This window comes from Panthera onca, chromosome C1, assembly GCF_046562875.1.
Source record: "Panthera onca isolate mPanOnc1 chromosome C1, mPanOnc1 haplotype 2, whole genome shotgun sequence".
NCBI classification, from domain to species: Eukaryota; Metazoa; Chordata; class Mammalia; order Carnivora; family Felidae; genus Panthera; species Panthera onca.
This window is the reverse complement of record NC_138346.1, coordinates 10,745,476-10,889,654: the sequence shown is the minus strand read 5'-3', so window position 1 is coordinate 10,889,654 and position 144,179 is coordinate 10,745,476. Positions and strand designations below refer to the sequence as shown.

General features: G+C 40.6%; 1 pseudogene; it reads left to right on the top strand.

Annotated features, from left to right (window-relative positions):
• The first annotated feature begins 107,079 nt into the window (after positions 1-107,079).
• LOC132671073 (RWD domain-containing protein 4 pseudogene) lies at positions 107,080-107,639 on the top strand (annotated as a pseudogene).
• Positions 107,640-144,179: the final 36,540 nt, after the last annotated feature.

Here is a 144,179-nt window from a genome sequence, read left to right as displayed (position 1 = left end):
ATAAAAAATAACACCTTTCTAAAACAACTGGAATATCATTTGCTTTATCCTATTTGTTAGCAGGAAATTTCCTAAGAGATATCAAACTTTGTCCCTGGTAGGAAATAAAACCATCACAAATCAGGGTTCGACTTAAAAGCAACTGAGGGATGCTTGGGTAGCTCAATCGGTTAAGTGTCTGACTTCGTGGGTTTTTTAAAGTTCGTGGGTTCAAGCTCAGCATCAGACTCTCTGCTGTCAGCACAGAGCCTTCCTGGGATCCTGTGTCTCCCTCTGTCTCTGCTCTCACCTCTCAAAAATATATAAACATTAAAAAAAAAAAAAAAGATAAAAAACCAACTGAAACCTGGCTAAATCATTTACAAGAGATGCTTCTGGGGTAACAATTCACGAGGGGACATTTTTTTTAAAAGTTTATTTGTTTTGGGGAGAGGAAGAGAGAAAGGGAGGAGCAGAAAGAGAGAGGGAGAGAGAAAATCCCAAGCAGGGTCTGTGCTGTAGGCATGGAGCCCAACTCGGGGGTTGATCTCACAAACCTTGAGATCACCAGCTGAGCCGAAATCAAGAGTCAGTCTCTTAACCGACTGAGCCACCCAGGCACCCCCATGAGGGAACATTTTAATATGTCTTTTTACATGTCTTAATATTGTACCAGTAATCTCATAAAGTTCTATTGACTAAAACCAAAACCGAGAAAAAATTTCCTCCAAGTTTTCATGTCTTCAGCTTGTCTATCGTCATTATTATGGTTTAAAAATTAAGGGACTGTTCAGTAATTTCAAGATAAGTGGTTTGCTGATCTTTACTTCTTTCCATGGCATTGCCACAGATCTAAATAAAGATTGGAATACAAAAAGCCTGTGAGTCTCTTGTATGGCCTGGTACATATTTATTGAATCTCAGCTTGAAAACAGCATCATATTTAAACAACAACAGACCCCATACTTGATTTCCCCCCTCAGCCAGATGGTGCATCATCTTGGGAAATGGTGTAACCTGTCACAAAGCATAAGTGTGATCTTGTGTAAAAAAATTCTGCAAGCTTGGGACACTATCTGTAGAGGCCACATGCTGTCTCTCATTATCCCAAATAATTAAAATTTTGTATCTTCCCCAGTAACACATCACTGAGATGAACGATTAAGAATCACTGACTAGAGTCGAGGAAGCATAAGAATTTGATGGTTAGGAGGAAATCTCTTGTATTTTTTTTTGTCGTATTTACTCTCAATTATCTTAAGAAAGTGCTAATAAAACCCAGAGAAAGAATTTGCTCTTGAATATACCCAAACAATAAACTGCTGTAACCATGTGTAGAGAACCATGTTTCTTTATTTTTGAGAAAGAGAGAGAGAGAGGAGGAGAGAGAGGGAGCACGAGTGAGGAGGGGCAGAGAGAGAGGAGACAGAGAATCTCAAGGGGCTCTGTGCTGACAGAGCAGAGCCCGATGTGGGGCTCAAACTCATGAACTGCAAGATCGTGACCTGAGCCGAAGTCAGGAGTTGGATGCTTAACCCACTGAGCCACCCAAGTGACCTCAAGAATTAGCTTTTTTAAGTCATTACTTTTAAAACAGTGATGGAATTTTCAGACAAATGGCTCTGTCCTTGGAGTCGAAAGATCAGAGTTCAAGTTGTGTTTCTGCCATTTCTTATATGACCCAGGACAAATAATTTACCTCTCTATTATCAATGCAGCAAATAGTGATTTGAAAATAATTAAACCCCAGTATTAACATGAGGATTGAATTAAACCACCTGTGGAAAGTAATTTATGAGCAGCAAAATGATGACTGCATGACATTACTCTTTTTAAAAAATTTTTTAAAATGTTTTATTTATTTTTGAGACAGAAAGTGACAGAACATGAACAGGGGAGGGGCAGAGAGAGAAGGAGACACAGAATCCCAAGCAGGCTCCAGGCTCTGAGCTGTCAGCACAGAGCCTGATGCGGGCTCGAACCCACAAACCGTGAGATCATGACCTGAGCCACCCAGGTGCCCCTATTCTTTTAAAGAGAAGAAGACGGGCACCTGGGTGGCTCAGTTGGTTAAGAGTAGGACTTTGGCTCAGGTCATGACGTCTCGGTTAACCAGTTCAAGCCCCGTGTTGGGCTCTGTGCTGACAGGTCAGAGCCTGGAGCCTGCTTCGGATTCTGTGTCTCCCTTTCTCTCTGCCCCTCCCCCAACTTGTACTCTGTCTCTCTCTCAAAAATAAATTTAAAAAAATCAAAAAAAGGAGAATAACATTTTTTCCTATATATCGCTTTTGATCTCCTGGGTTTTCTGAAACATATAGCGGGTGGCTGAGAAAATTCGAGTTTAATGATTTACCAGCTGGAGCACTCAGTTCCCCGGGGGAACAGGGAACCACTCTGTGTTTCAAGCAGGGAGGGGTGCAATGCAGGGAATCACTCACTAGGGTGTCAGAAGGGCTGGGGGGAATGCATGAGGCAGAGAGGCCTCTAGAGGAGCCCAGGAGAAGAGGACCTCATCCAGAGAGGTGGGAGCCAATGTCATCCCTGGTGAGAGCCTAGCTCTCTTTAACCCCTGATCTTCTGGAGGCAGTGTCACTGCTGTCGCCACGGCCCTGAAATGGTGCCAGTGCAGCTGCACAGAAATTCAGCAGCCCACACACCTCTTGTACTCCCAGAAGCACCGCCATCTTTGTTCCTTCTCCCTTTTCTAAGGTCCTGCCAGTTCCTTCCACTGGCAAGCGAAACCCGAACCTGGCTATCAAGGGAGTCTGGGAGATGCAGTAAGGAGGGTATTCCTTGACCTTTGTTTAAGAGTTTCCACCCACCGAAAATCAGAGGCTTGATTCAAGCTGAAGGCCAACATGCCACATACACTTCATGTCATTCATTTGCACCGTTCATGATGTTACCTGTTAGGCCAATCAAATCCTCTTGGTTCCAGACTACTGCCCACACAGAAAGCTTACCCTAAACCATTAGTAGAGAAGGTTCACTTTCTTGTACTTACTGTGGACAAATGGGCCTTACCAAAATGCCTTTTGACATGGACGGATCTCAGACTTTCAACATATTTAAAGAATCTCTCTCTCAAAATATGATCCATGGACCACCTCCATCAGAAGCCCCTGATGCGCTTCACAGCACAACGACAACAACAACAACAACACGTGAAAAACGGACACCCAGACTCTGCCTGAGTTGGATTCTGAGAGCCTTCTGATTTACGCTTCCTTTGGTCACTATGATGGTACCCCTGTAGAATTGGCATTCGCTCTAGCTTCTTTTCAGGCAAAGAGAAATGCGGTGCAGGAAGTTGCTTTTACAGGTGTGGTGGGCACTGGTTTAGAGAAATACTTCTTAGCGGTTAGATGATGCTATGGATTGAATCATGTTCCACCAAATTCACATGTTGAAGCCCTAACCCCCAGCCACATGAATATATTGGCGATGGGGCCTTGCAGGAGGTGACTGAGGTTAAATGAGGTCAGAAGGGCGAAGCCCTGATCTTACAGCACTGGTGTCCTGATAAGAAGAGGAAGTGACATCAGAGCTGTCTCTCCACCATTGAGAAAATGGCCACGTGAACCCGGAAAAGAGGTTTCACCAGAGACAGAACCCTGCCAGAAGCTTGCTTTTGGACTTTCCCACCTCCAGAATGGTGAGAAAATAAGTGTTTGTGGTTTAAGCCCTCCAGTCCATGGTCTTTTAGCAACTGAGACAGATGGCGAGTGGGGTTGGGTTTGTAGGGCGCAGCGGGACCTTGAGACTAATTGCCGACACTGTCTTGCTGCCTGCTTCTGACATTGAGCTACTGACTATTTCTTTATACAATAAATCATTTTTTCGGGCACTAACAGTTAAAACAGTTTTCCACTGTTGCCTCAGCTGCTCACCTGTGCCAGCTTTCTCTTTCCTCAGATTACAAACCTGGCACTGAATTTTAGTGTTGTGATTCGGACATCCACCGGCTTCGATCTCGGCCGTGTCCTGAGATCGTGTTCTCCCTTGCCCGATGACTGACTTTTATTTTCTCACCCAGAACTGTTGTGATCCCTGCTTTGTGAACTTTCATCTCAGGCTCCGTGTATTTAATATCAATGCCTGACACCCTCTGCTCTGGAGATGGTGTTGGAAAAGCATTTGCGAAGTTGATGGCCAGACTGCAGTTATTGTTAGCCCTGTCCCCATAGTAGCCACCCACGGAAACGCTGCGGCTCTGGGAGAGAGCTGAGGTGGTGCTATGCGAGCAGCTGCCCCTCCTGGCTCCAAAGGGAGCAGCTGGTGTCACAATCGATGCCAAAATTCAATCCGACCCACTGGGTAAACGAATAGTTGCCCAGAAGTTCTGGTTGATGCTTCATCCATTTTCCTACCCTAACTACCTAACATAATGATCACACACCAAATGCTAAGTGTCTGACTTGCACAAAAATATCAATTTCTATGGACGGAATGTTTGTTTTCTCCACCCCCAAATTCATATGTTGAAAGTGCTAATGCCCAAAGATGGTGACATTAGAACCTGGGGTCTTTGGGAAGTTCTTCAGTCTTGAGGGTGGAGCTCTCATGAATGGGATTAGTGCCTGATAAAAGGGACCCCACAGAGATCCCTTCCACCATTCGGGGCTACAGTGAGAAGCCAGCACTCTAAAACCCGGAAGAAGACCTTCACCAGAGCCCCAGCTATGCTGGTACCTTGATTTTGTACTTTCTCCAGAACCATAAGAAATAAATTTCTGTTGTTTATAATCTATCCCGTCTGTGGTACTTTGTTATAGCAGCCTGAAAACACTAAGACATTCACCATCATCTCTTTACTTTTGAGAATGATGATTAAAACCCATTGAAAAACCACAAAGGTCCGGTGATGAGGTTCCACCTCTAAAACCTTAATCATCCTGCCTCCTCTCTCAGCACCCTGATGTTTCAGTCCTGAGTGTTCTTTCCTAAATTTAATCTTGTCTTTTTCTTTTTTTTTTAAGTTTATTAATTTATTTTGAGAGAGAGCATGTGCACATGAGTGGGGAGGGGCAGAGAGAGAGAGGGAGGAGAGAGAATCCCAAGCAGGTTTCACACTATCAGTGCAGAGCCTGATGTGGAGCTCGACATGGGGCTCAAACTCACAAACCATGAGATCATGGCCTGAGCCAAGATCAAGAGTTGGATGTTCAACCGACTGAACTACCCAGGTGCCTCCGTGTTGTGTTTTGCAAAGGTTTCCATGCCTATTCTCTAACTCATGACCCAGCAAATACCACCAGAGTTGGCAGACTCTTTAGGGATTATTCTTCAGTCTTTGCCAGTAAGAATTTTATGTGATCAATGTATTTTTTTACTTGAGAAGATCTTCAACCCCTCCTCCATGCTCAGTGCTTTCCTGACTGTGCAAATCTGCTCTGCCTAGGAGAGACTGACTTCACAGAAAACCCTTCTGAAAACAGAACAAGGACGTAATTGAGGCCATTGCTAACTCAGAGGACAGATGAAGGAGAGAAGCTTTGTTCTCTGTTGCCTACTTTATCCAAAACCAAAGGATACATGAGCTACTTCCTTTCACACCCTCCAGGAGTGCTGGGGTAATTGGAAGATATGGATGGCAGGGATGACCAACAACAAAATACTGTGAACTCTAGCCTGGGTGGGGGACCTGGGCTCCAGGCTCTGTCCTACACACAGCCCTGCTTCCTCCTGGGCCTTATCTACTTTAGCCACAAGATGAGGCCCTGGAACTGTGGGTTCTCTAAGGCAACCACAGCATTCAAAATTCAGTGAATCTATTATTCTATGGGTTCTGCCATTTCCAGCTCTAAGCACTTTCAAAAAACTATTTGTCTAACTAGAACCATTTTAAAAACATTATTGAAACATAAAAATGCATACAGAAAAGTGCATGTTTTTAAAGTTATTTTATTTGTTTTGAATTTTATTTATTTATTTTGAGAGAGAGAGAGAGAGAGAGACCATGAGCAGGGGAGGGACAAAGAGAGAGGGAGAGAGAGAGAATCCCAAGTAAGATCTGCACTGCCAGCACAGAGCCTGATGCAGAGTTCAAACTCGCCAACTGTGAGATCATGACCTGAGCAGAAACCAAAGGTTGGACGCTTACCCTACTGAGTAACCCAGAGGCCCCCCCAAAATGTATGCTTATAAGGGTATAGCTTGATGAATTTTCATATGGAACACCCGCATGTGACCGGTGGCCAGATCATGAAACAGAAGATTCCAGGAGGCCCCCCAAAATGCATGCTCATAAGGGTATAGCTTGATGAATTTTCATATGGAACACACGCATGTGACCGGTGGCCAGATCATGAAACAGAAGATTCCGGCAACCCAGACACCCCCTCATGACCCCTCCTTGTCACACTTCCCCAAAGGATGCTGTAATAATGTAAGCCAAGGTAGTTTTCAATAAAATGAGTACTGCCGGGGGTTGGGGGGAAGGCATTTCATGATGATAAAATGCCTGATTCATCGGCAGGACATGTTGATTCTAGAAGTGAATGTCGTATAATGGCTTTAAAGCAAAGAGAGACCAAACCACAGTCCTCTTGTCCTCCATGGTTGTTCTGCTTGTTGGTGATTGTAGCCTGCACCCAGCTAAAGTCCTTTAAAATACAGGAAACTGATGTCATGCTGTGCTTTTGTACCTGATGTCTCCCACTTAAAATCTGTGTTTGTTCCATTCATGTGATTTCAGACTCACCTCCCCAGCATTTGTTTGTTATCTGTAAGGTTGTTGTTCTGGAAAGATTTATTCAGTTCTACCAGAACATTCACTAATGTTCTATATGTTCCGGCATTGAGATCTCACATATATCTCATTATATTTACTTATAGTTATTTGATGTATATTCAAATGTTACTGTAAATGGAATTTTTCTTTGGAATTTTAATCATATGTGTCCAATCTAAAATAATAACGTTTTTGGTTTTTGTATACTGACCCTGTGACCAGTGTGTTTCCAAATTAACTTATTCTAATGGTTAATGGGTAGATTATTTTGTATGTCTATGTTATATCCAATCATGGGTTCTGGGAATAATTGGGTTTTTTGTTCCTCATTTCCAAAGGTTACATAATTTATTTATTTCTCTTAGTAGTATAAATTATAATAGAAGGGGCCAGAGTAGACTCCAGTTTCTCTTTCCTTTCTCAGGATAAAAATTTGGTATTTCACCCCCTAAGTGTGACATTTCCTGTATGCTTTTGAAAGTACTCTTTCTGATATTAAGAAAAGGGCTTCCTATTTTCAAACTGCTAAGTGCTCTTTTCTTGAATGTCTTTTGGCATTCTTAAAATAATTGTTCTATAACTTTTATACAAATATAGGATCTTCTCTTTTGTTCAAGTGTGACAATTAGAGTGTATATTATTTCACCTGTTAAAGATCTCTTTTGTCCATAAAATACCACCACTTGGTGACATCCTACTCTCCATGTATCTATGCATGTATCAATTTCCCCCCATCTCTCTCTCTGTCTCTCTCTCTCTCTCTCCCTATCCCTATCATCTCTATCTCTATCTCTTATGCTATCTCTTATCTATCTATCTATCTATCTATCTATCTATCATCTATCTATCATCTATATATTTATCATCTATCTATCTATCCTCTATCTATCTATAATCTATCCATTATGTACCATAATATCTGCAGTCAATTTAATAAACCTCCCAGTATTTTATAACATCTTTCAGAAGCTGAAAACAGAATACACACTTCATAACAACTTTGGTATGCATTTTGGTATGCCAATTTCTTCTGGTTTATACCTTTTGTGTGGAAAACTTAGCTTCTACTTTTGCTGTTATTCCTACGAATGTATCATGTGGATGTGTGCATGTGCGTGTGTGCACGCGCACACACACGCTCACCTTGACTGCTTTTACAACGTTCTCTTTTTCTTTAACTCTGAGCGGTTTTCCTGTGATATAGCCAGAGGTGTTTGCTTTGAATTTATCTTGCTGGAAGAGTTTAGAAATTCATGTAACAGCAGCATCATATCTTTTATAAGTTTCAAAGTTGCATTAGTCATGATTTCATCAGACGCTGCTCCTGCCACAACTCTCCCACCTTTTCCTCGAGGCCTCGTTATAAGAGTGGCTGCCTTTCTTATGCTTCTTTTATTTATTTATTTATTTTATTTATTTATTCTTTTTTTTTTACCTTGTTTGGTTTCTTTTTACTTCAACCTAGATATTTGCTATTAATCTATTGTTATGTGCTGAGTTGTGTGCCCTCAAAATTCATATGTTGAAGCCATAACCCTGTAACCTCGGCACATGACTATATCCGGCTATAGGGTCTTTTGAGAAGTGATTAAGTTAAAATGAGACCATTAGGGTGGGCCCTCAGCTAATCTGACACATGTCCTTGTAAGAAGAGGACATTTGGACACACAAAGAGGCCCCAGTGGTGCATGCACACACAGGGCATAGGTCCGTGGGTCCATAACAAGAAGGTGACCATCAGTAAACCAAGGAGAAAGACCCAGAGGAGAAAAAACCTTCTGACACCTTGGCAGTGGACTTGTAGCTCCAGAACCATGAAAAAATAAATGTGTTGTTTACTCCCCGCCATGTGTGGGATTTTATTATGGCAAGCCCAGTAAACTCAGACATCTGTGTGTTCTCCATTTTGCTAATTCTCTCTCTAGTCCTACCTCTTCTCTTATTAAGACTATCAGTGGAATTCTTACTTCGCTATCGAATTCTTTAGTTACAGAAATTCCACTTTCAAAAAGAATTTGCAGCTTTGAAGCAAAAGTCTCCAAGTTCATCTATTTTTAAAAGCATTACTTACCAATATTTGAAAGTCTATATCTGATATTCACAATGTGTGGATCACCTTCAATGCTGTTTCTACGTCTATATGTTTTTTTATTAGCGTTCAGCTTTTTGTTTCTATTTTTTGGCATGACCGTTATTTTTTTAAAATTGAATCTCGAACACTGTATGTGAAAACTTGTAGGTGTTCTCCCTCAAGGGACACGCTTTTCTTAATATACAAATAGAGTGTGGCAAAAAACCATGACGTAGTTGAAGCTTGCTATTTCTGGTTTGTCCATACTCTGAGAGTACAGCCTTCTAGAAGTTTCAGTTAAAATCCTGAACTCCCTCCCCTCCTTGGCAGCCCTAAACTCGAATTTTCATTTTCCTAGCATCATCAGACTGTCGAAATTTGGCTTAGATGTTTATTTAGCTTTCTGCTTCTTTTCTGAGCATCTCTTCTATATATATATATATATATATATATATATATATATATATATATATTTCATTTCTTTTTACATGTCATCTTAGGAGTTTTCAAATACTTCAAGTCTGAATTGATTTTAGAATAGCTGCTCACTTCTCTGTGGGTTTCCCATTCTGCTGTCATCTTGGCCTCTTGCGCCCTGGCCACGTGGATAGCTCTGAACAGCAGTCTTCACCTCCCCAGCCCAAAGAGATGACTGCACACCACAGGACATCCTTTCTTTCCGCTTTCTGTGTTCTGTGCTGAGAACCAGCAAACCCCTAAGTGCTGAAAGCTGTGTAGAAGGTCTTTTTCACCTCAGTGGGTCTCCCTTCTATTTGGGATCTTGGCGTCTCGAGCCCTGACGGCCTTTATTGCTTTCTGACACATTCCAATGGGTTTTAAATTAATTTTATCCAGCTTTTTATAGCTGCTCTCAGCAAGGGTGTTGATACGACATCAAATGCATTGTCATAGTCTAAGATGAAAGTCCAAGTGTTTAAACATATACAATGTTGGCTTTTGATCTTCACAGCATTTTATCATCATTTCACAGAGCAGAAAAACTAAAGAAACAAGGGAATAAATAACCTGCCTGAGGTTCCCTAGCTGGTAAATTGCAGAACAGTATTCAAACAGACAATTTGACTCCGGAAGCCATGCTTCTTACCACTGTGTTATTCTTTAAGTAAGATAAAACCCAAATAATTGTGGCCTATGTTATTGCTTTCTCTCGAAAGAAAAGATCTATATAATCTCTTCACATTATCACATTTGTGTTTCAGGAAGATGAGAGGCAGGGGTATGTGCATAAGGAAAACACCAATACCAAGGAATTTGAGAAGAATCATATATTTATATTTATATTTATATTTATATTTATATTTATATTTATATATTTTTTCACTGAGCTCAAATATATAATTAGGAGTGAAACAATTGGACCTAGCTTCAGTGTGGATTTTAAAAGCTATCATTCACTTCCCTTTTCAGTTTTTCCCGTGAAATAATTTCCATCATCCAGAAAGAAAAAATTGGATGTATCCAATAGAACTCTTGGTTCTATTCATGCAATGTTAATATGCCCGTAGAAAGCACAGCTTGTCCCTGTGTGTGACTGTGGATGATTCACTAGATTCTAAGGAAATCCCAAAAGGCTGGAAATTATTATTTGCAAAATATTATCTACTCTTGATATTCTGTGTGAATTTGCTTTATGCATGGAAAAGTTTAAGAAGATTATATGGATAAGGAAATGGCTGCCATTGTTTAATTGGGTTTGGAGAGACTTTAGCTTTTTCTGCAATGTAATTTCTGAGATACTTAATAAAACCGAGACCAAAGATGTTTAGGGGCATGTTAACATTTGGCAACCAATTGGCAGGTTCAACCGATTAGGACACTGCTAAATACGTCTGCTTATCCACTCACATGTGTTTGTAAATGCAAAGCTGTGTTGTCCAAACTGTCAGCAATGCACATAGCAGGATCTGGGCAATTTACACTTTGGTATAAGTACACTTTGTAATGAGGGTTAGAATTCTCTCTCTGCCACCGAGTAGCTGCAGAACTTTGAACAGATTCTCTTTCTCTGAAACTCAGCTTCCTATTTGCAAAACGGAGATTAGGGTCTAGTTTTTGTATTGTTACACAGTGTTTTAAATAAATGTTTCCTTACTCCCTTTTGTGCACATTATTTATTTCGTTGCTTTGAAAATCATTTTTTTGAGTGTTTATATTTTTTGTCTTGGACATCATTTTCTAAAATAATTATTTAATAGCGCTGGTAGAAAATAAGAGATAACAGAAATAATTATAGTCTGTTACCACTTGATAAGACATTAATTAATATGAGCATAGATAGAATCACAAAGATCGAGCAACCAATACTTTCTCTCTTGTCGCCTTAGCTCCAGCTACACCCCATGCCCACCAGGCAATGACCTAACACCTGACACTTCTTGCCTCCCGACACGTGGTAATGCACAGTATAATGTTGGAACCACTGACCAACATTCCTTGGACATTCTTGTGAAATAGTTTCTGATTAGTGGTCACACTTGTGTTTTATTTTCATTTCATTGCATGAGATTTGAGTTACTAATATTTTAAAAGCTTTCATTCTTGGGACGCCTGGGCAGCTCAGTCGGTTGAGTGCCTGACTCTTGGTTTTGGCTCAGGTCATGATCCCAGGGTCATGGGATCAAGCCCCATGTGGGGCTCCATGCTGAGTGTGGAGCCTGCTTAAGATTCTTCTTCTTCTCTTTCTTTCTCTCTTTCTTCCTCTCCCTCTGCCCTTCTCCCCCTGCTGGCCCTCTCTAAAACTAAAATTTAAAAAAAAAAGTAAAAAAATAAAATCTTGTATTTTTTTTAGGCATATGTAACTTAATTATTTATCCAAATAAATTACCAATATCAGAGAATATTTAATTAATTAATTAATTAATTTTAATTTAGAGAGAGACTGTGTGAGCAGTGGGGAGAGGCTAAGGGAGAGAGAGAGAGGGAGAGAGAGGGAGATTCTTATGCAGACTCCACACTCAGTGTAGAGGCAAAGGCAGGGCTTGGTCCGACACTCCTGGGATCATGACCTGGGCCAAAATCCAGAGTCAGAAGCTGAACCAACTGAGCCAACCAGGTGCTCTATCAGAGGTTTTTTTAGTTGTAAGCATCTGGTTCCATTTATTATTATTTTTGTTATTGTTATTATTATTTATTTTTTTTAATTTTTTATGTTTATTTAATTTTGATAGAGAGAATGAGAGACAGAATGTGAGCAGGGGAGGGGAAGAGAGAGAGGGAGACACAGAATCTGAAGCAGGCTCCAGGCTCTGAGCTGTCAGCACAGAGCCCGACACGGGACTCGAACCCACGAGCTGTGAGATCATGACCTGAGACGAAGTCAGACACCCAACTGACTGAGCCACCCAGGTGCCCCATGTTGTTGTTATTATTATTAATCTCTTGTGCCAAGCAAAAATTCTGACCCCCTGTGTTGTATGCACAGCATCTCAATATGGAAAAACATTTGAGTGTTTATATTTTTTTGTCTCAGATATCATCCCCTAAAATAATTATTTTATTATTGACTGAAGTTAACATTATCTCTATTGATATTTTGATGATGATCATTATGATTTTTACCTGAAATTTTACCTCCCCTTTCTTGCAGCATGGCTTCATAATAGCAAGTTAATTTTATAGAAGAAAGAATGTTGACATCAACTACTTTTCACACCACCATTAATTGAAACTATGTGCCAGATAATGAGCTGTTCCCTTTCTATTTACTATTTTACATTTTACTTTTTTTCAAAATGTTTACAAGGTCAGTATTACTTCTCTGTTTCAAAGACGAAAAAACTGAGATGCAGAGAGGTTACAAGTCTTGTCAAGTTCATTGATAATGTCCGTGGCAACACCAGGTATAGTTTTAACATACACCTGCCTGACTCCACTGTGGCCCACTGACTCTTTCATGGCATAATGACGGTTGAACTTGTTTGGTATATCTTGAATCCTTAGTAGAGACACCACAAAGAAGGAGATTCATGGGTAATGTGCTAACTATTAAACACGTACTATCCATTTTTTGGTTAAATGATTCTTATATTAATGTAATAAGGACAATCACTCAGAATAACTACCCTTCCACTATTTCTCTTAACTTGGCCTTTCCCAAAATTACATTCATTGTGTTTTTCTGACTGTAAAAGTATTATGTGATCAATGTGCAAAGCTGAAAGCTAGGCAAACAAAAAAAATATCTCACCAAAGAGAGATCATCATTACTTCATTTGGTATATTTAGTTCAACCTTTTTACTTATAACAGAAGGAAATATTTAATTTTCCATGAAATATATGAAAATACATATGTGCATATTTGTAATTAAATAACATGTACCATTTTGTGTCCTGCATTTCCCACTAAATATTTCTTGGAAATGATTTTCCACCCCATTATTTTAGAAAATTATGATCATGATGTATGATTATCCATCATAAAAGTGTAGAAGCATTTAATTACCTTTTCAATTTAATTGGAGCATATATTTTGTTCAGAAAACTCTGCTACTGTTACAAATTGAAGTTCTTTCCTTTGTTTTTTTTTTTTTCTATATCATGTTAAAATGTCTTCCATGAATAATCTTTGTTTAAAAATGCCTGAATGCATATTTGTTTATTCTTTTAGGACAGAAGTGTGATTTTTATCTATATGCTGATAAAAATGTTTTTTTCAATATGTCACTCAAAAATTAGAAAGCAACTACTGGATGAACAGAAAGAGAATGTTTATCATTCGAACTCTAACGGGAATAACTTTAATGAAGAGAGCTCTATCACAAGAAACTATAAAGGATAGTGTTGAACATCTTAAAGACAGATAAGAGTCAGAGAGGTTGACAAATCTTTTCACAAAGGACTTTTTTTCTTCAATGTTTATTTATTCTTGACACAGAGAGAGAGAGAACAAGCAAGAGAAGGGCAGAAGGAGAGGAGGACAGAGGATCCAACGTGCTCTGAGCTGGGAGCAGAGATCCCGACTCGGGGCTCAAACTCATGAACCGTGACATCATGACCTGAGCTGACGTCGGACTCTTAGCCAACTGAGCCACCCAGGCGCCCTCCGAGGGATTTTTTTGAAATTCTTCTCTTGTGTCCTCCAACGATGGGGGTGGGGGTAATGACTGAGGAAGGGGTCTCTCCTGACCCTGCTTGTGCCTTCATGTCACTTTGGTTCTCCTAAAGAATTCTAAGCGGAGAGCATCCCCAGGTAACATTCTTGACACACACACCTGTGAGGTTTTTGAAGCGAGGCAGTAGTACATCTGGCTTCTCCAGGGGGGGCTTTTGAGCAAGAATTTGAAAGTGAAGAAGTTGAATCGCCGAAAAATAGAAGACAAAAAAAAAGAATGCGGAAAGGTAGAAGCTACAGCTTGCTCTAACTGGTTTTTAGGTTCAGGTGAGAAATACCTAGACGGAAATTTCAGGATGCCGAGTTCCTGCTACTGGGTGAGTTGGAACAGTCCAGGTGGCAAACACGTGGACTCCAATAGTGGGAATGGAAGTCAGTAATACCTTCACAGTGTGTCCCTTCTGCGTCATCCAAAATCCTAAATTCCGCGATGTGCTGCCATTAAATGATTGTGATCTGCACAGTATTACTCGAGGCCTCTCACTTCGGAAATGACCGTGCCAACTTTCCCTCACAATTGCAAATAGTCTTTTCGGCGTCTCCAACCAACCCCACCGTTGCTAATAACGTATCAATAACCAAACTGTTACTACTCTTCCTAGCTAACAAAGCTTCGGAATCACCCTTTATAGTAGCAATATTGATGACGCATCACCCCGAATCCTCTACTTAAGAAATCTGAGTGGCTTTACTATGACAAATAATAAAGAGTAGGCTCTGTATACTAGAATCTCGGGCAACACATGATAGAGCCTTAGCATACTGTCACGTTCCTCCTCCACAATTTTCTCATTTTCACTTGAAACTTTCTCACTCTATTAGTCCTCCAGAAAAGCAGAGCATATATAGAAATAGATGGGGTTAGGGGGTGGGGAGGCGGGAGAGAAGGAGATGGTGGAGAGCGGGGGAGAGAGAGGGAGAGAGGAGATTTTTAGGAATTGGCTCATGCAGTTGTGGAGGCTGGTAAATACAGAATCTGCACGGTAGGGTTGGAAGTGGAGATTCAGAGAAGAGCTGATCTCACAGCTGGACTCTGAGGGCAGTCTAAAGGCAGAATTCCCTCTTCCTTAGGGGATCTCCGTTCTTCTTCCCTTAAGACCTCCAACTGATGGAACGAGGCCCACCCATATGATGAAGGGTAATCTGCTGGAATCAAAGCCTACTGATAACTGTTAATCTCATCTGAAATATGCCTTTATCAACATGGAATTGGAACAAAATCTGGGCACTGTGGATTAGTCAGGTTGACACATAAAATTCACCAGCATACCAACAGACACACCTGTAATTTCCTAACACTCAAAGTGCTTTTGCACACCTGAAATGTGCTGTCACTAATCTCAAATCGGGAATGCCTTCTTTCCAATCTTTGAAATCACTTAAGTCTATGGTTATAATTGAAAAGGTCCAATACCTTTTGTGGTCCCCCCCAGTTTTACAACATCAAGTGCTTCTCCACATTCCCATAGTATTTGCTTATATCTTACCTGTAGTGATTCTCAGCTCACATCTTGGATTCTTCACTGATGTACATGTGTTTCTCCCAGTATGGGTTATCCTGCTAGAGCAGGGGGCATTTTACTTTGTTTCCTAGTGAAGAAGTGCAAGAGGTAGTGTAGTGTCAGAAGTCATTAAATGCCAGGTAAAGGCACGAGTCCAATGATAGTCTGATCATCGAAAAAAGTCATTTCTTACAATGTTGTATTTGGAACTGCATGTGAAGATCGTGAGGATATGTAATACCCCTTGCTTGGGTTTTAGAATGGAACCCTTTCTCCCAAGTTGATAAACTTCAACTCCAAGGTTACTTAGGGGTTGGTAGATTCAGACCCTGAAGGCTTTACGCTGGTGGTAAGAAGAAGGAGATGGATACCAGGCAATGTCAAGTCTCCTCTTAATGTGAGTACAGCTGGTGGTGACTGCGCTCTACTCTCTATGGGCGACGTGTGTCCAGCTGTTGTACAAGTGCAGACATTAAAGTGAGCATTCTTAGGATCTGAAGGTGATCTGGCTGCAACATCTGTCACCCCATTGATGACCAGGGTTGATTCGGCTGATCTGGCTGAATAGCCAGGTGTCCCCTTCCTCCCTCACTGCTCCTTGTGCATCCCTCCCGAAGCTGCACACCTGGTCGCACAGGATGACTTTCCCCTAGAGGAGGACCATTCATTGGTCAAAGGTATACCGGGAGCTGAGCACCCCTGCTAGAACCTCCAAACAAGGTCTCAGGGTCCATTTGTAGGAGAACATAGGGTAGCGAAGCTTTCAAGACTCCAGACACCTCCAAATGCAGCACTGCATACGACGGTCTGCCTTTCTTAAGACAAAACGAAACAAAACGAAGTGAACATTCCTAGGTCTCACTTCCGTCTTTCTCAAGAAGAGTCGTGTAATTGTCTCTAGGGCTGAGGGTGAGTATTGGGAGCTGAAAACTAAAATGCAATCATAGAAACCAACCGAACAACCCAGCCTTCTTTTGTGGCTCGTGTTCTGCTTGCGTCTTCTCTCCTCCCAAGTAAGTAGTAAGTTCGCTTATAATTTCATCTCGGCAAAATCCCCAGAGAATAACCTCTGTCATGTCGACATGTATTACAGAAGCACACTTACTTACCACTTCCGATTGCTTCTTTTTATTTACCTGTAAAAATTCTTCAGCACAAATGTTGACAGAAGCAAAAGAGAAAGGAAACAGTGAGGATCAGAAGTACGCGAAGGATTTGGGATTTTTTTTTTTTTTCTGACTGAATTTTATCTTTATGTGGGAGCATCAAGCTCTCCCTGAGCTGGGATGACAGATCAATAGCGTATGGATGACTCTGGAACTTTTATCATGAGGTGGGAGGGGGGAAGAACCCCACCTGCAATTACACAATCCATTGAATGCTTATGGCAAAGGCCAGCATATCTCTTTCCTGCCCATTAAAAAATAAATACATGTCTTTTAAAAATGAAAACACAATAAGCCAACATGTTCATTGTGTTTTTAACATCAGTAAGAGTTACAATTATTTATCTGTTTATCTGGCATTGTCTTGCCTCTTCTCAAACCTGACTGCTGCTGACACTTTTGGGGAGATTGTCTGGCTTCTACAGAAATATGGAAGGACAGAGAGAGGATTGGTGTGGCCATCCAGACCTGGGCCAGCTGTCACTAGGTATTATTTCTGTTTTCAGTGCAGACTTCCCTATGACCTCATGGAATGATCTGGGGCTTTAAGACGATGTCAAGATAGTACTTGAGATTTAGTAGGGCCTGGGTAAAAGTTCACTCGAATGAGTTGACCACTGTCCTGATCGGACCTTGGTACTTGCCTTCATTTCAAAAAGAGTTTGGAAAGACTGGGGTGAAGGGGAGTAAGAAAGTTCTCTGGGATTTCTAAATACCATGTTGGCAGCAGTTGATGGTTTCAAAAGGTGATTGCACAGTTGGAACTCACAGATCTGTGGGAATCTGCTCAGTCCTTTACCTTTCAGCCATCAAAGCCATCACAGCCACTCACTGTTAAATCAGAAACCTAAACTCATTTTGCCTTTTCTCTACCTCCCTTACGTGTACCATTGACCTTTGCTATATCTTAAATATGCCTAGTATTTGTGACACTAAAAATAACAGCAATGAGACCAAAACTACTCAATTCACCTAAATCAGATTAATCAATCTGTTTTCAACGTTTATGAGGCTCCTTTCTTGGTAACTCCCATTTGTTGGGTGAGCGATTTCAAGGAAACATACATAAGAGAAGATACTCTTTATTGTAAAATAAATGATGTTGGCAAATCAACATACTTCGGTTATAGGCAGAGTGGTGGGTGCTCTTTGTTCTTGACCAGTTTGCCCTTTGAGATAGTAGAATAGGTCAAAAAAAGACCCTTTAAAACTGAGGCACTGCACAGGCAGGACTCTAAAAATTTCCCCGTGAAATTTCCACTCTCTAGTTATTCACTTAGACATGAATCTAATCCCTTTGAAGGGATTTTGCAGATGGAATTAAGGTTATCACATAAAGCTTCTTAATAGAGAGAGTACTGGGGATTATCAAGGTGTACCCAACCTAGTCACGTAAGACCTTAAAGCAGGGAACATTCTCTAGTTGGTTACCAAAGAGGGTATCAGAAGAGGTAAGCAGAGAAGAGATGAAGCCAAAGGAGATGTCAAAGAGATTGAAAGGATGAGAAGGACTCATGGCCGGCTTTTGACTACAGAGGACGGGCACACAAACTGAGCCACGCCAGCTGCCTCTAGAAGTGGAGAGTGGCTTCGGGCTGTTTAGCCGGCTAGAAACAGAGTGCAAGCCTATGACCCCACAGACTGAGTTCTGCCAACAACCTGAATGGACATAATCCTTGGAAACATATTCATCCCCAGAAAGACTTCGACTCTGCCAAAACCTCGATTTAGCCTCATGATACCCAGCGAAGAGATCCGGCCGAGCCAGGACATGCCTGGTACAGGAACTTAACATGAAAAAAAATTGCCAAGAAGAAAAGGAGATCAGGCAAAACAGGCCCGATTCAGGCAGAAACGACAGTGAGCAGGAGGGGTGGTGTTGACTTTGGATTACTGGTTATGATTCAGGTTTGTCAGTACAAGGAAGCACATAAAACATCGCTTTTGAACCTGATGAAGGGAAAGTAACAGCAAAAATAGAGATTTGTCCACCACCTATAGGCAACAGAATATTCTGTAACCTCGACACCTGGAGTGCATAGGTGCCCGGCAGGGTTACCAGTGGCCACTGGGAATATTAAATCACAGCGAAGGCGGGGCAGGAAGTGCAAGTGCACACTCCCCTCATAGCTCCAGTTGCTCTGAGCACTCAGTATTGCCGTTTGAATGCCTAATACGCACACCATACTTCTCTCATTGGAACTCACGCGAAGTGTGCGCCATTTTAATAAATGGTGCCATTACCTACCATGTTTCTCAGGCCAGACGTCTTGAAATCATGCTTAATTCCATTATTTCCCTCATACCCTGCGTGATGCAGGGCCCATCCAGTTCAGCCATGAGTTCTCTGATTCTATTTATACTGCCAACCTATCACTATGTGCTGCGTGCCTCTACTGCCATCGTGGTCCTTGCAAACTCTTTGCTTGTTTGGCATGCCACAAAAGCATCTTATCTGTTGGCTGCCCCCATTCTTTCTCAACATATCTCTCCAATGACCATCACCGATTCCGAGCATTTAATCTGCTACCCAGTAGCCAGGCATCTTTCCCAAGCAAAGTTGGATCCTGTAATTCTTCCACTTGAAAAACTCTCACACAATAAGAATAAAGTCTCAGTGCCATTTGGAGTCCTATGAGGTCTTCAGGATCTTGCACAATCTTCCTCTCCTCCTTTGTTCCTCTCCTCTCCCTCATTTCATTCCACCCCACTCATCCTGACCCATTGATGTCCATCGAGCAACTCAATCTGGTTACTCTTCCAAGGTTAGGCACTAGCTCTGCTTGAAATTTTCAGGTCTGTAGTCAAATGTCACTTCCTCTGACAGTATGCCCTTGATGCTTACCTAAAGTGCCCCCCAGATGCATCAACTTACTTATTTTTTTTAATAACACATTCTTTTGAAATTGTTCTTCTGTTTAAATATGTTTATTCATTTTTTAATCTGATTATTGACGGCCTATCGCCCTTTACAGGGCAAATACAAATTAAACATAAGAAACTTACTTCTCTCTGTTGAAAATAAGGGAAGACCCTTCCTCTCTTCTTAAAGCACTTTAGAAAAGTTGTAAGCTCTTTCCCTGCCTCTTTGAAATGTATGTAAAATTTTTTTAATGTTCTATTTTTTTTTATTTGTGGGGGGGGGAGAGAGGGAGGGGTGGGCAGAGAGAGATTGGACAGAGGATCTGAAGTCGGCTCTGCACTGACAGCAGCAAGCCTGATATGGGGCTCGAACTCACGAATGGCGAGATCATGACGTGAGCTGAAGTCAGGTGCTCAACTGACTGAGCCACCCAGGTACCCTATAAATCTTTTTAAAACCTAAATAAGTATCCTGCCAGTTTAAGACTTAGGAAGGGTTTCTTAAGGACCTGGGAGTCATCTCTTTGAAATGGAATCGTCAAGGAAGACAGTGCCCTTTTCCCCTAGTTTTCTGGAAGGATAGGACCCTTACCTTCAGCTGGTGCCTGGAGTTGCAAACTACTTCAGGTCATAGAAATATGAGAATGCTATTTTTTTAACTATTTTTGAAAAATATTTATTTATTTATTTTGAGAAAGAGAAAGAGAGCAAGCAGGGGAGGGACACAGAGAGAAGGAAAGAGAGAATCTCAAGCAGGCTCCATGTTGCCAGCACAGAGCCCAACACGGGGCTCAGTCTCATGAATCATGAGATCAAAACCTGAGTGGAGATGAAGACCTGAGCCTACATCAAGAGTTGGATGCTTAACTGACTGGGCCACCCAGGAGCCCCTAGAACGTTATTTTTTAAAAAGCATTAGCAAACACAGGTGACTATCCCAATTACCAAATAAATTTAGGGTAAACGATAAAACAAATGATGCTTTCATTGCATCTTACTTGAGGACTGGTTATTATTTTTCTTGTGAACAGGTACATCACGGGTTGTGTCTGCTTTTGCGGCATAAGAGGATGGGATTTCTGTCATTGTCCTGACTTTGGTGGACTGACCGTGGTGGACATCACATTATAGTTTCTTGGTTATTCGGTAACAAAAGTGCTTTCTTTCTCTTTTACTTTTGTGGAGCAATCTTCTGGAGTGATAAAGAGGGTTTGTTTTAAATATTTTCCAGCACCTGTCACTGAAATGTAAGACCCAGAAGGGAGAGAGATTTTCTTTCTTTCATCTCTGACATGTACACGGGTGCTGGGCACTCAGTCGGCGCTCCATTAATGTTTGCGATGTGACCGATCAGCAAAAAGAGTACTACTTCAAGGAGAGGTGGGGCTGCTCCACAACTGGCAAACTCCTGGAGGCCACAGCATGACTCCACAAAAGAGAATCTAACTGGAAATATGGACGAAGGGAGGGGAGCAAGGGACGGGAAGGGGTAGTGAGGCAGATTGTCTACTGGTCTCTTTTCAGAGCACACGGGAGACTTCTGGAAACTTCAGACAGCTCTTTGAAAAGTCCTGCAGGTACATTAGCAAGTGACTGCAAGAGGTACCTACACTTGTGGTGAAACATAGCACAATGCATGCACTTAAAATCACTATGTTGTGCACCTGCAACTAATGTAACATTGTATGTCGACTAGAAGAAAATGACTTGGACCAAGTGGTTCCTGCCCCAGTGAAAGGAAGCTCAATCTGCTTCCCAATCAGTGACTATAAGTATTACAGAAAATATAAAAGGAAACAAACCCAGAAGCAGTAGAAAGAATTGGAAGGTTCTCCTTAACAGAGAGTTAAGGAACAGAAAAGAAGGGCTACTGAAAATTGTCAAGATGATTGTCTTCGACACAAGGTCTGAAAGTTTCATTAAATGGAATTAAGTAAATTAGAAAAACAAATTGTTCTTTCTTTGTAACATACATTCATCAACATGCATTTGTTTATAATACTGGTTGATTTATGGGGCACAATTAACTGTCCTAAGTTAAAAATAAATAGATAATAAGATGGACAGTGACAAAGCAACCTTCAGCTGTGGATTCAACTCAGTATTGAGACACCCAGACTTCATTAAGTTTAGCAGTGAACGTGAGCTTTAAAATACCTCTGGCACTAAGCTTGTACAGTATAAAGGAAATCATTATAGAACTGCCCCTGTCTGCTATACCAACTTGGCATTGGGGTTGAATTCAGAGAGGTGGGTGAAAATGGGACGGAAAGGTGGTCTAATCATTATCTAAAAGTTCATGGAAGATAAATAGCTCATTAAGATGAAAGCCACGGGCACCTGGGGGGCTCAGTCGGTTAAGCACCAACTTCAGCTCAGGTCGTGATCTCATGGTTCCTGAGTTCAAGCCCCACATCGGGCTCTGTGCTGATGGCTCAGGGCCTGGAACCTGCTGCAGATTCTGTGTCTCCCTCTCCCTCTCTGGTCCTCCCCAACTCATGCTCTGTCCCTGTCTCTCTCTCAAAAATAAATAAATATTAACAAAAATTACAAAAAAGAAGATGAAATCCAGGAGTGGACTGTAATCAAAGTTAGACATATTTTGAGCTCCACGAAGTTTAGTATTTGCTTTTATTTGTAGAAAAGAGCAATAGTTCTCTTTCTGTGAAATATCCTTTCAGCATTGTTTTCCCCACTAATACTTACAATTGTCCTTCAAGCGTTCTGCCAGGATTTGGGGGAAGGTTTTGGCAGTGGAAGATGCCCGGGGGTGTGAATTTAGCCAACTCTGAATGCCCCTACACAGGTGCTCATTCTCCAATCTTATCAGCAGAGAACAGGGAGTTCTGGGTCTAATTAAAAAGTCTTTCTCTCCCCTCGGTTTCAGCAAAGAGGAGATTTTGAAGAGATGAGTCATGTAGCTCCAGGGAGAGAATTTAAAAGGACAATACCCAGAAGGTTCCGGAGTTACAGGATTGAAAAGATGTTAATTATTTTTGTCAACAAAAACTGTAAATGTTAGGGAGAGCACTGACTTGTTAGGAGGTCAAGAAACATCTGTATTATTTCTTGAGGATAATCAATTAGACCTTGGCTGGGTTTTGCACTGATGTCTAAGATGAGGGGTTTGAGAGTCACAAAAATCTGGTTATAATTACAGCTTTACCACTTGCTGAATGTGTGACTTTGGGAAAATTACTTAATTTCCCTGGACCTTAGTGTGTTGCCATGAAATGGAGTTAATAATACCCAAATTCCATAAAATTTATGAGGATTTGACGTGATTACATATGTAGAGGATTTAGCAAAGTATCTGTCAGATAGTAAGCATTCTGAAATAATTGCTATTAGCAACGGTTGTATCAATAGCTATGGATTTCACAAGCCACATACTCAGAGGTATAAAAAAAAGAAAAATAAATAACTCTTGCCCCGTTGCATTGAACATCCTTCATGAGTTCTGATTGTCCACGATGGTGGAAAGGTTAAACTGGTCATTTCCAAATAAAGTCAGGCGTTTCTGGATTTTCTAACTCATTGCCATGATATTTTACTCATTCTTCCCCTGAAATGGTACTCAAGGTTCTGTGTCAGGAGATTGAGCCAAGGCATCTGTCTGGGCTCTCATTCACTTCTTCTTGCATTTGAGTCGAACTTTAGTTTTGTAGATGATCATAAGTTCAGAGTCACATTTCCTCAGGATTTTCAAACTGCCCTTCCATTTGGTGTTTTCTGATGAGAAGTGTGAACCGAGCCTGACTCTCGTTCTTTTGAAGGTGACAGCACCTTTGTCTCTCTGGACCCATTTTCGATTTTATTTTTATCCGCGAAGCTGTGAATATTCATGGCATATGTAGCTGTGTGTATTCGTATTCGTCCTGCTTGGCATGCCTTTCAATTTGACCGTTGGCGTTTACTTTCAGCCTTGGGAAATTCTCTTGCATTATTTCTTTGAAATTTCTCATCCGTTTTCTCAAGGGATAAACAATTCTGTACATAAATCTTGGTAAACATCTAATTGTTTTCTTAGGAGAAATTCCTAGAAGTTAAACTAGTGAGTTGAAGTTTGTACCTGTTTTATACAAGATGTAAATATTGTCAAATTATTCTCTTGAATGACTGGACTAATTCCCGTTTCCATTTTAAGAATAAGTATGTGAATAACTTAGGTATTAAATAGGTCTTCCAACATGGGTGGTTATTTTAAAGAACATCCAATAGCCGTAAAATCAAACCACTCATTTTCTCTCCTTAGCTCAACTGCATATTAAAATAAGTGTATAGATTTAATTTATAAATCTTGTGCAAGAATATTATTGATTTTAGGTCACCTTCTGTAAAAGTAAGCTGAAAGTCATGTTAAATGTTTACGTTTTTATGTTGTGTATGTTTTGGCCTAGATAATAAGTACGTTAGATATAATTTTCAGTCTTAACAAAATCTGGTTACCACTATGCTTAATATTTGAATATGTCTCCAAGATGAAGTAAGTCAGTAAAACCAATAATTAGTCTCAGATTGCCCAGATATTATGTTATAAAAAAGGAAATAAAAAGATCTAGTTTTCAGTAATAATGACCTTCAGGGAGTATGACCAGTTGGGTCTTGCTTCCCATTCTCTGACAGTGTGACTTCCTTCTGTCCCTTTGTGCACCATTCACCCACTAAGTACGATTTTTTTAAAAAGTGGCTGGGGTTGAGTGTTTATTTAATCAGATAGTCTTAATGCTTTTCTAGATATCCAAGGACCGTTTGATACATATTCATATTTTTAAAATAACATTTCCGGAGACCTAGCAAATCCTCACTGTTGATCTATGCATCGGTGCAAAGGCATTGGCGAAGAAGGGTATCTGTGAGACTTTTTAAAAGGATAAAAATGCTTGCAGTAAATGAGAGATTTAGGCCCTGGATAGCTTTGATCTCCTAGCTACATACTCACATTGTGTGCATCCTGCTGACTTTTATAGTTTTGTAGAAATGTCTTCTCTCTAGCTTCTTGTCAGGTTTGGCCGATCAAAGACACTAGCAGGTGTTTATAGCATGGCAAAGAAGGAGGTTGGGGCACCCAGGTTCCAGATTCTTTTCCTGTTGAAGGTTGGCTCTCTTTTTCCACAGAAGACACAGATCCTGGTCAGGTGGCCCTCTGGAACCCTGCAACGGGGAGCTGTTTCCCTCCTCCTGCCCATTCAGGAGTAGCTGTGATAACAGCTCCTCTCTGATTCATCATCCCATGCTTTGCCCTGCCTTATCAGTTCTCTTAATATGTCACTCTGTGCCCTTGACAGTGGCCTTTTATTGAAGGATAGAAATACAGGAAAAAAAATTACAGACCTATAAAATACGTCTGCCTGCTATTATCAATAAGACAGATGACCACTCCAGGGAGCGACTTGGTAAACTTTGGTACAACTGCACATACATATGCTCCACAAGCCAGCCATCCCACTCCTTGGAATTTACTCATGAGAACATTCTTACACATGTGCAGAAGATACTTGTATGAGAGAGCATACTCATTGCAGTGCAGTTTGCAATAGCAAAATAAAAGCGGTCCCTCCGCAAGGTCAGAAATAAAGGTGGTATTAATACAATGGGGTTCTATTTGCAACTTAAAATAAAGGAACCAGGCCTGAATATATCAAGTTGAATAAATCTCAAAAAAATGTCATCTTAACTGTAAACAGTGTTTGCAAAAGGTTATCTATAGAGTGATATCTTTTATGCAAATGTTTAAAACACATGAAAAAAAAGCATATGGAACTTTTTTAAACACTTTGGGAAAAATAGAACTGAATGATAACATTATGACTTGGGAAATATTCTTTTTTCCTTCTTGAAGTTTCTGTGCTTTCCTTTTTTCTCTGTAATTAACGTAAATTACTATTCCTACTCATTTCTTTTTTTTTAATTAATTTATACTTTTTTTTAACGTTTTTTATTTATTTTTGAGACAGAGAGAGACAGAGCATGAACGGGGGAGGGGCAGAGAAAGAGGGAGACACAGAATCGGAAGCAGGCTCCAGGCTCTGAGCCATCAGCCCAGAGCCCGACACGGGGCTCAAACTCAGCACCGCGAGATCGTGACCTGAGCTGAAGTCGGCTGCTGAACCGACTGAGCCACCCAGGCGCCCGAATTCCTACTCATTTCTACTGTTACATTTTCTCCTGTCTTCACTATTATTTTTACATGCACATAATGCTCCAGTATCAGTTTTTACTTCTGTTGCACAATTGCATCTGATTTTCAAGACAATCAGATGAATTGGCTCCATTTTCAGCCGAGGGGTTGGCCATCATCGCTGAGAGAGAGATTGACATGCCCAAGGTCACAGACCCCGTAAGTGATAATTGCAGAGTGAAACACAGGTTTCTGACGAAAAATTAGTGAGTGTTTTTTTAACTTGCTGTTTCTGCATGTCGGAGTGATATATGCATGAGAATCCAGTAAATATTTTAATTAGTAGACAGAATCATCATACCCATACCCGAACGAGCATCGATCGTTCTAGCATGGTTCAAAGTATATCGCGCCTATTCACCGCTTGGTCTTCTCAACAACTGGGCAATGAATCTACTGTCATTATCCGAATTTGAGCCACGAGGAAACAGGTATGGATCATGGGAGAAATTGTTCCCAGTCCTACAGACAGAAGTGGGGGGGTGCTGGTGGCCCAGGCTGTCCTATCGCAGAGACCACCCTTCCAACCATTACTACAGCCTGCCTCATAAAAGACTGTTGGCTTCACATTCCCCTAGTAGAACTGGCAAGTGCAGAGTTACTTGAGGAAGCTTGCAAATTCCGATGTGATTTTCATGCAAGCGCTCTCTGAGGGCATCTTGACACTTTTCATTTAGTTTCATTGTGCTGAGCTTCTCAGCGGGCTAAAGAATTTTGCTTGGCAGTCCCAGCAAATGGCCCCCAAATGGAGCCGCTCTGATAACGATTTCAAAATTTTCTTTCCAGTTTTGTTTTCCTCGTTGCTGGGCATTTTCTTGCCATTTTACCTAATTGCCTTCCTTCTGGAGATGTCAGGGTAACTATGCCACACACCGTGATTGAATTGCTGACCTAAACTGAGGGTGAAACTAGTTTTTAAAAAGAAGAAGAAGGGAAAGAATGTTTTCAGAGCAGCCAGAGCCCTATTGATGAATATCTTTTGATAGGCTCGTAAGGAAATATAACAATTCAGTGCCCAGATTACCTTTATAGAAAAGCCATGCTGCTGGCTTGGCCACGTTAGTTGATTATGAATTAGTAGTCACGGCTTCAATCATGACGGGCAATAGAAATTTCCTCAGCACATGGGCCTCCTGCACAAAGTAAAAATCCAAAATCAACATAAGGATACACAATGTTCCTCAAATTCCACATATGAGCGAAATCATATGGTGTTTGTCTTTCTCTGACTTATTTCACTTAGCCTTATCCTATGTAGTTGCATCCACGTTGTTACACGTGGCAAGATTTCATTCTTTTTGACAGATAAGTAATATTACTATATATATATATATATATATATATATATACATATCACATCTATATTACTATATATATATATATATATCACGTTTTTTTATGTATTCATCAGTCGAGGGACATTTGGGCTCTTTCCATAGTTTGGCTGTTGTTGATAGCGTTGTTATAAACATTAGGGTGCGTGGCCCTCTTTGAATCAGTATTTTTTATCCTTTGGGTAAATACCTAGTGGTGCAATTGCTGGGCCATAGGCTAGTTCTATTTTTAACTTTTTGAGGAAGCCCCACTGTTTTCCAGAGTAGCTGCACTAGTTTGCATTCCCACCTACAGTATAAGAGGGTTCCCCTTTCTCCACACCTTCACCAACAGCTATTGTTCCATGTGTTGTGAATTTTAGCTATTCGGACGGGTGTGAGGTGATATCTCGTGGTTTTAATCTGTATTTCCCTGATTATGAATGATGTTGAAGAAACAAAACAAGCAAACATAAGGGGGGAAAGAGAGGAAAATCAAGAAACAGACTCTCAACTATAGAGAACAAACAGAGGTTTACTGGAGGGGAGGTGGCCAAGGGGATGAATTAAATGGGTGATGGGGATTCAGGAGGGCACTCCTTGTGATGAGCACCAGGTGTTGTATGTAAGTGTTGAATCACTAAATTCTACACCTAAAACTAATATTACACTGTATGTTAACAAACTGGAATTTAAATAAAAACTTGCAAGAAAAAAAAGAAGGATATACAATGAAATAAAGTACACTCTGGTCTTGATTCCTACACAGAGGAAAGTATTATTACTGATTTGTAGGGGTATTTTTTTTAGATAAAATAAATGCCTTTATTTAGCTAGTCTTATTTGTAATGTAATGTTCCACGTTTTTCTTTAAAATTTTTAAAAAAGATATATTGGTGTTTTTATATATATATAATATATATATATATATTTATAAATATATATATATAATTATATATTATATATAATTATATATATATATAAATATATATATATAATATATAAATTATATTATAAATTAAAATATAAATTTTATTATAAATTATTATATAAATTATAAAATTATAAATTATATAAATTTATATAAATTATATAAATTATGTAAAACTATTATATAAATTATTATAATTATAAATTAAAATATAAATTATATATAAATATATATAAAATATATATAAATTATATATATATAAATATATATATAAATTATATATATAATATATATAATATATAATATATAATATATAATATATAATATAGATTATAATATATAAATATATATATATAAATATATATATATTTCACTAGTATCCATTGGTGGACATGTAGCTCATTTAAAGTATTTTACTACTACCAACAAAGTGGCAATTAATTCCATACTTGCAAACTTCTCTGTGGGGTGAATTTACAGTGAAATTTCTGCGTTAATTTCTGGGTAAATAAGGAAATGAATTTTACATTTATTTTTATAATTAATTTTTGCTCATGGCTTTCACTACATGTGACCATTCTATCATTCTCAATTACTCGTTCCTCTGCCTACTCTTTATTAAAAGATTCTTTGAAGGGTAATACCGATAAGTTAATAAATTAGTAATATAAGATATCTAGGAATAAACCTAACCAGAGAAGTGAAATATCTGTACTCTGAAGAACTATAGAATACTTTTGAAAGAAATCAAAGATGACACAAAGAAATGAAAAAAAAAAAAACAAAAAACATTCCATGCTCATGGACTGGAAGAACAAATATTGTTAAAATGTCTATACTACCCCGAGCAACTACACATTTAATGCAATCCTTAGCAAAATACCACCAGCATTTTTCACAGAGCTGGAACAAACAATTCTAAATTTTGGATGGAACCACAGAAGACTACCAGTAGCCAAAGCAATCTTGAAAAACAAAGCTGGAGGTATCACAATTGCAGACTTCAAGTTATATTACAAAGCTGTACTCATCAAGGCAGAGTGCTTCTGGCACAAATGCAGACACATAGATCATCTTGTGATCTATGGTCAACTCATCTTCAACAAAGCAGGAAAGAATATCCAGTGGAAAAAAGACAGTCTCTTCAACAAATGATGTTGGAAAACTGGGCAGCAATATGCAAAAGAATGAAATTGGACCGATTTCTTACTCCATACACAAAAATAAACTCAAAATGGATGAAAGACCTAAATGTGAAATGGGAAACCATCAAAATCTTAGAAGAGAATACAGGCAGCAACCTCTTTGACCTTGGCCACGGCAACTTCTTACTAGACATGCCATTCAAGGCAAGGGAAACAAAAAGCAAATGTGAACTACTGGGACATCTTCAAGATAAAAAGCTTCTGCTCAGGGAAGGAAACAATCAACAAAACTAAAAGTCACCCTATGGAATGGGAGAAGATATTTGGGACATGGTGAATGGGAGAAGATGGCATATCTGATAAAAGGTTAGTATCCAAAATCTATAAAGAACCTATCAAACTCAACACCCAAAACTCAAACAACCCAGTTAAGAAATGGGCAGAAGACATGAATAGGCATTTTTCCAAGGAAGACATCCAGATGGCCAACAGACACATGAAAAGATGCTCAACATCACTCGTCATCAGGGAAATACAAATCAAAACCACAATGAGGTACCATCTCACACCTGTCAGAATGGCTAAAATTAATAACAAAGGAAACAATAGCTGTTGGCAAGGATATGGAGAGTGGGGAATGCTTTTGCACTGCTTGTGGGAATGCACCTGGCACAGCCATTCTGGAAAATAGTAGGAAGGTTCCTCAATAGATTAAAAATAGAATTACCCTAGAACCCAGCAATTGTATGTAATACTAGGTATTTACCCAAAGAATACAAAATGCTGATTTGAAGGGGCATGCACCTTCAAATGCACCTCAAAGTTTATAGCGCCCCTATCAACAATAGCCAAATTATGGAAAGAGTCCAAATGTCCGTTGACAGATGAATGGATTAAGATACGGTAAATATATACAATGGAAGATTACTCAGCCATCAACAAGAATGAAGTCTTGCCATGTGCAAAGACATGGATGGAGCTTGAGTGCATTAAGATCAGCAGAACAAGTCTGTCAGAGAAAGGCAAATACCACATGATTTCACTCATATGTGGAATTTAAGAAACAAAAGAGATGAATATACAGGAAGGGGAAAAACAGAGAGAGAAGCAAACCATAAGAGATACTTAACTGTAGAGAACAAACTGAGGGTGGATGGAGGAAGGTGGGTGGGGGAAGAGCTAAATGGGTAATGGGTATTAAGAAGGGCACTTGTGTTGAGCATTGGGTGTTATTCATATGTGAAGAATCACCAAATTCTATGAATCACTAAATTCTGATGAATCACTAAATCCCGAAACCATTATTACATTATGTTAACTAAGTAGACTTGAAATAAAAATTAAAAAACACATACATTTGTAACATTAAAATAAATAATTATTCTGTCAGCATCTTCATCACTGCATTAAACCTAGTTTCTTCCATGGATGAAATTGGGACCAGTATGGATGAGACAAGCATCCGGGGATCCAAATGAGCCTTGCCTATCCCTCCTGTTCTTATCACCAAGCGGTGAAAATCTTGGCTTGGTTGATGCTACAGTTTCTTTTTCTGGTGGCTTCTGTAAATTGCTGTGGGCTATTAGGGGATTTGTGACAATCCTCTGCCTCCACTGCCATCTCCCTAACTGGGTAGGATAGGGAGCTAATGGTTCCTTATCATCAGCTTTTCTCTTTAGACGCAACGTTGTTCTCCAGTAATCCAGATCATCATGAGTACAGATCACTATTCCTGATATTTATTTCACACGATAATACAATAATTGCCATTTCACATTTTTTTCTATGCCCTTAAAGACCATCTGTGTTAAGGTGCCTTGGCGGCTCAGTCAGTGGAGTGTTTCATTCTTGATTCCAGCTCAGGTCATGATCTCACAGTCGTGGGACTGAGCCCCGCGTGGGGCTCCGGGTTGGCCACGGCGCCTGCTTGAGATTCTCTCTCTCTCTCCCTCTGCCCTTCTCTCTCTTTCTCTCTAAAAATAATACAATTAAATTAAATTAAAAAAAAAAAACTGTGTTGTTCTTGAGACATCTGTGGCTAGGCTAGAGAAGTAGAAAGTGGCTTTAAAATGTTTTGCCAATCACATTTTGGTTACGTTTTTACCGGAGATCTGGGGGCAAAGGGTGCTTTGCCGAGGGTCAGTGGTGAGCCGTGAGAGACTGTAAAAGTACAATCCAAATACCAACTTCCGCCCACCCCCAGCTCTGTGTCACGATCTTTTTAAAGTTTTCTTCCACCTGTTAAGTGGTAAAAATATAAAAATTTGACGTGTTTAATTAATCTCAGTGCAGGCATTTTCTATGGCAAATCACGAGGCAAAAATGCTTTACATGGTACAAAAGTATTTATGAGAAGTGTAATAAATGCTCAAAAATAAACGTTAGCATTAGTAAGTATCTACCTTATTGGATACCATATTCTAAATAATTTATAAAATGTTAACTCTCATTTGAACAACAAATGTTAAATATAATGTTCCTTTTGTTGCCACGTCTGTGGAGTGAACGGGATGAATATTGCCATGTAATATGGTTACAGGGATCGACTTCTTACTTATGACACAAGTTAAATGTAAAAAACAGGGTGATTATCTATTTCAGAAAGGGAATCTCATGCCATGTTTGACCTTGAAATGTGTAAAAGAGCAGTTGGACATCAAGAAGGGGATATTTAAAATGTATATTCTTTTCGTAAAATATTTCCTTTGATAATTTCATCACTTGGGGCCTTCTTTATAAATTAGGTTTTCCTATGGCAGTTTGTTGTTTAAGCAGGCATGATTATACGCAAATATGTGAACTTATACATACAATTATAAGTATAATTATAATTGTATATCTTATATAAGAATGCCATCTATTCCAATGTTTTTCTTTATTAATTTCGTAAGGTGTCAGTACATACACTGTTAAGCAATTCCGGGTGAATAAAGATAAAGAAAAGAAACATTTATCCATTTCTTCTGTTTGCCTCATTGCTGTGAGGTGGTTTCTACTTTTATTCTCTCTTAATCCCAACGCAGTACTGAAACAGAGTCATCAGCCTGTCATTTACTGATAAGGAAAGGGAGGCTTAGAAAAAATAACTAATTTTCACAAAACCATGAACTTCATGAGAGTTGGAGAAGAATTGGGACCCAGTATGTCTAATTCCATATTCCTTGGTTTTGTCCCTTTTCCAGGTGTGTAAAAAAAAATGTCATCAGTCGTGATCACCATTAATATTTGTATACCACTTATAAAGTACCGGGTTTTATATTAAGTGCTATATAGGCCCTGTCTCTAATAATCTTCACATTAAATACGACTGTTCTCCTTTTATAAAAGGAGGCGTGTGTCCAGGGAAATAAGGCTGATTTCGCAAATCCATGCAGGTAGAGAGGGGAAGAAGAGGAGATCACGCTGTATGTACCTGCAATTCTGTTGTGGTGGCTGAGGTTAAGCTTCACAGAAACCAGAAGCAAGATCGGAAGCAACTTCTCATTTTGAACATAATGGGTTATGTTTCCACGACATGAATTTTACACTTACATCTTATTTTTGTTTACTATAGTATATAATATGTTTTAAAATACTATCTTTTTGTACCATTTATTTTTCGAATCCTTTTGATTCGATGTCTTGCTATTATGCAAATAGCCCCATGAAAGAAAGCATTATGGCTGCACCCGCAGCATCAGTGGTGTTACCACTGCCATCATTGCTTTGCTTTTAAACCATCTCTGCTGCCAAAGCATAAGAGACTCTTAAAAACTGAGAACAAACTGAGGGTTGCTGGGGGGCGGGAGGGAGGGGACGGTGGGTGATGGGTATTGAGGAGGGCCCCTTTTGGGATGAGCACTGGGTGTTGAATGGAAACCAATTTGACAATAAACTTCATATATTGAAAAAAAATAAACCATCTCTGCTATAATTTCAGGTTCTTTTTTCTCTTTAAGGGTGTAAGTGGCTGAAATAATCCATATAAACACTCTGCACAGTGTTGCCTTAGGAGAGTGATTGAATTTCTACATGAGAATTGGAAGCTGTGTATGTGAAACAGTTAAACCTTTTGGAGACATTTCACTGCCTTTTTTTAAACTGTTAATGCATTCAAACAAAATATGTATATTATAAATTCAGGGAGACTTTTTCCACCAATGCAATGAGATAGAACCTTAAGTGCTCTCAGGTAAGGAATTTGCAAGTTAGATCAGTATGATATAATACTCTTTAATCACTGTTCTTGGCAAATGAATAATCCATTTGCTTGTGAAGTTGTGGGACAAATGCATAAAGAGACAGACCTCAGAAAGTTGTATAAATGAATATTTAAATACCACAGTTGATGAAAACGGTTTACCATTCTATCCCATACCAAGTTACTAGACAGATGATAGATAAAATTGATAAAAACCATCTTATTTTTTCTCTTTATCCTTAAGAGTTCAATAATCTTACTAGCATATGATTTTCTTATACTATTTTCAGAAACTTCATGTAATTTTCCAGTTTGTAGAAGTCAATCTCTTATCTCAGAGAAACGTCCTCCAGTCATTAATAGTTAGGTACTGTGTATTTCCCATCAGTTTCGTTTCTTTTCCTTCTGAAATTCTGAAGATTTGTATACAAAGTTTGCGAAATCCATTCTCTAGATCTCATATCTTTGCCTTCAAAAATTTCTCCTTTTTCATATTTTTGGTCTATACTTTGAATAATATCGGTGCCCTCACTCTTACAGGCCCCTAATCTCAGTTTTAGCAAATCATTCCATATTTTAACTCATCTTCTGAATTTTCTATTTCCAACAGTGAGTTTTTATTTTAGAAAGTCTTGCTTTGTGCTGAATTGGAATCTTCAGCGTTGTTCCTTACATGTCATTATTATATGTGGTGTTGTCTGAGTGCTCAACCGTTTTTTCCAGAGGCTCCTTTTGACCTGGTGTCCACTCTCGCTGATCTTCCTTGGCTGGCTGTTTGGACCCTTCAGATGGGTGATTATTTCCCTTGGGTTCTCTCCAGGTTCCATCTTTGGTTGCAGAAGCGTCCCAAGGGCATGGACTCTCAGAAACAATGGAAGGTGAATCACCATCTACCTCTGTAGGCTGAAGGTATGCTAACAGGCAGGGAGCAGGAAAAATCCTACCTGGTTTCTCATACTTGGCCAATCTCAGAAGTAGGGAGGACTCAGTTCACCTTTTCAGCTCTGCCTTTTTTTTTTTTTTTGAAGGCTGAGGACCAGGTCCATCCAGGCACACACGCACGCACACACACACACACACACACACACACACACACTCTGCCCATCCAGTACTCTGCCCATCATATCCCTAGAGCTCTACAGATATCTGTAGGCCAAGTCCTTTCTGATAGTCCTCATGATTTTTCTCAGGGCCTCTCTTACTGGGATCTCACAAAGCCCAGGGCAGGAGAGCCCTTTGCAAATCTCTTCCTAGGGATTTCTCAGTCCCCAGAGCTAAAGATCTGTCTCATACCCAGGAATCTCTTCCTTCCCACAGCCATTTCAACAGGTGAGCCAGAGGTATTCTTGTTGATAGTGGAGAGAAAAATGATACATCCTCTGAACCCTTCCAGAATACCTGTATTTTCTCCACGTTCTTTCCTTAATATGTATTAAGATTTGTCAGCAGAATAGCTGACAATGGTATCTAATTCCTATTATCAACTCTTCATTGCTGGGGTAATCATAAATTCAGCACATATATTTTTTCCTCTGTGGCTTTTATAAATGACCTGCTCTTGCCTACAGTCCATTTCTCTGTTATCTATGAAGCCAAAAAACAATGCAGCAGAATACATAATTAAACTCTAAGTGCGTTTGGTGCTAAAAGAAATTGTCTTAATACTCTCAATCTTCCTTGGAAAAAAACAGACTAGTGCCTGCTCTAATCTTACTTGAGACCATGTGCAGCTTAAGAATTTTTTTCTAGAAATGAGAAAAAGCAAGAGGGTGCTCTAAAGCCTCCTGGGTCACTGTCAACACTACTCCTTTTGTTTTTAAAAAGTGTCTTTAGGAATATGACCAGCACTGATACAAACAAGTAGAGAGAGGAATATTTTTGTCAGGGCTTTCATTAGCACGACCGGAAAAGAAATGACCATAAACAAAGAGCATTCCACTAAATAGAAGGAAAACAAGCAGGATGTGGAATAAATGGAAAAACCATGTTAATAATGTTATGTTGCTGAGTTCTGTTCTTTAATGATACTAATCTGAGGGTTCATGTCTATCAAGCGTATTTATTAGCACTTTCCTGAGACAAGCATTGTGATTTAAATTAATGGGCACACATATTCTAGCCCTATAATTTCATTAATTTATAGTTTTCTGATTGGGAGGCACAGATATTTTATATTCAGTGCCAGGAAATACCTTGCATAGCCCCTTCCTTTTTAGGGAAGTCAGTCAATATTGTAAAATACCGTATTTCCTGATTAGTTTTTCCCCATCATGTAACAAGTTCACACAGTGAAAGCTGAAAATACCCCACAGGACATACAATCAGCCCTACGAAGAAAGAACTGGAGAAAAACAACATGCTAAAATGTAAAAAAAGGAACAAGTGTTTCAAGCATCTGTTCTCATGCAACAGAGCATTTCTCCTTATCAAACCAAAAAAAAAAAAAAAAAACTATTTTATTGCTGGGGCACTTGGGAAATGACACTGCTATTGTTGCTTCTAATCTCAAAAAAAGTAGAAAAAAGAAATATTAACAACAAATTAGTTGAAAATCCCTGCAGCTCACTGAGATGCACACCGTGAGTGAAAGAAAACATGGCGGACGAGAAGACTGAGTCTCCCACTGCCTCTGTGTGACTCCATGTGGTGCATTCTGAGCTTGCGAGGCCCCAGGATTTACTTTTGTGACACATAGGGCAGTAATTCAAAGCAATTCACCCTGAACACAAGGCACAGGGGCTGCCTGAGTCACACAGACTTATTGCAGTCACGTCTTTAGAGAGGTCTCTCGGCAGAGTTGTGTACCCATAAAGTGTGGATCTAAGGCCATAAGCTGACAAAATTTTATGGAAGCAGATATTTCATTTTTCCTAGGCATCTGGTAATCCTTCCTTTGCTATTTCCAGGAGCTCAAGGCCCAGGCTTGAAGACAGCCCGAGTCTTAACCTTACAAACCTCTGAAGTAGGATTTTAGTACCTGCAGTTTCCATTTGCCCACTCATTTACTTAACAAATATTTAGTAAATTCCCACTTTGTGTAGGATGCAAAGAAAGCTAAGTGGAGAATTCACAGAAATGGAAGAGACAGATATAATCCCTTCCCCGTGGAGTTTTTGGCTAAGGGCTGTAGTGGGCGTGAGATAGAAGTCATGCAAATAATTACAGTCACGGCCAGTACTCAAAGGACAAGTGTAAAAGACTGTAAAAATACAAAGCAGGGGGCCAGTATAAAAAAGGTTGGATGGATTGTCTGAGAATGTGATATTTAGGCGGCACACTCTACGATGAGTCGGAGGTAACCAGGTGAAGACGAGGAAGAGGAGCTTTTCAAAGAAATGAAACAGCATGGCCAAGGCTGTAGATGGGTGGAGCAGGTCATTCGTGTTCATGGTTCCACTGGGATCGGAGCGTGGGGAATGGGAATGACACAGCATAAGGCAGGCACCGGGTCTGGATTAGGATCTCAGACCATTATCATCCGTAACAGGATGCTGCTAAATTGAGCTGACTTCTAAACAGAAGGGTCAGCGATAAGCATTTGAAAAGCATCCTTCTGATTTCTAAGCAAAGAATAGGTTGGAGGGGTTGGGTTCTGTGTGGAAGAGAGGCCGGCGAGAGGCTATCATGGGAGGGGAAGTGAGAATGTCCGTGCTGTTGTCTAAGGTGGTGATGCTGAAGCAGAATGGAGAAGAAACAAATCTCTCTGGGAGGTATGTCAAAGTCAGAATCATCATGATTAGAAGCAAGGGCTGAGGGGCGCCTGGTGGCTCAGTTGGTTAAGCACCTGACTCTTGATTTGGCCCGGGTCATGATCTCACAGTTTGTGGGTTCAAGCCCCACATCAGGCTCTGTTCTGGCCGTGCTGTACCTGCTTGGGATTCTCTGTCTTCCTCTCTCTTCCTCCTCTTCTCTCTCTCCCTCCCTCCCTCTCTCTCTCTCAAAAATAAATAATAAATAAACATTAAAAAGAAAACAAGGGCTAAAGTAGTACCAGGGAGTCAAGAATCACTTCCATATTTCTGGCCTCAGCATGAGAGTTGATGGTGGCCTCATTTACTGAGAGAAGAAATTCTGGAGGGAAAGAAGCGAAGACACTTAGGGAAATACCGTGAGTTCATTTTTAGACACATTGAGTTTTAGGTGTCTGAAAAGACTCCTCAGCGGGCAGGTCAAAAGTCAGGATTACATACGGGCTTAGGCTCCGGAGATAGGTTTGTTGTGAACTGAAACATTTGGTGGAAGCATTACATTGGGCAGAAATATTATGCTATGAGCATAAAGAGAGTGAATGAAGTCACAGGCGTGGATGCACTATGACAAACTGTGAAAAATAAAATGGGAAGAAGGCTTAGTGCTGAGTTCTGAAATATTCCAACAGCTTAAATTAGTGTCGAAGAGGTTGAACAAGAAAAAAAAAAAAACCACATTGAGATATTGATCAGAGAAATGTAAGGAAATGTAAGAAAAAAAAAATAGAGTATTTCTAGGAATACTTGTCAGTGTCAAGTTCTTCCCAGAAATTAGATTGAATGAAAGCTGGAAAGCATCCACTGTATTGAATCACAAGGAGGTCACCTTAGCGGGCACTTATGGAAGAGGAGGACAGTCAGTTGGTGGGTGGTCCGAATGGTCCAAAGTCTTTGGGGCACTTGACCGTGAAAGATAATAGAGTTAGGGCCATACACTATGGGGCAGAGGTATAGTTGCCACCATGGGTAAGACTGGCTTTTGTTTTCAAGACTGGAAAAGCTTGAAATGTTTAAATATTTGGTACGAAGGCAACGGAAACGAAGCAGCTGACAATTCAGAAGCGACATTATCTCCATTAACACGGGGATGGGTGGCTCCCGGCAGGTTTGTATGTCCCATTACAGGAAGATCCACTCATTGCCTTGTCTTTTCCCTGGGGAGGAAGGGCCACCATCTTCTGCTGCAAATGAGAAAAGAATAGGAAACCATGGGGGAAGTAGGCAGGACGGGGCAATTGTAGGAGATTTCCAATGGATATTCAGGGAGGGAGAGTGACCTGGGGAAAGCATGGTAATTGAATCCTCGGGATGTGTTGAGAGCCCAATTCTTCCTCCCCTCCTCCCCCACTTCCCCTCTTTGTAGCACTGCAATCAGGGTAAAATCTAGATTTCAGAAAACATGTGATAAACTTCCACCGAAGTATGAGAAGTGGGTATGATTTATGACTCCGCTTTCTCTTTTTTTTAAAAAAAAAATTTTTTTAATGTTTATTTATTTTTGAGACAGAGAGAGACAGAGCATGAATGGGGGAGGGGCAGAGAGAGAGAGGGAGACACAGAATCGGAAGCAGGCTCCAGGCTCTGAGCCATCAGCCCAGAGCCTGACACGGGGCTCGAACTCACGAACCGTGAGATCGCGACCCGAGAGCTGAAGTGAGACGCTCAACCGACCGAGCCACCCAGGCGCCCCTCCGCTTTCTCTTTTGGCCCGATAACTTGTATTTCAGTAGGGGTTCATATCATAAGCTGACTCATAGCCCCCACGCTGTGAAAATCTCAGAACTGGTCAGCCCCTGGGAGGCCTCTGGGGTGGAGAGTGTCGGCTGGAGTGCACGTAGCCCAACGACACGCAGATCGTGGGCAGACTGGAAGGCCGGTCCAGCTCATTAATTGTGCCACTGTTCCAAAGCCGGGTCTGTCAACAGCTATTAACACGTCCGTCTTAATTTGTCTATGAGTTGGCCTTGTCTGGACCTCCCGGGAGACCGGGAGATGGGGCAGGCTCTGAGGCGTGAACCCTGACGACATTGTGCAGAAGGAGGCCCTCGGAAGCCAGGGAGTGTTTACATCCTGGAAGAGAGAAGGTCGGAAGCAGGAGAAGGCGGCAGCTGTTGTTGGAGCTGGCTTTGAGTTTCCTGTGTGGCACGATGTTATTTATTATTTAAATGTTACAATTCCAGGTATGGCCTCAGGGGTCCGAAGAGAGTAGTTGTGCTGTCATTTCGTTGCAGTGGGGACAGGCAGATGTTAATTCTCTCTCAAGTACCGTGAAGCTGTCATTTGGCCCTGCCGGCTCCGGAAAGAGGAATGTTCATGGCCCTGGGAATAGCTAGAGGGAAGGAGGCCTCTCCTTGGGCTGCTCTTAAAGGAGTCTAGAGTCTTCCACGCTGTATGAATCTGCAGAAGGCTATTCTCAGTCCAGGATCCTCGATCTGGTTGGAAGGTTGTATTATGAGGCTGTCTGAAGGTCAAGATAGGCTGCACCTTTTTTAGGGACCGGTGCAAAATGAAAATGTGGAGCCCCTCGTTCAAGGATTATTAAGGATTTCAAAACAGCACAGCTGGCTCTAAACCAGGTGTGGGGCCCTTCTGAGTGGGGGCCATGTGCCCCTGGACCAGTCACACAGCCATGAAGAAGCCCTCACGGATAAGACCTCAATGGGACTGTTGTAACTCACCCTGACCTCTAAATGTGTCTCTACTTATCACTAACCTGGTGACCTACCGCAAGTCTGTTAGCTTACCCACCCTTCTAATTCCTCAACCGTAAAATTTAAAGGTCAAACAAACATTGATTGAGCATCTATTTCGTTCAATTACTCTGTTAGTCGCTATTGTTATAATGCTACGAAAATTAAAAACTCAACCATGACCCTCACAGAGCTTACGTAGTTAGTATCTGAGGCAACCGAGAATAAATAATTTTAAAGTTAGTGATTTAATTAAAAATGTGCTGAGAGCTACCATGGAGAAGTACTATGGACTGTGATATATGTTTACAGATGGCTTAAAGGCTTAAGGCAGTTTTAACCCCATTTGAGCATTTGTCAATTTCAAATCTTTTATTCACAGCATCATTTCAACTAATTGGACAATTATTTTGTGCTGGGCAAATAATACCTGTGCTGCATTCAGTCCGTTGATCCAATGCGTAAATAAATAAAATAGGCACTAAAAATAGCCTTCTTTTTGGGAACGAGTAAATGAGGCAGAGATAGTAAGTCACCTTTCAAAGATCTTCTAGTTAATGAATGGTGGAGCTGTTTTCATCCCACGCTGAGCGTTGGGGCCAGAAACTGGGGACTTTATGCCAGGTCCTACCTCTCACGACATAACAATGATCACTTGGTAGAATAAATAAAACCAGGCAACCCTGGAGGAAGAATTTGGAGATGTGGATTTTCCTTCTGGTTCTCCATGGATGAGCCTTGTGATGAAGGCTCCTAGTACATTTGTCCTTGCAGTTTTTCCTTTCTAAGGCCAGGGATTGATATATACAAAAAAATGTGGATCAGGAAGTTCTACATCTTACAGCATTTGCAAGGGGAGAAAAAGAAGTTATGGAAAACATGAACCCTCTTTTACTGTGATAAATCTGTTACCATGACCTATCTTCTAGCTGCCTACTTCTCTACTATTCATAGTTACGTAAATGATATATTCGTGTTACCTAAATCAATATTTTTTTCCCAAAATAGAATTGCCATTTACTTAAGAACACCCAATGGGGGCACCTGGGTGCCTCAAATTGGTTAAGTGTCAGACCCTCGATTTTGGCTCAGGTCATGATCTCAGAGTTCATGAGGTGAAGCCCCACAGCAGGCTCTGTGCTGACAGAGAGGAGACTGCTTGGGACTCTCTCTCTCCCTCTCTCTCTGCCTCTACCCCACTTTCGCTCTCCCTCTCTCTCAAAATAAATAAACTTAAAAAATTAAAGTTAAAAAAAGAGGACACCCAGTAAACAGTTACATTCTACTGACGACTAATGTCTAAGTGGATTTGAATAATTTTTTTAACTTCTATTTTTCTCTTCTAACGAAATTTTATCTCCTAGTTTATTTATATGAAAACCATTTTTTGATCGTTTCAACCTTTAAAAATATTTATTTTCTGACTTTAATCGTATCTACTTGAGTTTTTTTAAGCTTTCAGTGTCAGCTGTGCTGACAGCTCAGAGCCTGGAGCCTGCTTTGGATTCTCTGTCTCCCTCTCTCTCTGCCTCTCCCCCAGTCATGCTCTGTCTCTGTCTGTCTCTGTCTCTCTCTCAAAACCAAATAAACATTAAAAAGAAAAAAAATTTAAAAATGCAATCCTTTAACTCCATGTCTTGTATATTTGAACATTTTATGCAATATTACATAATGAAATAGTTGTTGATTCTTTAAAGATAATATTCTTGGTCTGCCCTCCTTTAAGATTGTGCAAAGCTAAACACAACACTATTTCTCACTGATGTCCAGACAAGGCTGTGTGTCCACTAGAACTCAACAGTACTTTCAAATGTGCATGTTAATTTTTTCCCATATAATTGTTGTTGGCTTTTGACGTTTGCTTGTGGCAGTAAAGGCTCATTTGACCTTTGCTTACCTTGTTCGTTTGGTTTCCTTTCTGATCTTTGTCCGATGGTGTCTGTTACACTTAGGCTGAAAAATATATTGCACACCTTTTACCAAGTTGTCATACTGTACTCTGATTGACAGATGTGTTGCTCAGTAGGAATTATAAGCATCACACACCAGGATAAATAATTTCCTTTGCACCCCCCTCTGGTGCTCAGCATCTTTTATGAGATAGTCAAGAAGACAGAAGCTCAAATTAGGAAATTCGAATCTCTCTTGTTAAAAAAAGGCAAGACTGTCTTTGGGATCCAAAGATAGAGAAACCACGTGTTTCCTCCATTCCTGACCTGCTACCAATGTCTGTTATGAAGCAATTGTCAACGTGAAGTTGAAATGGGAGAAGAGTCAGAAACATGAGCTTCGCGTCTGTGTTTTTTCTGGGCCCTGTTGTTAGATTGGGTTTTGGATAGTTTTCATAGTCAATTTAGCAGTTTCTCATCTGGACAACATTTTTAAAAATTTTTAGTTTGTTTTATGATTAATCGATACTCAGGGTCCCTGGTGTTCACCTGTAAGAAAATAACAAACATGCTTATTCCAGAAGAGTGTGCTAATGGACAGTTGTAGGAAATATAAACAAACAAAAGAGGGACAGAATTAAACCAGGTACAAAATGGAGCTTTTTATATTTTTAGCATATATGACTGTCTTCTGTACTTTTCTTTCTGCAAATATAGCCTCAACTGATTTCCAGAGTGGCTATTTTCCCAAATGCAAATCGGTTTCATTTGTGATAACATAAAACATGCATTACTACATAATACATGCCAGAGAGGAAAAAATAAAAAATAAGAACTGTGTATACTGAAAAAAGCTAGTCGGAGTATAAGCAATATGAAAATCCGTGAAAAGTATAAATAGGAATCCTTAGAACAGTAGTTACATGATTTCTAATCATTTCTATCTGCTTCAAAGAATTGAGGACTTTGAGAATCATTTAGATTAAGCACACGGTCTGCTCAGCCACAGGAAAACCCAGCAGGCTAACATCACGATTAAAATCACACATGATATTGAGTCACCGCCATATAACTTGTGTGGATTCTCTCTGTGTACGTGTATGCGTGTCTGTTCTAATGCCCACAAAACCTGTAAACACAATCTTACGTGACTCTTTATATTAAAAGAATAAGCAGAATGTAATCTATACCAATCCAGCTGCTATCATTCAAACGGGGCAGCAAATTCAAATATAAACTGCCAATTACTGGGGCTAGAAAGTGTCCCAGAAGGCAGATTGTTAGAAAGGGTCACCTGCTTGGAAAGCAGAAACATGTCATGTCAATACAGCGCCCAGAAGAGTGTGCGAACCAGATAATTTTTGAAGGGACAGAAATATAAATGGTGACAAAGGGCCACTTATTTCCTTAAGTCAATCTTCCAAACGTGCCCAGAGTATGATTCACAGACTTTCTGAGTGTGTGAAGAAGGACGAGAGGTATCATTGGGAAGTTAAATGAGAAGAAGCCAGAGGGGAAACTTACCAGCTGGCAAGTGTGCTCTGAGGTCTGGCTGGTAGAGCCGAGAGGAGTGACTGAGAAGGGTCCCTGATCGGGTCACTGATCCTGTAGCAACACTACCAATGCGGCGTGGAGATTTCCCCGGGCAGAAGTTCACACACTGCACCTCACCAACCGCCCAGGTGGGAAGGTAGTCTGGGAACATCGTCGGTTTGTGGGATAGCAGCAAACATGTCGCTCTCTGGTCTTTCCAGCTTGGTTCCTGCTCCTTTTAATAAATCTGAACAGCCCTGGTTTTTACAGTAGGTATCAATTTTTAGAAAGAAAGCTTATCTTCAAAATCATCTTCCTAATACCCAGGCAGAATATACACAATGATGTATTTGTGAATTTCGCTTTTTTCAAATTTAAGTGGAACGGCGCGTGAAATACGTTTCCTTTTTTAAAGGGCAATATTTAACACATAAAATAGCATTTTTGCAACCCTGCACATTGGAAAGGGCTTTATAGAATAAGAAGAGAAACTGCCAATTTGGCAGGAACAAATCTGCTTCACGCTTTGGCTTCATGTCCGGAAAATGATCTGTTGCCCTCTCTTTCCTAGCCTCATTGAGTTTTGTTGTTGTTGTGTTTCCTTGTTTTTCCTCTCCCCTCTCTCGCTTCTCACTTTTTTAAAGAAACAAATGATTTTAGAAATACTCACCTCGACTCTTTGAATATTTTTTAAACGCAAACATCCTGAGCTGAGAGAATATGACTCTGCTAAATCACTCCGGCCTAGAGGATTTGCATGCACTATCCCAAACAGAGAGCCCAAGGATAATCCAAAACGGGAATATTATCCGCATTGTTCAGATGAGGGTATTTCTGGACAAGCGGATGATGCCAGAGACACACAGAACAGGAACTAGATCCCAAGACTCTCTAACCCCACCACCTGTCAGTCACAGCATCAGTCACGCAGCCACGTGATTACAGATCTATCTTTTCATGGAAGAACCAGCTTTCCTCCTCATTTTCGATGTCAGTCCAAAAGGTTCCCTTATGCCTTCTCTGAGAAGCAGCTCAAAAATTCCAAGTCAGGCTACCAAGGCGAGACCTCGGGAAGAAACACATTTTATCTCCGTGACCCGTAGCCCCGTTTCTGGGGGTTTATTCTCTCCCCTGCTCACCGCCACATCCCCCGTGGACAGGCAGTAAAAGAGCCGCATAGTATTTAGGGTAGAACACAGCACCGCAGAAATGCTGGAGAAGATTTTAAATGTTCTCACCGTTGGCGAGCACAACTGTGCACACACTGACTTGGGGGAGAAAAGAAAGGCTGAAAGCTGTGATAGATTGTCTGAGAAACAAGCGAACGATTTCACCACCTCCTCCGGCTAAACTGTGAGCCACTGGGCCACCATCCCCTGTGGACAGGGAGGAATTGGTTCACAGAGCAATCAACAGCGACAACAAAAAGGCCAGGTTCATCATTTCTAGGTTCAAAACGTACCACTGCGTGTGCAGTGGAAGGTACCAGCAAGGGAATGCAGAGACAGAACCTGTTCTTTCTCTGCACCCCTACATCACCTTCAGAAGGTTCTCTGAGTCTGGGAAGAGAGAGGTGGGGAGTTGAGGATAAAAAGCTTTAGAGGAGGAACAGAAGCTCTTCTTTGTGTTCTCCTCCACCTGGTATGAACCTGGGGAACAGGAAAGAATAGTGAGGAGGGAAGTATAATATCGTTTCCCCTGATGGTTTTAATCATAAAACTAGAAGAAACCAGGGAACTCAAACCCCATCACCCCTTTATAACCTTGCTCTTGAGGAGAGAAGTCCAGCACATCTCCCCAGGCCGCCCAGCCATGGAGGGGCACACGTGGGGCTGGCATGTCCCATGAGCCTGAGAACGAGGCATTGGTGATCTTGCCTTCGAGGCTGGCTTTCCAAGCCGGAAGAGGCACACGGACGCTTCCCAAAGGGGGCAGGTTGTGTCTAGGAGAGCAAGCCACTGTGCCCACCTGGCCTTCACAGGGGAGTGGAGCAAGGGACTTTCCATAGGACTGCAAGTGACACAGAGAATCAGAATAGGGTGTCGCATAGACTTTGTGTTCCCAGCAAGGACAACCTGAGTTTGAATTGTACAAGGTGCTCTTGCATACCCAGGTTTCTGACTATGACAATGTATCCCATGAAAATCCACTGACACTAACCCAGCTTAATCTACCCAGTGTCACGAATGCGGTGTCAGAAATGAAATCCTGGGCTGGCAGTATCTGAGAATGCCTAGCTTGCTGCTGAATTACCGACTGCCTCCTGTGTGCCTCTGTCCTCATGTGTAGAAGAAGGACTCCTATAAATCGTCCTACTTTCCCAGGGACAAGACGACAATCACGTTTTTCTGAATGAACCATAATTATTCAATCTTCTCTTCCCCTTAGCGAGTTTTCTTCTATTTGCTCGGAACCCTGAAGCTGAGGGTCAGAACAAAAGAAAGAGGGGCACTTGGACCATGTAGCTCTATTTTGTCTTAAAAATAGACCTACAACTTGTTCTCTTAAAAATGTACTGCTAATAACTCAGAAATAGATTGTCTCTGGAACTTGGTATCGAGGGAAGAGAAGAAATGCAACCAAGTGACCAGCCTGATTAAAATGATTATTAAGTCTACCCAGGGCAAATTATGAATCTTTGGGTGCAGACTAGAGAACGTATCATTAGTAGTCATGATATAATTTTTCTTACAAAGCCTATGGAAATAGACACTTTTTTTTCCTCTAAGAAAATAAACTTGTCCAAGAATCATTTGCACGACTTCACTGTTCATGAAGCTGGCAGTTGTGTATCCAACACCGACCATCGCAGACAAAGTGGGAATTGACACAGACTAAAATGCCTGCCATCAGGATAGAAAATAAATGAGTAAAATACAGAGTGTTTCAAATATAAGTGATACAGAGAAAAATAAAGTACCAAAAACCGTGTGGGCAGATTGGGTTATTTTCCATGGGTGGTCCAAGAACTTTACCTCTATATAAAATGGGAAAGATGTGATGGAACAGAGCATGTGGATGCCTAGAGAGAAGGCTGTTCCAGGCAGGGGAACAGCGAGCATGAAGACCTGAGGTCATGATCTTCCATGAACTTCTTCAGCAGCCTCCTTCGCTGTCCTACCCCAGCAGCTCAGCATGCTGGTTCCCCAGAACCCCTTGCGAGCTTCACCTCATCCACCCACGCGTGCTTTTTCCTGATCCGCCAGTCCCTCTGTTCAGACCCTTGTTTCTCCGAATATTTGCACAATTATTGACATTCTTATTCTCTTATCCCATAATAATGGTGGTGGTTCTGCTTCCCTGATTGAACCCTGGCTTGCACACGGCCTAATTCTTCAAAATTCAAGAGTCACCAGAGTGCATTGTGACATGAGGGTTAATTTTATTAGGTCTGAAATTGAGCTGAGCTGTTTGGCTGGAGCCCTGCATGACACGGGTCCCTGGCAGAGAAGTGAAATGGACTGATCCAAAGTGTTGCCTTGTAACCACGGGTCAGGGGAGTTTGGGGTGGTTTGTCCAGCTTGTCAGCATGATTTATTGATAACAGAGGATTGGTGATTTGTGCCTGGTCTCAGTGAGACCTCCAGTGAGCTCTGGTTATTGGGCCTATGTACTTAGTAAGAAATACGGCTACCTGACCAGCAAGGTATACGAACCGAGACTCGTGGAGTTATCTTGAGTTGTTCTCTGCACATCTCAGTGGTCCCTGATTCAAGAGAGAAGAGTGTGTCCGATGCGATCTTACAGAGGGAGGACAATTGGAACTTGCACCTGCCTCTCCAGACTCCTTCCTGGGTGGCTTCCTTTAGCCATGATGTCCTTTCTTCAGTTCTGTAACTGTATTGACTTCTTTCCCTGCAGTAAACTCTAAATGGGCAAGCATTGCCATTTGCAGTACGGTGAGTTTTCTTTGGCAACTGAACCAGTCTGATGGTCCCTACTGCCCACATGCAGTGAAAGTTCTTGTACCCCAACCTCCCTGGAGGAAACCAGTGTTACAAGTGCCGTATGAGTCCTTCCAACCCATATTTTATGCATTTTAAGCAAATTCATATAAACAGTTCCTCCTGTTTTATACAAATGGAAGAATTTTGTATACACTGTTCTATTCCTTGCTTATTCCAAGAAGTTATATTTTAGAGAGTTTCCAGAGAGAGGAGAGAGAGAATCTCACATAGGATCCGTGCTGCCAGCACAGAACTCTACACGGGGCTCAAACCCACAAAACTGTGAGATCATGACCTGAGCTGAAACCAAGAGTTGGGTGTTTAACCAAATGAGCCACTAAGACCCCCCCAAGAGAGTAAGTTTTTTATTTTTATTTTTCATTCTTTTTATATATAATTTATTGTCAAATTAGTTTCCACACAACACCCAGTGCTCATCCCAACAGGTGCCCTCCTCAACGCCCATCACCCACTTTCCCTCCCTCCCACCCCCATCAACCCTCAGTCTGTTCTCAGTATTTAAGAGTCTCTTATGGCTTGCCTCCATCCCTCTCTGTAACTTTTTTTCCCCCTTCCCCTCCCCCGTGGTCTTCTGTTAAGTCTCTCAGGATCCACATATGAGTGAAAACATATGGTATCTGTCTTTCTCTGCCTGACTTATTTCACTTAGCATAACACTCTCCAGTTCCATCCACCTTGCTACAAATGGCCAGATTTCATTGTTTCTCATTGCCAAGTAGTATTCCATTGTATATATAAAACACATCTTCTTTATCCATTCGTTGATGGACATTTAGGCTCTTTCCGTAATTTGACTATTGCTGAAAGTGCTGCTATAAACATTGGGGTACAAGTGCCCCTATGCATCAGCATTCCTGTGTCCTTTGGGTAAATTCCTAGCAGTGCTATTCCTGGGTCATAGTGTAGGTCTATTTTTAATTTTTTGAGGAGCCTCCACACTGTTTTCCAGAGCGGCTGCACCACTTTGCATTCCCACCAACAGTGCAAGAGGCTGTTTTTTAAATGCAATCACTCTTGGTCCCAGCTTTGTAACTTTTGTCATTTGCCTGTATGGGAAGTATGAAGTTAAAACACAACCCTGAGCCTCAAAGACAGTCCCATCACATCATTTTTATTTGTTTTATTTTCTTAATGAATTAAGAACTTTGTCTAAACTCCCTTACCAAGATTAAGAAATTGTTCAGTCCCAATCACGTTTGGCATGGGAAGATGCCTTCTGTTCCCTAACACCATATGAGAATTTCAAGACTTGAAAAGTGGTGGGTGGGTTTTCCCTGGGTCCATGGTGGTGGTCACGTGTACCACACATAGTTGTCCCATGTCCCTTGGTCCCCAGACACTCAGCATTCCCTCAAAGAAGTCTTCTTCACCTGTGAGAAGAGGTCAAGCCTGTCCCTTGCTGCTGTCCCTATTCACCCAACCCGGTTATCAAGACTGTTGTGTGCAACAAGGCAAGGCTGAGGTCTGATTATCATTACTACTATTATTTATCACTCTCTTGGGAAAAATATAAAAATCTGTCTTCTCTCTCTGCCTCTCCCTTTCAAGTGTCTGGTCGCTTCCCCTCCTATGACTCTGGAGCCTTTGCCTCTGTTGGGTAACCCACGCCAGTGTGCCCCGAGGGGGTATGAAATAAGAGAGATGTTGGGTAGCTCGCCTCTCCCACTCTCTCAGGTGCAAGTCTCTAGGGGTGATGGAATAGTGTTCCAGCTTAGGCTGTTCTGCTATTTTCATCATCACAAAGGAAACCAGTAAGCAGCCTTGTTTTCTGTGCCTCCTATTAGCTTTGCTGTTCAGGTGGCAGCATAATCATAAATCTGGGACCGAGCCTTGGCCATCGGCCACCCTTCCCACTGCGTCTCCCTTCTGCTGACTTTATTATGTTGTGTTTCAGAGGTTCTGAATAGATTGTCCCAGAGGCTCTGGAATTGAACAAAATTTGAAAACGCTGACCCCTGGGGTATGGGGTTTTGATTTTTCTTTGAGCACGGCCCCCCTCTGCCCTGGCACCTTCAAGACTCTTGAAGTGCCCTGGTACTTCAAGACGATCCATCCCTCGCCTTCGAGAAATAACCAGAACAACAAAGTTGTGCAGCAGTTTCTTCAAGCTTTAGAAGGGTTTATTTGAAATCATGAAAACATGGAACCTGTGAAATAAACTCCTCTTTTTGGCAAGAGCTTTTCCAATTTCGATTTAAATGCATCACAGTATTTCTCTTTGTTTTAAATCAACTTTAGCAGAACCGGGTTGCAATAGGTTGGATAATGGCCCCCCAAATAGACAGTCTGAATCCCCGGAATATTAACTCAGTAGAGCAAAGACTACAGATGTGATTAAGGATCTTGACATTGGGAGATTATCCTGGATTGCCCTGTGGGCCCTTAATGCAATCACAAGTATCCTTATACGTAGAGGCCAGGGGGAGACTGATCACCCGTACACAGAGAAGGAAATGTGAAGATGGGTCAGGGGGAGGTTGGAAGATGCCAGCTGTGATGAATAGAGTAATATGGCTACAAACTAAGGAAAGCCAGCAGCCACCCGAGGCTGGAAGAGGCAAGGAACAAATTCTGCCCTATAGCCTCCTGGGGAGCATGGCTCAGCTACACCTTAACTTGGCCCAGTGATGCTGATTTTAATTCTGTTGTTTTAAGCCACCAAGTTTGTAGTAATTTGTTATAGCAGCCCCAGGGCACTAACATGACAATAAAATATCATTTTAAAACAAGGCGTGCTTGGGGCGCCTGGGTGGCTCACTCGGTTAAGCGTCCAACTCTTAGTTTGGCTCAGGTCATGATCTCCTGGTTGGGAAGATCGAGCCCGATGTTGCACTCTGCACTGATAGTGGACATTCTCTCTCTCTCTCTCTCTCTCTCTGCCCCTCCCCTGCCCACGTGCATGCTCTCTCTCTTTCGAAATAAATAAATAAACATTTTTAAAAAACAAGGCAAGGGGATCTAGGTGGCTCAGTTGGTTAAACGTCCAACTTCGACTCAGGTCATGGTCTCACAGTTTATGAGTTCGAGCCCCATGTCTGGCTTTGTGCTGACAGCTCACAGCCTGTGGCCTGCTTCCAATTCTGTGTCTCCCTCTCTCTCTGGCTCTCCCCTGTTTGCACTCTGTCTCTCTCTCTCTCTCTCTCTCTCTCTCTTAAAACTAAATAAACGTCAAAAATTAAAAACAAAAAACAAAAAACAAAAAAAACAAGGCATGCTTTTAGTGATGCCTGAGTGGCTCAGTCAGTTAAGCATCCAACTCTTGATTTTAGCTCAGGTCACGATCTCACAATTTGTGGGTTCGAGCCCTACGTTGGGCTCTGCATGGACAGTGTGGAGCCTGCTTGGGATTCCCTCTCTCTCCCTCTCTGTGTGTCCCTCCCCCATTCGATCTTGCTCTCTTTCTCTAAAATAAATAAATAAAAAATTTTAAAAATGTAGTCATTTTAAGCAGTAAAGTTGTAGAGGAGAAAAAAATCACTCCTAAAGAAAAATTATTTTCCAACATCCTAATTCTTCTGTGTCTTTTTTCTTTAATTTTTATTTTTTAATGAAGTATTATTCGGCAATCTCCTGTACCTTAATTATGCACCAGAGAAGGTTCTTTAATTTAAGAACTAACATTTGTTAAGTTCTCACTGCTTGCTAGATCCCATGCAACTTGCTTAGCCGGTGTTATGCTTCTTAAACCACAGTAACACCATAGGCACAGAGGTTCGCCCATTAGGCCTAGAAGGAGATCAGCTTTGAATCGGGGGAAATGCATTGCCCTGGTCACTCACTGTGGGTGTCATTTCCAGAAGGGCATTTCAGGGAATCTGTGCAAAAGCTTGTGTGGTACTATTATATACAGGTTAGTCTTCTTTCATGGTAATGTTTTATAATTGTACAAACTTACTTTGCCTTGAAGATGCCTCACATTCTAAGGTTTTACAAAATGTCCCAATAATGAGACCTCTTTAGCTTTTTTCTTTTTTACTATTCCCGAGTCATTTTACGTAAAGCTGTACTTATTTATTTATTTATTTATTTGGGAGAGAGAGAACAGGGGAGGAGCAGAGAGAGAATTTTAAGCAGGCTCCATACTCATTGTGGAGCCAGATGAGGGGCTCGACCCCATGACCCCGGGACCATGACCTGAGCCGAAATCAAGTCAAACGTTCCATTGATTGAGTCACCCACGTGCCCCTAAGGCTGTTTTTTACTCCATCTTGAAAAATAATTGAATAAAAATTAAATGTGGAGGTCCTACATGAGTCAGATGAAACAACATTTTGGAGGGTCAACTAAGAAACATTTGAATGAATGAAGAGGTCCATCAGATTTCTTATGGGAAGAAAAATGTTGGAAATATATGACTTTTTGAAAATCATTGTGTAACTGTTAAATGAATAAACCAACACTATAAAGAAAAGGTGGAATTTTTTTAAATCCATAAAATCACAAAATTCTGTGTCAAACAAACGTCATTATAGAATTAAGACAAGTATGTATGGAAACCAATTTGACAATAAATTTCATGTTAAAAAAAGACAAGTATGATAACTTAGTAAAGAAATATTTACAAATATTGGAAATAATTTATAGGCTTAGCATATAAATATCTTACAACTTAAAAATGATTGGCATCATGGTAAAACAATTATCAGAGGGAAAAATAGGTAATTCACAAAAAAGTACATAGAAATAACAAAGCACAGGCAAACTTAGGCTGTTAACAAAAGAAATGCATATCAAAACAAGGAAATACTCCTCCTTGTCAAGGTGACAATAACTCTACAAATTATTTTATTAATTATAGTCAATCAAATGTTCCACGTGCACATTACTTGTGGCTGGTTAATTTCACATTGCTTATCTGGAGGGGAATTTCATTCATTCATATACTTAAGGACATGTTAATTAAATACTTAGCTAGAGAGAGACACATTTTTTTGTGATGGGATTGAATAATGAAAACGGAACATGTCCCTGCACTTTGCTATGGCACACATTATGATTAAGTGGGACAGACTAAACATGTGAGCAAGAAAATATGGCCAGAGAATTAAATGCTGGGATGAGATGCAAAGTATGTGAGTGGTTACCTTAGATTGAAGCGTCCAGAGAAGGCTTTCTGAAGAAGGGATATACTGGCCGAGAGCTGAATGAACAGCCCTGCGTAGAAACCTAGCTGGATGTGCAGCTTTGCAAAGATTGGAGGGAGTCTTCCTCAAAGAAGGAATGCTCACCCAGGGCTCTTAAGTTACGGGAAAGGTTAGTGTATTGAGAAAAATGAATAGGTATTTCTCCAAAGAGGACGTACAAATGGCCAATAGGCATATGAAAGGGGGCTGGGCATCACAAGTCAGCAGGGAAATTCACCAGTGCAAATGGGCTGGAGTCTTCCCTAAGTCTATAGCAGAGAATCATCTCTCCAGGGAGAAGAAGGAGGGGAAATCCACTGAGCTCAGAATGGATGAGTTTACACTGAGCTAATGAAACATATTTGCTGCCATCAGGCAAATGGAGACTTAAAACAGAGTGGAGTTGTAGAAATCTCAGCTGACATTTTTTTTAATTGCCATTCTGAGCCTGTGCTTTGAGGAATGTGTTCCCGCTGAGCGCCGTTCTGGAATGTTCCCCCAGCGTCCCGCACTTTGGTAACATATTTACAGAGGTTATCTTGTTTAGTCCTTACCAAAAACTATGTGAGATTATTCCCATTTCTTAGATGGAAATCATGTATCTCAGAGAGGGATATGACTTGCTTAAATCCATGCAGTTTGAAGTGAGGGGGCACAGTAGTACCCCAGGGAGGACCGAATCAAAAGTCCCTGTGCCACAAACACCAACCACCACGCGTGCTCCCTCATCACAGCCTCTCTTGTTGGAGAGTTGACTCATCTGGAATTAGTGGAAGGTGTTTATTTCCTCTACTACAACCCCTGGGGGCTAAAGAACATTCTGTTACTGATGGCTGGGTGCTTTCCGGTAAGCAATCGTGCTCTTTTCCTGTAGAAGAGAGAGGAAAACACACACTGTGTGTGTGTGTTTTGACAGGAATTTAAAACTTACAGTGATGGAGGGGAGCCTGGGTGGCTCCTTCGGTCGTGTCCAACTTCAGCTCAGGTCGTGATCTCACGGTTCGTGGGTTCAAGCCCCGCATCGGGCTCTGTGCTGACAGCTCGGAGCCTGGAGCCTGCTTCGGATTCTGTGTCTCCCTCCCTCTCTACCCTTCCCCTGCTCACGCTCTGTCTCCCTGTCTCTCTGTCTCTCTCAAAAATAAATAAACATTAAAAAAAATGAAAAGTGATAGCAACGTAGCTTCTGGGGTTGGTCACCTCCACCCCTCTTCTCCTCTCCCATATTTGTTCTCAGATGACAACCTTGCTTTTTAGCTGATGGACAAGAGTGCAGAAATCAGAAGAAAATTCCACAGGCACCTACCGCCATAGCGACTTGCTCTCGCTCCCGTGCACGTGGACTCAGGATTCTCTTTCTACCCCCCCAAGAGGAAGGGTTTGGTTTAAGGCGACAAAAGGTATTGAATGTCCTCTGAGTAGGGCAGAGTAAATGAGCTAAGGAAATTAAGTGTCTGTGTGTGTGTGTGTGTGTGTGTGTGTGTGTGTGTGTTTGGGTGGTGAGACACGTGGTATGTGTGCACGTGGGGCGTATGTGCGGAGGGGAGGGAGGTGTTGGCGGCATTAAGAACTCACTTGCGGTGAGTTACCACGACCTTAAGGTGAGCCAGTCACTATGGAGGAACGCATCAGTGCGGTGGAGCTCAGGGGCACAACCGCAAGGGGTGTAGGCAAGCTGTGTTTGACCAACGCGGTGGCAGAGTCAAGGGAGTAGGAGAATGAGAAAGAGGGACGGGGGGCTGAGCGTGAACTCAAGGTGGTGATATAAAAATGGACTCTGCCATCACTTCCGCCCCACCCCATAAACTGGAACGTCCTCCCTCACTACTGCCCTCCCTCTTGCTCTGTCTGCTGCAGACAACGTGGCCTCCACGATACGCCTTAAATACTAGGCCTGCTCCTTCCCCGGGGCCTCGGCAGTGGGTGTTCCCTGGGCCTGATACCCTTGGGGACTCCCTCCTCCCCCCACCCCTCCTCCAAGTCTTCTTCACCCAAATGCTATGCGCATTTCCTGGCTTCTCTGTCCAACGTCCGCCCCTCCTGACACATTCCGTATCTCTGAGTCATTTTCCCCATCGGACTCCACCCCCCTGAGTATACATTTTTGGTCTTGCCGCCTCATTTATCCTGTTGATTTATCTTTTTGAATGCAAGCTCGGAACAGGGATATTTGTATTTCACCCATCTGTCTTCAGCCCCTAGACTGGTTCTTTCTGCTACCTTCCCCCTCCGGTCTGTCTCTGCTCTACAGAGCCATTTAATAAATGGGTAAACATTTGCCGAAGGAAGGAAGCCATAAATTGAGCAGACGGGAAGACGGTTGGAATGTAGGCCGAATGAAGGAGTATGACATGATAGGAGGGGCGGACGGTGAAAAGGTGAGGGAGCCAATGGCTCCTGGGGCCCCGTGGTGAGCAAAGACTTGTTGACATTGAGGTACCAGAAGAATTGAATAGGGAAATAGGGGCGCGATCGCAGAGCAGAGGCAGTACAGGTAGGTGGCGGTAAGGTTTCTGGGGTGTGACTGTGGGAGTGCCAGACTGGGAAGCAAAAGATCCGAGGTCCTTAGAAGAGAGAAGATGGAAGGGCCCGAGAGAAGGGCCTATTATGTGACAGAAGCTAATACCTGCCAACAAGGAGGGAAGGCCACCGCAGGTCAGTAGGATAGTTATAAGGGGGACACATGCCGGGTAAGGCTGACGGCATGAGGTTAGGAGCTTCTGAGAAGGATGCCAGAGCATGGTTTGCGGGTGGCCACGTGGAGCAGAGAGGGAATGGAGGACAGAGGCCCTCCACAGCCATGTCTTCAGGGAAACTTCTTCCCATTTGGGGGAATGGGACCTCAGTTTGGTTACGAAATAAAAATAAGGAAATGAGGTGCTATTTGGATCCCTGTTGTAAAGAGAAGTTCATACCAGAGCTGAGCTAAGAAAAAAAAGGGAGATTAACAATTCCCAAATACTTACAGCATTTCAGGACTTAGTGAGGTTTTAATTATGATATTTAACAACATATATATATATATATTATATATTCTATGTTATATATATATATATATATATATATATATATATATATATAATATGGAATCTTTTCCAAATTCCCAATAATGTACATGTATTACTTTTCAATCAGAAGACAACCCACAGAACGTGTTGCTTAATCAATCACTGAAGCTTTATATCAAAGAATTCCTGTTTATCTTCTTCAGCAAATGAGAACCATCCCGGGACGCGGGAAGCATGCAGGGCTTCCAGACGCCCGCTGTCCCGCCATGTTTTCTCCGTTGTTTTCCTATGAAGCTACCTCAGTGCAGTTAAATGTTGGGAATCCCACTGGACTTTCTGGAGAGCTGCCAGAGGGCCACAGTGCTGTCTTGTGTCACCATGCTGTCTTGTCCTGTGGCATTGGTGCTTAAATGCTCTCAGCTTGAAAAAAGTTCCAAGGCCATTGTCAAGTTCGACCCAGAACTGCTAACTCTAGTAACACTTTCTAAGCCACTTTGATTACAGGCATTTTGGTCTATCGCCCTCCTTCACCTTGGCTCACAATTACCACCAACCGAGATAGGTAAAAACTGTAGCTGACATCTAGTATTAATCAACAAGCACCAACAAGATCTGGTCCCTGCATTTTAAGCTGAGGTCCATACTCATTCAGCAGCTAAGCCTATAATTAAATAAAGATATTAAGTTAATACGTACCCTGAATACACAAGGTTTTATAATTAAAATAATTTTAAACATACTTCTCTCATTCTGCCATCCAACGAATTGAAATGCATCTGAATTAGGACACAGATTTAAAATTGAATACTCACTCTCGTTTCCCTACTCGTTAACTTAAACAATAATAAAAATATTTAGTATGCACTTCACACAATTCGAGAGATCAGAGTAATCAAAAATGTCATCTGCCAGTGGGAGAAACTTGTCTTTCTCCTTTTAGCCTTCACCTGCTCTAAAAATACTGTGCAGTTTGAAGCCTGTGAAAGATACAAACATGTTGACTAGCTCGTGGCTGCTGGAAGAAATTGAACATTTAAATGGTGCACTCATTTCTCCACTCGAGTTCTATAAAAACTTTTTTTACGATTTTCAAATTTTATTTCAAAAATGGCGTGTTTTGAAACTCTTGTATACTTTCTGACTACAAAAATTTACTTTTCTGACTCAAAATGCAGTGTTGTTTTTATGAAAGAAAGAGGGTGTTGCGGTACAATCAGAAAGGAACCTAATCTGTAAAAACCTGTCTTCGGAAAACAGTGACTGCTTCCCTCTGGATGGTCTGTAGTTTGCTAGTTTGCTAGTTAACCGAGTAAATCCAAGTTCCCCCTCTTTGATCTGACTGTGATTCTTCGTGGCGCTCCCTGACAACCAGCCTGGGCATTCTTTCCCTGCTTGATAAAAGGAAAGAATTAGACCACAATGACACTGCAAATTGACGCTTACTACTGAATTCAGATTGTAGAGTCTACCAAAGTCTGAGACCAGGAAGGGCACTGTCCACCCAGAGAATCAAAAAATAGTCCAGCAAAGGCTATGAAAAATAGCAACTCTCAGGGAACAGGCTAATTTTATCCCCCAAACACTGGAGAGAATTCATGGGTATTTCTCCTCAAGACTGTTCTCGAGAGCAACGGACAACAGCAGTCACCCCGAAGATGGCTTCTCAGGATTGTGGAAGTGAAATGACCATAATGGACCATACCAAGAAAGCAGGGGGCTCACTGCCCTTAGGGAGGATGACGGAAGTGCTGACTAGCTGGGAGGAGTGTGGGGGAGGAAAAGTAATTTTCCCTCTACTCTTCTAGGCTCTTGGCTGAGACACTCTGGTAATAAAAGACAGATCGACCAGACAAAAATAAACAGACATTTAATAACATATATACCTCCTTCATGCATAGGCGATATTTACAAAAATGAGTGGCTCCCTGAGATGATCCAAGCCACCACTTTAAATATCATCTTCACCTAATAACAAAATGCTGGGGGTGGGGAAATGGGTACGGGAGATCTTCAGGAAAAGCACAGTGAAGGAGGGTAAGGTTGTGCAGATTTAAGTCTCTGCCTTCTTCATTGATAAGACTTTCTAGAGATTTAGTCATTCTCCTTTTCCTTGATATCAAGGGAGACACCCTTACAAATGGAGAGTTCCCTCATAAATGGAAATGTCTCTTACAGAAAGGTAACTTCTACCTGGTTTTTAGAGCCTTCCTTGTGTCTACTGTGTCTTAAAAACAATCATCCTAGGGGCACCTTGGTGGCTCATTCAGTTGAGCTTCTGACTCTTGATCTTGAGTCATATCAGAGTGAGTGAGATTGGGCCCCACATCCCAGCAGAACCTGCTTGGGATTCTCTCTCCCTCTCTCTCTGCCCCTCCCCTGCTCTCACTCTCCCTCTCTCTCCAAATAAATAAATAAACTTTTTAAAAAATCAGCCTAAACTAATCCTATGCCTATTAAAGAATAAATATTCGGGGCGCCTGGGTGGCTCAGTCGGTTAAGCGGCCGACTTCGGCTCGGGTCATGATCTCGTGGTTTGTGAGTCCGAGCCCTGCGTGGGGCTCTGTGCTGACAGCTCAGAGCCTGGAGCCTGTTTCAGATTCTGTGTCTCCCTCTCGCTGACCCTCCCCTGTTCATGCTGTGTCTCTCTCTGTCTCAAAAATAAATAAAATGTTAAAAAAAAAAAATTCAAAAAAAGAATAAATATTCAACCAACATGGATAAACCAACATTGGTTTAAGTAACTGATGAATCTGGCAGAATCCCATCTAGCAAGTGCTGAGGAGTTGTACAAAATGGAAAGTTTTTATAGGAAGGGGAGTGGGGCAAGGAAGTTATCAGCAAAAGAAAAGAAAGGATTATTCCAGGAAAGGTCACTCTCCCTTAGGAAAAGTCCAGGGGGTCTTATGAGGGGAATTATCCCATGTTCCTTTGGGGAGGATGGAATGAATAGAACCCCTAAGACTAATAACCTGTCTGATGCTGACCAGAAAACTACATTTCTAGGGAAAGTTGAAACTGTAATTAGATTGGGTATTAAGCCCTAGCAGAAGGGACACTGTTTTAGGCCTGTTGCTTTCTTTTTGACATGCCAAAGAGGCATATTTGGGGGGGAAGTGTTCTGCCCCCTTCAGGAAGCCAGGGCAAGTGAAGAAAGAATTCCTGCTTCTCCTCAGGAATTTCATAGAGATTTTGGCTCTATGAAGACTGTGAGTATGAGCATTTGTCTTCCAAGTTTTCATCCTTACGCTGACAACACGAAGGGATCAGGCAGTGATGAGTGAGGTGAACAGATTTGTCGCCTAAGGTCTTCCAGGATCTCTTAGTGCCTGTTTGCAATTCAACTGTTCAGTATTTGTGTATATGCTGTGTTCTATAACACAGGAACCTTTGAGAAATTAATTGGTGATATCTCTTTTTTTGCTACTGTACCCCTGCCAGCCAAAAAAGGAAGGACTGAGCCCCTTCCCTCTCACAAGAAGGGCAGAGAAGCCACACAGTCCTGGGGTGCTCTGAAGTCTGGTAGGATCTGGAATGAACCCTGAGCATGGCAGTGCTCCATTGACCCCCACCTCTATGCTCAGCCCTTACAGAATCTGGGGGTCCCTCCTTCTCTTTTCTTACAGCATTTACCTTAGAGAACTTATAATCGTTAAACTCTTTGTCCCTTTGATATGTACATTATTTTTAATTTGAAAAAAAATTTAAAACCCTTTTGCTATTTTTACATTCCAGGACTGTCTTTCTCAAGGATCTAAGAGCCATCACTTTGAAATGTAATCATATGGGAAAATAGAGCCCTTACTTCTCAGTCTCTGTGATAGGAAGGGAGCCTCGTTCAGTGGGAGCTTTCCTCCAAGTTGTAAATCTACCTCCTGTCTTGTGAATAAGGGAAGAATTTGCTTTTCCTTTGGGTAAAGCCAATTAGCAAACACAGATGGCTTTAGGGCCCCCTCTCCCCCGTCCCACCCCAGCTCTTAAAAACTTTCCTGTTCTTTGTTCTAATAGAGATAGGTATCCAGACTGTGCTTTTCTCACTATTACTGGCAATAGTATAGGAATAAAATCAGTTTCTGTTTTCTCTTCTTCTCCAGTGCCACTTTTCTTAACCAATATACGCATAGGCCATAAGTCCTTTTGGGTGATTAATGGAAGGAGGGAGGGGAATCCCCAAAGAACATGTAACAATAGCATTATCATCAACCTTGCCAAATAAGGATCTCTTTTTTTAATTTAGAAAAATAAGGGAACATGGCCGTTCTTGCAATTATCAGAGAGCAATTTACAATCTTTATGCAAATGCCTTGATGTATATTGAAGACATCAAAAGATGGAAACTAAGACAGAGTTCAACAAAGCAGATGCATAGGTTTTTAAAAATATTGTTTTATATTCTTAAACTTCACTTATAGTGATTAATACTGTTTTGAAATTAGCACCATCAGTATTAAAAGTGTGAATGGAAGGGCACAGCACTTAACACAAATCAAAGCGAACTGAACATATAATTGAGATTTTCCACCATATTCTGTCAGTCTCTGCTTGTTCTGTGGTCTAGACATTTATGGGGAATATATTTCATGAACTGATACAGTGGAGTCTGTACTGGAGAAGCATTCTGGTGAGTCACTGTGCGAGATTCATGTTCAGAAACTGAGTCCAAAAGGAGCTTAAAATGGCGCCTATCCCGGGGCGTTTGGGTGGCTCAGCAGGTTAAGCACCTGACTCTTGATTGGGCTCAAGTCATGACCTCACAGTTTGTGGATTCAAGCTCTGGGTTATCCATGATGACTGTACAGAACCTGCTTGGGATTCTCCCTCTCTGTCCCTCCCCAGTTCGAGCTCACTCTCTCTCTCAAATTAAATAAATAAACTTAAAAAAAAAATGACCCCTATCCCACCAATAGGCACAACCAGCCTCTTGGAAAGCAAACACAGAGGACAAAGCAGAGAAGGTGAGAAAGAACACTGACAAAGGAGAAAACACTCAGGTTAGAAGGGATTTCCATTCTTCTCCCTTGGTTCTTGGCTATAGGTGCTCTCTTATTTGACATGCAGATATTTCAAGACGTCTGGCCATCATTTCAAACTACATGCTTTACATAAATCTTCTCTGCGTCGTTTGATGATTTTTTCCTTGCATTCTGCTTTGTCAGATATCGTAACCATAACCACAGGCTTTTACGTTGTATACCTTTGTTCATCTTTTTATTTTCCATCATCATGAATTGATTTATATTAGCTATGCCTCTTGCATTCAGTTTTCATTAGATTTTGACTTTTGTTCTAATTTGAAATTCTTTCTATAAGTGAAGTTAGCATGTTTCCGTTCATTGCCATAGAGATGTGTTTGGTGCTGTTTCTACTATATTTTTATGGTATTGCATTTTAAGGGCTTTTAAAAATCTTTACTATACAATATGATTCAGTTCTGATGTGTTCTTCTGTGTTTTTTTTCCTAGTAATTTGTATTCTTTCCTTCCCTTTTACATTTGATTTTGGAAAATTATTGTAGAACAACATCATAAGCACAAAGGAGTATTTGCATCCTTCAAATTACTTAGGTAGGAAAGCATGTGTTGAGTTAAAGGGAAACAGGAAATCTTCAAGGCTAAAAGTCATACAGTTTAACTTCGTAAGTAAAACTTACCTAAGATGATTTTTGCCCAAGAAATCAATAGCATATTAGAGAAAAATGCATATAATAATAATTTTTGTTTGCTCCCAGGCACTTTCTTAGTGACATAAAAGAGTATATGACCACCTGAAAAAAAAAATGTTTCCTAAAATAGTCTTATCTTGAGATAGATCTTGAAATATATCTCTAAATCTAAACATATCTGATTATGATATCTTGATAAAGAAATTGACCACGAATTTTAAAAACTACGTGACAAATGCTGAGCTGCTAATTTGGGGATAGCTAGTGGTTGCCCACTAGGCAGAATGACGACCTTTAAATATTCTTGGTCCTAATGCCAGGATGCTCTGACTATGTCATGACATATATGGCAATTGGAATTAAGGTTATGGGTGGAATTAAGTTTACTTATCCCTGATTTTAAGATTAAAGAGAATATCCTGGATTTTCCCTTGAGCTTAATGTAATCACAACTGCCCTTGAAAAATGGAAGAGAGGGGAAGAGGCATTGGGGTCGGAGTGATGCAGTGTGAGAAAGACTGAATGGCTATTGCAGGCTCTGAAGATGAAAGGAGGCCTGGAGCCAAGGGATGCTGGTAGGTTCTAGGGTCCCGAGAAGCAAAACAAAACAAAACAAAACAAAACAAAAAAAAACACTTTTCTCCCCTAGAACGTCCAGAAAAAAACACAGCCCTGCCAGCACCTTGCCCAGTGCAACCAATCGCAGCTTCTGACTGCCAGGACTCCCATATAATAAATTTGTGTTGTTTAAAGCACTATAATTGGTTACAACAGTGAAAGGAAACTGATACATTCATTTCCATAAGTGTGTGTCCACTTTGAGAACACTGACAAGTTCAATGTGATTTTTGGAGTTTCTCTTAAGAGGGGAATACACACATTCCCAAACTGGGCATTATAATTTTATGACTGTTAATCCTCAGTAAACTCAACATCACTTTGAGGTTCAGTACATCCAAAGTGATATGAAAGTATTTACTGGTAGGGGCGCCTGGGTGGCTTGGTCGGTTAAGCGTCTGGCTCTTGATTCTGGCTCAGGTCATGATCTCATAGTTCGCAGGACTGAACCCACATTGGACTCCAAGCTGACAGCACCAGAGTCTGCTTGGGATTCTCTCTCTCCCTCCTGCCCCTTTCCTGCTTGCACTCACATGTGCCCCTCTCTGTCTCTCTCTCTTTCTCTCAAAATAAGTAAGCAGACACTAAAAGAAGGAAAATATTTAACTGTAAAGGCAACTCTATAAGTAATAATTTGAAAGAGACTTACCATATTCTATACCACATACTCTTTGTAAATAGATGTGAACTTTCATAAAAATGTGCTAGGTCTCCAAACCGTAATTTCCAAACTAGACAATTTAGACGGATAGAATTTATTGAGGAAAAATTAACGCAAGCTGAAGAGAAAGGTGTTTGACATTTTACTGACTTTGAACATGCCTTTTGTTAGTCTAGCATAGATCCTGCTAAACCATGGGATCAAATAGAGGGTAACACATTGATTTTTCAAGTGCCACTTTTTTTTTTTTTTTTTTTCTGTAGGATACTCTGAAAAAAGCTCATCAACAGCTGCCTGGATTTTTTCCTGTGTAAAACAGACTGAGTGAATAGAAGTGACTTTAAATGACAGTCTGGTTATTTATAGAGGAGCAAATGAAAGATTTATGCCCTGTTGGTATGCATCAGGTCAAGGTATGAACATTTGAAATGGTAATAGACTTAAAAGTCAAGCGTGCTGGCTTTTCATATCTTTTCACACCAAACTTATTGAGAGCCCATTAGCCACACATTAACTATCTAAAACTAGGCATCAAAATTATTCTGAGCAGCAGGATGTGTCTGATTGTTCTTTATTAATAAAGGTAGCACAGTTTAGATAATTCTGGAGTGGCAACGGGCATCGATGGCAAATTTTAACCTCAAGTGTAAGCCTTGGTCTACATTGAATGAATTGAATATAATGAATATTTTAGCACCTTGGCTTAAAGTTTCTTTCATTGTCCTAAGTATGAAAAAGAAGAAGAAAGGAAGATGAAGCTGGGCAGAGCCAGGGGCCAGGACCACTGGGAACAAGTCTATCTGATGATAGAAAGTATCCAGGGCTGCAAAGGATAAGCCAAAGAAAGCAAAGGGAGGCTTCTCCTCTTCTTCCGCCTTTATATCCCCCTCCGATGACTCTCACTGGCTAAATGTATCTAGGAACCACAGAGCAAAAGAGCCTGGGAAATATATTTCCTTAAGATGGAAATAAGAGCCGGGGAAGGGCAGAGCATTTATTTGAAGAGAAGAGTAAATGTGATTGACATGCCAAGCATTGTCGCAAAACCCATGAAGAGAAGGGATTCCGCCGCCATTTCTCCTTCCACGTAGGGAAGCTGGCATCCTTGGTGTGATGTTTACACCCTACTTTATTTTCATCGGCTATGACCACATCCGAAGAGATTTCTTGGTGTGTAGGTGGGGGGATAATTGTATAACCACTCGCTTGAATTTGCTTGTGTAGATATTTTATTTGGACTAAACAATGCCACTAGATTTTGGCCACGTCATTTAGTCACTTTTCAGATGCAATGGTTCAAACCCCTGTTACACGCTAACGCGTCTTGTGTATTGGATGAAGAACACTGCTGTTTATTTCCAGGATTTCGCCTTGTTTTGGCCAGTAATTCATTACTTAGAGGCATAGCTTTGTCATTAATTTTGAAGGCCAAAGAGCGTGGTAGAGAGTTGAGCTTATCAATTATTAGCCAGTTATAGTTTTCCATATACTAATGTAAGGAATTAAACACTGAATAATTCAAAATTCCTCTTTAAAAGGTAGGCACTCTCTAATAACAAAATAACAGAACCATTGAAGCAGGGAAGTTATATTTTATAGGTAAGTTGGTTTTGATGTCTGTTATTAAGCTAACAGTGATGGATTTCAGACATATAAAATAGCTTAGATAAGTAATATTTGGTGAATAAAAAATGAGATCAGAACATCTTCCTTTTGTTGCAAAGCTAAAATGGAACGTAACTAGTGATGTTGAGTGACTGTGCCCAGGGCACTTGTTAATGTCCTCCCAGTGCTTCTCAATGTCTCAATGCCATGCGAACTATCACAGACTCTAGCAACATCTCACACTTTTGGTCATGTGTGTGGTAGGCACACTGCTGGCCCCACAAAAATGTCCATTCGCTAATTTCCAGAACTTGGGATATGCTATGTTACACGGCTAACAGGACGTTGCAGGTCTAATTAAGGTTACAGACCTTAATAGGGAGATCATTCTGCCTTACCTACTCACATGTGCCCTTCAAAGCAGAGAACTTTCTTTAGCTAGAGTCAGAGAGAGACAGCAGAAGGGAAACGCAGAGAGATGGGAAGCATAAGCAAAATCTGACATGATGCCCTGTTACTGGCTCTGAGATTTAGGAACCCACATGCCAGGACCATAGAGAGGTCCTGTGGTCTAGATGCCTGTGGTATGCTTTAATCACCAACTGCTTTCATCACACCCCTCTTTAGCTATTCAATCACCATGTAAAAAAATTTTTTTGATGTTTATTTTTGAGAGAGAGAGAGAGAAAGAGACAGAGCGCAAGCAGGAGACAGGCAGAGAGAGACAGAGACAGAATCCGAAGCAGGCTCCAAGCTCTGAGCTGTCAACAAAGAGCCGGATATGGGGCTTGAACTCAAGAACCACGAGACCATGACCTGAGCTGAAGTCAGATGCTCAACCAACTGAGCCACCCAGGCGCCCCTGGCTATTCAGTCACTATTAATTGAGGACCTAGCTTGTGCCTGGCAATTTGATGGGGGTATGTTGATGATGGGGGTATATTGGTGATGGGGGTGTATTGATGAAGGATGCAGGTACAGTGCATGACCTTCTTAGGAAGAAGATATATAGGAAGACAGAAAATGAGATGAAGAGATTGAGCTGCTCCTACAAGTTTGTGACGGCATTTGTCTACTTGTGTATAATTTATTTCTTCACACCCCCCATCTCCCAAACCAGCCACCGAGCTCTGCAAAGCACAGAAAGACGTTACACAGCATCTGATGAAAGGATTTCTTCTCAACACAGGGCTGGGGCTGACACAGAAATTACATGACCAGTGGACAGTATTATGGACCAGATTTATTCAGGCAAGAATTAGAAAACCAGGAAATTGGGAAGACAGCAAAGAAAGGATTCGGCTTTCCTGAGAAACACATAGTGTAGTTAAGTACTCAATGGCAGACCAGGTGTACTGACTGAGGCGCTCTGCCCTTTAACAGGAAAGTTGCATCTCAAAAGGATCCCCGCTCTGTGTACTGGAGGGCTGACAGCATCAGAGGCAAGCAACATTAGGGCGCCCCAGGGGGTCAGTCGGTTAAAGGCCCGATTTGGACTCCGGTCATGATCCCACAGTTCATGAGTTTGAGTCCCGCATCAGGCTTTGGGCTCGTGGCGAGGAGCCTGCCGGAGGTCTTTCTCTCCCCCTCTCTCTGTTCCTCCCCACTTGGACACTCTCACTCTCTCTCTCTAAGTAAATAAGCTTAAAAAAATTGTAATAAAAAATAGCAAGCAAACAACATGGGAAAAACAGAAAGGATCAAAGGAAAATCATAAACTTTGAAAGGTGAGAATGTATATATACATATTTAATACACACTGTTATTTTTAAAAATTTTTAAGATTTATTTATTCTTGAAAGAGAGAGAGAGAGAGAGAGAGAGAGAGAGAGCACAGGTAGGGGAGGGGCAAAGAGACAGGGAGACACAGAATCAGAAGCAGGCTCCAGGCTCTGAGCTGTCAGCACAGAGCCCGATGTGGGGTTCAAACCCACGAACCAACCATGAGATCATGACCTGGGCTGAAGTCGGAGGCTTAGCCAACTGAGCCACCCAGACACCCCTATACTCACTGTTGTTTTTATCGAGGTTTGCCTCAGAATACATTAGCATCACTGACGTGCAGAAGCCTGACTAAGGTGGGTGCCTTCAGCAGCACCCCCTCTTGGAGAACCTGTTCCTTGATGATGTTCTGCTGGTGAATCTGTTTCTATGAATATTTTCTCCTGGACAAAAGGTATCTAGTGTATTGCTTTATGCTAGTTTTCCTTTATTTTTTTCCCTAGCATCTCCTTCTTATTGTGGGAGAAAATAGCAATGGTTACTGTCATTGCGTATCTTTTTATAATTGCTGTTGTCAGTTTCCATCGAATATTATTTACATCAGTTCCATTTAATTGATTCAACTGTTCAAAACTGGGGAGAGGTAAAATCTCTGGAAAAATTACTTCGAAACTGTTAGATTCCCACAGGAGTTCAAACAGTGGCTTCACTTCTTCAGTGATCCATTCCTCAATTTCATTTAATCTGCCTTCCTTTTAAAGGTTCTCCCTCAGATTGCCAAGGATTTCCACGTTTTAACTCCGATGGAAATTTTTCATTTTCCTCTTCACGCTGTTCAACAACTCCTTCCATCGGCTTCTGAGATATTAAACCCTCCTGACTTCTTTCCTGCCTCTTTGTTAGTTTTCTTGCTGAAGCCTCTTCTCATATCTTCCGTGTTTCCATGGGATCAGTTCCAGCTACACTTTTTTCTCATCCTTCCACAGATTCTCTTGAGAACCGAGACCTTATATTGCTTGGAAAAAAAACTTAGATAAAACTACCCAAGTCATCAAGATAGTTGTTTGCCCAGGAAAAAAAAAAAAAATGCTGTTTGCTTTGGAAAATCCCCACTAATCAATTTATGGGGGATAATGTACTGTTCACTTACACAAACAACTCGCTTATCAATCACGGTATACTTATCAAGAATCTTTTCAAGACCCTCACTCTCTGTGTCCTAAACTGTTATATCACAAACGCTACTCACGTCTGATCAGTTTCCCAAGCTTGACCGCTGTGCCTTAAAGCATCGGAGCTCAGCATCTAAACCCCTATAAATACTCCAGTGCTATCTTCCCCTTCTGATACACTGCTCAGACTTCATCAAGGGCGCGTTCTCTCTTTCTGCAGAATGTTCTAGATTCATCGTTGGCATATTGTCTGTTGACCGTTTAAGAAGCTGACTACTCCCTAGGTGACTTTCTCCAGACTCCTCCTTTAGACTGCTACTGGCTTACTGGTTTCTGTACATTACAGGTGTGTATCTGTCTCCAAGATACATCTAATGCGTGCCTTTCTTTCCATTACTACCAACATCACCTTTGAACAAACCATCGCTCTCACCTAAATCACTGCACAATCTATTGTCCCCATTCAATCTATTCAGTTTTTCAACTATGAAACATCTTAACCTTGGTCAATGATTAAGGGAACAATGACCCCTAGCAGTAACAGATATTTATCTCCAGTTCAGCAACTTGGTTACTACCGCAGTAGTTGTCTTTATACATTAAAAGTAATTAAAAACAAATATATAAATTTAAAATTTTGTATATACGACCCCATTTTTAATAAGAACATTTTATCTACACATCTAAGTCTATCTATGCTAACTATCGTCTGCCATCTATCTCCACCAATAGAGATTGAATGATGTTTACTTAGTGTGAATGATGTTTATTTTTAGAGTGGTAGAATTTTTAAGCTCCCTGTACAGTTTTTTTATTTTTTTATTTTTATATATTTTTTTAGTGTTTATTTATTTTTGAGACAGAGAGAGACAGAGCATGAGTGGGGGAGGGTCAGAGAGAGAGGGAGACACAGAATCGGAAGCAGGCTCCAGGCTCTGAGCTGTCAGCACAGAGCCCGACGTGGGGCTCGAACTCACGGACCCTGAGATCATGACCTGAGCTGAAGTCGGACGCTTAACCGACTGAGCCACCCAGGCGCCCAGTTTTTTTATATGCCCTATTCTTTATCATGGAGCTATAGAATCTTTTTTTGTTTTTAAAGTAAAGTTCATTGCTCTAAAAAATTTAGCAGACAATGTCATCAAAACCATTTTGGATTACAGTTCAATATTATTGAATTCCAATTGTAAAGAGCACAGATTAATCATGTTTAAGTTAATCAAATAAAAAGACTCTAGGAACATCATCGTTACTTTTGATGCCTCTGATGATAATAAACATTATACTATTATAGACATAAATATTACAAACCCTAAAATAGATGTCCCTTCATATTCAATTTATACTCATAGATACTTTTTGTTACTGATACTCAGCATTCCACAAATTGTCTTTATTGTATTTTTTAGTTACTTCCTCTTTATTCCTGGAGAACTCCTTCTCATAGACTTTTCTCCTCTGTTCCAGTTTGGATTGATACTCTTTGCCATCTGGACACTAACCATCATCACACCATTTCAGAGTCTCCCCCACTGGATATCCCGGGTTGGATGCTTTCTGTTGCTTGGATCACATTTATTCCTTTTTCCTGGTATATTGTCCATTATTAGCAAGTAACTTCCTTGTGAAATAGAAACAAATATTTCTACGCCCTCAAAGAGCAGATGATGTGTTTTTGATTTCTAAATCTTGAAAATTAATGTTAGAGATACACTTTTCTCTAGAAATTATTTTCTTTAAGAATTTTAGAAGGGGGGGCACCTTAATGGCTCAGTTGGTTAAGTGTCTGGCTCTTGATTTTGGCTCAGGTCGTGATTTCACAGTTTGTGGGTTCGAGCCCCGAGTTGGGCTCTGTGCTGACAGCACATAGAGGATACTTGGGATTCTCTCTCTGCCTCTCTCCTGCACGCTCTCTCTCTCTCTCTCTCAAAATAAATAATAAATAAACAGTAAGAAAGAATTTTAAAAGGAATTGTCCAATTGTTTCTAGCATCCAAAGTTGTAGGCAAAAAGTCAGATGACAGTGTTTCTCACTTATGACATGTCTTCTTACCCCAAATCCCAGAAATTTTTAGTATAATCACTGTACCCTTTGTTATAATAAAATTTTAACACTGTGTACTGAGGTCTTATGATTTTAAAACATTAGGGAAAAAAGTCAAGAGCAGGATAACTTTATGTGAGACTTATTTTCATGAGTAGTTTTCTTGAATAAATAAGCTACTAAATAATGAATCAAACAAGAAACTTTGTCTCTCCTTCCCCTGGCAGATGAAAGTGCATTGAGGGTACAGAGCTGTCTGTTAAGCACTGGATACTGATATACTTGAGCCAGCGTTGGCCTTGACCCAGCCAACATCATCATGTGTGCCATTGAAGATGCCCTTGGCATTTGGCACAATGAGTTTTGGATTGAGATGGGTTAAAATGAGCTAACAATCAAAACTAGAGCTGCCCCACAGAAATATCACATGAGCCGTTCAAGTGATTTTCAGTGTTCTAGTTACAACATTCAAAAAAGAAAAACAGGTGAAATTAATTTTAGAAATGCATTTTATTTAAACAAACATGTCCAAAATATTGTCACTTCAACATGAAATAGTAATAAAGGAAAATTATTAATTAGATACTGCATTCTTTCCATCTTTATACAAAGTATTCAAAATCTAGGATGTAGATCAAATGTATTTGCAGAATGACTTGGTTAAGTATCTTCATTTTTTTTAATTTGAGACATTTTTGTATTTTTCTAATATCAAAAGTCTGTTTAAAATTAAGATGCCAGAAAACACGAAATGTGTTTAACATTTACAATACATGATATTTTAGTAGATGAAAAGAATTAGCATTGTGTTTTATTCCATGACGGCAATTGCTATGTTCATGTTACCAGAAAGCTATCTAGCAATAAAATCTTCTGCCTTTCATCACATGTATGTATGTATATACGTATGTACATTTCATGTTTTACATATTCTTATTTTAATTTTTTAAATATAGTTGAAACGCATCTTATATTTGTTTCAGGTGTACAACACAGTGATTCAAAATCTCCATACACAATGCTTTGTCACTGTTAGGGTGTCCCTGGAAGGGGACGGCCATCTCACCAGCTCGCGGGAAGAAACTGAAGGGCAACCAATGACCGAGCGCCAGCACAACCGAACGGAGAGCCCTGAGCGGCGGCGGGAACCAACTAAAGGTCAACCAATCATCGAGCAACAGCACAACCTGGCACGAAAGAAAGACCCACCCGAACCTAAACCCAGAACTGCTGCAGCTTAAAAACCCTACCCCACCATACCCGGCACGACTTCCCTGACTCCTCTCACTCCCTGAGTCATGGAACCTCGCCCGGAACCTTAGTTCCCAATAAAGCCTTAAACTGCAAAAAATTCTTTTTGACTCTAACTCCTATCTTTACCCCACCCAACGCCTGACACTAACAGTCACCACAAATGTGACTACCGTCTGTTACCATTACAATATCATTGATAATATTCCCTATGCTATACCTTTTATTCCCATGACTTATTCACTGGATAAAGATGTGACATACACAGACACACACACACACACACACACACACACACACACACACACGATGGAATATTATGCAGCCATAAAAGGGAGGAGATCTTGCCATTTTGCAGCACTGTGGATGGATCTAGAGGCTATTATGCTAAGTGAAATGTCAGAGAGGGAAAGACAGTTACTATTTTATTTCATTTATATGTGGAATCTAAAAAACCAAACCAACAAACAAACAAGAAGCAGAATCAGACCTACAAATACAGAGAACAAATTGATGGTTGCCAGAGGAAATAGAGGTAAGGGATGGGCAAAATGGTTGAAGACGAGTGGGAGCTACAGGAATGCGGGTGTATTTTATCTTTACAGCACACTCAGAATTAGTGAACGTTTTGCCCTTGACATTAACTAGTATATTTCTTTTTCATGATAAGAAGTTTTCACACTGACCTGTATTTTAAATTTGATTGCTGCTGATCTCAGAACTACATGTGAAACATAGTAACTAACAGCCCCAATGGGAATATGAGGGTAATTAAATGAACCTCCACCCTTAGGTAAGTATCACCTCTTCCTGGATAATAAAAGTTGAAGAAAGGTTGTAACACATCACAAGTTTCCCATTATGCCCGAACTCATCAGACGATGAGTTCACTCCCTTTACTGAAGTTTACTGGCCTGATGAAAAGGACAGAACAATGATTTTTTTTTTAAATATGAAATTTATTGTCAAATTGGTTTCCATACAACACCCAGTGCTCATCCCAACAGGTGCTCTCCTCAATACCCCTCACCCACCCTCCCCTCCCTCCCACTCTCCATCAACCCTCAGTTTGTTCTCAGTTTTTTAAGAGTCTCTTATGTTTTGGCTCCTTCCCTCTCTAACCTTTTTTTTTTCTTCCTTCCCCTCCCTCATGGTCTTCTGTTAAGTTTCTCAGGATCCACATAGACGTGAAAACATATGGTATCTGTCTTTCTCTGTATGACTTATTTCACTTAGCATAACACTCTCCAGTTCCATCCACGTTGCTACATATTTCATTCTTTCTCATTGCCAAGTAGTATTCCATTGTAACAATGATCTTTTTAATGAACCTGTTTTAGAACATTAGGAACCAAGGGATGCCCTGTGATTATTTCTCATTCCAGTGGCCTGGTTCTTTCAAACAGCAAAATAGGTTATAATCTACAGGTTTCTTATAAAAATGCACAATTTTAATGGCTGAAATGGAATCTATATCTGTTATTTTAAAAAGTGGTTACACGGGGCACCTGAGTGTCTCCGTTTTTAAGTGTCCAACTTTGGCTCAAGTCATGATCTTGTGATTAATGAGTTCAAGCCCCGTGTCAGGCTTTCTGTTGTCAGTGGGGAGCCCACTTTAGATCCTCTTCCCCCCCTCTCTCTCTGCCCTTCCCCTGCTCCCGCTTTCTCTCTCAGAAATAAATAAACATTTTTTAAAAAGTGGTACAAAGAAGCCAAGCATGCCTGCAAACATGTTAAGCCAAACCTCTACAAACCTCATACAGCGTGTCCAAGGCCGTCAGAAAGCCTTGATGATGATTAAAATACAGAAACCAGGCAAAGATAAAAGGACTGTTCCCTTGAATTCCGTGTTTACCAAGATTTTATAAGCCACAACTCAACATTGATATTTGGCAGCCAGAGTAAATGAATTAAATCCCAGGGAAAAAGGGAGTAATTGAAAGAGTCTTTCTTATTGTAATCACCACTATCATCTGTGAAAGTCGTTTTGAAACAGTGACGTAGACAAAATGATTGGATTTCACAGCAAATGTTGTTCAGAAAATCTCTTAGCTGTGCCGACGAGGAAAAGACCGGAGGGAGGATGTTTTTACCAACACAGTGGTCTCTGTGTGGCTGTTAACCTTGGGTTCCCTCCCCTACACCAGCAGAACTAAGAGTGCAGGAATTCGATGAAAAAGATACGGGGAAGAGAATGGGGAACAGGAGCCAATCTACAAAATCCGATAAATGTTTTACATTCTCTCAAGTAAAACAATAAAGAGTAGCATGAATAACTAACGTCATTGGTAAATGACAAGAGCATCAATGACATTTTGCACATTTTCTGTTGATATCATAATATAATGCTATGTGCCATCATTTGTTCCCTAAAAACTTTTCAAACTGTTCCTTCTGGGCAGTCTCTGCAAGGTGCTTATGCATGTGTTTCCTTTGCAATTGATCAAAGCCCTGCCAAGAAAGTTTTGTTCTATGCCTGGCCCTCCTCCGGAGTGCTCGTTTTCTAATTCTGTGGATGGGAGGTTATATTCCTGTATCCAGGGCTATACTGTGGTCCCATGGGATGTGGCTACCCAATGCTTCACTGAAAAAATGTTTGGGGATATTCTTTTTAACCGATTTGGTATACCCAAGAAGGGTGCCTTCATCATGCATATAATTAAACAGCAGTTGATTTAATTACGGTGGTGTCAGGAGATAAATTAGTACCGAGTAGCTTTTTCATCTCATCACTGGGGAGTAGAAACAAAAATTTTAAGAGCTGTTCCCAGAATCTCTGCATTTTTTTCTGGAAGTTTGGGGGTGCCAAGCACTGCTTCTGGGGAACAGTAGATACATTAGCATTAAATAGGGATGTTTTTTCCTGGAAAAAGTCACTTCCCAGAGTAAAATGTGTCACTATGTTTGAGGATGATGAATTCTTTTCTTTTCTTTTTTTTAAATTTATTTTTGAGACAGAGAGAGACAGAGCATGAGCGGGGGCGGGGGGCGGGGTGCAGAGAGAGAGGGAGACACAGAATCCGAAGCAGGCTCCAGGCTCTGAGCCGTCAGCACAGAGCCCCACGCGGGGCTCGAACTCACGGACTGTGAGATCATGACCTGAACCAAGGTCAGATGTTCAACCGACTGAGCCACCCAGGTGCCCCAAGAATGATGAATTCTTGAAGGGGGTATTTGTATGGAGAATACAACAGAGAAGGAACTCCTGTGATTTGAGAGAACATGGATGTAGTTGGAGGACTTTATGCTAAGTGAAATAAATGAGACACAGAAGGACAAATATTGCATGATATCCCTTATATGAGATCTAAAATAGGCAAACTCGCAGAAGCAGAGAGCAGAATAGTGGTTACCAGGGGGTGGGGGAGAGGAACAGGGGTTGGAGAGGGGTTGGTCAAAGAGGACAAAATTTCAGTTATGAAGATGAATGAGTTCTGGAAATCATCTGTATAACACAGGACTTGTAATTAATGATACTGCACTGAAAACTTAAAGTTTTGCTAAGAGGATAGATCTTCTGTTAAGAAAAAAAAATTACCACAGAAGAAATTTTTTTCATTAAAATATAAAATTTAAAAAAAGGAATGGGGGGGCCAACTTTGGAGGTGATCGGTCTATGGCATAAGTGGTGATGGTTTCAGGTAATTATGTTTATCTCTAAACTCAACAAGTTGAATACATTAAATGTGTACAACTTTTGGATGTCAATCATACCTCAATAAAATGTCTTTTTTTTTTTAAAGCATCTGACATAGAATTCCCAAACTAGGTCTTCTTGGAGAAGGTGATTCTGCTTATATTTCCTCATGCTCCCATCCTCTTCCATTTCTGTCATTTTCTTGTCTCTCACTCTTCTCCACCACCCCACATGCTTGCAGATGTTCGCACAGAGTATGAAGACGGTGCTGCCTGCTTTTTGCAATTAGAGTTTCTAGCTTTCAAATCTTCACGTCTTTCTTTATTTTTGGTCTGCTCTATTCATCCTTTCTTAAAAGCAAATTCCAGCTTAAGCTGATAAGCCACGAATGCCCAACGTTTGGATATCACCCACATGCCATGAAATTAATTGTAAGGACCCATTATGCCTTGACAAGTCTATCTGTTGCATTCAAAACAACCAGAGTCTGCTGTGTCTGACCTCTTACCCCAGCCCTTCTCGTCGCCTGGTTCACTCTTGGAGATAGCTTCTCACCGGAAATTCCTTCTCATCTCTGATTTTCCTGATTTTTAGTATATGCTGGGAACTGAAACACCTGTCATTTTAAGGAAATCAGTCAATTTACAATACAATAGCATGTATGTAAAAATAGACTAACTTGATTCCATCAATAGAAAGTGAAAGAAAAACAAATTTCTTCATTGATATTACCTATGAATTCATAGCTGGCTAAAAATGTGCACTAAATAGTCCCCAATAGATATCTCAGAACTTTGTCAGACATTGTTAAAGTCTCAAGACCTCTAGGAGTGGAGATACGAGATTTTCATAAATAATACCAGTTTTTAAAATCGCTGTCATGTTTTTGGCTCTTGTAGTATACCTATATGTATTATGCTAAGTGATTCCGACAAGAAACCTGTTACTTCAACCTTACAAAAAAAGGAATCTGAGACATCCAGAAGCCAGTTGGCTTGCCTAGGGTTCACAACCAGCCATAACCCAACTTAGTGGTAAAAAAACAGGATGGTGGACAAGCACTTCTTCCTGGGGCTCCCAATGGATGTACCTCCAAAAGCTATACTGTTGGTAAGCACTTTAACGTCTGGGATGACAACTTGTTCACCTTCTTGCACATAACAGTACCTGAGCGCTCAATAAGTCTTGCTTAATTTGATAAGACATTAGAATCTCAAAAATGAGTCAAAACATACATTAAAATGAGAAAGGCTGTTTCAAGAAGTCATTTTGGGGCTGCAAATTGTTTTTTTTTTTTTTTTTTTTTTTTTAAATTTTTTTTTTTCAACGTTTTTTATTTATTTTTGGGACAGAGAGAGACAGAGCATGAACGGGGGAGGGTCAGAGAGAGAGGGAGACACAGAATCGGAAACAGGCTCCAGGCTCCGAGCCATCAGCCCAGAGCCTGACGCGGGGCTCGAACTCACGGACCGCGAGATCGTGACCTGGCTGAAGTCGGAGGCTTAACCGACTGCGCCACCCAGGCGCCCCTGCAAATTGTTTTTAACAACACAACAATTGTTCCCCAAATTTAAGAAACATACATTGGTAATCTGTAATATTCTTTGTAAACTAATCCCACTGTTTTCGTTACCTTCACTCTTTGATAAAAGGTTTCAATCTTGCAAATAAGCAAAATGTTACTTGTAACCAAGTCTCATGAACAAGATTTTTGTCAAAGATAGGTAATGCCATTTAAGGTTGAAAACTAAAAATGTTTAGACATTAATGAATGAGTTTCTTGCATGATTTATTAATGCGTTCTGAGGCAATTTTCCAAGAAAGTTATTGCAATATTCTGAACCATGGCTGGATGGTCATTCAGTTTTTTAAGTGCCTATTTAAATCTTATAATCTTTAATGACTTTCTGTTTCTCTTCCTGCTATTGAGACCCTCTCTGAGACTGCATTATTTTAGTGTTCCGATTTATTTTGCCTAAGTGCTGATGTTCATTTTAATCTAAATATTTCTATTCAGAGAGGAAGACCCCCCCCCCCCCCCGATGCGATTGGATGGAATTCTTTCTAGAGTCCTAAGAGCAGTACCTCCATTTGTGTAGGACGCGTTACCCTGGCTGTTTATTATATAACAGCTCGGCGAAAGTCATGGGCATATTATACAGATTACTGTATTACTCTGGGACAAGATAAAGCTTTTATTTTTTTTTAAATTTTTTTAACGTTTATTTTTGAGACAGAGAGAGACAGAGCATGAACGGGGGAGGGTCAGAGAGGGAGGGAGACACAGAATCTGAAACAGGCTCCAGGCTCTGAGCTGTCAGCACAGAGCCCGACGAGGGGCTCGAACTCACAGGCTGTGAGATCGTGACCTGAGTTGAAATCAGATGCTTAACCAACGAGCCACCCAGGCACCCCAAGATAAAGCTTTTAGACACACACACACACACACACAAACACACACAGCCCTTTCATTAAACAGTTGAGTGTATAAACTGAAGCCATGTGCATGTGTATGAATATACACAAATCCCAGTGGGATTGATAACGTGCTAGACTAGACCTAATTATTCAGCCAGGAAAAGTGAATGTCATATTTTTAACCTAAGTCACATTTATCTATCTTTCTAGTTGAAATGTGTGTATATATATATATATATATATATATATATAATTTTTTTTCTCCGATGAGAAATAATATATATATTATTATTTCTAGTTGAAATATATATATATATATATATATATATATATATATATATATATATTAAAAGAATGCACTCACCAAGTTAAATTTAACTAGCTGCCAAGAGGTCTTTGATAACAGCAAAGTGGGAGTTTGAAAGCTAGCCCCTTTTTCTGGATACCATATTTTCCATTAAATGTATAAATATGGAAAACTGCCTTGGTTTCTTGAAGCTCATGAGTTGGAAAGGGGGTCTTTTTAGCAGCAATAGAACACGTTTTTAAATTTTTTTTAATGTTTATTCATTCTTGAGAGAGAGAGACAGAGCGTGAGTGGGGGAGGGGCAGAGAGAGGGAGACACAGAATCCCAAGCAGGCTCCAGGCTCTGAGCTGTCAGCACAGAGCCCCTTGTGGGGCTCAAACTCTTGGACCACGAAATCATGACCTGAGCCAAAGTCAGATGCTTAACCAGCTGAGCCACCAAGGCACCCCAGGGGTGGAACGATTTTTGTAAAACTTCTGGAAAGAGCTTCTGCAAAAGATATGGTGAATGAAAAGTGTCAGCCTGTGATATTTACACATTACTCAGTGCCAATTAGCAACAGCTGAACCACTATATCTCTAGCTATGAATATAAAGTCTTTATTAACCTCATTTCTTTCTCGAAGTCTTAGCGTGAAATCTCCTTAGTTGAGTGAGGTTGAACTGCGCTGTAGAGCAAATATTGACGGTTAATTAACATTTTCTCTGAGAGTTTCTCTGGAGACCTTTTTGAAATAGCAGTTATTCATATAAATTACCATCATCTATACCTGAAGCCTGACCAAAAACAGTGTGACCCTAGGAGTCCACTCTGGAAAATTTAGCACATTTCCAATTCCAACTACGAAAGATTCACAATGGTGAATAGAAATTGGGATTTGGCCATATAGCTACTATAATGTGGGCCACATGAATATCCTTTCTTATTCACGTCCCACCTGCTAGCCAAGAATACCTATGGATATGGCCATGGCAGTGGTGCAGTGGTACAGAAAAACACTTACATGTTTAACTTCAGAAATGTCATCCAAAAGTCCACTAGAAGCATGCATGTAATAGAGATGTTTAAATTCGAAGTTTTAACAAAATTCTTTTATATCAAAATGGCGTTTATTTTCTGAACAACTCTTTGATGTATACGATAAATTCCTGTGAGAGATTTATTTTTAAAACTCAGATTTTTAAAAGCCACTTTCTGCCGCACAGAATACCTTCTGTTGAACTTGAAGTATGTGTGATAAACACAGGACTCTTTCACAGCCAGTTGTTATTGCAAAATGATGGAGCACAAGGGGGTCTGAAGGCAATAACGCCCACCGGACGATAAAAGCAGAAGATGGGACACGTCAGATGGATGGAATGGAAGTTGAGGATGCTGTCGGTGTTTTCAGTGGTAAGGTGGTTGGATGGGGTACATTTTCCTTATCCAATTCTTTCAAAACCTGTTATTTTTCTGATCAGTATGGCTCTTTTCAAAAAAGTACAAAGAACAGTATTGCCTTCTCAGCGAACGTTTATCAAAATGGTCAGAAGATTCTTGAACTACTGCTCTGATCTTAAACCATTAAGTACTTCCTTCCCTGAGACTGGCCATGTATTCTGAACCTTAGTTACTAATATGTGTAGCAGCAGAAATGTCCTAGGAAGAATCCAAATGTATGCTGTTAAAAGATTTGTGGCACTGAGAAAGTAACTTATAAAAACACCAAAACTGGGGCGCCTGGGTGGCTTGGTCGGTTGTCCGACTTCGGCTCAGGTCATGACATCACGGTCCATGGGTTCGAGCCCCGCGTCGGGCTCTGTGCTGACAGCTCAGAGCTTGGAGCCTGTTTCGGATTCTGTGTCTCCCTCTCTCTCTGCCCCTCCCCTGTTCATGCCCTGTCTCTCTCTGTCTCAAAAATAAATAAACGTTAAAAAAAATAAAAAAATAAAAACACCAAACCCCCATAAGAACTTAAGTGAGGTAAGTATCCACGCATTTTTCTATCCAGATGCAATGGGTTGTCACAGGTATATGGTCTTTGGGGAAAGACCATACAAACCAACAAACAGAGTAATCTGTCTATTTCATAAAAGTATATGTCTACACTCACATCTCCAAATTTCAGAAATAGAAGATGAAGGTAAAGAGAGATATTCAATGGCATTCAGCTGTGAGGTCCATCATCAATCATATTGATTAAGTGTGGGGTTGAATTATTTTTTCATTATCGGGACTTCATCAAGTTCAAAAGTTTGTATTTGTGATGTAGATAGACAGCTGCAGTCTATTTGCTTGAAGAGAAAAAAAAAGAAACATTCCATCTATATGGCGGAGGATGTAGTGACTTTTAAATCCTCTTTCGTTTTTTACCTTATAGTTTTTACCTTTCTCTCTCTTCAAGCAAACTCTCTTTGAATCAAATTAGAGTCCAAAATACCTTGGGCAGATGTCTTCTTCTTTATGAAGAAATTTTTATTTAATTTCTGCTACAACTCCCGGGAGTTTCAACAACAAGGTTGAATGAGTAAATGGAATCAGTTGGGGGAAATCAGCAGCAAAGGCGAAAGTCAAAATGTGAAAATAAATACCTTGGTTTGTTTTGCTCTTATGTACTTAGTGCACAGATGGCTACCAAAATCGGTTGGTGAGCGGTCAGCCAAGGACTTGCAGACGCTCAAGGTGGAAGCCACATAGTCAAGGCCATTCAGGCCTCAGGACCTCTCACCCCCAGGGGTTTGGCGGGGCCCCCAGGCTGTCAGCAGCTGAAGAGCCATCCAGACATGACCAGCGAGCTAAGTCTAATGACTTGCCTTAGAAACAGTTGGTGACATTTCCTCTCCTCAGTCTTCTGCTGTCTGCCACCAATTACCACGGAATCCAACGAGAACACTGAGGTTGCACTGACTTAATGAGGTGCCACTGTATGATTTTTACTCAGCTGCAGTGACACTTCTGGAGATTTCTTGTTTCTCCCTCGGTCTTTCGACGGAACAGCTTTTGTCAGGAGGTGGCCATTGTGATCTTGGTGTGAAGTGACAGGGGATGCTGTCAAGAAGCGACATCCTGGCCGTCACATGGTTTGGGGGTGAGGACAGCAGCCCTGTTTTATGTACAGTGTGGGCTACCGTTTCCTTCAAAATGGTAGAACGGTGAGGGGGTGGGTGAATGGCGACCCAGTTGAACAAAAATCAGCCGCTCCTTCAGTGTTGACCCTAACGGGGCAAGTTTAAGACAACGAACTAGATCCACACACTAAGCAATTAAATAAAAATCTAAGACCAAATTCACACAGTTGATTGTAAAAGCCAACTTCTGGCAGGATCCGCATTTAAGTTAATACGGATTTAATTTGCGCTCAATATTCACCTTAGACCATCCTTGTCAAGAACATCTGGTGCCAACAAACAGTGCATTTTGTGCATCCGTTCTAGTAAACCTTTCTTTTTCTTTTCCCCGAAAGTTGAATGAACCAAATTCTCAATCTGATGCCAAAGGAACACTCATAAAATTCCCACATTGTGCCTTTCCCCACACCGTAAACTTGAGACTGCATTTCGTTATGATGTTAAACCAATCAGAATGAGTGGGTTTATAATTATTTTTTATTTGTTACTGTTAGTGAAATACGAAATACACACTGTCCATAATTATTAGGAAACGCGCCTTTTGCCTAGGCAGAAACCCATCCACACTGACAGTCCTCATGGAATTTAGAAGAACCCAGATTTCTGTTTGCCAGAGGAAAGCATGAACTTCATTATTCCAACTCACCAGAGTCTAAATGGAAGCATCTATTGGGAAAGACCCAATTTTTTCTGGGTAGCTTTTCTTTTAAGCCCCAGAATTTCCAGAAACAGAGTATTTTCTCCGCAGCTGAAGTGGAAAATGGACAGTGCCTGTCTCACAAATTTCTTGTGAGGATTGGAGGAGAAAGTGAATATAAAATACCTCCTATCGGGGCGCCTGGGTGGCTCAGTCGGTTGAGCGCCGACTTCGGCTCAGGTCACGATCTCGCGGTCCGTGAGTTCGAGCCCCGCATCGGGCCCCTGTGCTGACAGCTCAGAGCCCGGAGCCTGTTTCAGATTCTGTGTCTCCCTCTCTCTGACCCTCCCCCATTCATGCTCTGTCTCTCTCTGTCTCAAAAATGAATAAAAACGTTAAAAAAAAAATAAAAATAAAATAAATAAATAAAATACCTCCTATCATGGAGAGTACATGATAGACAATCAATAAACATCAGCTATTATTATTTATGAGATGTTTAAATTAGGCCTTTCCTTCAAAGAAACTATGTTTCATAAAATATTTGTCAGGGGAAGGTCAACATACATGAAGGCTTTCTTTTTTTTTTTTTTTTTAACTGTTGAAAATCCATGCAAAGTCATAAAGCAAATCAAGATAAGCCATAGGACATCTCTAAAATACCTGATTTAATAAAAAATCACGACCAGTGATTAAAGCTCTGCAGAAGCAGCAGGCTGGATCCCCATGATTCTCATCACGTGGTGTGGAGAGCCCTGTAGCGACTCCCAACAATGAAGGCACGTATGTTTTATGAAATATTTTGTTAATGAATTTTTTCACTTGCTCTCTCCTGCCATATCTATTCGACTGTGAACTCACAACGGAAGTAGTTACCGTTCACTTTTCCCTATTCAGCGACAGGGCTTGATCCCAGCTGACCCGTGAGGCAGGCCCTATTAAAGACAGCAGCTGAGAATGAAGACTTTTCCATCACAACAAACGTGCGGCTGACGTCTGTTTCTGTGAGCTTTTCCTTTCCAAACCTCCAGAGAGTCCAAATCTTTGCTTCCAAAATAAGCATTTCCCTTTGAAAACAGGTATTTATCTGAGGATGAAAATAGTGGAAAGTGTTACCCAAAACAGCATACATATTTTTATTTTTTGTGAAGATGTGTTCTTGTTTCATGTGGACTCCCTGCGTCTGTGTGCCTTTAATCGGCTCACCTGAAATAAGGGTTGATGCGTCCTAAACATACAAAATATCTTGAAACCAATTTTTCTAATAGGGCCACAAAGGCACAAAGTATTTTGTCAACAGTTTTGCAGAATGAAGTGTAGCTTCACTGTCTTTATTCTAGATCATCACCTAGATGTGATTACAGGTGTGGCCACACATTCTGTATTTCAGTTTTCTTGGTAAAAGAAAAAGTACACTTAGCTCTCGTCACTATCAAATATAGTGTCAAATTTATATTTGTCATTTTAATTCTCTATCCAATTAGTTCATATACACATTTTAAAACCCAAATAAGTACAGGATGTATGACTACAAACAGCGATACCCATCCCAACACTTCCCACCTTTGATTTCTGCTACCCCAAAACAATCTTTTTTTAAAAATTTTTTTAATGTTTAGTTTTGAGAGAGACAGAGCATAAGCAGGGGAGGGGCAGAGAGAAAGGGAAACACAGAATATGAAGCAGGCTCCAGGCTCTGAGCTGTCAGCACAGAGCCTGATGCGGGGCTCGAACTCACGAACCGTGAGATCATGACCTGAGCTGAAGTCAGATGCTTAACTGACTGAGCCATCCAGGTGCCCCAAGAACAATCATTTTTTAAATGAAAATTTTTAATGTTTATTTATTTATTTTGAGAGAGAGAGACAGAGTGTGTGTGTGTGCACAGACAGGGGAGGAGCAGAGAAAAAGAGAGAGAGAGAGAGAGAGAGAGAGAGAGAGAGAAAATCCCAAGCAGGTTCCACACTATCAATGCAGAGCCCAACGCAGGGCTTGATCTCACAAACCACGAGATCATGACCTGAGCCGAAATTAAGAGTTGGACACTTAACTGACTGAACCACCCTTCCTTCCTCCTTCCTCCTTCCCTTCTTCCTTCTTCTGTCCCTCCTCCTTTCCATCCTTCCTTCTTTCCCTCCTTCCTTCCTTTTTTCCCTCATTTTATTTCTCTCTCTTTCTCTCTCATTACTAGAAGGTCATATTTCTTGCAAACTTATCTACAGGAATTCTTTGAACCCTACACTGAAGGTTAATTTTCAATATTTGAGACACCCGAGGATGTCTGCTAGCTCAGGACTACTTGCTTTTTTCACCTGCTATTTTATTTTTTATTTTATTTTAATTTTCATGGTAAAAACACTTAACATGCGATCTAGCCTCTCAACAGATGGGCACATGTATGCTACAATACTTTTATCTATATGTACAATGTTGCATAGCAGATCTCTAGAACTCATTTATCTGGCATAACTGAAACTTTGTATAGAAACTTTACTGTAAGTAGAATCGTGCAGTAGGACTACTATAAATTAGATTCTTGGCTTGAGTCCTTCAGAAACACCCAGAAGCTGCAAATTCGAGCTGCAAAACCGTGTGAGAAAAACCCATGGTTACAAATTATAATGGGAAAATATAACCTTCCCAGTCACTCATTGGTTGGCAAAGCTCTTAACAAGTAAGTCAGATTTTGTGCTTTTGTTTGTTTGCTTGCTTTGTGTCTCAAAGTTTTTCGGTAGGTGTGTGCCTGACAAAAGGACGAATGGGTGCGTGGGGAGGGAGAGGGTTATTTCTAGCTCACCGTTACACTGAGGATGTAGCCAGTTACATCCACCATCTGGACTTCTCTCCCGTCCCCATATCTCATGAGGCCATAATAATTGCCATTCAAGTTCATCCAGTGTGGCAGATATCCCCAAGGAGAAAGCCGAGGTCAGTCTTCTGTCTCCTCTCTGGGTTACTGCCTACATCCAGCTTTTGGCTTTGCTACCCTGCCAGCTCATCAATGCTTTCAAAATATATATATTCGAAAATATTTTATTGAGCATTTTTAGTTGTTTCACTTGGGAGTTTCCCCCATACTGCTAGGAGTAAAAGTTGCCCCCTTTTTAATGCACAAACTTGGTATTATGTCTTTATATAGCATCACATATTATATTTTGTTGATGTCCTTAATCACTTTATTTATTTATTTATTTATTTATTTATTTATTTATTTATTTTTAGTTGTTTTAAAGTTTATTTATTTTGAGGGAGACAGAGAGAGAGAACAAGTGGGGTAGGGGCAGAGAGAGAGGGGGAGAGAGAATTCTAAGCAGGCGCCACACTGTCAGCGCAGAGCCCAACTTGGGGCTCAAACCCACAAACCACGAGATCATGACCTGAGCCAATATCAAAAGTCAGATGCTTAACCAACTGAGCCACCCAGGAGCCCCCTTAATCACCTTTTCATATACGTATATCACCTTTTCTCAATTGAAAATGTCTTTGTTTGGTCCTTACTCTTAGAGTCAACTGGGTATAATAAATTTGTTTACCTGTTTATATTCTCTGAGGTTATTCATTTTTCCTCCTGTGGCATCTGTTATTACTGTCGAGAAGTCTGAGAGCAGCTTCACAGACAATCCCTTGTAAGTAAAATTTCTTCCTTCTCCGTCGCTTTTTAAGATCGTTTCTTCGTGCTTCACATTTTGACATCTGTTCACAATATGTCTGATTGTGGATTAGAGTTTCCTTCTAACCCGAGGGTTCACATCTTCCTGTAATTCTGGAAAATTCTCTACAATCACCTCTCCATTGCCTTTGCACCTTCTTTCTCATTCTTTTCTTCTAAATATTCTATTACATAAATGTTGTACCATCTCCATCTAACCTCCAAGCTCTTACCTGGGTTTTCAAAAAAAAAAAAAAAAATCTCATGTCTCTTCTCTGCGTTACATGTGAGTGTGCTAGTATTCATTTTGAATTCATTAAATTAACTTATTCTTTGTCTGGGTCTGGCATCAAACTTTCCTTGTCTACTTTTTTTTTCCTTCACAATAATTGCATTCTTTTTGTTATTTTCAAGATGTCTTTTACGTCGTACCTCTTCCTGTTTGTGGTAATAGTCATTTTGCCCTCCTCCCCTCTCCATAGCACTAACTCTTATTTACTCCAGCTGAAGGCTTTCTTTGGCCAGAGAAATGTGTTCAGCCCCTATTCAGGACAAGAAAAAACTGCAAGATGTCAACGCCCCTGTGAGCAATGCTTAACCAATAACAAATGGAACTTGATAAGTATATACCTCGAATTCCTTGCCTCTCAGGAAAGATAACTGGAGCAGGTTCAAACCGTCTCCCAGAAGCCCTCAGTGATAACTGAATGTCAAGGCTTGAAATGGTACCTACCTGATTGCTGACTCTCCTTCTTTTTGGCTTCCAGGCCCCTGTCTCACTTCCCCACTCTTGAATGACTGGTGCTTTCAAGAATCGTTCTCCAAATAAACTGCCTTCAGGCAGATTCTAATCTCAGGATTGGTGTCTGGGAAAACCAAGCCTGGGCATTCCTTCCAATGCGTTTGTGTTAACTGTTTGCTTGGGCAGCCTCAAAAATGCCCAATTTAAAGACTCTGCTTAGTTCATAAATTTGCAAGACTTACGAAACTTGGTATACGAAATGGCTGTTCCAATTGTAGCTGGTAGTCTCACTTTAGTAGAAGAGATTTTGGTTTTTTGTTTGTTTGTTTTCCCTTCTTTTCATTCTTTTTTTTCCCCACTCAGGTGTCTACTCCTTTCTCTTTGACAGTTTGGAGCCACTGCAGTTGGGAATCATTAGAAAAATGTCTCATGTTTCTATTTCTTACCCAATATGTTTTACATCTTGCTTTATATTTTTCACCTTTTCATCTCTTCTTGACGCCTCTGGCAGAATTTTCTCAGCCTGGATTTCTAACTCACTGGTTTCTTTTTTGTATCCACTCGGATCTCCATTCCTTAATTGTTTTATTCCAATGGTTATTTTTCATGTTAAATATTTCCAGTTCTTGAGAAACACCTATCACTATCACTCTTAGATTTGTAAGGGCTTTATCGTTCTTTTAAATTGGTGTCCTGACTGTTTAATTATGTCCACCTCCTCTGGTGTAAGGTTCCATTTTCTTTACAGTGCATGTGATTCTCTGTCTCTGTCTCTATCTCTGTCTCTCTCTTTCTCTCCCTCTCCTTCCCTCTCTTTCTTAACACCAAGCTTCACTTTATCCCCCTGACACTGTCCCCAGCTTACACTTGAAGGGGAGACCTTGGAGGAACAATTAAAACAGAGCCTTCATGGCAATTTGTGAGTCCAGCAGGGCGGGCCGCCTCACTCACTCAGTTTAGCAACTCTGGGTTTCACCGTGTACAACTCTTGGTTTTCTTGGTCTCCCTGCTCCCTCTCCTTCCCACCTCACCTCTCTGTCCCAGGCACTGGTCAGCTATGGGGACACTACCCTCCTTTATAGTTGTCTTAGAGTTTAGCACAGCAAGCTCGGGAAATAATAGGACAGTCAGGTCAGCACTTTTCCTCCCCTCAGTACTGACACCATTCCATGCTGTTCTTCTGCTTTTTGATGGCACTGTTAATGTCACCCAATGGCATAGCTACAGCAAAACCTGGGGATTAGAGCTTCAGGGTGATGGGTGCTTTTGATCAAGACCATTTTGTGCCCACTTGTGGCTGGCCCTGCCCGCTATCACTTCCCAAAGCTAACATGCACAGAGGTAGGGATGACAGCTTAGGCATACTTCTTTCACCCAGAAGTGTCATTAGGTATGTCATTCCACCCAGATAACAGCTTCTGGACCTGGTTTTCCAGGGGTGAGGCAACATGGCCGCATCCCACTGCTTCCATCCTCTGAGTCTCTCTTAGGAGACTTCCCTTCCCCTGTATCCCCACCTTCTCCTGTATGTCCCCTGCTTCACTCCTCCAGGCCACCAACTTGCCCACTTGCCCTTATGTTGGACCCTAAGTGCCTCCCATCTCTTGGAGCCTTCTTGTAGGTGTGTTCCAGCTGTTAAAGCGAGACTTCACATTAATTCTACCTTGATCAGTGGACAGTCAAAACCCAGGCTGGATTCCCCATATGGAACTGGAAGCCAAATTCCCCCTGGGATAAAAGTGCTCAAGGGCAAGAAATGGTCATATCTTCTCTTGAAAATGATTGGGAACCAAGTGAATAAAAGATTATTCAAGCATGAGATTTCATCAAAAACATTTTTTTGTTACTAACAATTTTAATTAGTTCTTAGAGTACTTTATCAGACACCTATTGGTTAAAGTCTTTCTATTTTTAAAAACTTGTTCATTCAGTTAATTAATACTTTCATATAAAAATGATTGGATAATCTCTTTTGTGTAACTCCAAAGAAAAATAATGACAGAAAATTACACAAAGCTAAATTTAGTATAAATTATCAAAACTCCATATGCAGAAACTAAAATATAGTAATAAAATGCTAGCACTAAATGCGCTTTTACCATAAATCCCCATTTTATCTGGAAAGTATAATTTAAACAAAATAAAAATGATTAAATGGCTTTATTGCCAAAATATTCTGAATCAAATAAAATCTAGAACCTTGGGTTTTTTTTTTTTACAAACCTATAAATTTGGTACTGTATGCAATTCTCCAAAAGTGGAGATAAGGGAAATAATTGAATCATTCTAACCAGGGCATCTGGGTGACTCAGTTGGTTAAGCCAATTCTTGATTTCACCTCAGGTCATGGTCCCAGGGTCATGGGATCAAACCCTGAGCTAGACTCAGTCCTGAGCATGGAGCCTGCTTAAGATTCTCTCTCCCTCTTCCTTTGCCCCTCCCCTGCTTGTGCACACACTCTCTCTCTATTTCTCTATCTCTCTTTCTCTAAAATTTAAGAAAAAATCATTCTCAGGAAAAATAACTTCCCTTGGTATGACCATTCTCAGGTCTTCTAATGGTTCAATCTTTAAAGAGTTCACTTGTGTTGGGGTGAGAAAAAGAAATTTGGGGACTTCAACTGGTAAAAAAAAAGAAACAGAAGGAAGGAAGGAAGGAAGGAAGGAAGGAAGGAAGGAAGGAAGAAAATAATTACTCAGGGGAAGCATGTGTGGATTTATAGATTGGAAAAGATAAGATGGGAGGGAGAAAAATTAGCACACTCGTCCTTTGTCTTCCGCAACCAGATACTCAGATACCAGTTGGCTCTTCATGTGAGAACAGAACGTTGATCTTCCAAAGCCCTAAATCCTAAAGTGGCTGGTTAAGCATTTACAAGGCATTGCAATTCTATTCACACTTCAGATCACTTTGGGTGATTTGGGGATGATTCTGATACAGTCAGCATTATAAAACATGACATCAACTTAACTTTGAAGAGTCACCCTTGGGCGTGCCCTTAAAGAGTTGTCAGCTTGACAAAACTATAGACAGGCTTCACTGAGCCTCTAAATGCCTGATCTCTCAATCCAGCCCTTCCAGAATCCTGTGGGCCTCACCACAGAGGTGCCGCCTTCTCCCTTTTCTTGAAGAATTTACTTCCAAAAGTTAACACTTTAAACTTTCCTTGCCCCTTTGAAATGTAAATATTTTTATATGCCTCTTGCTTCTTTTATAACTCAGAACTGTTTTTATTTTTTTTTTAAGTTTATTTATTTATTCTGGCGGGGGGGGGGGGGTTGAAGGCCGAGGGAAAGGGAGAGAGAGACTCCCAAGCAGGCTCCACTCGGTCAACGTGGAGCCTGACTTGGGGTTTTATGCCACAAAACAGAAGATCGTGACCCGAACCAAGCCAAGAGTCAGACTTGGCTTAGCCACCCAATGTCCCAATCCAGGACTATTTTTATCAAGAACACAGGTATCATTCTTTCGAAATATAATCATTGAGGAAGACAATGCCCTTATCTCCTTGTGTCTGTGGAAGGGTGGAAGCCTAACTTCTGTGAGCATCTAGTTTCATGTTATAAAACTACCTCCTGTCATAAGGCTAAGAGAAAGTTAACTTTTTCTTTGGGCAAAGCCAATTAGCAAATGCTCATGGCCTACAATCCTACTACCCTAGCTCTTAAACACTTTCCCATACTTTGTTTCAATGGTGCTGAGCTCAGACCGAGTTCTGCACTATCTCTCCTATTGCAATAATTTTGAATAAATTTTTCTTGCCTGGTAAAGTTTTTCCACTGAAATTTTTGCTCTGATAAGAGATATTATGGAAAAACCAAGTTTGGCTTCAGCATTTTTTAGGGGTTATTTGGTGCTGTATTTAGGGGTGAGGAGTTGATTGCCAAATGTTTAAAAATATAACTTTGTAAGAATTTGGAATTGGGGCAAGTAATTATAGTGGTCTGTTATTTTCTGTGTAATAATTATAGGACAAACAAGAAGTTAGAGTATTTAGAATTCTAGGTCATCCCAAATTAAGTGATCAAGGGAAAATTATTTAACCACTTTGAGCCTCAGTTTTCTCATTTGTAAAATGAAGAGTTTTGACAAATTCATGTCCAACTCTAATATTCCATGATTATCTGGTCATATTTTTCTCTTAAAGATTTGGTTTGATCCCAATTAAGAGGCAGCTTCCCTCTTCTGTCCGGATATAATCATTGGACTGCATGGTATCTTTAGTTGGGAACACAGATTCATCATGATGAGTTCATTGCAATGAGCCCATACATCGTCAGTGGCCAATTAACAAATATTTAAATGGCATTCTTAAATGAATAACACAGTTAGTGCCAAGGAAAAGAGCTACCACACCAACACTCCAGCTGTTACTTTTACTCTTAGCTCTACTTCCAATAATTTCCCTTTTCTGACTTGTAATGAATCGATGTTGGTGAAAAAGCGGATATCAGACTGCAAATGTAGAAAAAAAATGATCTGACCTCCTCATCTTTGTTGTCCATGTTGCACCTTCAATTTCTATAAAATCTTTCGGAAATAGTTTTCCATGTTCTGTCATCATGTTTTAGTCAGGTAACTATTATTGATGAACCAATAATCCAGGGGAAAGAAAAAACATGTTTTCTCCCTAAATTCTCATGTCATAAGTAAATCATTTCCATTTGAAAACAAGATAATTAACTCTGTGGGGACATGATGTTGTTTTCGTACTTGTTCTTATTTTCAGGTGGCGGGTCTGTGGGCCTATGGAGACCACCTGGAGTGTCACCTCTGCTCCCTACTCATAGTGGTCAAGGCACCTTATCGATAAAGAATCACATTCTAGAAGAGATGGCACATAGATGCCCAAGGTGTTTCGAATCCTAGAGCTAATGTGGGTTAGCTCATAAATCATCGAGTCCAATGATCTTCTTTACTAATGAGAATATGGAGAGATTTCACTGGTTTGTGCCATTCAATTTCTAGTTCCACCATTTGAGCTGCTCTTTCGATTTACTTGAAGGTACTGTTTGGTTACTGTGATTAGCTCCTTGCCGGTGCTCTGATTGTTGAGTGATTGATCCAACATTAATGAAAACCTGAACTAGAAAAAAAAATCTACTTTTGCAAGTTCTGCCACCTACATCCTCTTGTGGTTTCACAGGCTTCCCTCATTTTGCCAATCTATTCTTTCTGGCAAATTACGAATTTTAATTTTCAGACCTGGGGTCAACAGAATTGGATTAACAATGACTCTTGGTTTGTGACCCAGCATCACCACCGTTCCTTGAAAAGAGCCAAAATAGTTTTCCATTTGTTTGTTTCCAGCTATTTTTTGTTTCCTTTCATAATGTGATAAACAGCCTTGAACCCACCCTCAAGCAGGAGTTGACATTGTCTCATCACACGGTCTTCCTTTTCATTCTCCTGCTTGCTCTACCCAAGCCAAATTATTGATTCGTGTGTGGTTATCCCTCCCATCTTTCCTTCTTCTCTCCTTCCTTCCTTTCTTCCCTTTCTTCTTTCCTTCCTTCTTTTTTTCCTATAGAGTTATTTTTTTAATGTTTATTTATTTCTGATAGAGAGACACACACAGAGTGCAAGCAGGGGAGGGGCAGAGAGAGAGGGACACACAGAATCCAAAGCAGGCTCCAGGCTCTGAGCTGTCAGCACACAGCCAGACCGACACAGGACTTGAACTCACGCACCAAGAGAGCACGACTTGAGCCAAAGTCAGATGCTTAACCGATTGAGCCATCCAGATGCCCCAATATAGTTATTTTTATAAGATTATTTTATGTGTTGTCCTGACTAGTTAATTTTCCTTTATTTTTTTAATAGCTTGATTGAGATATAATTCACGCATCACACAATTCACCCATTTAAAGCGTATATCCAGAGAGTTCAATAGCTTTTAGTATACACAGAGAGTTCTTCATCCATAACCACAGTCAATTTCAGAACCTTTCATTACCTGAAGAAACCTGGCCCCTTGGCTGTCACTTCCTTGTCTCTCCATTCCCTCCCCAATCCCCCAAGTGCAGGCAACCATGAATCCATTTTCTGTCTCTCTAAATCTGCCTCCTCTGGACACTTCACATAGTGTAATCATACAATATGTGGTCCTTTGTGCCTGGTTTCCTTTACTTAGCATTCCATTTATTTCATGGTTCATCTACATTGCAGCACATATAGTTTTTCTGTTTTATGATTGAATAACACCCCATTGTATGGAAATTTTACTTATTCATTCATCGGTTGATGGACATTTGAGTTGTTTTCACCCTTTGGCTATCATGAATGATGTGGCTATTGATATTCATTACAAGTTTTGCATTGTCTTACATTTTCATTTCTCTTTGGCATACACCTAGAAGTGGAACCATGGGACCATATGGTAACTATATATTTAATAGTTTCAGAAACTACCAGGCTGTTTCCCAAAGTGACTGCACAATTTTACACTTCTAGCCGAAGTACATGCTGTTTCCAAGGAAAGAAGGAAGGAAGGAAGGAAGGAAGGAAAGAAGGAAGGAAGGAAGGAAGGAAGGAAGGAAGGAAGGAAGGGTTGCTACATTTTACTTATGAGGTTAGAATTTTCTTTGTATTCTTTTGTGAATGGGTGAGCTTTTTCCTTTCTATTTGCTATGAAGAGATCCTTCATGCTTGGAGTTCAAAGTGAAAGTGTAATATCCCCTTGAATAGAAATATGATCTACTTCTTGTGCCACATCATTAACCATCGTTGTGGCAACAATATGTGGTGCATTTCAATGTCGCCAACCCACATCTAATACAATGCACGCTATGGTAACTAAAACAAAAGAAACGTCTCTCCATCTGCAAGTAAGAACACTAAGTTCAAACCCCAGAACTGCCATCTCCTAGTCTATAATCTTGGACAAGCCATCTAACTTCCTTTCACCTGATCTCTTGCCTGAAAATGTACGTTAACAATAGCTTTCCTATCTATTCTTCAAATTGTAGTAAAAAGGAAATGAAATAATATAAGGAAGACTCTTTACAAGCCTGAAATGCTATTTAAAAAGTTATCTTATTTTTGCCACAGTTAGGGTTTCTGACTTCCTTTCCTTCTATTTTGCTCTTAATCCAATTCTGTATATAGAAGACACGTCCGGGACAGGCTTTTCAGGGCATCGTGTAGGCAAAGCAGACAGTGCATGAAGCTGGATCAACTCACATATTTTGTGTTCTTTATGTTGAGTAGCAATCTCTATCCCTGTTAATCACCATCTTGATAATCCCAGTATATCATAAAATTTTAATGGGACTCTGTACTTTCTTTCTATATCTATCAATATGGGCATACCTTATATTTAAATTATCCTGTAAAATAAAAATCATAAATATCAATCTTAAAAATGTTGCTTTGTAAAAGTAAAACAAAAACAATTAGAGTTACTAAGGTCTAAACACTGAGTTCCTAGTTTCATTAAATACAGTCTGGACTTCAAATGAAAAGATACAATGAACTGTATCATCCTTTAGCTTTTTATGACAATGATGAGAACTTTACACTTGGTAAATAGTTTATTGAGAACATATACTCTGTTAATATCGTGGATCCAAAAGCACTTAAAAACTATAGTGCTTCCACAAGGTAAAAGGATATTTTCATAATAAGCCAATCAACTTCTTTGATGTAGACATCCCAAATCAAAAAGGTCTGTATCCTCTGGATGACTTTCTAAATGTATGGTAGGTCCCCCCCCCCAGACTATATCCAAGCTCTTCATCCCTAAAAAAATAAAAATTTAAAAAAATTTTTTAATTAAAAATATTTGGTAAAATGAAAACTGCATTTTGTTTTAGTTTTGAATATTCAGGATTAGACTTTGTGAAGCTGGTTTTACTAAAATGTCTATTGCTATTTAACAGATATATTCAGAAGATTTTTTTTGCTACAACATGTTGAGTAGAATTAATTTTCAGTGGTTATATCGAGTGAGCACATAATGCATATTCACTCGAAATTGTACATTATGTGGTTGATATATGTTTCACCAGGAGCAAATACTCATGCAATATCTTTGGAACAGTTTTCAGTTTGCTGAAAGAACTTTAAAGAGTCAGAAATGGAGCATAATCACTACAGTATTTTTTCATGATGAACCCCTAGCCACTTAACGGTTTTTATCAGTAAAGCCCATATTTTAGAATTTTCAGTATTGTGCCATCAAATAATAAATGTTGAACTGGAATTAGGTTTAGCTTTATTGTCCTCTTTCCTGATTTCTTGCTATATCTGGCTCTATTTGGGGAAAAAATCTTCATATATTTTTTGACACATTACATAGAAAGTACTCTCACCTTGGCAGGGATGGTTATAAAACTGGCCATCTGGGTATAAATTTTCATCAAAGGTGCCTCTAGGTATTTACATTTTCACATATGCTTCTGCTAATCCTGTCACTAAAATAATGAGTTTGCAGGTCTAACTGATTATAAATAATAATCAATATTACATGTCAATACATACATATGGGTGCTCATATATATTTCATATTGTTTTACATTAAGCAGTATGATTACCTTTTATGTAAAACACAATTTTTCTCTTTGTAAATGTAATTTGTCCCCGTAACATCCTTGAAAGTCTTCTGCATGGTTTGACATCCCAACACCCCCAGGAGACTGCAGTTTTCTGTGTGATGATCCCAACATCCAAGAGACAGCGATTTTCCGTTCCCTGTGCAGGTAGCACACGGGAGCCTAGAGCAGACTGAGACAAAGGAGTAGGATCACATGACCAAAATATAAATCCACTGGGATACTGTGTTAAAGATTGTGAGTATTAAATACTCTTCTATATCAGGTACGGTGGAACACAGACTGAGAAATTGAGAGTATGGGGTGTTCCAAGCAGGTTGCCTGGTATTGCCTTTGCTCCACTATTCACTTTGGGCAAATTACGTACCCTCTCCATGCTTTTCTTTCCCTTTCTCTTCTGTAGGAGAGGAACAGCAGAAACAATCACTTCATGGATGTTTGAGCATTAAATGTGAGATCAAGCATGCAAAATACCTGGTATTTAATTGAATCAGCAGTTAATTTCATCTTTGGGTCAGGTTCCAGTTTGAAAACTACATTTGATTGCTCTTACATCATCTTTCAAAAGGCTGAAAGCCAGGTGATTTTGATAATCTAATGTGCCCCAATTTCTACAGGACTCGAATGGGCCCAACGGGCACCCTGGGCAAAACTAAGAGCTACATAATTTGCTTGATCTCCAGCACAATTTCTCTTGAGATTTCCTTACTTTCTGTTGGTTTTGTGATCTTCTAACTTCTCATCGTCTGCCTCATTTCTCTCCAATAATTTTTGCTGTCTTTCAATATTAGACTAAGTGCCGTACTAGAGTTTGAAAACAAGAATAAACTGTCTCCCCTTCCCCAAGAAGTTGACAGCCCAGTGGGAAGAGATAATATTGGCTATGTTTATAAAAGATAAATACCTCTGAAAGAATTAAATCATAGTTGAAGATAGTAGAAAAGATATCACCAGACAAGAGTGACTGATACCCCAATTCCCTTCTTTTTTTTTTTAACGTTTTATTTATTTTTGAGACAGAGAGAGACAGAGCATGAACGGGGGAGGGGCAGAGAGAGAGGGAGACACAGAATCGGAAGCAGGCTCCAGGCTCTGAGCCATCAGCCCAGAGCCCGACGCGGGGCTCGAACTCACGGACCGCGAGATCGTGACCTGAGCTGAAGTCGGCCGCTTAACCGACTGAGCCACCCTGGCACCCCCCGAATTCTCTTCTAATTCGATCCCTGTATTCATCTCGATCAAAAGGAATATGTCTAAACAACATAATCTAAGTTTCCACAAAAATGGCCCCTGTGACTTTGTCTATTAAAGTGATCCTCTTGACATCTCTGTTGAGTACCTACAACTCCACGGAGAACCGATTGAAAACCACTTTCTTTGGGGAGGAAGCACATGTTTCATCTTCATACACACAGTCTTCTTCAGCTCCCGAGAGGATTGCCAAATGGATGGTTTGTGACTACTCAGGACTGAAGCAAAAAGCCCTCAAGACTAGGGTGCGTCTGTGAAATACAAGACAGTGCTCAGAGACAGATGTTCAAAAATATATACTAAATTAATTCCCAGAAAAACCTCCTTTCCTGTGACCCCTTATGCTACTATAACAGGGGAAAGAAATAGAAATATTGTAACTTGATCAAAAAGGCATTTAACAAAATGTGCCATTTTTCCTAATTAACCCACTAGAGAATAAAGACAGGATAAGTGAACTTGTAGTCGGTGGAAAAACCATAGCTGAAGATTCTCGATTACTGGGTGTGTACTCACTTTTAAGGAAGCATCTAATGAGATCACAGCATTCTGTCCTTGGTCCTCTTCTTTTGGGAGGCTTATTATTGACTTACGAATAGGGGGCACACGTATCAAATGCGTGGATGACCCAGGATTAAGATGGGACGATAATTCATGGTATAAAAAGATAAATACCCTAAAAAATTCTCAATAAACTAGACTAGAAGTCAGCATCCACCACACGAAGTTGAACAGGAATGGACATAAAAGTATTGCGGTTCTCAGTTTGAACTGAGCCAATATGAAAGGGAGATGGTACCTGTCTTAAAGTAATTAGTGTAAAAAAAATTAAGGGTTTTGATTGACAGAAAAATTAACATGATAAAACTGTGATGTGGCTGCCAGACATGTTAATGGTTTGTTAAATCATATAAATAGAAGCCTAAAGTCTAGGTGAGACATCAAAGTATGGTGCATCACTCTTCTAAAGTGATTTTCATGCTGGTAGCCCCTTCAGAGGATTGGGGTAGGGAATAAATGGCACATTATATACAAATACTCTGTTAGTAGCTTTAAGCCTTTTTTATGGTCATTTTATCAGCTATTTTGTTTCAGTTCTATTGTAAAGTTCTTCATCTGGATCAAATTTACCAATTAATCTTATGCACGAGACCTTTCCTTCCTTCCTTTCCCCTTCCTGCCTGTCAGTTTCCTAGCCTTCTAAAATTTCTCGTTTCTGCCTTTTCACATGTATTAATTAGAACTTACTATGTACCTGGTTTTATCCTTAGTCATGTGGAGACTTAAAAAACATGGGTCCTGGGGTGCCTGGGTGGCTCAGTTGGTTGGGCATCCAACCTTTGACCAGGGCTCAGGTCATGATCTCATAGTTCCTGGGTTCGAGCCCGGGGTTGGGCTCTGCACTGACAGTGCAGAGTCTGCTTGGGACTCTCTCTCCCTCTTTCTACCCCTCCCCTGCTCACATTCTTTCTCTCTCTCTTTCTCTCTCTAAATGAATAAATTAAACCAACAACAACAAACAAACAAACAAACAAACAAACATAACAAAACATGGGTCCTACCTTCAGATGATATCCACCTGGTAGGGGAGGTCTAACCCATAGGAGAATTGAAGTGCCCTGGAGCAGGGGGAAGCTTTCTGGAATTGCTTGTGCTCCAAAAAACACGGGGAGCAATAAGGAATATTCCAAAAATAAGCATTCGACTCCTGCATTCTCTTAATGAAGGACATTTTCTGCAACCAGGAGACCCTTGCCAGGGGAAGTAGGGTCTCTTGGCAAACACAAGCCATGTTCAGTTCTCCCTGCCAACCCCCAACTCCCACCCTTTGCCCACCTCTCTTTAGCCCCACACCAAAGCCATTGGTCCTGCTCCAAAAGAAGACCATACCCTAGGAATTCTCCTCAACATTGTTGGAAATGATTTCATGCTCCCCCCAGCTTCAGAATTTCAGCCAGTGCTTGGCAAACCTTAATGTGCATGTGAATCACCTGGGCATCTGGGTTAAAGAGATTCCAGTTCAAAGGGTCTGGGTTGGAGCCTGAGAATCTACATTTCTAACAAGCTCCTGGGTAATTGTTATACTGCTGTTAAGAAAAAATGTAAAAATTGATAAACATAAATTAAATATTCGTGAAACATCAGCTAAGCGTTAAAATGCTACCTTGTCAAGCAAGTAGAAAAAGCATTCAGATGTCAAGAGTGTATCAAGAGTGAGACTCCTAGACCAAATTCCTTTTTTTAAAAAAAGTTGAAGTTTGGTTGACACACAGTGTTACCCTAGTTTCAGGTGTACAACCTAGTGATTGAACAAGTCTACACCTTCTGCTATGGCCATGCTCACCGCAGGTGTCGCTACCCTCTGTCACCATGGACTGTATTTCCCAGGCTACACCTTTTATTCACGTTCTTAAGACTTCCGGGAAGTGTTTTAAGTGTGAGATGGAAAAGTTGGAGGACGTTACACGTATTTATCATTGCCTGGAAAATGATGCCACAGGTTTGCTTCTTATTTTCTTCCAAGATATTATTGAAACTGTGTTTAACTGCACTTCTGCTGCTTCAAAAACACGTTTTCAGGCTACAATGATTCATGAATCTCCCATCATGTGTATTTATTAGGTGACAGCTCTTGCCGACAACGGCAGAGAATAAAAGGCTTCCGGAGGAAACAAGAGATCCAGGTGTCTGCTTTTGGCTTACGTGATGTCAGCTCAGTCCCATTGTACGTTAGGGAGTCTTTCTTTTTTTGTGATATGACAACAGACAGGGTCAGATTCCAGATCGTCATCTTATTTTAAAAAGTGTGAAGAAAACAAGTGATTCCAAAAAAATTAAGAATAGATCATTTGGATCATAATATATCCTCAATTTAAGACAGTTTATGAAATGAAGAAATGTACCATGCAAATGAGAAGCTATTTTAGCAGGGAAATGTTCCGCCTCGTCACAATTATTATTTGAATGTTTATTAGTAAGATGAGAAACTCAAGTCTGGACAATGTTGGAAGAGAAAAACAAATGGGCTCTATTTTCGCCAGACAGAAATTTAAAGGTTTCTCTATTTTTATGATATTTAACAAAAAAGTACACCTTTTGAAATATTTGCATTTATATTAATACAAAATATAAACGTATGTTTACAGGAAAGATCACGATCATAAAAGAAGTAATGCATATGAGTTGGAATGACCAAATGAGCAAACTGTATGTTCTAGATCTCATCTCTTTCTGAGAATATCAGAAATAAAATCATAATGAGGACACAAAGGATTCAGATAATATATAAATAAAGTTTCCAACTTGGAATAATAAATGCAATACTCAAAAACTTTTAAAACTCAGCCAATAGACATTATTGTGCATAGGGTACGTGTGCGACATAAAAAGATTGTATTTTTGTCTTCGTATCTCAGAAATATTGCTCAGTTCCTGGTATGCGGGCAGCTTTTAACAAATTGTTTAATGAGTACATGACTGCATGAATGCCTGAAAATTCTGGCAGTTACAAAAAATATGCATAAAATAGAGCAGACGTTGGGAAACTTTTTCCGTAAAGGGGTAGAGAGTAAATATTTTAGGTACGCAGGCCATACAGTCTCTTTCATAAACACCCCAACTGGGCCATCATAGTGAAATCACTCATAAATGACAAGTAAAGGAAGGGGTGCGGCTGGTATTCCAACAAAACTTTATTAACAAAATCAAGCTCCATGTAATAGGCTGTAATTTATTGACCCTAAAATAGAGTCAAGTCCATCCTTGCCTTTCAAAAGGTGCAATGGGTGAAGGGAAAAAGAAACAAATACTAAAAACAATCTGAATAGGTTTCCTTCTACTTAGAGTGGTGCAGGTGGTATTTAACTCATACTCCTTTTGAGAAAAACTAAAAGCTGGATTGAAAGACAAAAATTAAAAAAAAAAAAAACTACATAAAAATGAAGACAAGAACAACAACCAAGATTGCAGACTAAGGAGTGCAGCCAACACTGGAGGGAATGCATCCTGGTGAGCTGTAAATTCCCTCCCACGGGCCTTTCCCGGTGTTTGCCAACCCAAACGTAGGCAGCGTCCTGCCGGGGTGCTAAGTGTGGTGCAGTGCCTATCTGGAAGCTGTTACTACCAGGATGTGTTGACATCATTACAGTACGTGACAAATTTAGAAAAGCTTCTAACAGAGTAATTTTTTGGTCCGTTTTACCGAGTAACTTTTAAAAATGGCCCTGTATTTTTATGTCTTTCATGCATTAAATCTTCTCAGGAATTCATACTTACTGTATTTTATCAAGGTATCATTTAAGGGCAGATAAGACATTTTTAGCAAGGAAAATCTGAGTTCTTGGTGGTGACGCTAATCTCTGCAATCCCACCGGGAATGCGGTATTGCTTTGGATTTACTCTTTTTCTAGGTAGAGGCGGTTTGAATGGCTTGCATTTGGTCTTTTTCTCCAAAGCAGTCCTCACTCCACAGGTCAGGGAGCCAGTGTAGGGATTCTGTTTACTGTTAAGTACGTCTATGCCAATTATGCATTCGAGAACTTAGGAAATAACCAAAGATGGAATCCTGGATTCAGTGTAGTTAAGAGCTAGTATCTAGGAGTCCCTGAAAGATACAATTTCCTTTTCCCTAATTCAGTTACACTGGCAAAAGGCCATAGATCCCTTTGGGAGAAGACTGGAAGAAAGATTGCCAGTATAAACTTTCAGTAGTTTAGTGGGGTCCTCTTTTGAGGAAATCTGGCCTTCCTTTTATCGAAGGTGTTGGGTCTGTAAACTGGGTCATGCCTGGGAATTGCTTGAGGGGTCATGACCCTATTTTTATGATTTGAGTAAGACTCGTATTCACTTGATCTAGACGTTGTCTGCTTATACAGATCAAGTACGAATTTAGTAGGCTTACTGTCTACTTCATTTTTAGAAACACCGTAGGTCTATGCAAGACACATGATTCTGATTATTGCTCTAACTCTGCTGTCCAGTGCGGTAACTACCTCCACCTTGCCTTTGACTGTTGAGTGCTGCCCCCTTGGTCCTGTCACCCTGGGGTGCAATTGCTTCCATCACATTTAAATATTCCCATTGAGCGGCCGTGGTTCCCTCTGTAAGGTCTGGCCCCCAGATAAGAGTGATCACAGAGCTCTTCTAGGATGCTGGGAATACCCTCACAAATTTGTTGCTCAAAGTATTAGTGAAGGTATATCTCTTGAACCGTTCATTTGAGTAAGTAGATCTTAAATGACAAATCCATTCTCACAACCCCATCTGCCTGAGCCATTGAAACCCTTCCTCTACGTTAAACCAAGGGAAGTAAGACATTTCCAGTTTGCTCACAGTGGACTGTGCTTTGATCTATGCTTTTGTCTACTGGAGCCTCTTCTAACCCCCCAGCCTGCAACATTAAACGTAGAATCTTTGCTTGGTGAGCCCATATCAATCAGTTCTGCCTAATTCAACTTCACATTCCTTCTACTGTTACCCCATACCCTTCAATGGTCATTTCAGATATGTTCTCCTGCTGTCTGTTTGTATAAATTGGAAAACTCTTTTCTTGGAGTGTGATGCCCTTCCTCATGGGTGCACCTCACCTCGCCTTTAAGGGCCTGCTGGAACTTGAGTCAAATTAAGCCTAGAAGCAAAGAGAGGTGATGGCAGTGGGTCCTGAGGAGACTCAGCCTGTCTTACATGACGGCTGCCTCAGGAGAGGTGATTATGGTTTTGTCAGAAAACGCAGGGTTCATCTCCTCAGTCAAGTGGAAAGGGAGATCTGACTATGAATGGGGATGACCCTGCTCCTCTGATTGAGGAGGACATTTTGCTGGAGGGGAGGAGCCAATTCCACTGGGAGGAGGGAGAACTTCCCCACTGGCAAAGAAGACACATCAGAATTTAGGGGTTCACTGTTCCCAGCTTCATCAGTGCCTTCCCAGCTTACAGTATCCCATTCTTTCCAAATCAATGCCCTTACTTTAGCAATAGACACCCTGTGAGGCTCACAGTTCAACTTGCCTTGTAATTCAGCAATTTCAGCCATAGGGCTTCTGGAGTTACGGCTCTGCTTCAGGGGATGCTTAATAACCAGGCATTATTTCCGGGTGTTTCTGTGAGAGTATTTCTGAAAGAGATTGGCGTTTGAATCTAATGCTGAGTGCAGGGTATCAGTCCCCTGAGTATACCACATAAACTCAAGTTTGCATACCTTTGCTAATGCTCCCCTTTCTTCCTGGAAGGCATTCTTTCACATTCTCTCAGGTTTAGCTTAGTCATTTTGTTCCAGGAAGTCCTTCATGAGTTGCTGCTTTCTGCATCCCCTGTGATCAGGCTAAGTGCCTCACTGTATCTCCATAGAGCTTGGACAATGCTCAACACCTAATAAGGGCTCAACAAATGCTTTTTTAATTTAGTTGAGTTGGAAATTATCCATGAAGTTAGCAATTAAGTGAAATATAATTATTTGCCCCCAAAGACAGATTTCATGTAGCATATTTAAAAAGGGTTATGTATCCCCTTAGATGTTGCTGGAATATAAACATCATCACTGTTTCAGAAAATACTGCCCAAGAAACCAGACACTTATTCCAACTAAAACCTAAAGTCATTTCTGAGATGTAAGTTATCGTTGACATATATCTAAGCAATTAGGAGTCATTAAACAGAACTCAATATTTAAAACTATGTTCCTTTTATGTCCTTCTAGTAAATCTGCTCTATGTTTTACAATAATTCAAATATTTGAAGAGTGCGGTAGACTGTTTTCAAACGTGGCATTGGAAGATGGAGCTGAGGGTCCAGAAGGCAGAGCCCAAAGCTGAAAAACAAAAATAAATAAAGGAATCACTCCCGGAAAGCAGAAATAGTCACAAGCTCTGCCCCTGCTGAAGGGACTCAGTGACATACTCCCAAGTGGATTTCAGAATTAATACAAACCAGTGACTGCTGCTTACAGTCTCTCCTTTTGTGCATTGAGTGTTGAGGGCTTGAGGCACAGATGATATACGTCTTTTTTCTTGTTCACAGATGTCTGAATGAAGAGCTGCTGCCCCTGTGGAGTCTTCCCACGTTCAGACTTAATTAAAATGGAAAGGATCTGGAGGTTGAGCCTGATATCAAAATGGAGATATAACTCGGGGGAAGGCTTGAGAGTATTTGTCACGGGAGAAGCACGTGAACAAATTATTGTAGCCGGAGGGTGGACTCTGGAAAATCGCTTTCAAAATGGCCACAGTGATTCTCCCATCCGTCTCTGCAAATCCTTTGCCATGTGACTTTCCCGTGTCTTCCAGCAAGAGGTGGAACCCTTTTCCCATTTCTTTAAATATGGGATGACCTTGTGCCTTGCATTGATCAACAGAATGCAGTGAAGTTACATCATTAGTGCATCTTCTTAGCTCGTCCTCCAGCCACCCTACGGCTTCCACTTTCACCCTCTTGGACTCTTGAACCCCCAGTGATGTGGGAAAAACCCGGTTTACCCTACTGGAGAATGGTGCCCAACTGACAGCACCAACTACTGGCCAGGTGAGGGGTGCCATTTTGTAGCCTTAACCACAGTCAAGTTATCAGATGAAAACAACTGATGAGTGTTCCCGGGGGATTGCAGCAGCACAACTGCCCCGTTCACCCACCCAAAAAATGTTAAGACGTGATCAACCACTGCCGCTGTTAGTCCCTGTGTTTTAAACTGATGTGTTGCACGATTTTAGAAACTTGAAAAAAAGTGTTTACCTAAATTTTAAAAATGAGTACCTGGATTTGCCACCCGTCCAGGTGATTTTACCCAATCAAGTGTTATTGGTGACAATTCAAAATCAATGTTTGGTAACTGAACAGAGTAAGAACTCAGTAAATATTTATTGAATGACTAAATCCATGTGGGCACTTTCAATCGTCAAATCAAGAATCAACTTATTTATTTTTTTATTAGTCAAGATTCTATGTCTATTGTTAGGATTAAATTAATGTTTGTTTCTATTAATTATAAGCATCATAGTGTGGCAGCTTATTGCGCATTTTCCTTCATTTTTTCCCATTTTTTTGGAAGCTGAAAGACAAGAGTGATGATGGAAAAGACAACAAAAAACTGATAAAGATCGCAATCATAGTTTAATTTACATACTGGCTTAAAAGGTAATAAAATATCTTTCAGAGATTTTTTTATGAGACCCAAATGTACTTTTGTTTAAATGAGGAGATTAGAAATAAATACTATGGGGGTGCCTGGGTGCCTCAGTCGGTTGGTTAAGCATCTGACCCTTGACTTCAGCTCAGGTCATGATCCCAGGGTTGTGGGATCGAGCCCTGCGTCAGACTCCATGCCAAGTGTGGAGTCTGCTTAAGGTTCTCTCTCTCTCTTTCTCTCCCTCTCTTTTTCTCTCCCCCTCTCTCCTGCTCATACTCTCTATAAAATGAAAGAAGGAAAGAATGGAAGGAAGGAAGGAAGGAAGGAAGGAAGGAAGGAAGGAAGGAAAGAAGGAAGAAAGACTGTAGGGATGGCTTGTTAAAGTTTAATTGGCATTAGATTTACACTTTCAACTTTCAGCTCCCCTACTTTCTGGCATGCAAGCATAGCAGATAACCAAGCTTCTCTCAAGTGTAGTATCCTCATCTGCAAAATGGACACAGTGATATATGTCTCAAGAGATTATTGCAGTTTATAGACATTGAAGTGGTCAATAATGCTATTATTATTAATTCTCATTCTAGAAAGTTCTTTGTTTTAAATTGCAATCTTTAGCATTGCATGTAAGCTGGCATGATTTCATAGACCATAGACTACATGACACAAAATGGAGGAGTTCAAATACTGAACCCAATCCCTTTCTGGATTACCTTTCTCAACTCTTGGAACTGGGAACCTAGAAACTTCACTTCCTAGAGTCTTTTTGAGCTCAGTGTGACCACACAATTCACTGCCGTACAACGAATGAGGTGCAAGCATTAGTGTGGAATTGCCTTCTTCTCTACTGTCTGTAATGTAGATATGACGATGGGAACTGCAATAACGTCCACGTCACCATGAGGGAAAGTGAAAAGAATGGAAGCCCAGAACCGAAGCTAACAAACTCCTACCACTAGATCTATTGCTGTATGAGAGAAAGGATGTCCCTAGTTTCTTTAAGTCACAAACTGATCGAATTCTCCCTCGCAAGTGAATGCAATCCCCAACTGAGACGTTCCCAGTGTGTGCGGAATGGACAAAACGCTATTCTGGTCCTTGCTAGTCACGTGACATGTGAAAAAGCAACATGTGGGAACAAGGGTGGGGGAGGGAGGCGTCCCGCAGTTGAGACAATGCAAGGCCGAGCCCGGTAAGCACCTGACAGTCTTTCTGGCGTAAGAGCCTACCGGTGGCCTTATCTTAGAGCCTTGAATTGTTTGGTAGTGGGTCACAGAATTATTTCTCTGTGACCATTTTGCGTTGAAGAGAACACCTCAGGCAATTCAGCAGAGTCAGAACAGGACATACAAATGAATGAACATATTCCGCACTAAGCCAACGTCAGCACTAGCTCCTTTACGTTGTGTGCTGGCAGAGAGTTTCCAGACAAACCCACCAAATAACTTTGACAAATAATTACAACTTGAAACTAAGAGGAGACTTGATCCTAAAAGTACTTTTTAAAAAAAAAAATTTTTTTTAACATTTATTTATTTTTGAGACAGAGAAAGACAGAGCATGAACGGGGGAGGGGCAGAGAGAGAGGGAAACACAGAATCCGAAGCAGGCTCCAGGCTCTGAGTCATCAGCCCAGAGCCTGACGCGGGGCTTGAACTCACGGACCGCGAGATCGTGACCTGAGCTGAAGTCGGCCGCTCGACTGAGCCACCCAGGCGCCCCCTAAAAGTACTTTTTTAATGTTTATGTTTGAGAGAGAGAGAGAGAGTACAAGTGATGGAGGGGCAAAGAGAGGGGGTGGGGAGAGGATCTGAAGCAGGTTCTGTGCTGACAGCACAGAGCCCTACGTGGGGCTCAAATTCATGTACCATGAGATCATGACCTGAGCCGAAGTTGGAAGCTCAACCCGCTGAGCCACCCAGGTGCCCCGAAGGTATTTTTCAAAGTCAGTTTTCAAATGCACTATGTCTACTAACAAATGTGGTTCCTGTTCAACGATCTTATTTTAAAATAAACAAAAATAGCAGTAACCACTCAGCTAAGCATGTACATTTCATCACATTCTGGGTACTGAGTTGCTTACTGTCAAAAAATAACCCAAGTCTAAGAAAATGCTTTACTAAAAACTGGCTTATAAGAATTTTTTGCTTTTTACCTCTATAAGAAAATTTCCAAATAACATTGGACAATGTAGTCCCGTGGAATATATGATCTCACAGTATTTTAAAAATAAAGTCCTGACACATTGTATTTTAAGAGTAAGAGTGGGTGAGCCATGAAAGAAAATAAAAACCTTGAGTTTCTTTGGGGTTAGAATTTGTTATCTTCTGCATAAATAATTAAAAATAATCTCTCCCTCTTCTGAATTCAGTTATGGCAAATTAGGTAATATGGACCAAACCTCTTGCTGAAAAGTATAAATCACAAAGGATAAAATACATATTTTAAAATCTTACAACCATCAAATAAATAGCAAGGATTTACCAGGACACCTTATTGGTGAGAAAACAAGACAGCAACCTCGTAAAGCAGCAACCTCTACCCTGAAAGAATATGAAAATCTGGACCAATTTAAACCTCCATTTTGATAGCTCTGTGCAGGGACAGAGCCAAATTAAGGTCTAGAGCGCACGGAAGGTTGGGCATCCAACAGAAGGCTCAGTCCCGTGATAAGCCGGAACTTGAGAGGTCTACTCTCTGAAAATAAAGGTGAATGAGACACAACACAGCTCCTCCAGAACATGCATGCCTGAATGTCCAGGGATGCTCGGCTTGTTGATTTGAGGTGCTCCCTGACTGGTAGTTCCCCAAGAGTCTGGCAAGAGCAAATGTAAATCTTCTGGAGGAAAGTGTGAAATCCTAAATCTCAAATTATTCATCTGTGTTCCCCCAAAGATAAGATACAGTATAACAGAACAATCTGCAAATAATAAGCAAATAAATAAAACCTAGATGCGCAAACACATCAGATATCTGAATATATCATAGCCCATGAAACCCATGCGTATTATGTTTAAAGAAATAAAGGTAATAAAGTTGAAAATAGCAATCGTAAGCACAAAGCTGTAAAAGAGGTCAATAAACCCGAAAATGAAATAAAGACTATGAATAAAAATAGAGCTGGAATTTAAATGTCAATGGATAATGGGGTGAGGGGACACTATACTGAAAACAGTGCCACAGGCGCAGGACACAGGTGGAATTGATGGGAGTGTTTCTTTCTGAAACAAATAGAATATTGCTCATCACAATGAAACATAATTTAATATGATGTATCATCCGCTGCAGACTCTTCTAGACCCATTCATCTCCCTTTTGTTGTTCATTTCATCTTTAAAGTTACCCCATCGGTGGGATAGGGAAGATGTGTTCATTTTCAAATGAGAGAACTCAGTGCCTAGGTGTCTTTCAAAAATTGTCACTGGGGTGCCTGGGTGGCTCAGTTAGTTGGGCATCAACTGGATTTCAGCTCAGGTCATGATCCTAGGGTTGTGGAATCAAGCATGGAGCTGGGACCCTCCACTGAGCATAGAGCTAGCTTGGGATTCTCTCTCTCTCTCTCTCTCCCCCTCTCCGCTGCTTGCGCTCTCTCTCTCTCTCTAAAAAAGAAAAATAAATGTTGCCACTGCCTTTTTACTTAATTTCACTTGTAGTAATTTAAAGGTGCTTTGGAAATGGATGCATATCATGCAGCTTGCTGGATGGGCGAAATTTGAGATTAGCCCCTAATTAGGTGTTTTGTCTACCTATGGATACAAACTGTATTTACAGTTTGTAAGTAAATACTAAAATTGATGGTGAGATGTTGATTTTCAGCCAAATAGATAGCACATCACTGAGAGATATTTGTATTTCTAGGAAAATAAATCCATGTATATCTGAGCTGTTAGGTGTGGCGAAAGTGTTGTGAAGTCCATGGGTGGGTGATCCGGCCTGACCTGGCTTTCCGAGGTGAAACTTCCAGTTTGGGATTTATAAAGACACAGACTTCAGAAACCAATGAATAAAAAAATCTATTTCCATCAGAATGTGAGGACACCATTATCCCACATCCTACGTGATATAGACAGAGACACCGAGGAAAGGCATTAGTTTTTGTCAATCAAAATTATGTAGGGGCAAAAGAAAAGGCCTCTTTGGAGGTGCTGCAACAACGCTATTTAAAGAAAAGAAGACAAATCTTAGAAATGACTCCCTGGGGCTCCCGGGGGGTTCAGTCAGTTAAGCATCTGACTTTAGCTCATGCCGTTATCTCTCGGTTTGTGAGTTCGAGCCCCATGTCGGGCTCTATGCTGGATTCCGTGTCTCCCTCTCTCTCTCTGCCTTGCTCATGCTCTGTTTCTCTCTCTCTCTCTCAAAAATAAATAAACATTAACAAAATTTAAAAAGAACAAAAAAAAGAAATGGGCTCCCTGTTCACAAGTGGAGGCAACAAAAAGAGGCAGTCAAGCTTATTGGGAAAAAAGTGACTCCAAAAGAGCATGTGGCTCCAGTTGCTCAGCGCCCCACCCTGGGTGGCCCCAGCTCCCACCACCAGACCCCCCTTCTGGCGGCTGGGTGCTGTTCCAAGACCAAGGATGTCCCACGACCCATGCGATGTGTGCCAACGAGGACCAGGAGATGGAACGAAGCACGGTGTTGTGTTTATCAAGGAGTTGAAGTTTCTGGTAATTAAGTCCAGTGCATTTCAACTTAGGAGAGGTGAATATGGTGATCCCAAAACCCTCTTAATAGAAATTTCCTGGACAGAAACATATCCCCAAACGCCTCCAATGATTTCTATGAACGCCTTTTTTAACAACACCCATATCATCAACTGTAAAGCAAAGCATGTTATACAATCACAGGAAGCAGTGGAAGGTCAGTCTTGGGACCACTATGACCTACACATCGTTGGACAATGAAGAGCGGTTCATGGAGAATCATCATCCCGTTGCTTCTCCGAGACCCATCAGCAGGACTGTCTCCGTTGAAACTCCTACTACTGCTGCATCAGGTAAGAAAAAAGACAAAAAAGAACAACTTCCAAAAGCCCAGAAATGTAAATTGGCAGACAAAACAAAACACAAAGGAGATCTTCCTCAAGGATGGGACTGGGTTGATGCGGTGAGGCATTTAGGCAAAACTGATTCTAAAGATGATGAATAGTGCTTGGAGTTAGAGACAAGAGAAGAGCATCATTTAAAGGGTAAACTGGGCTCAGGTTGCCTGGGTGCCTCAGGCAGTTGAGCATCAGAATCTTGATTTCGTCTCTGGTCATAATCCCAAGGTCCTGGGATCCAACCTAGACCCAGACCTGGATCCAGCTCCAGGCTGAGGGTGGAGCCTGTTTAAGATTCTCTCTCTCTCTTTCTCTCTCTCTTTCTCTCCTCCTCCTCCTCCTCCTCCTCCCCCCTCACTCTCTTTAAAAAAAAAAAAAGTAGGGGCCCCTGGGTGGTTCAGTCGGTTAAGCACCCAACTTTGGCTCAGGTCATGATCTCACAGTTCACGAGTTGGAGCCCTGCCTCAGGCTCTGGGCTGACAGCTCAGAGACTGGAGCCTGCTTCTCCCTCTCTCTGCCTCTCCCCTGCTCATGCTCTGTCTCCCTCTCAAAAATAAATAATTTTTTTTTTTAAAAAGTAAACTTGGTTCAAAATCTTTTGTAGTCTTTTCTGGTATTGAGGTGGCTTTTTTATAAAACAGATTTTTTTTTTGCACGTGGCTTATAGAAAAAAAGTGTTTTACGCTGAAAGTTCACAAAGTGATCTGGTTGTATTAAATTATTTTCACAAGCTTGCCTTAATAAAAGGTGAGATGGTAATGTTTAGTATACTTTAGAAAGATGGTCGAGCTTTGTTAAGGGACCAAATGGGGGGAAATGAATGTTAATTTATTATTCTAGTGGAGGTAATTTTTTTAAAGGACTAGGAAGCCCTTTTGAAACTCTCATCCCAATGGAGCAGAATACTGAGTGAACAGTTATTTTGCGGCATGAGCCATATTAAGAGATTTCTCGTCTTAATAAAATTCATCTCCTTTCCCTTAATGACTGAAGCATAAATTGCTTCAGATAAATTTAAATACTAATATTTAAACTTTAGACATAATATTCTTTGTAGTTCCTTTTTACTTTTCAAGGGTGAACCACTTCTTTTTAGTAAATGAGTATCTGTTTATACTTTTCTCTTGGTTTGGGTCATGATACTTGCCCACGAGAGTTTTCAGTGGTATATAGAATGGGAGAATATGGAAGTAAACGTGCCAAATATCTTCGAAACCTTTTGAACAGAAGTGTCGGTTCCCACTGAAAGCATTTCTCTTTGCTGCATATACCAAGACGGGAGTAACGAATGCCTTAATATTTCATTTTTGTATTGTTGGAGACAATGGTTTTAATAAAATCTGCTAGTGTGTGTTTTGAGTTGTCTGGTAACTGAGGTCTTCTAAATGACTTAACATAAAACCACAACTGAAGTCCCATTTCTTTTCACATATCCAAACATATTCCTCAGCCCGAGCATCTTCATAATAATAGACATTGAGGTTTTTTCAACTGCTGAATCATAGTATGTGCTTGGTTATTTTTTAAAATCATGAATAGGGTAACTATTAGTGTGGTGTAAGCAGGAAGTTATTGATGTATATGTGTGATTTATAGTGACTGCATTTGCTCCCTGGTTTGTTTGGGTTTTTTTGTAACTTTATTTATTTATTTATTTTGAGAGGGATGTGGGAGGGGCAGAGAGAGGGAGAGAGAGAGAGAATCCACACTATCAGTGCACAGCCCATCACAGGGCTCGAACTCACGAACCGTGAGATCAAGACTGGAGCTAAAGTGAAGAGTCAGAAGCTTAACCGACTGAGCCACCCAGGCGCTCCAGCTCCCTGGCTTTAAAACCTTAAGACTTGCTACTGTGGTATCTCGAAGGGTAGACTGTTGTTCCTCAAGTTACACCTGTTCACCTTGGGTCTGAAGTTTGTAAAGAATAATTGACTTTTAAAGATGTTTCCTTCGCATAAGAGCAGTTTGAGTTGTATCCGTGGCTTTTACGGGGCTAACATTAGGCTCAGTTAAATCGTTTGAATTACGAAGCAAATGCCATTGGTGGTGAAGAAGTGTAATCTGATTTTCAAAAGTGGGATCACATTTTATATCTTGAATTAATATCATAGAAACATGAAAAGTCAAGGCCACTGGAATATGCCAGTTTTTGTTCTGGGGATTATGTGAGTGGTTTTTGTTGTGTTGATCTGTTTGCTTGTTTGTAAAGAAACTGACCCGGCTACATCTGCTGGCGCAGCAAACTGTTTTACTCCGAAGATTCTGAAATTGTTCAGGCTTATTATGGTTCATGGATGACAAAGAATAATGCTAGCTAAATGCCAATGGACTATTTTTAATCTTTTTGTATGAAATGTACAAATTTGGGGGCAATGGTCACACGGCTGCCTCTTACTATTTATGTAAAACACTTGAGCTTTCTCGTCTATATTTCCATCATCTAATACTCCCAGTGTATTCTTTCAAAGTCTGTTGACCTAAAATTGTATGGAATGACATAATTAATAAGCAATAAAACCTGAATTACACACACACACACACACACACACACACACACACACAGAGTATGTGACAATAGGTTTAAGGAAGAGAGGAAATCGGGATGGGCAGACCCCTTGCCGGCATGCACCTATCCAGAATGTGACATTGAAGCAAATATCCTAGCGATGTGGAACTCTCTGGGGTAATGCGTCTCCAGTTTTTGTGTGCTATTTAGTTCTATTAAATAATTACATTTTGTTCAGTTAAGCAGATTTAATAGGACGCAGTTTTAGATGGTTAGTTTTCTATAGTCTTTTGACGAATACATCTGAAACGAATCTGCTTGTCAATAGCAAAGTTGTTAAGTTTGGCTTCACCCCCCATGCATTTCTTAATTTTCACTGCCAATTTCACAAATGGAAAGAATCTCAAGAGGCTTCTCTTCAACTCTGTTAGCACCTTTAGCAGTGCCAATATGTGGAACCAAACAAATTTCAAGGGATTGGGGCAGCTATGGTGTGATCATGGGAACTTTAAAAAACAATGCAAATGACAAAATGGCAAACTTACAGATGGAGACGTGTTAGTGGTTCCCAGAGGTGGGAGGTGGCTTAGTGGAGCAAAAGGGCAGCACAAGGAATCTGCAAGGTAGATTTCTGTCTCTTACCTAGGGTTTTAGACACATGAACCTACACGAGTGCCAAGAATGGAAAGCACGCACAAATGAGTGAGTGTGTGCAAAACTGGTGGGACCTGAGTGAAGTCTATAGACTACATCACTGTCAATCTCTTGGTCGCGCTGTTAGTGTTGCAAAATGTTATCTCTGTGGGAAGTTGAGTAAGCAGCATAGATCTTTCTTAATACTTTATTACAGCGTCATGTTAACCTATTGAAAAGTTAAAACCAATGCAGCTCAGTCTTTTTACTTTCAGTCCTTCTCATAGATGTATGTTGGTATCCCATCATGGTCTTAATTTACATAATTGGGATTTATTTGCCATTCATATATTTTCATTGGTTAAGGGTTGAAATCTTTTTGTTATTTTCTTATTAGAAATTGAATTTTAGAGTTTTTTTTAATTGTCTATAAGAACTTATCAATAGGTGCTTTGTCTTGTGTCTGTGGGTTTTCATTCTCTTAACAGTGCTTTTGAAGAGCAGATTTGCTTTTATGCTGTCCAATTTGCCGATTACTTATTTTATGAATTGTACTTTAGATATTGTATCTATGAAATATTTTTAACCCCAGGCCACAGAGATTTTCTCCATATCAAGTATTGATGAAGGTACGGAGGAAAAGACTCTTATACACTACCTGTGGTAATGTAAAATGCTACAACCTCTTTGAAAAACAGTTTGGGAGTTTTTAAAAATGGTAACTTATTCCTAATATATGACTCAGACATTTCATTCCCAGGAATTTACCCAAAAGAAAAGAAAGCACGTGGCCATGCAAAGTCTAATACAGGGATACTCACAGCAGCTTTAGAGTAATGGTCCCAAACTGGAAACAACCTAAATGCCCATCAATAGATGAATGAGGGGCACCTGGGTGGCTCAGTCGGTTGAGCGTCCAACTTCGGCTCAAGTCATGATCTCACGGTTCGTGAGTTTGAGCCTTGCATTGGGCTCTGTGCTGATGGCTCTGAGCCTGGAGCCTGCTTCAGGTTCTGTGTCTCCCTCTCTCTCTGTCCTTCCCCCACTCGCACTCTGTCTCTGTCTCAAAAATAAAATAAACATTAAAAACATTAAAAAAATGGATGAATGAGTGTACAAGTTGTGGTATATTCATGCAATAGTATACCACTGATAAAGATGAATGAAAGCACCCAAAACAATCTACATATTCAATGCAATCCTTATCAAAATAACACCAGCATTCTTCACAGAGTTAGAACAAACAATCCTAAAATTTGTATGGAACCAGAAAAGACTGGCACAGCTAAAGCAATTCTTGAAAAAGAAAACCAAAGCTGGAGGCATCACAAACCTGGACTTAAAGCTGTATTACAAAGCTGTAATCATCAAGACAGTATGGTACTGGCACAAAAACAGAGACTCAGATCAGTGAAGCAGAATAGATAACCATAAACGGACCCACAAACATACGGCCAACTAATCTTTGACAAAGCAGGAAAGAATATCCAAAGGAATGAAGACAGTCTCTTCAGCAAAAGGTGCTGGGAAAACTGGACAGCAACATGCAGAAGAATGAACTTGGACCACTTTCTTACACCATGCACAAAAATAAATTCAAAATGGATGAAAGACCTCAATGTAAGCCAGGAAGCCATCAAAATCCTCGAGGAGAAAGCAGGCAAGAACCCCTTTCACTTTGGCCACAGCAACTTCTTAACACATCTGCAGAGGCCAGAGAAACAAAGCAAAAATGAACTGTTGGGACCTCATCAAAATAAAAAGCTCCAGCACAGCAAAGGAAACAATCAGCAAAACTAAAAGGCAACCGACAGAATGGGAGAAGATATTTGCAAATGGCACATCAGATAAAGGGTTAGTGTCCAAAATCTATAAAGAACTTATCAGACTCAACACCCAAAAAACAAATAATCCAGTGAAAGAATGGGCAAAATATATGAACAGACACTTCTCCAAAGAAGACATCCAGATGGCCAACCAACACATGAAAAAATGCTCTACATCACTCATCATCCCACAATGATATATCACCTCACGCCTGTCAGAATAACTAACGCTAACAACTCAGGCAACAACAGATGTTGGCGAGGATGCAGAGAAAGAGGATCTCTCTTCACATTGTTGGTGAGAATGCGAACTGGTGCAGCTACTCTAGAAAACAGGATGGAGGTTTCTCAAAAAATTAAAAATAGAACTACCCTAAGACTTGGCAATTTCCCTGCTAGTTATTTATCCAAGGAATACAGGTGTGCTGTTTTGAAGGGGCCCATGCACCCCGATGTTTACAGCAGCGCTATGGAGGATAGCCAAAGTATGGAAAGAGCCCAAATGTCCATCGATGGATGAATGGATCAAGAAGACATAGTACATATATAATGGAAAATGACTCGGCAATCAAAAAGAATGAAATCTTGCCATTTGTAACTAGGTGGATGGAACTAGAGGGTATTATGCTAAGCGAAATTAGTCAGTCAGAGAAAGACAAATATCATATGACTTCACTCATATGAGGAATTTAAGATACTAAACAGATGAACATAAGGGAAGGGAAGCAAAAAGAATATAAAAAACAGGGAGGGGGAAAAGCATAAGAGACTCTTAAATGTAGAAAACAAACAGCGGGTTGCTCGAGGGGTTGTGGGAGGGGAGATGGGCTAAATGGGTAAGGGGCCTTAAGGAATCTACTCCTGAAATCATCGTTGCACTCTATGCCAACTAACTTGGCTGCAAATTTAAAAATTAATTAATTAATTACAAAATGAATGAAATCAATAAACACAATATGGATGAATCTCACAATGACTATGCCAAGAAAAAAGAGCCAGAACCCCTTCTTAAAAAGAACATATTGCATGATTCCATGTATATAAAAACTCTGCAAAATGAAAACTAATCTATGTCAACAGAATGCGGATCACTAATAAGGGGAGAGGGAAAGAAAGATTTCAAAAAGACATTTAGGGGTATTGGGAACATTCACTATCTTGATTGTGATAATGGTTTCCCAGGTGTATATATACATCCATCAAATGTGTCAAATTGTACACTTTGTTTTTTTAAGTTTGTTTGTTTCTTTGTTTGTTTATTTACTTATTTATTTATGAGAAAGCAAGTGTGGGCACAGGAGCGGGGCAGCGGGGTCCTGAGAGAGGGAGGGGCAGAGAGAGAGGGAGAGATAGAATCCCAAGCAGGCTCTGTGCTGTCAGCGCTAAGCCTGACTCAAGGCTCAATCCCACAAACCAGGAGATGATGACCTGAGCCAAAATCAAGATTTGGATGCTTAATCAACGGAGCCACCCAGGCGCCCCGAGATTGTACATTTTAAATATGTGCATTTATATATACATTTGATAAAACTGTAAAAAAACAAAAACACCTGCACACAGGGGCACTTCTGCTTCTGCTCAGGCCGGAGAAAGAGGTTATGCAGGGACAGGACAGAGCCTCCTATTTCCCCAGGCCCTCCTCTCTTACCAGCAAATTCCGGGAGCCACTTCAAGAGGGGCAGAAAATGCTTCCTCTCCCAAAGCCCAGAAAAGATCCACTACCTTGTGGAAAAGGTAGAAGCCGAAGTCATCTGCCTATGAAGGAAACCAAAAAAACCCTCTTGGACCCAGAATACAGCACCTACATGAACCCTAACGGAGGCGTTAGCCTTAAAAATAAAACTGCTTAATAAAAATTTATTGTTAATAAAAATGTATTTATTATTAATACACTTATTAATAAAAATAAATATTATTAGCAAAAATGGGTTTATTCAGGAATAGCGGAGAATTGCAGTCCGGGATAAGCAAGCTACAGCAAACCTACAGGCAACTCTGTGGAACTAAGGAGAGAAACACTGTCTTGTTTTGTTTTTGTTTTTGTTAGAGACAGAATGAGAGAAAGGGGGTGTCGGGAGGGTCCATTATAAACAAAAAAGCCATTGGACTTCAAAGTATAGTGGTTTTTCACTGGCTGAGCTGTGACAGTCTCTGGTTGGGGAGGAGGAAAGCCTTTCTTTCTCCTGCTGGATAGTAAAGTATTACCCACTTGCAAGACCCATTTCTTTCTGTTGGGGTCTGCAATTTATGATGAGTGGTAGGACATGAGAATGTCCCGTTTCAGCTCCTCAACTCCATTCTAACTGAGATTTCCTTTCATTCATTTTCACAGAGGTCAGGTGACACTCCCACCTAAGACTTGCCCTACAGCAAAGGCAGAGTTCGGTGGGAGAGGGGAGGGGGCCGATCCACTAAGAAAGCTTTACCCCTGAGTCTTAGCCCAGGTGTACAGGGACAGCTTAAGACTGAGGCTGGACAGGGCTCTGAGAAAGAAGGTAAACGGAAACTGGTTTTGTGCCTGGCTCGGAAAGAAGCGTCCTTGGCATGTGCTGGATCTTTATGACATTTTGTCTACTGAGCCATCCTGGATTGGCAAGGTCTGACAAAACTTCTACCCAAACGGTAGGCTCTTGTTTTCTAGCAGGTGATGAGCGGACCCCCATGTTCCAATGTAGAGCTTAAAGGCATGTCCACATCTGGCTCTGTTCATTTCCTCCCTCCCCCGCCCCACCCCCACACCAACAAAGAGCCAAGTGCTTAATATCAGGACACGGTGATTCACATCCTTCCGCATCAACTCCGCACACGTTTCTTAGGTTGGAGGAGTAGAGTGTAAACTCTCATCTACTTGAAATGCTAGAGGCACTAAGCACATGATCTTTTTCTTCCAAGTGGTGTTTGCATGAAAAGAATGATTATTATTATTATTATTGCCTCTGATAAGTTTTGGAATGAGTCATCAGTTGGTAGGTGTTAACCTTTATTCTTTACTGAAAGAAAACACATTTCTGCATCATGAGGTATCCTGAATAGCTGAAAATTGCTTGCGGGAAAAATTGCTACAATGAAACTTTAATAGGCTGCTTAATATGGAGGTTTTTAAAAAATGTCCACCCTTATTGTTTATTGAGAGATATTTCTGTAGATTTACCCCCCCCCCCCCCAAGAAGAATTTTTGCAAGCACTGCAGAATCATTGTTCCGTTTAGAACTGGTTTCGGTAGTTCCCATAGGAATGGAATATAATAGACACATCGGTGTATTTGTTTTTCTCTCGTTACATGTTTCCGTGAAAGGTTTCAGTTATTTTTTTTTCCGAAGGCAATATCAACTTAACGAACCTTTTAGTTAGAGACGTTTCCTAGTCCTGCCTTTGTTTTTTTCTTTTCTTCTACAAAGGACACGGGTTGCTTGAGTGGAGTGATAAACACCAGTCAGTACTTTCCTTGACAACATAGTTCCCATTCGCTGAGGTAAACAAGGAAAACTAAAATGAAGGTGGTCACTTAAAGCCAGGGATGCGAGAGTCCTGTTCACCCACCGCAACTCGGCCATGCTTCCTCCCACACTGTACCGTTAGAAATCAGCCATCACACCCAACAGGCCTCCATTCTTGTCCAGGCCTCCCCAGCAGGCAGCCGCCCCAGTCAGAGTTTGGTTTGAGGTGGAGGGGAGCCCATCTCTCCCCTCTGTCACCATGACCATGAGGAGCATGGGTGTCGGAGTCGGGAACTACGTTGGTTCCACCTCGGTGTTTGCACCTCAGCTACCTCAGGTCAATGAGTGACAGTGACAATGACCAAAAAAAAAAAAAAAAGTTGACATCAGTGAAACACCTGTATGTGCCAGTCTTTATATTAAACACTTTAGGTGATCGATTGATTGATTTTATGAGAGAGAGAGAGCATGCACGCGCACGTGTGAGGGAGGGGTGGATGAGGGAGGGAGAGTGGGGGGGAGAAGAGGGAGAGAGAAAGAGAGACAGAAAGAGAGAGAGAGGGAGAGGGAGTATCAAGCAGGCTCCACTCTCAGCTCAGAACCCAACTTGGGGCTCGATCCCACGACCCTGGGATCATAACCTGAGCTGCAATCGAGATGGATGCCCAACCGTCTGAGCCACCCAGGCGTCCCTTCTAATAAACACTTTATCCGTTTCAATTCTTCCGCTCTTCACCACAATGTTCTCTAATCTCCCTCTCCCTTCTGATATGAAGGCTTGTAGGGACTGGAGAACTTGGCCACTTCTGATAGTATGGCTTGTAAGTCACCCGATGGCATAATTAGCGTTGTATCTGATGCCTTTATGAATATGCACTGACATTCAGAGGTCATCCAGGGAGAAGCTCAGCAACCCAGGACCGTGTGTGGATGTCCATTTGAGAGACAAGAAGGAAAGTGGAGCAGATGTCTTCATGCTTCAGCATGAGGTCACCCCAGCATTAAGGCCAAATGCACTGGTAGCATCCCTTGTTTTCTGGCAGTGTGAAATCAAGTCCCAAAGTAGGGTGTCTTAAACCTGCAGACCAGTGGGGAGGCGGGTGTCCCTTGCCAGGGAGGTTCCAGAAGGAAAAAGGTGGATCCTGACTCCCATGACATCAGAAACTAGCCTCCCTGAGCCCGAAATCTTCCCGCAGGATGTAAGTTCTATTATCTACATGGATCCTCTTCCAAAATAAAGCAGGTTCATAAGATAGGAACAAAAACTTGCTCCCTGGAAAACTGATTCGTATTTTTTAATGTAACGGTCAGTCAAGTTGTGCTGCAAGACAAGACGCGGGAGAAGCTCAGGAAAGAAGCAAAGTTTATTATACTCACAGGTCTTCGAATCAAGAGACCCTGCACGTCTGCCTTGCAGAACCACGTGAGAAAAGGATCAGGGTGGTCAGGAGCCAGGAGCCAGAAGCCAGGTGCCAGAGGGGTGCCTAAGCTATAACATTTATTGGGGTTTCTAGGGAAAGGCAAAGCAGGGCAGGAGAAAGGTTTAGAATGGACTAGTTTGGATAATTTCAACAAGCTTTGAGCTGTAGAGGGGATCCCCAGGTGCTGGTGCCTTGGCCCTGGATGATTTAAATGGAGGAACATTGCTTCATGGGTATGTGGACAGATAGAGGAGGTGTGGCTGGGGACTGCTCAGTTTGCAGATCAAAGACATGCTCCAGCGGAGCCCTTGGTTATCTCCAGGACTTGCCTAACCCCAAGGGCCAGTGCTTCCTGGCCAGAGAGGTTTTCCTGAAAATCAGAACATCATAGGGGTGCTTGGGTGGCTCAGTCAGTTGAGCTTGGGCGTTGCCCTTTGGCTCCGGTCATGGTCTCATGGTTCGTGGGTTCGAGCCCCGCGTCGGGCTTAGAGCCTGGAGGCTGCTTCGGATTCTGCCTCCCTCTTGCTCTGCCCCTCCCTCGCTCACACTCTGTCTCTCTATCAAAAATAAGCATTAAAAATTAAAAAAATCACAATACACAGAAAACAAAGCTATGCATATATTTATATCGTGTATATAATAGTTATAAATGTGTATATTTATTTTTATAGGAGTATATATAAAAAATACAAAAGTAAACAGCCCATTGTAAAGGGGCACCTGGTGCCCACACTGCTCGATTCTGCTTCGATGTCTTGGGTTTCCAAATGCGATCACCCTCCGAGCTCATTATCTTGCCTTCTTCACCCCACAGCAGCTGGTGTCGAGTTGGACTGTGAAGTCTCATAAAACTGCTAAATACCCGGAGTTCTGGAACCCGTTCCCAAAATGCTGATTTAGTGTGCTTGCCTAAAGACCTAGAAACCTGAAACGTTAGCAACCGCACAGGCCCCGTGCCAAGGATGCCAGTTCCAGATACAAGCTCTTCTGTCCCTGGCCGGAGAAATGTACACACACACACACACATTCCCATGTGGACGCACGCTCACACTTGTACCTGGAAACTTCCGATCCCACCGGCCTTGGGGAAAACTTCCCCGAGCCTCTCTCCACCCTGGATTAAACCACGGCAATTTCTCACAGCCAATGCCTTTAAAACACAACAACATTCTGGACGGGGGCCATAATCCCAGTGCCTGCCAGCTTCTACTTTTGGCTCGACCATATGAGATTTGTTACTCTCCTCGAAACGTGGCATTTAATACTCAGAACACAAAACCTGGCAAACGTGTTGATACAGGAAGGGAGGCTGCTTCACGTTGCTTCCAGTTCCTGAATCGAAAAGACCAGAATGCACCAGAATGAGAAAGAAATCTAGTCAGTGTCACACTGAGTCCTTAGGAGAAAGGGCGGTCATCTTCTGAAGGGCCTTGACACTGGGCAAGGTTTGTGGCAACCCCACAAACGGAGGACTTGTCACTGAAATGGTGCGGACTTTCAGGCACGTCAGCAGAAAATTGCCCTTTGAATTCCAAATCTCAGTATAACCTGCAAGACAGAGAGGGAGGGAAAATTTAAAAACTTTCTACATTTAAATAGGCTAAAGCGTCAATAGTATGGGCTGGACGGTGGTCCCCAGAAAGGTATGTCCACATCTCAATCCATAGAACCTAGGAATATTATTTTAGGTGGCCAAAGATGGGATTCATTAAGGATGTTGAGAGGAGAAGCCTATCCTGGAGTACCCAGGCAGGCTCAAACTCCGATGACAAGTGTCCTTGTAAGAATGAGGCAGAGGGAGGTCTGACGAATAGAGGAGAAGTAGAGGGAGGAAGAAGACCCAGGTGATACAACCACAAGCTCAGAATCGCTGGCAGGCGGCAGACACTGGAAGAGCCGAGAAACAGACTCTCCCCAGGGGCCTCTGCAGGGAGCGAGGCCCTGCTCACAACTTGACTACAGCCCAACGAGACCCACCTGTCTCAGACTTTGGACCTCCAGAACTGGAAGCTGATACATGTGTGTTGTTTAAGCCACAGTTGTTACAGCAACAATAAGACACTAAGACCCCGAGTAACAAGGAAGTTGCAGGTTTGGAAAGACAGTCTAAGCAGACTAGGGGGCTTCCAATGCTAACCCAGCCACAAACTATCTGTGGGACATTCTGTTTCCTCTAGTGTAGAAAGGGGATAGTAATATTTTGTTCATAGTGTTGTTGCAAAGATCCACATAAGGCAACTGGAAAGTGAGGAATAGTAGACTGAAAATAAATAATAGCTGCCAGTATGAGGCCTAGTTACCAAATGTTGCTGGATAGAGAGATTCTTTACGTTCCCACATGTTTCTGACACTCAGAAGGTGTGTTTGAGGGGCGCCAGGGTGGCTCGGTCAGTTGAGCATCTGACTTTGGCTCAGGTCATGATCTCAGTGTTCATGAGTTTGCGCCCCGCATCGGGCTCATTGCTGTTAGCACAGAACCCCACTTCAGATCCTCTGTTCCCACCCCCTCTGTCCCTCCCCAGCTCACGTTCTCTCTCCCAAAAATGAATAAACATTAAAAAAAGGTGTGTTTGATTTCAAAGAATGCTGCAAGAAGCACAGAGGTAAAGGCACTCTGTTTCCATTAACTATGCCCGGTAGAAAGTCCTGGATTGCACAGTGGGAGAAAGTTTCTGACATCTCAAGGGGTCAGGCTTCAGAGACCTCTCGGGCTCTGTCAAACAGCAAAGAGGCAAGTCTGTTGTTTTGCATGAAAGAGTGCCAGGAGACTTGCATGGTAATGGGAGCGATGGAGGCAGCAGACAGAAGCAGGCCAAATTTGAGGCAAATGGAAACATGAAAAACTAATGATGAAAAAAGCCACTACATGTGATTGTCTGATTTGCCTGTTTAAATGCTGATGCTACTGACAGTGTCTGGGGTAGGGCTGGAGGGGGTGGGGTATGGAAAAACCTACTGGGTATGAAGTGCATGCATTCTTGTCTTTAAAGAAAACACTTCATCACTTGTACCTGTTCTCAAGTAAACAACACTCCAGCTCTTTCAAATGGGCCACTGTTTGTTAAGTTCAACAAACATTTCAGATATCTGAACGTCTGTGTGATGAGCTAATATTAAGAAAACTTCTTCAACCTTCTGGAGCAGCATCCTGAATACTGGGCACTAGGGAATCAAGCCTGAGGAAAAAGACCAGTCAGTGCTCCACACTGACTCACCATCTGTCTCCCTTCTACGTTGCCGTTTCCTGGAAGCTTGGCCCATTGGACTCAAGGGCAGCCTCTGGCCAGACACTGGCATCAGCACACACCTCAGGGAGTGGGGACATCAGTATTCCCAGGACAAGGCTCCTCAGCCAATTGAGTGATAGCTCCGTTGTCTAACCCACTTGTTTTGGTTTGTTGTTGTTGTTGTTGGTTTGGTTTTTGTTTTTTGTTTTTGTTTTGTAGTTCTGTTGTCTTGATGCTTGCTTTGCTTTCTGATGACTGCATTCTTATCTAGTATTTCAACTTTAGTGGCTGAGTTGTGTGTTTTCTTCCCAGATCACAAGCTCAGTGATCTCATTTCTCTGGGATCCAGTCCCCAAACTCTCTTTTCTAGGGCCAAAGTCTAGCAACCTCCTGGCTAACACCTTGGATGCCGACTGTCCACTTGCTTGGCTTTGACGCCTAACTGTCCCCAATTAGCTCCTCTCTCCTGGTAAGTTGGCCCTTTTTCCATCCCCATTTTGCTGCATATTAAACCACTGCCATGAAACATGCTAAAATACAAATTATTATAATTGTATTAGGATCAGAAACATTGTTTTCAGAAGCAAAAACCTCTTGAAAGGTTATGAGGGACAACAGTATTTATCAGCTGATAGGGAGCATAAACTTGCTCCTAATTCATGGTTTATTTAATAATGGGAGTTTGGATATGAGATATTTTGGGGTATAGACAACTGCCCCCCCAAATTAAGTGTGGATGCTACACTGCTGTGGGGGAGTCTGGACAAGAAGAATTTAGACCATAATCCCTGAGAAGTAGAGAGGTAAGGGGTGGGGTGACATAACATGTTGGGGGGTAGGGGGAGTTGCCTTTTCTTCACCAGACAAAGCCTTCCCACTTCCTTTATCAATTACCATGTTGCTTTCCTCCTCTCCTTCTCCTATTCTAATATAGAAACTCATAACGTGAAAACTTTGTCTGGGGCACCTGAGTGGTTCAGTCGGTTGAGTGTCTGACTCTTGATTTTGGCTCAGGTCATGATCTCATGGTCGGTGAGATCAGGCCCCACGTCTCGCTGTCAGTGCAGAGCCTGCTTGGGATTTTCTCTCTCTCCCTCTCTCTCTGCCCCTCCCCTGCTGGTGTGTGGTCTCTCTCTCTCTCTCTCTCTCTCTCTCTCTCTCTGTCTCTCAAAATAAATAAACTTAAAAAAATCCATTTTCCAATACATCCCCTTCTAGTCTTTATATTAGAAGTGAATACATATTCTTCACTCATGGTTGATCCACATTCAATTAGAAGCTGTTTCTTTTTGGTTGCAAATAACCCAGGAACTCATGGGTACCTCCATTCTTTCATATTCCCCCACGCTGATTAGCTAGATTACGCCTTCCTTATTAGGTGAGAGATAGCTAGATTTCCAAGGAAACTTTGATGCACCACTTTTAAGTCAATTCTTTCTCATTTCAAAACTATGGAGCTCATTTCATTTTGAAATTCAATGCAAAAGTTTACAGGTATCATCACTGAATTTAATCTTGTTAGAGTCAACCTCTCATTTATCACTCAACCTTTCTTTGGATCCCAATCTTGAAATCCTGCATGACCTCTGACAGTTTTGTGAAATGCAAATTGGAGAAGCATGTTTTTCACGTTCTCATAAAGTTCTGCCTAGGAAAACATGCGGTGTTGAGAAAAATTACGGAGAAAAGAAAAGAAAAATGAGATCCTACATGTCTAGAACATGCTAGAAGTTCCTTGGGGCTGGACTGATGTTTTCATAGAGGAAAGAACAGGTTTTTCCTAATTTGTCATGTGTGCTACCTGATCTTGCTGGAATAAGTTCCTCTTTATTCTTACCCATTTTTCTTATCCATTCTCCAGTTTGCTGGAGAGACTTGTGGTGAATCCCACAAGAGCTCGATGAAACATGGAGGTATTAAAAACAGCAGGTATGCACTTAGATTTTGACAGGATATTTAGGAACTCGTACGACGTAGATTTCAGAAACTCTTTTCACCTTCAATTGAGTTCATGAGACTAATCTGTTAAGCAGTTTGGGTTGTTGGGATCATTGTCTAGATTTCCCATTTAGTTTGCCTAGGAAGACATAAAAATGGCGTTTCATAGCAGAACAGAAATTGGGAAAGTTCCATATCTGAGTGATATCATCTGCTCGTGTGTTTCCCCATGAAATAAACTTCTTTACTGGAGTGTTTGGGGGAGGTATACCATTTGTCAGGCACAAGGCTATAGCAAAATGAAAATTAAGTCATAATCCTTATTTGATTGAGGGAAATCATTTTCTAGCAATGGAGGCAAGCATATAAGTGAACTGTCATAGAATAGAGATCAACTTAGCTTCTGTTGGGAATGACATCTTATAGAAAATGACTATTTTGTAGATTCAAAAAAAGTCTACAAGTGGAAATTCTCACAAAGAGCATGTCTTCTTCCGTTGCCATTAGATTCAATAACAGAACGTCCTTTTGAAAGTGCAGCTCGCTACTAACATCCCTCAATTTCCTGAAATACGCTGTCATATTGAATGCCATCTCCTCATAGTGGCGTCTGTCTGGGTCTTCATGACACGAAAAACACCATCATTTGACTGTTTTGGTTTCACGATGTAAAATAGTTCTATTTGGAAACACTTTTTAAAGCGTCAGTTGAATGATGTAATGCTAGCAAAGCTAAACTTTTTTGTTCAAAGTAGAAACGAGTATCTGTGAGACAGGAAAACATGATTTGTACTTCTGGATGGCATTCAGTCTCACACTCTTGTTTCCGACAAGGGAACTAAGAAATCCTCTGCAGGAGAGCATTATTGCTCTGCTGGTCCTATGAAAGCAGCATTGCCACGATCCCGTACGGGAGAGCTTTCACATGATGGAAAATCAACGCTCAGATATTTAAAGATGCTCTTTTTTCATCAATTGCCACAGTTACCTCTTTTGGAAGTTTATAATCAAGGCATTTCTATAAATGGAAAACAATTCTCTTGTGAGCCAGCAGGAGTGTATTTCTTCGGCCTATTCACGTGGAAGTTGAGAATTACATGCAAAAAGTGAAGATATGGAATAATCTTTCTTCTCCTCTTTCCCACTCTACCCTATACCCAGGAATGCAGCTCCTCCTATGCTCTAAGGCTAATATTACTCCCAGTACTGGTACTATTACTGCCCTTGAACTTTTACTTCCACAGCAACTACTGATGATGACAATAATCACAGCTAAAACGTTCAACATTTTGTCTTCATAATGACCCCATGAGGTTTGATTCTACCACGATCGCCATATTTAAATTGTAAAATGGAGGAAGAGAGAGGTTGAGTAACTTTTCAAAGGTCTAACAGCTTGGAAGTCAGTCAGGAGTCAGCCTAAAGCACTGGGGCTCCAAAACAAATGTTCTTACCTATCATGATGGCTGTTACTGTCATTCACCTCTGGATGAATCTTTACCTATTCCAGTTACTACAAATAATTGTATACATTTATTACAGAACTTAAAACGTTTTTAAGACACGTGTTTTAATAAACTCCGAGGCGTTTTCAGAGTGTGCTATTCATAGAAATTATGTGATAGCTTATTTTGGAAAAATGATGTTACCCTATGAAAAATATTTTTGAGCTTTTTGTTATTTTCTTCTCAAAGTAGCTCAATTAACATTCATTTTATTTTTAGCTTTTTAAGTTTTTATTTTAATTCCAGTTGGTTAACATACAGTGTTCTACCAGTTTCAAGTATACAATACAGTGACTCATACTTCCATACATCAGCCAGTACTCATTGTGACAGGTGCACTCCTTAATCCCCATCACCTGTTGTACCCATCCCTTACCCCCGTGATTAACATTCAACTTTTCTTCTCTCTGTATTTAATATTTGACCTCCAGAAACATATAATTAACCAGTAGCCTAGTAACAGAATGTTTTTAATATTCTGAAATTATGAAAAAATTCAAAAAGTTTATTATTTTTAAATTTGTCCAGAATATGTATATCTATATATATACGGGTATAAATTTGCATATTTATTCATGTGTATAGATAGGCCAAGAGAAATAATAAGGATTTATTATTGCCTTTCGGCCCTCAGTCTCATGGAGAAGAGAAGTATATAAAAATATCACCATAATATAATGTATAATTGCAATGCACGATTAACTACATGAAACTTTAGCTTTGTTATTTGTATAATAATGAGAAGAAATCCTTGGAGGGTAAAGAAGTGAATCTTTCTTTTTAAAGCACCATTACATGGTTTCTTCTTTGGGAACTAAGTAGCAATCCATAAATATTTATTGGGTGTTGAATCATCATGATATTAGATTATTTTTCGTTTGTAGTATTTCATGTATCATAAGTATCTTGGTGTTTCCTAAAAGGTGTGATAAGTTTCAGAGACTAAGTAGCAGTTACCGAACCAACTGTCAACTCTGGGAATTGGAAAGTAGGAAAGCGATCGGAGGTTCACAGTATTGTGATTTTATTTAAAAAATGGTGAGTTATATGTATCCACAACTTTCCCAAAGCCAGAGAGACATCCAATTAAAAGTTATGTCTCATATTCAATATGTAAGTCAACTTAAGTGTTAGCAAAACAGAAAGGATGTATTTCTAATAATGGATAGTCAAAAATTAGTTTAGGGGTAAATATCACATGTTTAGTCTTCCCTTTCTTTCTTGGTCCCAAGAAAGCCGAGGGAGATGCAGTCTTCTTGTAACACTGGGGGATATTTACACTGCACATAAAACTGGAGATGAGCTTATATTTAACTCGTACTATTTGGGGGCTTTGATCCAGCAAACCCGGCACTAAGGAGTTTTAGAGCAAAATCTAAAACCTCTGCGCTAGCCCTGCTGGGACAGCAGTTGATAATCAAAGTAGAGCTTTTGAAGGTGGAACTGGGGTGGTTGAAAAATAAAGCAAATATAATCAATCCCACAAAGTCAGTTCACTTCTCACCGTCTTCCACACTGTTTAGATCACAAGGCAAGGTCTTCATTATTTAAGAGATTCAGAACAATAAATTAGTGTTGGTACCAAATGCAGTCTTTAGATTCTGCCATTGACCATAACACCAACAGCTCACAAATGGCATGAGAAAACAGATAATAGGTTTAGGGGTGCCTGGGTGGCTCTGTCAGTCAAGCGTCAGCTCGGGTCATATCTCATGGTTCCTGAGTTTGAGCCCCTCATCAAACTCTGTGCTGACAGCGTGGCACCTGCTTGGGATTCTCTGTCTCCCTCTCTCTCTGGCCCTCCCTGACTCAGATATTGTCTCTCTCCCTCTCTCTCTCTCTCTCTCTCTCTCAAAATAAATAAAACTAACCTTAAAAAACATATTCATTATAGACCTGTTACTTCTAAAGAAAAACAAACTATTACCATTGATCGCAGAAAATGCGCAAATATTTTGTGCGTTGTCTGGGAATCCAGACTTTTAAATTGGGTGGCTAAAGGCATAGACATAACAAAAAGAGAAACATGGATAAGACCTATATGTTTGACTCTTTGGAAATATCCATTTTTTGCCACTCTTTGACTGATTTTGGAGGCAAGACTAAAGGAAAGAAAATCACGTCCCCTTCAGGTCAGGAGAAGTTATAAAGACACGCCACTTTGACAGAGAGTAGAGTAGGACAGGTGGTGTCCAGATTACCATCTCCACGTTTATTCCCTGAATAAACTACATAAACTAAATAAACTAAATTTCACTACAGCAGTGCTGTGAGGCACCTGAGGCTTCCCGCTGACTGAATGTTTAATAACTGCCTCGATGCGACGCTAAACACTCATGATTGAAGCCTCCATTCCCGAGACAAAGCACTTGATAGTAATACTTGGTTTGATGATTTCATTGACAGCTAAAATTGACTTCATGCTATTTGCTAGGTCTTGTGTTAACTCTTTTACCTGGATTCTATTATTCATTCTTCTCATCAGTGCTAAGAAATAGATCCTATGATCGTTTCAATTTCACCTATCAGGCAGAGAAAGTGACTTTGAGAGGTTCAGTAACTTGCCAAAGGTCACAGAGCTCATAAATAATGGAACAAAGACTCAAACCCAGGTCACTGACTGCAAATTTTGAGGTCTTACCTCAATTTTACATCGGCTTAGGTTATAGGTAGGTCAGCTGGATTCTTGGCATATATATATATATATATAAATATATATATATATATTTATTATTTATTTTTTTCATTTAATATTTTTATTTTTATTATATTATTATTTTTTATTTTATATTTATTTTTTATTATTATTTTATTTTTATTTTTATTATATTATATTATATTATATTATATTATTTATTATAATATTTTTTAATTTAATATTTTAATATTATATTTATTATATATATAAATATATATATTTATTATTATTTTATTTTTATTTTTATTATATTATATTATATTATATTATTTATTATAATATTTTTTAATTTAATATTTTTAATATTAATATTAATATATATATATTCAAGATAAAGTGCTGGACCACCATGCATTCCTTGGAAAGGTGAGACTGCAGTGGAAAACTGAAAGGGACTTCAAGGAAATCATTTGATATACTTGATAGTTGCCTACTGGACTTTGGAAGAAGACCATAAAGACACTCTTAAACACTCATCCTCAAGAAATCTAAAAAGCAAGGAGCTGCTTCTGATGGTTTAAAGGCAGAAATGGAGGACGGAGAGTCATGATTCCCATGGCCACGTGTGTGCATGATGGAGAACTGGCCATCAGATGAATTTAAAGGAGACTCTGACCAGACGCTCATCCTGCTCAGAGAACACCAGCTCTGGTTCATGGCTTTACTGCACCGCTGAGAAATACTCTGCCTCGCTTTAACTGTCCTCCCTCTCCTATCCCACACTTACTCTACTGAAGGCTAAAAGGAAGGTTCCAGCTATATGTATGGCTAAGAAGCAAGAGTCGAGGACAGAGGGAGGAGGGGGAGGAGAGGAGTGCTAGGTGAGTAAAAGAGGCTGGTCATCTCGTCTGCACCTATGTGGGCTTCTCAGACTGAAGTTAATAAAGGGGAGGGTTAACTCTAAGTGAACTGAAGGGTTTTAATTATTGCTATAAATTGAATATCGTTATCCTCCCAAATCCGTATGTTGAAACATGACACCCAATGTGATGGTATTAGAAGTTATGGGCTTTGGAGGGTCATTAGGCCACGAGGGTGGAGCCATCATGAATGACATTCGTGCCCTCATAAAAAAGACTTCAAGAGCTTCTCTGCCCTCTGCCATATGAGGACACAGTGAAAATATGACTATCTATGAACCAGAAGGTAGGTCTTCACCAGACCTTGATCTTGGATTTCCCATCCTGCAGAATTAAATTCATATTGTTTATAGGCCACCCAGTTTATGATGCTCTGTTATAGCAGCCCAAATAGACTAAGAACATTATAAACATGGATGAGCATTTTAATTACTACATTAAGACTATGCTGGAATTGGTGGAGGAGGTGCCTGGGTGGCTCAGTCGGTTAAGCATCCAACTCTTGATTCTCTTGATTTCAGCTCAAGTCTCTCGGTTCATGGGATCAAGCCATGTGTTGGGCTCTGCACTGGCAGCACAGAGCCTTCTTGGGATTCTCTCTCTCCCTCTGTCTCTATCCCTTCCCTGCTCGCACTTGCTGTCTCTCTCAAAATAAATAAACAAACATAAAAAAAAAAATCAGGACTATTCCTGGAACAAAAGCTCACTGGCGGACTTCGCATTCTCATAGAGTGGCATAAAAACATATGGGACTTATCCAACCTGCCTTCCAGGGGGTCATAAAGATCCCACTAAGAAGATTTTAAAAGACAGTGAAAACAGAGAGTAAAGTTAGAACTTGCGTTTCATTTTACTTTGGTTTTGCTTCTGCATTGTCAAGGGTTGCTCTTTAACAAAGTTAATTTCTGCAAAGTATTTGTACTAATGCTCAGCAAATAGTAAGACTGAAATGAGTATAAGCTATTATATTAGTGGAATGGTTTTATATTTAATTCCCCAAAGGAACAAAGTTTTTGGAGACCTTTAAAAGCTACAACTAAGAATCGTTTTAGGATAAAGCAACGTACCATCCCGAAATACATTCTGGTATAGTCTCAAGAGTGGATCTGGGGCATTATAATCCAAGTAGGCAGACATAGATGTCTACTAAGGTCTTTTGTGAGTGTTAAGACTGTATCATTCACAACTCACAATGCTGGCTTAGTATTAAGTTAATGTTTGCCCCGAGGAAGACTCTAAAACTGCACGTTATAGATGTCCTCTTTGCTACTTAAGAGTGTTAAGCTGAACTATGTACTGGCTTGTCTCTCCTACCAAACTTGACTAGGCATATGGTTATTGACTTGGTAGGGAGAATGGATTAATATGGGAAGGTAGGATACACATTGAGAAAGATGTGTTTGCCTTTAAAAACTTTCTCTTATTTATTTCTTTATTTCGAGAGACAGAGACGGAGGGAGAAAGGGAGAAAGAGAATCCTAAGCAGCCTCTGTGCCGTCAGCGCAGAGCCTGACATGAGACTTGATCTCACGAACCGAGAGATCACGACCTGAGCTGAAATCGAGTTGGACACATAACCAACTGAGCCATCCAGGCGCCCCTAAAATATTTCTTAAATAAGAATCTGTAGACTTGTCTTTTAATAAATAGTAAGAGGCAACACAACCTGATGAATTGACTTGTCTCTCTGACACAAGAGAATGAAGAATGAGAAGTAGAGGACATGAGGAAGGACAGACACATGAAAGATGAATATTCCTCCATGGAGAAAACAGTATGCACTAAAGGATGAACATAGAACAATTTGGAAAACTAAATATGTGTTAGAAGCCTTCTCTGGTGAGGCAACCAGGGCTGTTGGCTAGTTAGGCAATTGGAAAAGTATATGCAACATACATTCACGATTTCAATTTTTCTTAAATCATGTAAATTTATTCATTCACCAGTCTTTGGTTCTAAGAACAAGGCCTTGTTCTTGATTATGGGTGTGTGCAGTGTATGTTAATTGAACTATTGGGTATTCAACTATTAATTGGGTTCATGCAGTGAATTAGTTAAATAAAAGATGCTTAGAAGAGTCCCTACTATAGGTAGAAGCAGAAACCATGGTTCCCAGAAAGAAAATTCTCCTATTCTCTACTAAGGGCATTTGATCTCACCCTGAAGTTAACAATCGTGGGAGGTGACAGTGAAGAAGTTTGCAATAGGTAAGATGGCCAAATTGGAATATAAGTGAGAGGTTGATCTGGCAACGACCTAAGAATTGATTATGTGGGCAGTGCGTCCAGGAGGTATGTTTGGAAGGCAATCCGGGAGAGACACAAAGAGGAAAAGTTACAAGTAAAAGCGTGGGAAAATAGAATACATGGCAAAAATACAGGAAATAGGATTAATGGGAGTCAGTGCCAGGTTGCACTGGAGTAGGAGGAAGGCCATTAATAAGATTTGGGTAACTGGGTTTCTAGGAGGTTCTTCACTAGATGTATATGGGGAATGTCTACAGAGGTCCCAACTCAGGGACTGTGGAGGGCAACAATTTTTTTTTTCTTATGTGTTGAGTTTGAGATAAATGATCAGACATTCAAGTAAAGATGACCTATGACAGGGACGCCTGGCTCAGGTCATGACCTCACGGTTAGTGGGATAAAGCCCTGCATCAGGTTCCATGCTGATGTGTGGAAACTGCTTGGGATTCTCTCTCTCCCTCTCTCTCTCCCCCTCCCCTGCTCGCTTGCTCTCTCTCTCTCTCTCAAAATAAATAAATAAATTTTAAAAATGATGACCAATGACAGATACAGCACACTATATACCAGGCGTAGGGCAACATGACTAATTCCAGATTTCTATGCAGTGACAAGAGTGAACTTTGGAATATGCTGGCAGTTTTGTCCCAACCAGTTTGACTGAGTACCTAAAAGACAGGAGCCTACAAAGTCTGGGTCTTTCACACCTACAATTGGGTGCTGAGGGGAAGGCAGGCAGCACCAACGATGTGCCCCCACGTCAAGACTTTTACCTTCTGGGGGCGCCTGGGTGGCTCAGTCGGTTAAGTGGCCGACTTCGGCTCAGGTCATGATCTCGCGGTCCGTGAGTTCAAGCCCCGCGTCGGGCTCTGTGCTGACAGCTCGGAGCCTGGAGCCTGTTTCGGATTCTGTGTCTCCCTCTCTCTGACCCTCCTCCGTTCATGCTCTGTCTCTCTCTGTCTCAAAAATAAATAAACGTTAAAAATTTTTTTTTTTAATTTTCAAGACTTTTACCTTCTGAGAGGTAACTGCAATATTAGGAGTAGGACGGTAGCACGCATTATAGTCATTGCCTTTGAAAAATGTCTAAAATATTCGCTCTTCCTTAAGGAGTTGCGATAATGTGGCATCTGTAAGGAATTCAGAATGATGTTATTTGAGTATCGCTCTGATTTGCTGAGTAACCAATCTTTTTGAAGGAATCGGTATCTTAGTGAAAAGAAAAAAAATAAAAAATAAAAAAATAAAAAGAAAGAGGGATGGAAGGCATTTCTCCGTGTTGGTGTCATGAAAGAAACCACAAGTTCTGCACAATAGGAAGAGTTGAATGCTCCCCCAAGCATCAGAAACTTGAGTTTCCCACAATATCGCTTCAGAAGAAGCCAAGTTAATATGCTCCTGATCAATTAAAGGAGATAAAGCAGCTGCCGATTATTTAAGCTCCTTTTTCTTCTTATTTTCCAACATTCATTTTTTTTTTATTCCAACTCCTCCATATTTCAACATTCATTGAAATACAAAAACTGAAATTAAAAAAACAAAAAAGTCATTTTAAGTCAAGAGAATCTCGTTAAGGATTTGGGGGGAGGTGTTTTACTTTAGTTTGATAATGTCATTGCTGGCTAACCATGAAGAAAGCTCCCAAATTAACTCTGAAGGTAAGAACGAGGGCCGATGCATTTTCACAATTAGGAGACTAACTGCTATTGTGTTCCGTTGCAATTTTGAAAATCTCTCTGAGTTATTATTCTGTCCTGTCTGGATACCAACTAATTAAGCAAGAACATTTAGCCCAGCCGAAGTCGCTTCTATACACAAAGAAAAGAGAAGGCAGGAACAAAGGCCCAATTAAATGCTTCTGCGTTCCAATTTCTGTAATTACTTCTAAGGTCAGGATAGATCGCACCTCTTATACCTGTTGTCTATTTATAACGATTTTAAAAATAGACGCCTGTGGCTGACATTCTTACAAAACAGGCTTCTAAAGTCAGCGGCGGCACACCACAGACCCTTCCAGATGAAAATGAAAGTCAGTCAGCATTGTGTAAAGGACATGATTGATTGTGCGCTCACCTAGATACTTAAAGGCAAAGGCCTGCATAGAAATTCTACATTGACTTTGTAGTTCAAACCCAGGTCCCCGATAGCAGAGCTACTTAAAGTGTGCCCCTTGAACTGGGGCTAGTCCCCATACATTTCTTCCGGGACACCAAGGAGATTAGTGCAACAAGGAGGAGTAAACATTTAGGCACTTCCAGCACAATTTGACAGGGTGATTTTCTGTTTATCAATTCTAACAATTTTTAAAAATCTGGGCCTCCGTATTGTAGGTCTTTCTCTTATTCCATGGTTCAAGCGATTTGTTTCTTTCAGATATTTTTTTTTAACCTGAGTGTAATTGACACCCAATGTTACATTAGTTTCAGGGGTATACCATAACGATTCAACAATTTTCTATGTTATGCTGTGTTCACCACAAGCCCAGCTACCAACTGTCCCGATACATCACCAGTACAACAGCGCTGACTCTATTCCTTATGCTGTGCCTTTCATTCCCATGACTTATTGGTTCCATGGCTGCAAGCCTGTCATCTCCCACTCCCTTTCGCCCATTTTACCCAACACTCCACTCCCCTCCCCTCTGTCAAGCATCCGTTTGTTCTCTATATTCACGGGACTGATTCTGCTTTTTGTCTGTTTACTCTTTTGTTTGATTTCGTTTGGTGATTTAGATTGTACTTATGAGTGGAATCATACAGTATTTGTCTCTTATTTCACTTAGCATAAATACCATCTAGGTCCACCCATGCTGCCTCGGATGGAAAGATCTCATCTTTTATCGTTGCAGAATATTCCATTGTATGTATGCATGTATGTATGTATGTGTACATACGTACCACATTTTCCTTATCCATTGGTCTATTGATGAGGGACCCTTAGGTTGCTTTCATATTTTGGCTATTGTAAGTAATGTTACAATAAACAGAGGGGTGCATATATCTTTTTGAAGCAAATATTTTCATTTGTTCTCAATACAAAGCCTAACGAAAACAACACATAAGAAAGAAAAATCTACTACTTTGTCATAAACCATTAAATAGTTAGTTAGTTAGTTAGTTAGTTTCATTTGTTAATTTAAATTCAAGTTGGTTAAAAAACAGTGTAGTATTGGTTTCAGGAGCAGAACCCAGTGCTCATCCCAACAAGTGCCCTCCTTAATGGCGGTCCCCCATTGAGCCCATCACCGTACCCACCTTTCCTCCAGCAAGCCTCAGTTTGTTCTCTGTATGTAAGAGTCATTTGCCTCCCTCTCTGTTTTTGTCTTATTTGTCCCTCCCTCCCTTCCCCTATGTTCATCTTTTTGTTTCTCAAATTCCACCTGTGAGTAAAATCACACAGTATTTGTCTTTGTCTGACTCACTTATTTCACTTAGAATTATACTCTCTAGTTCTATCCACAAGGCAAATGGCAAGATTTCATCCTTTTTGATTGCCGAGTAATACTCCATTGTGTGTGTGTGTGTGTGTGTGTGTGTGTGTACCACATCTTCTCTATCCAGTCATCAGTTGATAGACATTTGGACTCTTTCCATAATTTGGCTATTGTTGATAGAGCTGCTATAAACATTGAGGTATTACGTGCCCCTTCAAATCAACATTTTTGTATCCTTTGGATAAATACCTAGTAGTGCAATTGCTGGGACGTATATCTTTTTGAATTACTGATATCATTTTCTTTAGGCAAATACTCAGTAGTAGAATTATTGGATAGTATGGAATTTCTATTTTTAATTTTTTGAGGAACCTCGACACTGTTTTCCACAGTGGCTGCACTACTTTGTATTCCCATCAATAGTGCACGAGGGGTTCCTTTTTCTCCACATCCTCGCCAACACTTGTTATTTCTTATCTTTTTTTATTGTAGCCATTCTGTTGTACCAAAATAATAATAATAATCATAATCATAAAATACCTAAGAATAAACTTAACCAAAGAGGTGAAAGACCTGTACCCTGAAGATTATAAGCCATTAATAAAAGACATTGAAGACGACCCAAGCAATTGGAAAGATATTTCATGATCATGGATTGGAAGAAGTAATATTGTTAAAATGTCCATGCTACCCAAAGCAATCTACAGATCCAGTGCAAGCCCTATCAAAATACCAATAGCAATTTTCACAAAACTAGAACAAATAACACTAAAATGTATAAGGAACCACAAAAGACCCTGAATAGCCAAAGCAATCTTGAGAAAGAACAAAGCTGTAGGTACCACAATTCCAGATTCCAAGCTATATTACAAAGCTGTAGTAATCAAAACATTATGGTACTGGCTCAAAAATAGACACACAGCTCAATGGAACAGAATAGAAAGCCCAGAAATAAACCCATGATTGCATGGCCAATTATTTTATGACAAAGGAGACAAAAATATATATGGGGAGAAGACAGTCCCTTTAATAAATGGTGCTGGGAAAACTGGACAGGTACATGCAAAAGAATGAAACTGGACCACCTTTTAACACCACACACAAAAATGAACTCAAAACGGATTAAATATGTAAGTGTGAGACCTGAAACCACAAAAAGCCTGGAAGAAAACACAGGAAGTAATTTCTCCGACATGGGCCAGGACATTTTTCTAGATGCATTTCTTTTTTATTTGACAAATATTGAGTCTCCAACAGATTGAATAAAGAAAATACTTTTATTTTCAGTAATTTGTTTTCTCCACAAGTCATCGGAGATCCCTTCCTCTAGTCATGAGGTGACGGAGTTAGAAGTGGTTTTGGACACTGGAGATTTTCAATACATTATTCAATTTCTCTAGAGTTCTGTTTCTTTGTCTTCTCAGTGAAGAGATTGATCTTAAATTAAAGGTTTAAAGTGGCTGCTCGGTTAGGGTCCAAAAATGAATTGGGGACAGTTGGCGGTTGTGCTCAGCAGTTGGGACCCAAGTGCTGCCCTTCCCAGTGGGACATGTTTATAAGCACACGTGATGTTCAAGGTATGTCAGCTTGTGACCTCCAGGCTGTGACTGTTAAACTTCCTTGTAAGCTCTATGATTGACCGGAGAACATAAGATCATATGACATTATTATTATTATTATTATTATTATTTCTTTTCTATGAGAATTTGACCCCACAGGAGAGCTTTAGTTCTAACGTTTTTCAAATTAAAGCCCTGAGTGGGGGGTGGACTTCAAGCAGCCAGGACTCCAGACCTGCTATCCCAGAGCTAACGAGAACATTTCATCTGTATACGTTTTACATGTTGGGGTCCGTGTAAGGTTTCATGTCAGAAAGGGGGTTCATAGCAATAACTTTTTGAAAAGAATTGCTCTAAATGTCTGAAACCAGTATAGGTTTTCCTTTATCATGTTGCTAATGTGTGGTTGGTCTGCCATGCTGGGTGTGGAAGGAGGCTCGGTTCACTCTGTTCCTATTTCCCCTGGAGACGATTTGCCCACAAATTTCACCACGCCACTCCATTCATGAGATTTTCCCCTAAATATAAATGAGGACTGTGGCCCCATCTGAAAAAATAGGAGAAGTAGGAGGACATTCAGACTAGGTCTATATGATTTTTATGGCCAAATAGCATCTGTGTAGGATTCAATGTGAGTTATGAATCAAAAACAAATGAATCGGGTGGGTCTTAGAAATGATCCTTGCCCATATATCTTGTACAAGCATCAAATTTCATTATCTTTGCAGGGCGGGACTTGGATAATGTCCCTTCTTTCCTAGTAGGAGAAATTCTATATTATTTTTTTATCTGAATCTCTTGTTTTTTTTTTTAATTTTTTTAACGTTTATTTATTTTTGAGACAGAGAGAGACAGAGTATGAACAGGGGAGGGTCAGAGAGAGAGGGAGACACAGAATCTGAAACAGGCTCCAGGCTCTGAGCCATCAGCACAGATGCTTGACGCGGGGCTTGAACTCATGAACCGTGAGATCATGACCCGAGCTGAAGTCGGACGCTTAACCGACTGGGCTACCCGGGCGCCCCTGAATCTCTTGTTTATAATGGAGCTACCCATATGCCCACACTTATCTTTTCTCTCCACAGAGTTCCAGCCCTGTGGCAGGCTGAGTTCTGTGTATACCGGGGGCTAAATTCGGCAAAAGAATAAAATCGAAATTGGGAGAAACAAGGGAAGGGAAAGGAATGGCCTGGGGATATCAGGTGGGACGTCTCGTATGTTTTCTTCCTGATTTCGCTCACAGACTGACCTCCATTAGACGCTGTGAGGCTTCACTGTGTCATATCAAGGGGTCAGAGTGACACCACCAGCCTAACGTAGTTCTTTGATCACGGAAAATAGGTGATACACACTGGAGCACTGCTTTTATTTTTAGTTTGTTTACTATTTGCCCAACACTGAGTGTGGCAATTTATGTGCCTTATTGCATTTGGATACGATATGATATTATTTTTAGGTACTCTTTTTTTTGGGGGGGGATATGAGAAAATTGAGTCACAACAGACCTGATCAATTGCCATAAGTCACAAAGCTAGTGCGTACTGCACAGTTCATCTCAGTTAATTGATTTCTAACTTGTGCTTATCTCTGGGGGACTTCTGGAACCATAGTCCTAAGCTATGTCCATACCAGAATGAAATGTGCTATCTAATGATTGTGTTTCCATGCTAATATTTAGAAACACATGAGGGAGAGCATGTGCACGCGCGCGCACACACACACACACACACTTTCTTCTTGATTGTGTACACATAAAATCTCCTCGAATGAATCAATAGTTTGCCTGAGACCAAGTCATTGTGTTTATGTGTGTCTTGGCGGCTTATGCTCTAGAGACAAAGCACAATCTGTGTGACCAAGAAAGAAATTTGGAAGCTGTGCTTGGATGCCTGGGACTCTCCTGAGGATTTATCATGATTCCTCTCTCTGGCCAGTCGTATCCTTTGTCCTTATTAAAAACTTGTGAGAATCTACTTCGTTGAGTTTTGTGATTCTTTTCAGCAATCCAAAAAAGCATGCTTAGTACCGTTGACATTGGACTATTAAACTGGCTCCAGATTTGAGTCAAAAGGCTAAAGCTTTGTTCTCTAGTAAGGAAGATAAGGAAAGAAGGATAGAGAACCTTTGACACAAAGCTGATTCCTGAGCCAGGCTACTTTGAGGTCATACAAGCATTGAGATAATTAACTAGAGAGTCTTCTTGATGGAATTTAGAATAATCTATTCAGAGGGGGGAATAAGTGGAAAAGGAACAAAACGTAAACTGAGGATAAATCAGCAGTGATTAGTAAATACAGAATCAGTTACAGAGCTATGCAAAGTCCAGAATCACATTGAAACTGGTTGTTGCTTGGGTTAGGAACCAAGAAATGGTACCAACAAGAGACTGGAAAATGCCAATGGCCCAGTGTTGTGATCCTTATTTAACCCCTAGTTACTGAAATAGCTATAAAAGTGAAATTTCCAAACAGAAGACTAGTAAAAGAGAGGATATTCTATCAAGAAGGTGTCTAATTTTATGGACAGATGTAGGCAGTTCCCAAAAGTACCTTAATGGCATTAGTTTTAATGTTTAATATTTCCCAATTTGTGTCTCTGAGCATGATGAACAGGAAGGGATTTTGGGTGTCAAATTATCATAGCCTTCATACATTGCAGAAATCTGGGAGAAATACGAAAACTGAGTCTATAAGACGCTCAGTAGGTGTCTACCTTTACCACTTACATGGATGCAGATTCCTCCAGTCTTACCCCTAAGTTTTCTAACCTGGATCCTGGATTAAAATGGGAATTCAAGCAATTTTCAGCATGAAACATTTCTCTTCTCCTCCTTCATGTGGATTATAAAATAGAATACCCTCCTGAGGATGTTAATATGTTGAGAATATAAGCCACATTGGATTGGCCCCACGATGATAATAAAGCCTCATATAAGTTTATGCCTTGACTCAGTTTGTAATGATGCTGTAGTAAATAGTACTTCTCTGGTGTGGTGTGGGCTCCAAATGCTACCTTACTATGAGAGGGAAAACTCTGGGAAGGAAGCTTTTATGGTCCTGCCAGTTCGGTGACGAAAATGGGATGGACTTACATGCAAAAGTTTTGTTTCCAGAACACAAGGAATAATATCTTTTTAAATAAGAAACAATATGCTAAGTAGAGTACATCAAAAGGAAGTCTTTAGGTAGTTAATAAGGATGTAACGAAAAAGGAGGCTATGGATAGAGTGTCTATAGGGTATTGACAGACCATTACTGAAGACTGAATGGACTCCTTAGGCACTACGGGACGGTGGCATCTCAGCGCCATTTATCCTAGCTTGGATGAATTTTTAAAATCTGAAGGAATATGCAGAATACATAATCCTTTTAGAACCAGATCCTATAAGATGGAGAATAGGGCTACAATTTTGAGTGGCAGTGATCATGGTTTCTTAGCACAGCCCCCCCTCTGGGGGAACCCCCCACCAGAGACCTTCACTGTTGTGCGGTTTTAATTATCTAGAGTTAATAAAGAAACTTCAGGGTGTCTTCTGGAGAGCGGTGCACAATGTACTGTTATAATAAAAGCTTCCAATAAAAAATAAAAAAAAAAAAAAAACAACGTGACTAAACGGGAAATAGAGTTGTGTGATTGGAAGACTGAAAGTCAAACTTGTGCCGGTAAATGAGAATTTATGAAGAGAAATTCTGCATGATAGTTGAATCACCCTGCCCTGCATGTATTATTAGTACAGATGTCACACGAATGAGAACTATCTACAAGTTTACTATTATCCCCCAAGTATGTTTAAATTCTCCTTCTTCTTGTATAGCTTAATGAAAAGAAACAGATTAGAAGCAATTTTGAAAAGCATTATCAATTGTTATATTGACAATACAATGTTTGGATCTAAAGATAAAGCTAAAACTGTAAAACATTTTTTTCTTAATTATAGGAGGACCATTAAGAATGAAGGATCAATCCCGCTACAAAACAAAACAAAACAGGCTCCAACACAAATGAAGAAATGCTTAGGAATAATTTGGGCTGGAGCCACTGGACACATTTCACTCAAATAACCAACATTAAATTGTTTTACCTGCTAGGTCCAAAACTGAAATCAAAGCTTAATCGGCTGCTGTGGTGTCATTTCCCACATTTAAGGATTCTGCTAACCTTCATTCATAAAGTCGCATGGAAGAAAACAATTACATGGTGTTCTGAATGGTTAGTCTTTATTAGAACTCTAAAGAGCTCAATCAATCACACTGAGGGCTTCAAATACCCATGCTCAGATGATGTCACCAGGGTCAACAATGCCCACTTACATCTACTGGCATGTCCTTGACTATTAGCCAGCAATGGCCACTAGGATTTCAGATTATTAAGTTGCCTAAGACATCCTCCAGTTATATGCTCTTTAAGGGGTAATTGTTGGCTTATTATTAAAATGTTTTAATGTTGATTTATCTTTGAGAGAGAGACAGACAGACAGAGCACAAGCAGAGGAGGGGAAGAGAGAGAAGGAGACACAGAATCCCAAGCAGGCCCCAGGCTCTGAGCTGTCAGTACAGAGCCCAGTGTGGGGCTCGAACCCACGAATCATGAGATCATGACCTGAGCCAAAGTCAGATGCCTAGTAGACAGAGCCACCCACGAACTCCTATTGTTGGCTTATTATTGAACCTTAATCGAAACTGTACTTTTTTTTTTACATAAAACCATAAAAATATTTTGAGACTTTAAATACTGATCCATTCATGGATGACGACAGAACAATACTTCAGAAAGGAGGACAACACAAAAAGATTTCCTCATTAAACAGTGTTATACTACTAGATTAATATATTCAGGAACATATAAACAGGGGTAACCATGTGAGATACTCACTGCATACACAAACAGTGGTAACTATGCTTTAAAATCCTGCCTTAAGTCCTTCTGATCCACCTAATTTCGGAGGTCAATGAAAAACTATTTTTGGCCAGCTATCAAAGGATGAAAACAAGTATGCATGGTTTATTGATGGTAGCTCATGGGTGGAGGGTCGATATTTGATGTGAAGGGTAGCTACATTGTGACTGACTAATGGTCACTTTCTAATTGAAAACAGAAAAGATAAATACGAAGTATTGGAGAAACTAGATGATGATGATGATGATGATGATGATGATGATGATGATAGAAAGTTAAGAATTATGCCAATTATTGAGCCATAGCCAAAGGACTAGTAGTATGTTCTCGCACATAAGCCTCATGTCATGAGTAATAAGCACCCACATTATGATTTTATGTTATAGGAAACATAATAGAATCAGAAGTGAGAATTAGAAAGACAACTGGAACCAACGAGTAGATGTCATCATCCATTCTTTGGAGACAATCACGAAGGGCTATCAAAGACTGAAGGACACCAGGAGCTGTGTATCGAGAGGATCCAAACCCACTCACAGGTGGGAAGTGGATTACATTGGCCCATTGCCCATGTGCCCAGAAGGAAGCTGAAGGGCCTTTACTGGGATAGACATTTATTCTGAATTTGGATTTGCATTCCCTGTAACGGTAGAAAAGGTATTAAACATCATCAATTTTAAAGTAGAAATTTTGTTTCATTTGGGGCCTCTTGTTTAGATACCACCTGATCAAGGAACACATTCCCCTGCCAATGCTGGACAGCGATGGGTCACAAAACTTTCACACACGGTAAACTAATCATCTACGTTACCACCGGACAAGTACCTGCTTACCACACTGGGGGCTGACAGTGGATAGGAATGATTTGTACAACTAAACAAACACGGTGAAGCAAAATGCCTGGTCTTAAGAGTAGCTCACTATTGTTTTACGGCATTCTTTGCATTGTTACAGCCTTGCATTGAGTGGGCTTTAAGGAGGTCAGTGGGTCCTTTCAATAATCTGAAGACGTGGTGACACAGCTAATAAATGGAAATCCCAGGGTTTTAAATATTTTTTAAACCCAGACCCATAAACCACTCCAGATATGCTTTTGAGATGAAATGTGTGCCTTGGTCGATAGGAATTGATTATAGATCCTTTACCAAGAGCAGATTTGTTAGCTAGAAGGATGAGATATGAACATAGGAGGAAGTTAAAAGGGACTGGGTCCTCTGAATTGGAAAATGACACTGATCATGGAGATGTTAAATAGAACCACTGTGTTCTCCCTGGCTTCCCTTCCAGCTGCCCTGTTTTGAGTCATTGCTGAATCATAGTTCATTATAGATTTACATCAGTGATTGCAGTCCACTTTTCAGGTCCTAAAACAGAATGCCTTGACCCGTATAAATTAGATATCTTTTGGGCTCTGACTCTATTTGATATTCATGAATTTTATTGATGTTTAAAAAATCATAAAAGGCAATTTTCAACTTCTGTGTAAATTTTAAACATCTAAAATGTTAGTGGAAATGAAAACAAATTACTTTTAATATAGAACTCGAATAGTTTTTAGAGCAAAATGTCTCAGATCTATATTAGAGGTGGCTAAAAACTGTGTGCTCATTAGACGTGAACCATTCCTTAAATTTGAGTTCATAATTTTTCAATTGGAGATTTCAAAAGTAATGGATATTATATTGTTGAATTATGAGATCATTAGTACAGTAAGGCGTTGTCTAATAATAGAGAAAATTATTGTCATAAATCATGAAACTACCGAAAACTTTGGGTTTATAGAGTACAAACAAAAACTTTAAAGATTATTTTTCAGAAGCCCAATTACAAAGACTATTTTTCTTAGTTTCCCATTCTCACATTATTTTTATTATTATTTTTATTATTTAAATATAGCTTAGCCAAAGACATTTTTAAATGGAAAATATTCCTTTTTATCCAGATGACCTAATATAGATTTCTTGCTGGCCTTAGGTACCTTTCAGTGTTTAAAAAAAATACATAAAATTAGGGGCACCTGGGTGTCTCAGTCAGGTAAGCATTCGACTTTGATTTTGGCTCAGGTCTTGATCTCATGGTTTGTGAGTTCGAGCCCCACATTGGGCTCTTTGCTGTCAGCACAGAGCCCACTTCAGATCCTCTGTCCCCCTCTCTCTCTGCCCCTCCCCGAGTCGAGTGGTTTCTCCCTCCGTCCGTCTCTCCCTTCTCAAAAATAAATAAATAAATATTGAGTTTTTAATACAATACAATAAAATAAAAAGTTTTCAAATTAAAAAAATGTAAAATTATCTCATGGCTACTCTCTGTTAGATGCAAATTCAACTTAACTCAGCATTTTATATCTCTGCCTTGATATAGTTCTTACAAAATCTTTTCAAGTCGGATATTTTCTTTTCTTTTTCTTGAGATTTTGATGTGAGGAGGCGGTGATGGGAAAGGATGTCCATGAAAGCGGTGGGCTTGAAAAGTGAAAAAATAAAACCCTTAAGCTTACAGTTGACGTTGATTTTTTCCCCCATTGGGCTCAAAATTGCTACGTATATCAGGCCTCTGAAGAGAATAGACATGTAGAATGTATTTATAACATGTATATGTGTTAAGTAGCTGTGACTTGCAACTATATGGTAAATTTAAGCTGTGTACATAGTCTAAGTGTACGTACATGTTATACGATCCCCTAGAAGAAGCTTTGGATTTAATTTTCAAGCCTGACCTCTACACCCAACATCTCCGACCCATCAGGATTCTGTCGTGACCTTATTCAAAGCAGATTGATTGATGTCCTGTGGGGTTTTTTTTTCCAATAATGAGTTTCTGACCCAGAAATCAGATAAGCTTTGTAAAACTTGCTAGTGCTGTAGACTATGACTCTTCTTGCTGAAAAGAAAAAGAAAAGAAAAGAAAAGAAAAGAAAAGAAAAGAAAAGAAAGAAAAGAAAAGAAAAGAAGAAGAAAAGGAAAAGGAAAAAAAAGTGTGCAAGAGCTTGGTGCAACGTCCTTGACTCTCATCTGATAAACTTTTGCAGAGGGCACGAGAGATGAGAAGCATTGTGTTTGCCTTCTGGGCCTTGTCTTATCAGTGTTGTCATGTACACCATTTGGACTCAATTGCTTGGAGCTGCTGCTAAAAATATATACAATGTGAATTTAACTCCAAAAGAGCCCTGCAAAAAGAACTGACAATGAGTGATGAGTGATAAAATGCACTTTTTTAGTATTTCCTTATAGGAAAGTCTTTGGTAGGGGGATGAGGCGGAGGGACAGATGGTTCTTTCCATACTGGCTACTTCTTCTGTCAGAATTCCCGAGAATTGAATGAATTCACATTTGAGAATACATTTTCACTCTCGGAACAACAACAACAAAACAACAACAACAACAACAAAACCCTTTAACACACATGGTTTCAACCGTCATTCAATGTTAACTTTTGATCAGACACCATTCTGGATTCAGGTTTTTAACTGAAAGGTTGCTTAAGGTCTCGGATACAAAGAATATCACTCCAGAAAGAGGACTGGAAAGAAAGGAGCGGCAAAATACACTGAGACCTTTGAGGAAAGTTCAGAAAATGTAATTTTGCATTTCCTTAGCGTCCTATCCACCCTCTTCCAAATGAATTCCAGTTTACTTATAAAATTCTCCAACCGTGGGTTTCAGAACAGGTCAATGTTCCAGGTTTGGGTCTTAATAATTTACTATAGACATGCTTTTTTGGAATAGAGGTTTAGTCCCTCCTAATTTTTTTTAATGTTTATTTATTTTTGAGAGAGACAGAGTGTGAGTGGGGGAGGGGCAGAGAGAGACAGAATCTGAGGCAGGTCCCAGGCTCTGAGCTATCAGCACAGAGCCCGATGCGGGGCTCGAACCCACAGACCGTGAGATCATGACCTGAGCCAAACCGACGCAGCCACCCAGGTGCCCCAGTTTAGTTCCCTCTTGAATCTGAAATTCTCTTCTGCAGGTGGTAGCCAGAGGGTGGCAGTACTGGGTCTCATGGATGGTGGGGTCCTCCGAAGGTCTTTCGCACAGGTTCCTGCTCGCTGCCTCGGCACAAGTTTATTACCACTTCCAGAAGGGAAGCACCTGTGGATTTTCACTTATGGTACTTGGTTCACACTCTAACAGGTTGTGGTCAGAACAAGGCTGGATTTCACAAGGGGAGTGTTGTTAATACACAACAGGCAGGTCTTGTCTTTGTCCTCTTCGCCTCTACGTCCTTGCTGACGCCTCCTTCTCCGCCCCTTGTCCATCACATCCTGGTCATAGGATGCCCCTCCTTATTTTATTAGCTGGTGATTGTGACTCGTTGCCACTACTTTGTAACAGGCAGCAGCATCCAGACATTTCATTTCCCAGGATCCAAAAGTTGAGGCTGAAGAGTTGGCTGTTATCTTGAGAGTATTGGCTCATCTAGCATCTTAAAACCTAGTGGTGTTCTGTGTAATTATTATGTATGATTAAAAAAGGCTCGCGAGTCCCTTGTGTTCTTATTATGGCCCTTCCTTTTTCCAAAGCGACCTGGGTTACTCTCCCTTCTCTGTCTCTACCTCATTCTACTCATAATATAAACACATATTTTACAAAGACCAACATATATTTGAACAAAGGAAAGGAACCATAGTGCCTTTGGATGCCATTTGGTGACAGAGGATGCCA